The sequence below is a fragment of the Mobula birostris genome, chromosome 16 (assembly GCF_030028105.1).
Source record: "Mobula birostris isolate sMobBir1 chromosome 16, sMobBir1.hap1, whole genome shotgun sequence".
In the NCBI taxonomy this organism is placed as follows: Eukaryota; Metazoa; Chordata; class Chondrichthyes; order Myliobatiformes; family Myliobatidae; genus Mobula; species Mobula birostris.
In genome coordinates this window covers 17,185,586-17,329,764 of record NC_092385.1, presented here as the reverse complement: position 1 = coordinate 17,329,764, position 144,179 = coordinate 17,185,586, and the positions used below count along the sequence as shown (strand labels likewise).

General features: G+C 41.7%; 3 protein-coding genes and 2 long non-coding RNA genes across 8 annotated transcripts; 2 read left to right on the top strand and 3 right to left on the bottom strand.

Annotated features, from left to right (window-relative positions):
- The first annotated feature begins 500 nt into the window (after positions 1-500).
- LOC140211010 (uncharacterized) lies at positions 501-34,236 on the top strand. Of its 3 annotated transcripts, XR_011889364.1 has the most exons (5): positions 501-733; positions 17,218-17,285; positions 18,561-18,618; positions 27,591-27,648; positions 27,761-34,236. It is a non-coding gene; the product is annotated as an uncharacterized lncRNA (long non-coding RNA). The 3 variants fall into 3 exon arrangements; XR_011889363.1 differs by lacking the exon at positions 18,561-18,618 and having other exon boundaries at positions 505-733; XR_011889362.1 differs by lacking the exons at positions 17,218-17,285; positions 18,561-18,618 and having other exon boundaries at positions 515-733.
- On the bottom strand, positions 12,662-17,026 carry LOC140211011 (uncharacterized). The gene is made up of 3 exons (XR_011889365.1): positions 16,741-17,026; positions 16,278-16,633; positions 12,662-12,951 (listed from the first exon to the last, which is right to left on the bottom strand). It is a non-coding gene; the product is annotated as an uncharacterized lncRNA (long non-coding RNA).
- A 6,644-nt stretch (positions 34,237-40,880) lies between the features above and the next one.
- On the top strand, positions 40,881-59,776 carry rab43 (RAB43, member RAS oncogene family). The gene is made up of 3 exons (XM_072280347.1): positions 40,881-41,198; positions 42,916-43,099; positions 58,479-59,776. The coding sequence occupies exons 1-3, from the start codon at positions 41,007-41,009 to the stop codon at positions 58,727-58,729; spliced, it is 627 nt and encodes a 208-aa protein (XP_072136448.1). The 5' UTR covers positions 40,881-41,006; the 3' UTR covers positions 58,730-59,776.
- Positions 59,777-72,149: 12,373 nt separating this feature from the next.
- Positions 72,150-111,277, bottom strand: LOC140211005 (haloacid dehalogenase-like hydrolase domain-containing 5). Of its 2 annotated transcripts, XM_072280345.1 has the most exons (8): positions 111,123-111,277; positions 98,849-99,046; positions 92,915-93,027; positions 89,171-89,264; positions 79,180-79,213; positions 77,900-78,074; positions 74,192-74,380; positions 72,150-73,718 (listed from the first exon to the last, which is right to left on the bottom strand). In XM_072280345.1, the coding sequence occupies exons 1-8, from the start codon at positions 111,270-111,272 to the stop codon at positions 73,328-73,330; spliced, it is 1,344 nt and encodes a 447-aa protein (XP_072136446.1). In that variant the 5' UTR covers positions 111,273-111,277; the 3' UTR covers positions 72,150-73,327. The 2 variants fall into 2 exon arrangements, with proteins under 2 accessions (XP_072136446.1, XP_072136447.1); XM_072280346.1 differs by lacking the exon at positions 98,849-99,046.
- Positions 111,278-120,422: 9,145 nt separating this feature from the next.
- isy1 (ISY1 splicing factor homolog) lies at positions 120,423-142,798 on the bottom strand. Its single transcript, XM_072280348.1, has 11 exons — positions 142,531-142,798; positions 141,072-141,094; positions 136,517-136,568; positions 136,066-136,131; positions 133,997-134,039; positions 133,797-133,909; positions 131,236-131,353; positions 129,452-129,574; positions 123,438-123,553; positions 121,670-121,756; positions 120,423-121,370 (listed from the first exon to the last, which is right to left on the bottom strand). The coding sequence occupies exons 1-11, from the start codon at positions 142,531-142,533 to the stop codon at positions 121,263-121,265; spliced, it is 852 nt and encodes a 283-aa protein (XP_072136449.1). The 5' UTR covers positions 142,534-142,798; the 3' UTR covers positions 120,423-121,262.
- Between the last annotated feature and the right edge of the window lie 1,381 nt (positions 142,799-144,179).

The window sequence follows — 144,179 nt, the reverse complement described above, 5'->3', positions numbered from 1 at the left end:
CTTTGTTTTTGCAGCATTCTCTGTCAGCTCGAGAGACCGCCGGGCATGACAATCTCAAGTGATCAGCAATTTCTGAGATTCTCAAACCACCCCGTCAGACACCAATTTCACGATCAAAGTCACTTAGACCACCTTTCTGATGTTTGGTCTGAACCTCATGACCATGTCTGCATGCTTTTAAGCATTGAGTTGCTGTCACATGATGGATGATTCGCTATTTGCATTAATGAGGAGGTGTACAGGTGTACCTAATAAAGTGGCCACTGAGGGTAGTTTGTAAGGAATATACTTAGACACATCATACTTCGTAATATAGCATGAGTATATATTTTCTCCTTTTTGTGAAATAAAGATAGCAATTCAAAATGGTTTACTGGTTTAACCTTAACAATATACTGCATTCCAATTGCCTCATTTTTTAAAAGCTGGGGGTGGTTTAAGTAATTCACCAGGGAATTCTTATCTTCCAAAAACATTGAGCTCACCATGATCACATGTTTTGCTTTTGCTTATTAGATTATTGCAGCTGGCTAGTCACTTTGGTGATTACAATATTTATTGCACGTTTGCAAATTGTAAAAGCGCTTGGCTAAATTGGTCTCTGAGATATGCTAACTAAAGTGCATCGCTGATCTGAATGAGAGACCAACTACTGGGGAGATATAAGTTGTTCATCGGTGAAGAATGCAGAAGAATCACTTGGCAACTGCGCAAGCTTTTGTGAGATATAAAGGTATGTGCATTAACTATCTGACCTTACAATATGGAGAACCTTTTATCTACAATTGTACTTGGCATTGTTCTAAAATATGTTTATTTGACATTCTTTATTTTGCTGTTGCATTGACAATAGATCACTATTATAGTTCACCCAGTTGACGAAATTCAAGATATATGCTTGCTGGAGAAAAAGCGAAATGTTTAAAAAGAACCTGAGTGGGAGATTCTTCACTCAGAGGGTGGTGTGAGTGTAGAATGAGTGCGATGCGGGTCCAATTCCAACATCTAGGAGAAGTTAGGATAGGTACATGGATGGGAGGAGTATGGAGGGCTACGGTCCAAAGGCGGGCTGATGGGCCTAGGCAGAATAACTGTTCAGCACAGACTAGATGGGCTGAAGAGCCTGCTTCCATGCTGTAAGGTTGATAGGTTCATGATTGGTCAGGGTGTGAGAGGTTATGGGGAGAAGGCAGGAGAATGGACTTGAGAGGGAATTGGATCAGCCATGATCAAATGGCAGAGCAGATTCGATGGGCTGAATGGCCTAACTCTGTTCCTGTGTCTTATAGTCCTATGGAATAATTTTTAAAATGCGCTTTTTCATGGAAGTGAAATAGAAAGGAGAGAACACTAAATTGCCGAGGAATAAACCTGAGGTGCACGAAATAGCCTATTTTAGCAGGAATAAAACTTCCACAAGAGGAGCGTCCTTTCAGTGCCTTTGGAGTGCAGGATCAGCTAATCAATAGTAACCCTCATGAAGAATTGGTGTGAGAGGAAGAAGAGGGTGCTGAACCACCTGGAAAAACTGTGTGTGAAAAAGTTAGACAATCACTTCGGTATCAGTTGTACATTTGCAGATACATTCTGTTATTTGTACACATCTGTTAGTCAAAAATTTATGGAAAGAAATTTGCATTTTTATACTGATGGAAAGATGAATATTTTATATGATAATGGCTTTGTGCCTTGGGCATTTCAATCCTCCTGTGAAGAAATGAGGTTTAACTATTCTAGCAGTTTCACAGTCCCATGTGAAGTCGAAAGCCATCAGGTTGGAAAGCTATTTTTTGTCTTTCTCCTCTCCTTCCAAGTGTATACAACGTTTAGATTCAAAACAAAAGAAATCTATAAAATGACCTGTTTTTCTAGACAGCAATAATTACAATACAAAAGAGTAGATCTTCTGAACACTGAGATTTGATCACAAAGAGTCTGAACCATTACAGGCCTGGGCCCAACCTCACTAGAACCAAGTAGCCACCAAGAAGGTGCCTCACTTTGAATTGTTGAATGCAGAACTCCCAATATTGGGATGACTCAGTAATTGCAAAAAGAGTCCTGATGGATGCAGGAATAATCCAAATTAGTTTGCAAGGTTAACTGAGTCTGATAAAAAAAACACATTCAATGGTCACTTTGTTAGGTGTACATTAGCTTGCTAATGCAAATATATAACCAGCCAATCACGTGGCTGCAACTCAGTTCATAAAAGCACGCAGACATGGTCAAGAGGCTCAGTTGTTGTTTGGAGCAGACATCAGAATGGGGAAAAATGAGATCTAAGTGATGTTGACAGTTCAATGATTGTTGGTACCAGATGGTTTGAGTATCTCAGAAACTGCTGATATCTTGCGGTTTTCACACACAACGGTCTCTAGAGTTTACAGGGAATGGTGCAAAAAACAATAAAGATCTAGCAAGCAGCAGTTCTGTGGGCCTTGCTAATGAGAGAGGTCAGAGGAGGACGGCCAGACTGCTTCAAGCTGACAGGAAGACGACAGGTGGAATGAGAGGAAGCTGTGAGGAGGAACATCTCTGAATGTTGACCCTGGAAGTGGATGGGCTACAGCAGCAATAGACCCCATTGCACTCCTCTCCTGTACCTAATAAAGTGGCCACTGAGTCTATTTTTGTACCTGTCTTATTTCACCTGCATGACCCACTAAACTGGTCAGAGCTAGCTTGATACACTAAGTTAAGTAATCTCAATATAGGCAACTGGAATATTAAGAAGCTCCTCTCTTAGGTGTTTCGGATACAGAGATGTAAGTAATTTTAAAAATGGCAAAGCTGTGGTTTTGACATCAAATTGTTGCCTTAACAGCATTAAATGTTTCTCAATGTCTATCTCATTTCACCTTATCGTTCCCATTGTAACTTATCACCAGTGTACTTTGATTGTCACTTCCAGAAATAAGGCATTCATTACAATTAGCAACTTGGAATGTAATGTTAGCATTCATTTCAAGAGGGCTAGAATATAAAAACAAAGAAGCAACGCCAAGGCTTTATAAGGCACTGGCGAGGCCTCACTTGGAATATTGTGAACAGTTTTCGGCCCCTTATCCAAGAAAGGATGTGTTGACATTGGAAAGAGTTCAAAGGAGGTTCATGAAAATGATCTGAGGAATGAAAGGCTTATCATATGAGGAGCGATTGGTGGTTCTGCTCCTGTACTCTCTGGAATTTAGAAGAATGAGGGGGGAATCTCATCAAAATTTATAGAATGTTGAAAGGCCTAGATAGAGTGGGTGTGGGGAGTCTAGGACCAGAGGGCACAATCTCAGAATAGAGGGACATCCATTTAGAATGGAGATGAGGAGAAATTTCTTTAGCCAAAGGGTGGTGAATCTGTGAAACTGGTTGCCACTTTTGGCTGTGGAAGTGGAAGTTGATAGGGTCTCAATTAGTCAGGTCGTGAAAGGTTATGGGGAAAATGCAGGAGAGTGGGCTTGAGATGGAAATGGATCAGCTTTGCTTAAATGGCAGAAGAGGCTCGATGGGCCAAACGGCCTAATTCTGCTCCTATGTGTTATGGTTTGATGGATTAGTTTTAAAATGTATTTTTCATAGAATAATAGTAGTTCTCGCCTTAGTTACTCATACAGAAAAATAAATTTCTCTGACATAAATTCCATAGCTACCAAATGTGGAACTTAAACTTTGAGGGCATTGAGTAATATTTGAGCCAGCTAATTTTGAACTGGATCTTGGCTTTTCTTTTATTCCAAGCTCACTTTTATGTGCTCAAAACATTCAGTAAAAGGTATTGGCATTATCAGCAAGGAAATAATGGCTAAAGCAAATGATCAAATTACTGCCCTGATGACGTGTTTCAACATGAAACGTCCACAATTTCTTTCCTGTTTGACCAGCTGCATTCTTCCAACAGATTGTTTGCTGCTCCAGATTCCAGCACCGCTGGTGTCTTGAGTCTCTGTTAAATTACTTAAAGCAGGAACTTGTAGAGAAATAAAATCTCGAGATGAAAGCTCACAGTCCGAAAGCATGGAGCATGGTTTTTATAGAAACATAGGAATATAGAAAATAGGTGCAGGAGTAGGCCCTTTGGCCCTTCGAGCCTGCACCACCATTCAGTACAATCATGGCTGATCATCCAACTCAGAACCCTGTACCTGCCTTCTCTCTATACCCCCTGATCCCTTTAGCCACAAGGGCCTTATCTAACTCCCTCTTAAATATAGCCAATGAACTGGCCTCAACTGTTTCCTGTGGCAGAGAATTCCACAGATTCACCACTCTCTCTGTGTGAAGAAGTTTTTCCTCATCTCAGTCCTAAAAGGCTTCCTCTTTATCCTCAAACTGTCCCCTTATACTCACTTCATTCGCAAGGCTAGACATTGCATTTCCACCCATGAGACATTGTTCCCATAAGGATAATGCACGTTGGGGAATAACCGGGTTATTTATTTCACAGGAAAAGTAGAATGTTCGGTCTACACTGCTGAGCCAAGCTCTTCTAATTCCCTTTCCATTCCCAACTCATTATAGATTTGAACATCCTCTGTCTTTTCTTCCCCCCAGCAATGCACTTGTGTCAGTGCAGCCTTCAGCCAGCACACTATCATTCCCCAGCTCGCAATCGTCATGGCCACTATGAATTAAATCGAAAACATCCTCTGAATTGGCAGACTTTGCTGATTAACTCCAAAGAGGTGGGATCAGGGATGAGAAAGGATCTGCATCAAGTATTAGTTTTTATGTTGGGAATTACAAACTTCAGTTATGGTATGAGTGCCTCAGAAATGGAGGGTTCGACTTCACCCATTCAGGAAGCACTGTTTCCTCAATGACTCAGCAAATATGTCAAAAACAGGCTGGTGTGCAGAACTGGGAAGTCCCACACTTCATCTATTTTGAACTAACTAAAGTGTCCTTCGTGAGAGGCACAAGAGGGGAAAGTAATTCGACCTTCCTCTGTCATGAAGGAAAACACAAAACAAGATGCCAAGGGACAATACACGAGTGAAGAATGAACTGCAATATACTTTGAGATGAGCAATTATAATCTATGAATTTTTAGAATTTTCCACAACCATTAGTCAAAGGAAAGAAAGGAATTGTTCTTTATTTTTCCCTGTTAAAGATTTTTCCCTCGACTCTTTCTTTCCACTCCCCGTTTTGCACCTGTTTGTTTACCTGACTTCGTCCCCGACACTTCATGTTATGACTCTCTCTTCAACTCCCACAACAATTTACGGCCAATAAAATTACTTAAAGTGATCAGCAAGTGTGTTTTTTGGACTGGAGACTGCAACTATAATGTGCCATGGGGGACTGATGCTGGACCCATTGTCAGTTAAATAAGTAAATTGGATGTGAATGTATAATCCAAAACTAGCAAGCTTGTTGATGATGCTCAACTGCATCAGTAAAAAAGTTTACCAAAATTTATGTGGAATCTTGATCAGCTCGGTAAATTGACCAAAGGATGGCAAATGGCAATTCACTTCAGATAAGTGTGAGGTACTATATTCTGGTAAGTCATACCAGGGTACGGTTTCCACAGTGAACGGTAATGTTAGGGCATATTCTGGAGTTAGGCTATATTGCAAATAATAATTTCACCAGCAACCAATCTTCAAACATGAGCATGGATTGTATGTTAAATTTAAAATGTAGCACTGTGTTGTAATGCTCACATTACTAAAAATAAGTTAATACTAATTAGGAAAATGGGGGGGTTCTACTTCCTTTCTTTTTACTTCTGAGGTGCTTTGTATATAGTGTTCCTGCCTTGCCATATGGGTTGTGAAAGCCTCTGTATATATATATATATATAAAACGGTTTTGAAGTTCGAGATAAAGTTGTTTCTTGGGCATGAAGTTGTCGAGTGTGCCTTTTTCAAGGTAGAAGTTACCACATATTTTTGACGACAAGGTGAACTGGTTTTGTGAATGTATCGGCATGTTTTTCAAATGGGAGCTTCATGATGGCTACGTTTGGAACTATCGGCGAATTTCTGGAAGGAAATGAGGACTGGCCGGAGTATGAGGAAAGGTTGGGACACTTTTTCTGTGCTAATGGAATTACTGAGGAGGCTAAGAAGCGCTCTATTCTCCTGAGTGTGTGTGGGGCAAAGACTTACAAGCTAATAAGGAATTTAGCCACACTGCTGAAACCAGGGGACATTCCATATGACGAACTGGTCAAGCTCGTGGGGAACCACTACAATCCGAAACCTTCTGTGATAGCCCAACGGTGTATGTTTCACAGCCGTTTCAGGAAGCCAGGTCAGTCTGTGGCCAATTTCGTGGCCGAGATTCAGCAGCTGTCAGAACATTGTGATTTTGGAGCAGTGTTGGAAGACATACTCTGTGATAGATTGGTATGCGGCATTAATAATGACGGCATACAATGCCGCCTGTTAGGGGAAACCCCACCGTTGACCTTCAAGAAAGCCTTAGAGATTGCCCAAGGCATGGAGATGGCTGCTGATAATGTCAAGGATATCCAGAAAGGACATGGGGGGTCACAGTCGGTGGCAGTGCACCAAGTCAGGAGGGAGACTGGTAAACAGGCAAAGCGGGTGGAATGTTTCTGGTGTGGAGGGACGCACTATGCAAATGATTGCAAATTCAAAGACACTGTCTGCCATGCTTGTAGCAAAAAGGGGCATCTAGCTAAAAAGTGCAGAAGTTCAAAGGGTAAGGTTAAGCCTAGGCACGGGAAAGCTCAACAGGCTCAGACAGCCACACACCATCTAGAAGAAGCAGATGAAGAGACAGCGTGTGCCTACAACATGTTTGGAGTGAAAACAGATGAGGAACCACCTGAACCATATTATGCCATAGTCACTGTCAGGGGAAAGGACATTAAGTTTGAGATTGATTCAGGGGCTGCTGCATCAGTCATTAGTGAGGAGACCTACAGGAGGACATGGGGGTCCAACCTGCCTCCCATTAGACCGTCAAAGCTCAAACTCAGGACCTATACAGGGCAGCCCATACCTCATTTAGGGGTGTTATATGTGGATATTTCAGCCGGGGGTCAGAAGGCTGAAGCCAGGCTAATGATAGCTAAGGGCAGGGGGCCCAGTCTTTTGGGTCGCGATTGGCTTCGCAAAATCCGGCTAAGCTGGCATGAAATTAAGTATGCACACATGACGGAGGACATTCTGCAGCGGTACGGTGATGTTTTCAGGGACGAGCTGGGCACACTGAAGGGTGTGACAGTGAAACTCCATGTCCACCCTGAGGCTACACCACGTTTTTTTAAGCCCAGGTCGGTGCCCTATGCCACGAAAGGCAAAGTCGGGGAGGAGCTGGAACGGTTACAGAGGCTGGGCATTATTGAGCCCGTCCAGTTTCCAAGGTGGGCGGCTCCCATTGTTCCAGTTTTGAAAGCAGACAAAACGGTGAGGATATGTGGGGATTATAAGCTTACTGTGAATCAGGTCTCTAAACTGGAGAAATACCCGTTGCCATGGGTGAATGACCTGTTTGCAACCCTGTCAGGGGGTAAGCTGTTCACAAAGCTGGACGTGAGCCACGCCTACCAACAACTGCTGCTCAACGAGGATTCAAAGGAGTACGTCACAACTAATACACACAAGGGATTATTCAAGTACAATCGCCTGGTGTTTGGAGTGGCGTCCAGCCCTGCCATTTTCCAAAGGACAATGGACACTTTGCTGCAGGGGATTTCGCACGTAGCAGTGTACCTTGATGATATTTTGATCACAGGGGCTACGGAGGTAGAGCATCTGGCTAATTTAGAACGGGTGCTGAAGAGGCTCTCAGACGCAGGGCTGCGATTGAAACGCGGAAAATGTGTGTTCCTGGCATCGAGTGTGACTTACCTGGGACACAAGATCACAGCTGAGGGGCTTTGCCCTGTGGAGGACAAAGTGAGAGCTATTAAGGAGGCCCCAAGCCCAAAGACTGTCACGGAACTCAGATCAATTTTGGGCATAGTGAATTATTATGGCAAGTTTCTTCCTGACCTCTCAAGGGTTTTGACCCCACTCTATAAGCTGCTTCACAATGACACTAAGTGGCAATGGGGTGAAGAGCAGGAGAAAGCTTTCAAGGAAGTGAAAGAACTCCTCCACTCAGCGAAGCTGCTTGTTCACTGTGACCCAGACAAGGAGATCACCCTGGCATGTGGTGCCTCGCCCTATGGAGTCGGGGCAGTCCTCTCACATGTAATGGAGGACCGTTCAGAGAAGCCCATTGGTTTTGCTTCACGTACCCTGACAGCTGCAGAGAGGGAATATTCACAGCTAGGCAAACAAGGTCTGGCCATTGTTTTTGAGGTCAAATGCTTTCATCAGTACCTTTATGGACGCGTATTTACAATTTATATGGACCATAAACCACTGATGAGCCTGTTCAGCGAGACTAGCTGCATCCCACCACTAGCCTCAGCCAGGATACAGCATTGGGCTCTTACATTGTCAGCCTACCAGTATACTGTAGTATACAGAGCAGGTTGACTACCTTTACCTGAGACACCTGTTGCTACATATGTGCCTCCAGAGACTGTGTTTTCATTGGAGAGGTTGTCAGAGACACCCGTAAAGGTGACCCAGATCAGGCAGTGGACAGAGAAGGACCCTGTCCTGTCCCAAATCAAGTCTTTTCTTTTACAAGGTTAGCGCAGAGTTATGGGAGGAAAGGAACTGAGGCCTTATGCCAAACGCAAGACAGAACTCAGTCTGCAGGATGGCTGCATTTTCTGGGGGGGCGAGGGTCATCATGCCTCCCCCTGGCCGTTCACAGATTGTGGAGGAAATTCATGAGACTCATCCAGGGGTGTCTCAGATGAAAAGCCTTGCAAGATCCTATGTTTGGTGGTCAAGAATGGATCAGGATCTGGAGAACAAGGTAAAATCATGCACACAATGTCAGACTAATCAGAATATGCCACCGCCAGCTCCTTTGCACACATGGGAATGGCCAGATCACCCCTGGTCTAGGCTACATTTGGACTTTGCTGGCCCTTTTATGGGGCAGATGTTTCTTGTAATGGTAGATGCGCATTCTAAATGGATCGAAGCTCACATCATGAGCAACATCACAGCCCCCTCAACCATAGACAAACTCAGGCAAGTGATTGCAGTCCACGGGCTGCCTGACACTCGGGTCACTGATAATGGCCCGAGGTTCACCAGTGAGCTGTTCAGTGACTTCATGCAGCAGAATGGCATTCATCACATTCGGATGGCCCCTTTCCACCCAGCCTCCAATGGTTTGGCTGAGCGGGCTGTTCAGACAGTGAAGGAAGGCCTGAAGCGGATGACAGGGGACTCCCTTAGCATTCGGCTTTCAAGTTTCCTGTTTAAGTACCGCCTCACGCCACAGACTACAACCACTCGCAATCCCGCAGAGATGCTGATGGGGGCAAAGGCCCAAGTCAAGATTGGACCTGCTGCGCCCGGACATGAAGGCAAAAGTGGAAAGAAAGCAGGAAAAACAGAAGGAGGGACATGATCAACATGTGTGAGAGAGGCAGTTAAAACCGGATGACAATGTTTATGTGAGAAACAATCAGCAATGACTGCCTGGGGTTGTTCTTAAGCAGAGTGGTCCTGTCTCCAATGTTGTGAAGCTGAGTGATGGGCGTGTTTTCCGCAGACATCAGGACCATGTGCGTCTGCGTCATGATACCGGCTCAGAGGCAGACAGTTCCATGGAGTTGCCATTTGTGAGACAGACTATGGTGGAAGCATGTCCACCAGTGACTTTGCCAGAGGGAGAGACGCTGGCAGAGGGGTCGGGGTCCCCGGAGGAGGATGGACATTCTCACGCAGACACACAGACCCCTCTCATGCCCCCAAAACCAGATCCACCCAAAACACCCTCACCAACGGTGCCTGCTGGGTCACCGGGGATAGTGTGTAGATCACAGCGCACTTGCAAACCTCCTGACAGACTGAATCTTTGACGGAACAGTTCTTTTTTTTATTGTTGTTAGATTGAATGTTGAATCCATCACATTTTCCAGATGTTTTGTATTGATAAACTGTTGCTGAGATACTAGTATAAGTTTTCAGGGGTACACGAGTTAATAACACCACTGTTGTTATTTCCTAGTTTTTACATTTGGGGAATGTTGGATTTTAAAGGGGGAGAAGTTTTGTAATCTGAGCATTATTAAAAGTAAGTTAATACTAATTAGGATAATGGGGGGTTCTACTTCTGTTCTTTTTACTTCCAGTGTGCTTTGTATATAGTGTTCCTGCCATGCCGTACGGGTTGTGGAAAGCCGCTGTGTATACATAAGGTTTTGAAGTCCGAGATAAAGTTGTTTCTTGGGCGTGAAGTTGTCGAGTGTGCCTTTTTCAAGGTAGAAGTTACCACACACTGAACAATAGTTTTCAGGGATCTGTACATTGGAGGTGATTGCAAACCAGACAATGCTGATTAACATTCATTTTGGGTGCCTGGAGTGTGGGTGCAAAGAAGTTGTGTGAAAACTATATGTAATTCAAAGTAAGCATTGTAGATATATTGTAACTATAGAATTGTCCTGCTGTTAACTTTGATCTTTAGCATATAAAAATATCATGTAATATTGGGTTGGGAGGCCTCTTCCTCCAAGAGTGTCTCAATATGATCCCTGTGTTTGTTTTTATTGAATAACGCAATTCTATATCTGCTGGCTTCTGTGTCTCTCTGGTGATTTTGTTCATGTCACAACAGTAAAGCCTTAGAGAGTGTTGTAGAGTGGAGGTACCTGGGGGTACAAGTGCATAGTTCTCTGAAAGCGATATCACAAGTGGATAGAGTGGTGAAGAAAACTTTTGCCATGCTGGGCTTTATCAGTCAGGCTATGGAGTATAGGAGCTGGGACGTTATGTTGTAATTGTACAAGACATTGGTGAAGTGACACCTGGTGTATTGTACATGATTTTGGTTATCTTCTTATTGGAAATCTGACTTTAATCTGGAAAAAGTGCAAAGAAGATTGATGAGAACGTTGCCAGAACTTAAGGACCTGAGTTATATGGTGAGGATGGGCCAGTTAGCTCTTTATTCCTTGGAGCATAGGAGAATGAGAGGTCACCTTATTCAGGTGCATAAAATCATGAGGGGCATTAATAGGGTGAATGCACACAATCTTTCTCAGAGAAAGGGAATCAAAAGCTGTAGGGGAGAGCTTTAAGGTGAGAGAAGAAAGATCTAAAAGCTACTTTTTAAAATTTTATTTATTGAGATACAACATGTAATAGGCCTTTCAGACCCTTCGAGCTATGGTGCCCAGCAAACTCTGATTTAATTCTATCCCAATCATGGGACAATTTACAATGACCAATTAACCTTCCAATCAGTACGTCTTTGGACTGTGGGAAGAAACCCACGTTCTCACGGGGAGAATGTCCAAACTCCTTACAGGTAAGAATCAAATCCAGGTAGCCTGTATTGTAAAGCGTTGTGCTAACCACTACATTACCGTGCCTGAAGGGCAACTTCACACAGAGGATGGTGTGTAAATGGAACAAACTGTCAAAGGAAAAGGTGGAGGTAGGTACGGCACAGCATTTAGAAGATATTTAGACAGGTATGTGGTAAAGGAAAGTTTAGAAATTGAGCCAAGCACAAGCAAATGGGACAGCTTTGATGGCCAACCTTTTTGGCATGGATATACTGGGCCAAAGGACCTGTTTTCTGTGCTGTTTACTGTATGACTCTTTAACTCTACTACACAATAAACTTCCACAAAAGGCACCGTGTTGATGAGCAGATTAAATACTCATTTATGTTGCTTGGAAGATTTGCATTGTTCAAGGTGCTAGTGATAACTACCATGTTTTCTTTCACAATATTGCTAAGCAATTATGCAACTCCACCTGAAGGAACAAGAGTTTGAGGCTACGCCTACACTACGCCGGATAATTTTGAAAATGCCGGTTTCGAGTAAAAATGACAAGCGTCCACACTAAGCGTTTTTCAAAATACCTCCGTCCACATTAGACGGATATTTGGGCGAATCTCCTCCTACTGAGCATGTATTTCATGTATTTCATCTGAAAGATACTACACTCTCTCAATTCACTGGAATGCTCACCTCAAAGTTACTGTCAGGTCTCTATAACGTGGGGTTTGAGTCTGCAACGTGAGCAGAATTGGGTTTAATGTCACTGGCAACTGACATGTAATTTGTTGCTTGAGAATGCTACCTTCTGAACCTTGCGTGTGTTGCAAAATTTAAAGTAGTCCTTTGTTGATTGGAATGGACAATGGTGAACAGGCGTCAACAGCGGGAATGGTTTGCTGAAAATACCGACTGGAGCATGCTAAAAACTGGCCTGGTGTCCTATGGGGAAAGGAGACATGAGAGAATGCAGATGCTGGAAGCTGGGGTGACAAACTAAATGCTGGAGAATCTCAGTGTGTCATTTCCATCCACGGATGCTGCCTGACCTGCTGTGTTTCTCCAACATTTTGTCTTTTGTCCATTTGACTGGTTGCAGAATACAGTCCAGACTTCCCTGTTTGTGCGCTGAAGCATGGAAGAGTCCAGGATTGATTCCTAACCTTTTAATCTCGGGGCTTTGGATAAAATTTGAATTAGCTTAATTTCTGGCATACAAAAATCAAACCCACCCATTCGTTTGAACTAAAAAGAAAGAATTAATCAATATTAATATTTTCATTCATTTACATAAACTATATTTTAAAATAAATGCATTATCATCAGCAATGTTTACAGAGAGTAGAAAAGGCCTTGTGGATTGGAGGGAGGAGAAAGGCGAGCAGGAAATCGGGGTGGGAAAGTTCTGAGCACTTTTACAGAGAGAAGGATGGGAAGGAATGACTGAGACAAAAAATAATAATAACCACAAGGGATTCTGCAGATGCTGGAAATCTTGAGGTGGAGATCTTCAACGGCGACTGTTTATCCCTCTCCATAGATGCTGCCTGGCCTGCTGAGTTCCTCCAGCACTTCGTCTGTGTTGCAAAAATTATTAAGACATCAACCTGAAAGTGGGTAGACATCAGACAGTTAGGGTGGAATGATGCTGACTGTTTAAAGCCTGTGATAGTCAAGGTCCTGGTGAGCACAATAGAAAATTAGATGAGATTAGATTTATTAAATGGAATTGTATTGACTTTATTAGTTACATCCTTCACATGCATGAGGAGTAAAAATCTTTACATTACGCCTCCATCTAAATGTGCATTGTGCAATTTATAGTAATTTATAATAAACAGTATGTACAGCAGGATAGTCAATATAACATAGAAATACAGTCGTGTCAGCATGAATTAATCAGACTGATGGCCTGGTGGAAGAAGCTGTCCCGGAGCCTGCTGGTCCTGGCTTTTATGCTGCAGTACCGTTTCCCAGATGGTAGCAGCTGGAACAGTTTGTGATTGGGGTGACTGGGGTCCCCAATGATCCTTCAGGCCCTTTTTACACACCTGTCTTTGTAAGTGTCCTGAATAGCGGGGGCTGTCCGCACCACTCTGTCACATACACCAGGATATAATTGTGATGGTATTGGTTTTGCTGCCCATGAAGTTTTGAACTCGAAGATCTTAAGCCCTATCCACTGTAGATACAATAGCTACGGGTACCCTCACTAAAGGGAAGTTATACTATAGCCACCTACTCTTCAAAGACTTGATCACTTCCCTGTTTGTAACAAAGTAGCCTTAAACACAGTTCATTTATTTTAGTGATACATTTTAAATTTAGATAAAATTCAAGATTCACAGTGCTTTTATTATCAAAGTATGTATTTATTACACAACCCTGACATTCATCTTCCTGCAGACAGCACATACCAAAAAAAGACACCGTGGAAGCCCAGTCAAATAAAACATCACACACCCAACGCGCAAGACAAAGAACAAATCCTGAAAACAGCAAACACACAGAGTATCAAACATCAAACTGCAGAGTCTTTGGAACAGTTCAGAGACATTCAGTTTAGTTCAGTCCAGCTCAATTGCGTGCTGTATCGTCCGTTGACAGCAGGCCGCAAAGCCTTGGTCGGCGAGTTGATTGAGAATTAAGGCCAATCATGGGTTCGCGGTCTGCCATTAGGCACACTCCTTTCTTAACCTCACTCTCAACCATGCCAAATTTGCTGGGAGACTGGAGAAGTGCCAGATCACTCAACATGTAAATCACTGGCTCCAACTGCACGCAGATTAGTAGTAGAAGTGTATTTAAAAGAGGAAGAAGAAGTAGTTTCGTGAATTGTCTGCAGGACATCACATACATGCAAAAAGGTTCTGGAAAAGGGCCAATAACATCATGATGGATCCCACCCATCCTGCTCATGGACTGTTTGTTCCACTCCCATCAGGGAGGAGGCTACGTAGCATCCACACAGGACCAACGGACTCAAAAATAGTTACTTATCCCAAGTAGTAAAGCTGATCCATATCTCCACCCACTAGCTCCACCACTACTTTATTTCCCATCAGTCACCGTATGTACAGCCTCGTGTCATTTTATGGATATACAATCGATGTATATAAGCTATTTTATATATTTATATTTATTGTGTTTTATTAGTATTATTATTGTGTTCTCTATCTTTTTTTGTGCTGCATCAGATCTGGAGTAATAATTATTTCATTCTCCTTACCCTTGTGTATAGGAAATGACATTAAACGATCTTGAATTTTCATGTGCTAAGTGATAGTATCAGTCTAGCCTGCAAGCTTCTTTGAACTAAATAACTTAGCCAGTGTTGCCTGGTTTGATGCAGGCTAATTAACATGACCCTATTGTCTTGCACTACATCTCTTGATCAGCCAGCCCCATGCTGTGGGCCAGCAGCCTGTGTTCTGCAGACAGCGGTCTGTTTGCAAAGCTTCAGACTGATTATTGCTTGCAATTTACATTTAGAGCTGAAGACTGGTTCTTGTTTATGACAAGTAGCTCAACAAGGAGTATTGGTTGGGAGCTTAACTTGCTCAAAAACAACTCTTCGGCCCCTGGAAGAGTCAGCTGCTGTGTTACAAAGCTGAGCTTGGCAAAAAGACCCCTGGGCCCTGGACAATGACTGTCCATCACACAATAAAATTCCTTGCTTGCATGAAGGCCACAGAGTAAATAGTATAGATGGTAATAAACACAGCAGTAAGTACAGTAATGCATGCTTAAAAATGGAATGCTGCAAAGGATACTCGTGCAGACTGCACCAGTGCAAAAAGAAATTCTAAAGTGACAAAAACCTTTGAGGTAGAATTAAAGATTCAAAAGCATGGCACTAATTGTGTAAAATTCAATTTTACCCAGACCATAACAAGCTTGTCTCCAAGAGGACTACAACCTTGTCGTGGGGTTTAGAGGCTTGCATGCCTCGATGACCTGGAGAGCTATGTTGGCTGGAGTCAGGGCCTTGTGCAATTTCAACCAGAAACAAATACTAGCATGTTATGGTCTTCTCCAAGAGGTTTGGAGGTTTGGAGGTTTGGAGGTTTTGCCTGCCTCAATGACCCGGGGAGCTATGTAGGGTCATCCAAACCAAACAGGTCAAAAGGTAGAGGCCAGATTAAGAGTGGCCCACCAGTCCTCCAGAGTTGGGGGTTCAGCTCAGGGCTAACAACCCTGACTGGTCAAAAAGCAATTGTTATGGAGACAGCAATGAAGAACCCTTCTGTAGAGATAGACACGGAAGACCTTCATTGCTCTCCTAAGTATCATCTGCGTAGTGGGCAGTAATTAAGCTTAGTGCCCATTACACTGCTGCTGTTTAGGACAGCAATGAAGTCTCTCCATTTCTGTCTGTTGGCACCTCAGATGCAGAAGGATTCCTCACTGCTGACTCCATAACAGTTTTGTTTTACCAGTTAGAGTCGTTAGCGCTGAGCTGAACCCCCCCAACCTGGAGGACCAGTGGACTGCTCTTAATCTGGCCTCTACCCTATGACCTGTTTGGCATGGGTAACCCTTCCAAGAGCCAATGAATAAAACCCTAACTACAGCCAACGTAGCTCTCCGGGTCATTGAGGCACGCAAACCTCCAAATCACGACAAGGCCTCGGGGAGGAGACCATAATAAGCAAGCATTTATTTCCGGCTGAAGTTGCATTAAAAGTGAAATTGGACCATGGGGTTTTTGATCATGATCTATGTCAGTAACTGGCCTCAGGCTCAAACTTACTCCCAATTTCATAAAGTGTACTCAAGGTTACGGAAGAGCTTTGATGCCCGCCACCTAACCGGGGTGCGAGGCTGGATCGCTCCAAGCACCAAGCCAATTTGGTGAGATCAAGAACGGCTTTGGGCTGTGCGGCCCAGGTGTGTCACTGCACCGGGACCTGGGTCTAGAGTGAGGCACTACCTGGTGCTTAGACAATTGAAACGCCGGCCCAGATAGACTGGAAAGCTCGAGTACGGAGGCGAGTGTGGGCTGATTTTGCTCACTCTCCTGTGATGTTCATTCCTTTCTCCGGTGGATGTCGGCTCTGCGAGCTTAGCAGCATTTTTGCCCCATTAATATGATGAAATGAGATCAAGGCTTGGGCCTACTACTCCAACTGTTCTGGGAAGCGGATCCAAGGACTCTGACCAGTTCAAAATGCTGTCGTTTATGTCTATTGTTTGCACGATGTGTGATTTTTTTTCACTCTTTTTCAGCACAGTAGTTACAGTCTTTTTTTTTAATTGGGTTCTTCGGGTTTCTTGCTTTGCAGCTGCCTGTAAGCAAACAAACCTCAAGGTGTTTAATTTATACATTCTTTGATAATAAATTTATTTTGATTAATTGATTGAATTATTCATACAATGCTTATATTTACACTCACATCAACTGGAGTTCAAATCTCCCGACTCTAATTACAACTTCAGTCTAACAAGAACATCCCACTTCACTCACAATTTGAAAGGACTTTCTGGTGGCTTTGGGTGACCAGAGTGGAGAGCTTCAGATCTTAGTTAGGCTGCTCAAAAACCTTCCAAGCTCCACAGCGAGTATTTAAACTAACAGTGAGGTGTTTTCTCACTATTAATCTAGTATTTAGTTTCTGTAATACTCTTCATGTTTTTATTTAGTAGCAGTGGACCATTGCAGGAGGTGTTGTTATGGCTACAACTGGTTTAAGTGGAACAAGTTGTTCCCCTGCCCTCTATGTTTACAACGGACCTCGACAGGCATTCCAAGCTAAAGACTTTTTTTGTTAACGGCATCAAACTGGAATCTCCCTATTTTGCAGCGAAACGCAATTGCTTGATGTAGACAGATAAAGTAATCTTGCTCTTACAGTTGTACCCTTCCCTTTCAGTTTTCACGTCCTTGCCAACGAGCTAAATGCTGTGCGTCCGCTAGTGATCCAATGAGATACGACTCCCAGTAAGTAATCAGTTCACTTCCTTGTCTCCGTGCATCAGCTGCTGACACCTACTGTTGAACGACCAGGACTGCAGTAATTGTCCGGTTCCTGAAACGCAGCTGTTCTACAACCAACGGAAACAACACAATTTCTATTGATTAACATTGTCGTGACCTGAGCACGCAGGCTCTTTCCTGTTAGGTACTTGTCCGCTGATTGATACGATTTCAATATTTCCTGTGGGAGCACATTTCAACCCGGTCAATCCAGTTTTCCCAATAGCTGAAATTCTCCCAAAAGCTCAAAACCTCATCCCAGAATTTCTTCTGCTAAAGTATAAAGCATGGCAACCAGAAGTACACATAGTACTCCAGCTGTGATCTAACTCCTGTTTTATATTAATGTCAGGGTCATACCACTAAATCCAAACCAACTCAAGTACCATCTGTACTAATCCCATTTACCAGCTTTTATATGGTATGACCCTACTAAGAAAGACAAGTATCTCTCATTCGTTCTTCATCCCATTTACCTATCTGTATAGGACCCCAGTCATCCGGGTCATGATCTCTTCTTGCTACTATCAGCGGGCAGGATGCCTTAGCTCCCACGCCACCAGCTTCAGGAACAGTTATTACCCCGCAACCATCAGGCCCCTGAACCAATGTGGAAACCTTCCCTCACCTCCACTCTGAACTGACTCCACAGCCCATAGACTCTCTTTCCAGGATTCTACAACTCAACTCCTCAGTGTTATTTATTCACTTTTTTTGTTTATTATTTGCACAATTTGGTCACTTTTGCACATTGGATGTTTGTCCGTATTTGTTTATGTATAGGTTTTCATAAATTCTATTGTATTTCCTTATTTTCCTGTGAATACCTGCAAGAACATGAATCGCAAGATAGTACATGGTGATATATACGTACTTGGACAAAACTTTGAAATTGGAACGTCGTGCTGCTACCCTCAGGGATGCTTGGACATGTACACCAAGGTCCCTCTGTCCTTTAGTGAGTTGTAAGGTCCATATACATCCTGTTGTCAGCATCAGGAGTGTCCTGTAATACATACCACCCTTCATTATGGAGCATTCACCTTTACACACTCTATGCTGCACAGCCCAGTCAAGCAAAGGCTACAGAAAGCGCAGAAAGACGACTGGCGTCATGGCTCTGGACTCCTTTTCATGAACTTCAGTTCTGAATCTTATTTGCTTACTTTTATTGGTTACGCGATTTGTGGGGTTTTTTTTTGGGTGTTTGATGGTCTTTTTTTTAATGGATTTTATTAGGATTCTTTGTCTTGGGGCGATCGAGGCGAAAAACCAGAAATTAAGAAAAACATTGAAGGTACAAATACTTTAAAATCTGGAGTTTGTAATGCAATAAATAAGATGAAGAAAGGAAAGGCAGCAGGTCCTGATGAATTAGTAGTAGAACAAATTATTGCCCTTGGAGATTATGGAATTGAAAAACTTACTGATTTAATCAATGACATTTATGAGACTAGAATAATACCAGAAGAGATGAAAAAATCAGTATTTATCACTCTTCCTAAGAAAGCTGGAGCAATAGAATGTGAATTACATAGGACCATAAGTTTAATGAGTCATATCACCAAGATACTTCTAAGAATTTTGATGACAAAAGCTAAAAGTAAGATACAAGCTGAAATAGGTAAAGAACAATGTGGTTTTGTGAAAGACAAAGGTATAAGAAATGCAATATTGATGTTAAGGATACTATCAGAATGAGCTATTCAAGTGCAAACAGATTTGTTTGTTTGTTTGTTTTATTGACTACACAAAAACATTTGATAAAGTGAAGCACAATAAGTTATTTGAAATATTACAGAAAACTCTAGATCTAGATTCGAAAGACCTCTGCCTAATCAGAAATCTGTACTGGGAACAAACTGCCAGTGTAAGAAAAGATGGAGAGGTGTGTCAGTTTACGAAAATCAAGAGAGGTGTTAGACAAGGGTATGTTTTCTCCCCTAATTTATTGTACGGGGTCTTTCTTTTTTTATGTTAAATTTAAAATGGCTTCTTTGTTATGTTATACTGGGGAATGCTTCTTTGTTATGCTAAATGCTGAAGAAGTCTCTAGCTAGACATTTGCTTGGGTTAGTACAGACAGCAGGGTGCTATTAGCCAATGGGTGTTCATGTATCGTTTTGTTTTTGGATGATAATGCTGTCTCATATGACTGGGGACGGGGTTTTTGGCAGGTAGTCGGGGGAGAGACGGGGATACGGAGGACGGGGTTTTTGGGGGGGAGTCGGAGGAGAGACGGGGAGGACAGCGGAGAGACGGGGAGGATGGCGGAGAGAAGGGGAGTCAGAGGAGAGACGAGGAGGACGGTGGAGCGATGGGGAGTCGGAGGAGAGACGAGGAGGACGGTGGGGAGACGGGGAGTCGGGGGAGAGACGGGGAGTCGGAGGAGAGACGGGGAGGACGGCGGACGTGCGGAAACGCTCCGGTCGATCACTCCGGGTGGTCCCGAGCCGTGAGTCAACAGGATTCGGGTGGTCGTCAGGAATCGATTGAGCTCCAACGGCGGCGCACGAAGAACTTGGACTTTGATAAGTCTTGGCTCCTTTTTTTTCATTACCTCCTTTTCTGTATCAAATTTATATTAATGTCATAGAATTAGTAATATCTATAAAGTGTACTTGGTAAAACGTACTGGGTGTGCTGGCTGATGATTGATGTTTGGGATTGATTCGGGTGGCAACCGACTCCGTGGGAAGCATTGAGGCAGGTGCTGAGTGGGATTTCCCCTAGACATATACGAGCCAATATAACTGAGCGTTACATATTTAATATGTACAGTGAAACAATATTACAAAAAATAAGAGACATCTTGGGAATCAAAGTTAGCAGTGAAAATGTCAATAATTTCAGATATACAGATGACACTGTCAATTGCAAGTACGGAGGAAGAACTACAAAATTTAATTGATATAATTGTTGAAGAAAGTGCAAAAATGTGTCTATCTATCAATTGCAAAAAGACAGAATGTATGGTGATATCCAAAAAGAAGGAGAATCCTATCTGCAGGCTGAGAATAAATGAGGAAGACATAAAACAAGTACAGAACTTTTGCTGTTTAGGAAGCTGGGTGACATCAGATGGCAGGTGTGACTTGGACATCAAAAGAAGAATAGAGATAGCAAAAGACACCTTTACAAGAATGAAGAGTATACTGACCAATACTAAACTAGGCATGACAACCCACCTCAGAGTACTGAAATATTACGTTTATCCAGTTATGTTATATGGCTCAGAATGTTGGACAATATCTAGTAACATGAGGAAACGAATTGTAGCAGCAGAGATGTGGTTTTTGAGGAGGATGCAAAGAATATCATGGATGAAACGAATATCTAATGAGGATGTCATGAACAGAGCAAACACAAAAAGAGAAATAATGTATGAGATCATGAAAAGGCAACGTAACTTCATTGGACATGTGATTAGGAAAGAGGAGTTAGAATGCACGGTAATTATGGGAAAGATTGAAGGGAAGAAAGCAAGAGGAAGACAAAGACAAATGATGATAGAGACAGCAGCCAGAGAATTGGAAATGAATACCAATGAATTGATCCACTTGACCCAAAACAGGAGTGTGTGGGCCATGGCAGTCAAAGCTCAAACTGGGCATGGCACCTGATGAGGATGATGTCTTGGGGCTGCCTGTAAGGAGACGAATCACAAGGTTGTATATAGTATACATATTAGGATAATAAATGTACTTTGAACTTTGAACACAGAGGGACAGGAGACAGTAGTGTACCGTGGTGTGGGGAATAGATTACTGGCAGATCAGTCAGAGTCCTGGACCACTGATTGAGAGATACGAGTTCAGTCCTATCGTGGCAGTAGCAGGAATGTAAATTCCAGTCATTAGGTAGCACCAGAACTTTTCAACAAAAAGCTGGTCTCATTAATGGAATTGATGAAAGGACCAGGTTGTTGTTAAAAACCTGTCTTGTTAATTAATGTTCTCTCGGGGATGGGAAATCAGTCGTCCTTACCTGCCTTGGGATACAGATGTGACTCAGACTCACCAATGTGGCTGACTCACAACTGCTTCACAGTAGGAGCAACTCGGAATGGTCCAAGGCCTCCTCTTTTGTGCCAAGAGGAGTTCACCCTCAGGGTGGAGGAGCAACACCTTATATTCCAACTGCGTAGCCTCCAACCTGATGGCATAAATGCTGATTCCTCCCCTCCTCTTTACCTATCACCACTCTGACCTTTTACCTCTTCTCACCTGCCTATTGCTTCCCCCTGGTGTCCCCCCCCCCACCGTTTCCCTTTCTTCCATGGTCCACTCTCCTCTCCTATCAGATTCTTTCCTCTCTAGCCCTTGGCCTTCCCCGCCCACCTGGGCTCACCTATCACCCTCCAGCTGGCCTCTCTCCCCTTCCCGCTCTTTACTCTGGCATCTTCCCCCTTCCTTCTCAGTCCTGAGGAAGGGTCTTGGCCCGAAGCGTCGACTATCTACTCACTTTCATAGATACTGCCGGACCTGTTGAGTTCTTCCAGCATTTTGTGTGTATTAAATTTGGGATGGACTTTGATTGACTGAATTAATTTTTTAAAAAAAGAGCAGGAGGATGAAGAAGGATACTTGAGAAAGTCCTCAGCGAACATCAAGAACCTCATCCCCCAGCTGAGTGAGGGAAGAGGCCTCTCCTGCACAGGTTCTGCCTCAAAATTAGTTCCTTTGGAAAGAATATGGATTCCCAAAATCTTTAACCCCCTCCTTACTGTGTGATCTGAAACAATGCTGGTAGTTGCCATAATGGTATAATTTTCTCCATGTTTTGAACCATGCTCTTTGCCCTAAATGAAGAACATGCTTGAACATTGCTAGTGTCTTGAGAACTATTTACAATAAAGTACAGAAAGTAATATGTTAATTAAATTTCTTGACATTTGCCTGTTTAGTTTCAGACCTTAAGTGTGTTTTAATATTCTAGCACTGCACTGCATACTGATCTAGGAGGAAGCTGCCCTCTTAGCCTGAGACCACACAATGGCTTTGATATAGTATTTGGGACCTCATCCCACTTCGCAGGTATTGAGGAAGACTCTGATGTTCTCATAGGAACCCTTACCCTGAATAGCCAGGACCAATTTCAGGGACAATCTATACTGGGTAGCTGTATAGCAAGGCTGTGTGAACCAACTGAACTGCCGTGCTGGAAGATGGACTGGTGACTTCAAGAGAGGGGATATCAGGTGACCCAGGTGATACGGCATGACCAGAGGTTGATGACCCTTCTGGACTCAGGATTCTACCCATTATTTCAACCTTCAATTCCAAGGCCAACTCAGTTGACAACTGTTGAATCTATGGGTGTCTATCTGGCCTCTGCTGCATTCACTCTTTACCTTGGAGCTGGTTCTCTGTCTAATCTGAGTCGGGCTCTGTTCACTCTGAAGAATTGAGTAAGTGCAGGGGCCATACAGAGCAGAGGCATGTTTTCCTATGAACATTTTAGTGTTTGTAGGAGAATAATCTGCCCACAGGTAGAATCACTCTGCTGACGTGTAGATCTGCCCACAGGCAGAATCAATCCATCGACATGCAGATCTACCCATGGGTAGATCACCCCACCAGCGAGCAAATCTACCCATGGGTAGATCATCCCACCAGCGAACAGATCTGCCCGTGGGTAGATCACTCCACTGGTGTGCAGATTTACCTATGGCTAGAATTGCTCCACCAACGTGCAGATCTACCCACGGGTAGACTGTTAGAGTGATTTTTGGGTTTGGGACGTATACATTGAGCAACTGACTTTGGCGACCAGTCTTGGCATCTGAAAATGTATTGTGGACTTAATTTGGAGTGCTGCTCTGAACAATGGGTTCCTAAAAGCTGTGAATCCCAGACCAGACAATGCTGATTAAAATTCACTTGGATGTCTGTGGTGTGGATGTGAACCAGGAGATGTGAAGGTTGTATGTGATTTCAAAGAAAGCATTGTCCATACATTGTAAATATAGAGTTGTCCTTTGATGTTTGGCACATAAAATATCGAGCCCCACGTTGAGCCAGGAGACCTCTCAACCAAAAGCATCTCCATATCATGCCTGCTGTACCTTGTTTTGTCATATAAAGAAGTTGCTTTGTATCTAATAGTAACTTTCTCTAGTGACTCCATTCATACAACAGCATAGATCAATCCACCAATGAGAAAAATCTCTCCACCAGCACGATCTCTTGATATTCCTGAGTTGGAGCCCTGCCACCACCTAGCAATCTACTCACAAATGACACCTCGCTGATTAGTGAGGTCAGCAATTTTCTCATGAGTGGTAGGTTGCTGTTCAATGAAGACAGTGAGCTATATTGCTGCTCCTTTCAGATCTTCATGTTGTTCCCTAGTGGCAGAGAACAGACATCTAGCTGGATCAGGGAGATACTGCACCAAAGCAGTGGCCCTCACCTCTGCCTCCGTTATGGCTGTCACCTGGATGAGCAGGAACTGTGTCATGATCAGGCAGCATGGTATCATAGCAATTGGCATAACAGTTTACAGTGCCAGCCATCAGCCATCGGGTTCAGTGCCCGAGCACAAGCAGATGCTTGTGAATAAATGTAAGGACTGTTTTTGGTGGTTGCGCCAAAGGAAGGAACCTTTCACCTTGTGGCTGGTGACACAAGCCTAGCATTGGATAAGTGCAAGCATTGTGCCCAGAAAACATCCAATACCCATTACTCACCTGAAAGTGGGTTCTACAATCATTACAGAACTGTTCAGAATCAGTCAGGTTTATCATTGACGTGTCACAAAATCTGTTGTTTAGTGATAGCAGTACAAAGTTTCAAAGTGCATTTATTATCAAAGAATGTATAAATTATACCACCTTGAGATTTGTTTGCTTACTGGTAGCCACAAAGCAAGAACCCGGAAAGAAACCAATAAAAAAACCAAATAAATACCAACACCCAACGCGCAAGAGAGAACGACAAATCATGCAAACAATAGAAGCCAGCAATAACATCCCAAGCCAAAGTGAGTCCTTAAATCCAAATCCTGGAGCAGTCCGGAGTAGGCCCAAAGCCTTGGTATAAGCTGATCATATTAGCAGGCACAGAGCATAGTTACCAAGGCAGACTTCATAGCCTCAGTGCTATGGAGAGATCAGTGAACATCACAGAGAGCGAGCGAAATCCTGACAACCTGTTTTTCCAGTCTATCTGGGCCAGCATTTAAATTATCCAAATTGCGTATCGTACCTCACAGTGAAAGGCTCTAGGCCTAGATCATGCCGCCCAGCGACTCCCTCGGGCCCAGATTTTGCTGCCCAGACCGAAGCTGCTCTCAAACTCTACAAATCAGCTCAGCGCCCAGAGTGATCCAGCTCTGCACCCGGGCCAGTTGTACAGGCATTGGAACTCCTCTGCTTCAACTTCCCCTCTCTGAATGGCTCACTCATCTGCACCGATTCCACAATGTACCAGCACAGCTCATCCCTCAAACTCACTTTGCTTCCACTCACCTCTTCATTGTTTCTGGTGATAATTTACCACAACTTACTTCAAATAAGGTGTTGTTAGTAATGACTTTAGTCAAATTTCTTGCCTTTTGAACTACCAGTGGACTGCCACACATGTTCGGTAGCACCATCTTAAACCAGCAGTACAATGCAAGGCCTAAAATTTCACTATAAGTGACAGTAAAAGACAGAGAACTCAATAGTGCAAAAGAGGATAGAGAGGTAGTGTTGATGGGTTCCTGGACTGTTCCGAAATCTGATGGCAGAGGGGAAAAGGCTGATCCTAAAATGTTGAGTGTAGGTCTTCAAGACTTCATTACACTTGTCACCTAAGCTAACAGCTCCTGTGTCACAGTCCTGTACCTCCTCCTCCACACAGCCTGCTGGAAGAATTTAATAGGTCTAGCAGCATCAGAGAGGAAAGAAATCATTGACATTTTGAGCCAAAACCTTGCATCAGGATCTGTACTAGAGAATCAGAAGAAATCAACTCTCTTCTCCCCTAATGGCTTCCATTCGTAACTCCCTTACTTATCAGAAACCAGCGTTGGTGTTCTTACTTATCTCCCCACAGCAGCTGGTCCCCATCCACATTCCCCTTCCCCACCTTGCTCCATCTGTTGTCTTTTCCCTCTTCCTCTTTGTCTGCCTCCACCTATCATTTACCTGCCACAGTCTTCCATCTCCACCCCAGTATAGAAGTCCTAATGTGGAGTTTCAGCCTGAAATATCAAAAATTTCTTACCTCCCGTTGACCCGCCTGAGTTCTTCTGCAGTCTCTTTTGTCTTTAGAAATGTTGATTTTCTCAAATGTAATTTTCAGAATAGAATCAATCAGGTTTAATTATCACCAGTATATGTCATGAAATTTGTTGTTATTGCACCTGCAGTACATCGCAATATTGAATTGAATTGAATTCTATTGAATTGCACCAACTTTATTTCTTACGCTCTTTACATAAGGGAGGAGTAAAATTCTTTATGTTACATCTCCATCTGAATGTGCAATGTGCAAATTATAGTAACTTGTAATAAATAGTATGTACAGTAAGATATACAACAGAACAGACAGCAGAGCTTAGAAATACAGTCGTGTCAGCATGAATTAATCAGTCTGATGGCCTGGTGGAAGAAGCTGTCCTGAAGCCTGTTGATCCAGGCTTTAATGCTGTGGTACCGTTTCCCGGATGGTAGCAGCTGGTCAGTTTGTGGTTGGGGTGACTCATGTCCCCAATGATCCTTCAGGCCCTTTTTACACACCTGTCTCTCTAAATGTCCTGAATAGTGGGAAGTTCACATCCACAGATGCACTGGGCTGTCCGCACTACTTTCTGCAGAGTCCTGCAATGGAGGGATACATAATAATAAAGACTGAATTACTGTCAACATATAAAATAGTTAAATGAAATAAGTAGTGTGAAAAAGTAGTGAGGTAGTATTCATGGGCTCAATGTCCATTCAGAAATCCGATGGCAGAGGGGAAGAAGCTGTTCCTGTGACGAGAGACCTTGACAAAGATGGTTAGGGCCCAAGTGCTGGAGTATCTGAGACTAGAATCGAGACACGATACAAGACACAGCGGGGATAGGGTTCTAAACTAGACGCTAGACTACAATCCAAAGTAGACCAAACGGTTGGGCACTGAACCTCAGTTCAGGTGCTCTTTATATATTAAGCTCCAAGACATCGCAGCATCCAACGCATTTTCAAGGAGCAGTGCCTCAGAATGGGGGGGGGGGGCATGCATTATCAAGGACTCCCATCACCCTGGGCATGCCTTCTTCTCGTTATTACCATCAGGAAGGAGGTACACACTCTCAGCGATTCAGGAATAGCTTCTTCCCCTCTGCCATATGATTCCTAAAAGGACATTGAACCTAGGAACACTACCTCACTATTTTTGTATTTCTGTTTTGCACTATTTTTAATTTATTATTTATGTGTGTGTGTGTGTGTGTGTATTTATATATATATATATATACATACACACATACACTTACTATAATTGATTTACTTATTTATTTTTCACTTTCTATATTATCATGTATTGCAATGAACTGCTGCTGCTAAGTTAACAAATTTCACGACACGTCGGTGATAATAAACCTGATTCTGATTCTGAAAACCCTGGCATCAAGACATGGCCGCCAGTTAGAGGGGCTGGTCCTGAATCTTTAAAGGGGCCTCACCAGCTATCCATATTCCAGAGAGTTAGAGTATCTAAACTTCAGAAGCTGGAGCAGTCAGGTACGTAATATAACAGTTTCTGAATCGTTGAGTGTGTGCCTTCAGGCTCCTGTACCTTCTTCCTGATGGTAGCAATGAGAAGAGGGCATGTCCTGGGTGCTGGGGATCCCTAATGATGGATGTCGCCTTTCTAAGGCATAATATTCACATAATGAATAAACATTATGAAAATATATTGATAATATATGTGGGCGCGTGGCCAAACGGTTAAGGCATTGGACTAGCGACCTGAAGGTCGTGAGTTCGAGCCCCAGCCGAGGCAACGTGTTGTGTCCTTGAGCAAGGCACTTAATCACACAGTGCTCTGCGACGACACTGGTGCCAAGCTGTATGGGCCCTAATGCCCTTCCCTTGGATAACATTGGTGTCGTGGAGAAGGGAGACTTGCAGCATGGGCAACTGCTGGTCTTCCATACAACCTTGCCCAGGCCTGTGCCCTGGAGAGTGAAGACTTTCCAGGCGCAGATCCATGGTCTCGCAAGACTAACGGATGATAATATATATTTATCATGTACCAAGTGATTAATGTTCTTTTCTATTAAATTTATTTTCAGATTAACAGTAGGTTGCTAAAGACAGAGACAGATCTATTCTGCAGGACACTAGAACAAGGCAAGTCCAAAGAATTTAATCAGAATGTTCTGCATTCTCACAAGCACTCTACGATTTATGTATACATTTTGGCTATTTGCTGATTCTCACTGTCTTATTAACTCATTTTCAGGATGCTGCTATCTCCAGGTTTGGCCATGCTCTTCCTGTTGAGGAGCTCCACTGCCGAAGCCTGCCCAGAAAACTGTAAATGTATATCTTCTCGTCAGGGTGTGACAATTAATTGCAGCTTCAGAGAGCTACGGGAAATACCACTTGTTCCTGAAGGCACGACAGAGCTTTATCTGCACAACAACTTATTAACTACAGTGGCTCCAGGTACTTTTGACAAAATGCCTAACTTGCAGATGATTAGCCTGCACAGTAATCCCTGGAACTGTGATTGTCATATCGCATATCTGAAGCAGTGGGTACAGACCCCACCAGTGAAGGTTCATTCCAATCTCACCTGTTTCACTCCTCTTTCAGTCAGAATGAAGCCCATGGCAGAACTCAGAGGAACTGAATATTCGAGGTGTCGGTCTCATAATCTATACCGATGCTATGACTTGTGGATTACAATGATTATACTTTGTCTACTGTGTCTAATTCTTCTCATTCTGATGACGTATTCTCTCATCAGCATCAAATCAAAAACTTATATCTTTACACCATCCAATAATGTTAAATGTATTGAACACATACCTTTAAAGAAACAAAGACAAGACAAGAAAAGATTATTGCCGGTGGAATTTGAGTCGAGTAACCAATGGCTAGGAGATGACCTGGGGAACAGCTTTCTCCATGAAAGTATGGAGATTTTGCCACAAATATTACATACATTAAATACAAAATTTAACATTAAAATCAAGGAAATCTGAACTTGTTCTATATGTCCACATAGCACATCAATTAACAGTTTAAGGGCAATTAAAAGTCTGAACCAAGGCATGAAGTCTCTAGAATGAGAAAAGCTGACTCAACTGTGTCAAAAATAAGAGCTCACTGTTATTACCAACAATCTTGAATGTGGAGATAATGATATATTTAGATACTGGGGAAAAAAGGACAAGATAACAAAAACAAATCTAGCATTATGGATTGATATGACCTATATATGCACCTACAGAGTAGAACTGGCCGACAGAATCAAACAACACGTCATCATTCCTATTTCACAGATGGGAGATTGAGAGTTTAAAGATAAAAGGAAGAAAGCAGGAGAACACAAGGAAAAAAGCCAGTAATTATATGAAGAAAGCTAAGCAATTTCCATGTGTTTTTCTAATTAAAACTGATCCAGATTGAAAGAACTAAACTATTCATTGGTTACAAGGCTGACTTTGTCTTTTTTGGACAACTGGTTGCATTTTTCTATCATTGCAATCGTGCATAGAAACATAGAAACATAGAAAATAGGTGCAGGGGTAGGCCATTCGGCCCTTCAAGCCTGCACCACCATTCAGTACGATCATGGCTGATCATCCAACTCAGAAACCCCTGCCTTCTCTCTATACCCCCGATCCCTTTAGCCACAAGGGCCATATCTAACTCCCTCTTAATTATAGCCAATGTTTCCTATGGCAGAGAATTCCACAGATTCACCACTCTCTGTGTGAAGAAGTTTTTCCTCAGCTCGGTCCTAAAAGGCTTCCCCTTTATCCTCAAACTGTGACCCCTCGTTCCTCCCCTTATGCAGGAGCTAAATTTGATTTGGTTTGCAATCTTTGTACAAAGTGACATTCCATATATCTTAAGGATGGCAGTGCCACAGTTTTGGGAGGCTAAGCACTCGTGACTAGCTTCATTCCTGGCCTCTGGTGCTGTCTGTGTGGATTCTCCCTGAGGCTGCATGGATTTCCTCTTGTATCACCAAGATGCTTGGGTTGCTAGGTTAACAGACCACTCTAATTAGTTCCTAATACAGAGGTAAGTGGTAGAATCTGGGGAGAGTTGATGGGAATGTGGGCAGAAACATGAGGAATTAAAAAATAGTGGGGAAATGGGATTACTCGGTGAGGTGGCAGGATCATTTCCTGATCGGTCAAAGGATATGGCGAGAAAGCAGGTGAACGGGGTTGAGTGGGATCCGAGATCAGCCATGATGGAATGGCCTAATTCTGCTCCTATGTCTTATGGTCTTATGAATGGCCCTTTTTTATGTCATAAAGAAATGTGGAAACAAAACTTAGATAATGAAAGTGTACATACAGCCAAAATGTTACAAACATCCAAAAGAGAGGTTAATAAATATGGAACTTATTATATAAATGATCTGGTAAACCAGCATGCTGTCATACAGATCCATATCATAGAAATGAATGAAGTTAATGTTGGATAATTTTTAATAATTTTTATTTTATTGAGATACAAGGCAGAATAGGGCCGTTCAGCCCTTCGAGCCGTGGCACCCAGCAGCCTTCGTTTTAACCCTAGCCCAATCACAGGACAGTTTACGATGATCAGTTAACCTACCAACCGGTACGTCTTTGAACCGTGGGAGCACCCGGAGGAAACCCACGCGGTCACAGGGAGAACAGACAGCAGCGGGAATTGAACCTGGGTCGCTGGTACTGTAAAGTGTTGTGCTAACCACTACGCTACCGTGCTGTCCTATCCTTGTTCGCACCCACACTCGAGACACCCAAACGAATGTTAATCAGCATTGTCTGGTTTGCAATCAACTCCATTCTACAACAAAAGACAAAAATGTGTAGGGCACGATTCAACGACGTATATTATTCTCAAGAAAGGTGAGACCAGTTCCATCCTGCCACCGCCATTAGGATGGACTGATAGGTTGGTAACAAAATGGATTTCCTTTACCATTTGAGGAAGATGAAGCTCTATTTAAGGTTTAATTTGGTACAATTCATGGAAGTGAGGAGTCCAGGAGGTAGCCTTTGAAGATTGTGAAGGACAGATGAGAAGTTATTTCCACATAAGTGAGGCAAAAAATAGGGGCTAAGTATATAAGACAAAATATTTAGTAATTTAGGAGGCACTTACACCAATGATTATAGTGTACAAATGGTTACTACAATGAGTGCATGTGCTGATGAGTGAATCTAAATGTACACATAAGGATGTGTTGATAAGACTTATTGTTACAAGGAGGAAACACCCAAGAAGTGTCAGAACTGGAACAGGTCTGAAAGCCTGAAAGTCCTTTCTCTGTGCTATATGTGCTATACAAAAACAACACATTGTGTAACAATATTACAGTACCTTCAATAAAATTAACCTGAATACTTATATTTTCATTGGATAGCTAATTTAATACAGAAAGAACATTTTTAACAATCCAATGCATAAACAAAAGAGGATAATTTTAAGTTCTTTGATTCTGTACATAGAGCCATAGGAAAGTACAGCATGGAAACAGGCCCTTCGGCCCATTTAGTCCATGCCAGACCATTCTAAATGCCTACTCCCATCGATCAGCATCCGGACTACAGCCCTCCATACCCCTACCAGACAGGTACTAATTAAAACCTTCATTAAACATTGAAATCAAGCTTGCTGGCACCACTTGCAATGGCAGCCCATTCCACAGTCTCACCGCCCCCCGAGTGAAGAAGTTTCCCCTCATGTTCCCCTTAAACTTTTCACCTTTCAACCTTAACCCATGACCTCTAGTTGTAGTCCCACCCAACCTCAGTGGAAAAAGTCTGCTTGCATTTACCCTATCTATACCCATCATAATGTTCTATACTTCTATCAAATCTCTCAATCTTCTACATTCCAAGGAATAAAGTCCTAACCTATTCAATCTTTCCTGATACCTCAGGTCCTCCAGACCTAGTGACATCCTTGTAAATTTTATCTCTCATCTTTCAACCGTATTTACATCTTTCCTGTAGGTAGGTAACCAAAACTGCACACAGTACTCCAAATTAGGTCTCACCAGTGTTTTATACAACTTTATACAACTTCAATAACATCCCATCTCCTGTATTCAGTACTTTGGTTCATGAAGGCCAATGTGCCAAAAGCTTTCTATACGACCTTATCTACTTGTGACACCATGTTCAACGAATTATGGACATGCAGATATTCTGATCTTATTAATGTTATCTAATATTATTACTTGTAGGCTGTGAACATGATGATTATGAGGGACAACTGAAGCACAAACTTCACACAGACATGAGAAATTATATAGGGCCTATTGATTAACATTTGCTTTTCTAATTGGAGACTTTAAAAATTACTTTCTAGTTCTATCCTACAAAACTATCTCATGTCTGAATACTATATGTATATTGCTTCAAGTTCAGTGACTGTCCTTCCCTATACATTCTTAATCTGTGAGTTATGTAATACTTTATTCTACGTTGGTGTTTCTCTTCATGACATTCTGCACTAGGTGATGCATAGCATGAGGAAGCTGTCATTCTAGCAGTAATGACATAATCTTGACAAGTAGCCAATATACAGCCTAGTGTCAAGGAGACAACAAGGCAACCAAAGACTCCTGTCTTGCTGCACCTCTATCCCTCTAGGTTAGATTTTTTTTTCCGTGTGATCTGCTACTGGGAGCTTTTGGTGCTGGGCCAAGTTGGTGGGATTCCACATAAGGTGTGCTCACTGTGAATGATCCTCCAGGAGTTTCCGACTGATGGCCATTAACACAAGCAACAATGGGGAAGATGTAAATGATGGAGGAGTAGAAAAGTATATATCCAAAGATTCAAAAGACATTAAATTGTGAAACACACTCAGTAAAATTCTGATAAACCATAATCCGTAATTCCAACATTTCAACAATTGGTAATGTTTCCTGTGCTCCCTTCAAACCCACCAGAGCCCTACTTCCAGCACCTCTTTAAGTACACTGACATCTTGCTTCTATGCTCCCCTCTATCGCAAACTAATCCTCTCCCAGTGCTCCCTCCAAGCAGACTGGGAGTCCATTTCCTGCGGTCCTGTGTAATCACCTGGTTCTCCTTCCTGCACATGCTTTAGACTCTGCCGGCCTTGGCGTTGCCCGGAAGGCAGTCAAGAAAGACCGTGATGGCCCACGTCCTACAAGATAGCACACAATGGTGATGATCCTGGCTGTCTTTAAAGTAGCAAGTCTTGCACCGCTTTGAAACAGAACACTCCAACTACTGCACAGTATTTTAGTCAACCTGTTGCATGGTCTTCCTCAACATTAGAACATGTTTGAATAAATAGAATGAAGCCATGATGTTCTAATTGTATGTACGGTTTTTTTTGTATGTTAAATTTAAAATGGCTTCTTTGTTATGTTATATTTGTGAATGCTTCTTTGTTATGTTAAACGCTGAGAAAGTCCTTCCCGCTAGCAGTTTGTTGAATCACGTTACTGATAAGAAGATGTTATGAACCAATTGGGATAGTTGTTATGTTTTTGGTGTATTTGAAGATACTGTATGCGCGGGGTTTTGGGGCAGAAGGCGGGAGAGAAAGACAGAGGATGGACCAGGTGCTGTGAGTCCGCTAACGGGGTCGGACCCCGAGGAGGGCGTTCGGCGAGGAGAGGAGACAGAGACGGACTCGTGTGGAGCGTTTGGTCAACCACCGTTGTTGGTCCCAGGCGGCCGGTCGAGGTGGTCCGAGGAGTCGCAGGGTGGAGAAGAAGGGTCTTGAGCTCCAACTGTTTTGTGCACAAAGAAATTGAACTTTGATAAGTGAGGCGCCTTTTATTTTCCTTTTATATTTTATTCCCTATTAATTATATAGTTCCAGTAATATCTATAAACTGTAAATCATTTAATTGTATCTGGTGTATTGTCTGTTATTTGGGCGGGGTGGGGTACATCACACAGCATCCACACAAACTAATTACCCAGTCTGGCGAGGCCGAGGGCTGTTTCCCTAGACGACAGCGAGCCGAGCGACCCTGAGGCTGGCCGGGGGGCGACATGTATAATAGACTGATAAACAAAAGTAGTGGCACATGGTAGACTTTTGGTGGCTTATTCCACCTCAAAGATAAAGAAGTGAGCTTTCTACGTTCTACTGCAATGTCAGATAAATATCCAACCTCACATATCAGGTCTTTGCTGATAAGCCACAAAGTACTCATAATGGAAACAAAATCAGTATGAAAGTGGAACTTAAACGTACAGGGAGAATTAACGGGGATTGATTGCTTTAGAGTTGTGATGGACATTCACTATGCCTTTTTTAGCAGAGCAAAAGAAAAACTGTTCAAAGTTCAAAATGATTAATGTTAATTTTTAAACGGCATTATTTAGTCATCCTGTTGAAAAACCAATACTGTCCAGGCTCAAGAAGCCTGTTGTTGATGTAACTCAGACTACAACCTAATCAGAAGAAACAACATGGTCTGATACCCTGGGGTTCCTGTTGTCTGACCTGATCAATGCGATTGTGAAAACATCACATGCAGATGAGGTTTTCACTAAATGACTGGCGAGAAAAAAAATATCAGTGTTAGAAGTTGGAGGGGCACTACAAAGATGAAGGCAGAATTCACACCTCAGCCTCAACTCAAGAAGGATCTCTTCCCAGAGTCTTCTTTTCAAGTTCTTCCACAACACATTCAAGCTTGTAAGAATTGTACTTGTAGTTGGAAATCCTTTGTAGAATTATAACCTCTGATGGAACTACTCCTCAAAATAAACGTGTTCTGTTTAAAATAACTGTGTTTAATCTGCTTTGTTAGCTGGAAGTATCTGCTCCTTGGTTGGGCAGGGAAATCATGCGTGCAATAGTTTATTGACAGCTAAACCCCTGGAAAAGAGACTAAAGTCATTAAGTAAATTTGTCTTTGAACTGTAAATTAATATAATTTAATCTCCTGATTTACAGGCACCTATAAAACTTGACACCTTGGCTTTAAGTTTAAGACTCTGGAACAGACACGTTCAATATCAGCACTTGAAAAGTGATGAAGGGGATAAACTGCAGACGTTGAATCCATTTCTCCCTCCACGGTTGCTGAGTATTTCCACCATCTTCAGATTGCAGACATTGCTGCCTCATGTCACATGATTACGTCTTCAGGGAAATGACGATGTTTAATATTGGTTGGGGTGGTTGAGATGTCTTGATTAGTGTTGCCAATGATATAAGCACAAGGCCTAAAAATAGCCCGGTGTGCACAGCTATCTGCTTTATCATCAAGTATATGTGCTCAATGCAGCACGTTGGCAAGCTTGCCTCAGGATTTTCAGCTCACGTCCGCCTACTGACCCATGCAGACAGCTGGGAAGATTCAAAACAAGAGATTCCTACAACTACATTTGGACAATTCCTTTTTTTTAGGGTACATTGACAAATCATTTAGTACTTTGGCCCTGCAGTGTCAATGAAAACATATCACAGAATAGGCATGGCAATTCTGAAAAAGAGCCCAGCAATGCAGTCCGTCTAACAGTTCAAATTTAACGGCACCAATAACCTTGTGTTTCACCATCATTTTAGGGAATATAAATTTCTTCTTTTCACACATGAAAGTGAGATATGGATGGAATGCCTGGCAGCTGGCAGTGGGTGGCCTGCAAAACCTGATCAACTTCTTCCCCCTTCCTCCACTTCCTTTTTGCGATTATATTAGATAGGACTGTCCCAGTTTGCTGCCTGTTCGTGGCAGGTGCAAAATAACACATACGGAGACAAAAAAAAAATCAAGGCAGTCACTTGTACAGGATATGGAGATTACTAAGCTCAGCATTCATTGCCCATCCCTTGCAGAGTAATAATGAACATTCAATGGACATTGAACCCACAAACATTAACTCAATACTTTTTTTGCACTACTTACTTAACATTTTTTCTCACCCCTTGTGGGGTGGTGTGCATGTGTATTCCTCCCTCAATCTCAGATCCTCTACCAGAGGCCTGGGAGCTTAAGGGTTCAGCCCAGTATCCTTGCTGTCCCTAGTAGTGTGCTCCTCTGGACCGAGATCTCTGATGCTGTTCCTGGGATCTGTTGGAGCCACTCTCCCAGTCCAGGAGCCACAGCTCCAAGGGCTCCTATCACCACTAGGATTACTCTGACTTTAACCTTCCACCTCCTTTCTATCTGCTCTTTTGAGCCCTGGTATTTCTCCAGCTTCTCATAGTCTTTCTTCCTGATGTTACTGTCATTCAGGATTGCCACATCTATTACTATAGCTTTCTTCTGTTCCTTGTCCAGTATTACTATGTCTGGTTGGTTGGCCAGCACCTGTTCACCAGTCTGTATTTGGAAGTCCCGCAGGATCTTAGCTCTGTCAATCTCCACTATCTTCTCAGGTGTTTCCCACTTGGACTTGGGAGTGTCCAGTCCATACACAGCGCAGATGTTCCTGTGCACAGTTCCTGCAACTTGGTTGTGCTGTTCCGTGCTGCTGTCCCTGCCTGTATCCTGCACCCTGCTGGATGGTTTCAGCAGATTCCTTGCACAGTCTGCATCTTGGGTCCTGTCTGGTGTGACGGGTGTGCGTTGCTCCTGTGCTCAGCGTCTGCTCTTGTGCAGCCATGAGCAGCACCTCTGTGCTGTCCCTCTGCCCTGCCGGGTCCAGCTAGTAGGACTTTCTTAAGTCACCCACCCCTGATATCTGGCGATGGTACGTCCTCTGCGGTGGCTTGTCCTGCCGTGGCCTCTGGGCCTCTGGCTGTGCCTCACCCACTTCCATTTCCATGTACCCTCCCTGCTGTACGAGGTATTCTCCCACTTTTCTGGTCCAAATGGCGTCCCGATGTCTCTGCTGTACACCCTTGTCAGCTGGATGAGTGAGTCAGCGTCTCTTTCATTTCTGACATACACCCTGATGCTATCTGTGTGCAGGAGGGGGCTGATGGTCACTCCACACTTGAACTCGTACCCATATCCACTCTCTGAGATGATCTGGCAGAGGAGGTTCAAGCCTATGCAGAATAGCAGTGGGGATAGTGCATCACCCTGGTATGTTCCACATCTGGTGGACACTTGTGCGATTGGTTTTGAGTTCACTTCGAGCATTGTCCTCCAACAGCCCATTGAGTTCTTGCTGAAGGGTCCTTAGTGTCTTGCTGACCTGTGCAGAGACACATATTCCAGGATCCATGTGAGGGACATTGAGTCGAATGCTTTCTGGTTTTCAATCCAAGCTGTGCTTTGGTTGCTTTTGCTGGTCTTGGAGTCTCACATGGCTGCCTTGAGCACCGGTAGTTGGTGCTTGGAGCTTCAGGTTGCGTTATCCATCCCCCTCCGAGCAGGCCTCAGGAAGTTACACACATTCTTTCAGCTGGCTAGCTACGGTGACTAATAGAGCTTCCGTGTTGCTGACAGGCCGGTCGTTTGATGGTGTTGCTCCTTTGTGACGATCCTTCGCTATGAGGACTGTCCTTCCCTGAGTTATCCAGTCAGGGTGGGAGCCTGCTTCAGGCAGCTGGTTCATTTGAGCTGCCAGTGTGTATGTAACGCTGTTAGTTCCTTCAGCCAGTAGGCATGGATCATGTCAGGCCCTGGCGATGTCCAGGTCTTCATATTTGCTACCCCTTGCTGTGCTGGTGACTGGTGCTTCCTCCGGGAGGTCACAGAGGCTTGCTTGTAGGTCTTTCAGCCACTGGGCCCTGCTGTTATGTGATACTTCTCTCTCCTATACACTCTTCCAGCACTCCTCCATTGCTGTTTTGATTGGTTCAGGTACTGGCACGTTGTTACTCTGGAACTGGGCAAATACTTTCCCTGGTTCTTTGGAAAAGAGTGCATTTATCTGCTTGGCTTCTGCACCCTTAGTGTACCTCTGTAGTCTGGTAGCCAGAGCTGTGAACTGTTGCTTGGCAGTTTCCAGGGCTTCGGCTATGGACATACCCCTGGACTTCCTTGGTAGCCGAGTTGAGTCTTTGGTCTTCCCACCTTTCTGCATCTCAGTGAGTCTGCTGAGCTCCACCCTTGTGGTTTTCATCTTGGCTTCCAGTCGTCGTCTCTGGGGGATGGGTTATGACAGTACCCGCCACTGTATTTCATTTGGTAGCCCAGCATTTCTAGGATTGCTGCTGCTGATGCATATATCAGGTATTGGTCTCAGTTCTGCTGGAGGTTGCATTTGTGAATACTGCTTCATTGGCTGCTTCTAGCATGCTGGCTGATGGAATTTTATCACTAAATCTGGGGAGCCTAGTTCATTGATTGGCAGTTGCCAGTTTAGCCATGATCTTCTCTCTGATTGCAACAGCCAGCGTCGATATGCTCCGAGGTGAGGTTCGAACTTGCATTTCCCGTGTACAAGGTGAAGTTAATACCCTTTGCAGCATCTGTGAGCTGTGGGGGTGGGGTTTGAACTCATATTTCCCGATCAGCTCAGTTCTGCGGCGATGTTGCTGTGGTGCGTTGTGATTGTATGTCTTCCAATTCAAGGTGTGAGAGCAATCCTCTGTTGACAATGTTTGATCACTGGGTAACCAGTTGATTTTCCATGAACGAGGACAACAGTCTTCATTGTTGCCAGAGTCCCCACATGTGCTTGGTGTATTCTCTTGCACGTTAAAGTGGCATTCCGTTAATTCCATGTTCTCCAGTCTCATCCATTTGTGGTTTGTTCCGGTAGCCAATTTCTCACCAGATGGTTTCAGTTCTCCAACCATTGGCGTGGACCTTGTTAATCCGAGTGATGTCTAAGACGGCATGACCTGTCTTGTTCTTGTCACTTTCATCTGGAGGTGTATTACTGTAGTTCACAATTTTTCTATTATTATGTACTGCAATGTACTGCTGCCTCAAAGTTAACAAATTTCACAACATATACCAGCGATATTACACCTGATTCTCATTCCGATTCTGATTCAGAGATGAAAATGAACAACCCTCTGCGAGAGCACTCCAGTAAGTCTTATTCATCCTCTCTTTCCCTGTTGCCTTGAAATTTCTACCGCAGCCTCGTTCCAATTGCTTGGAGGTACCATTTGAATCCGTTGCCACCTTGCACACGATGAACGGGTCCACTTCTGTCACCATTTCCAGAAAATGCAACTAGGTCTTTAAGTGAGGGCCACAAAATCTGTGTCATAGCCTAGTGGTTAGCACAACACTTTACAGTAACAGCAACCCAGTTCCTTCCACTGTCTGTCAGGAGTTTGCCCTCCCCATGACTGCATGGGTCTCCTCCCACAGTTGAAAGGTGTACTGGTTGGTAGGTCATTGCAAATTGTCCTGTGATTAGGCTAGGGTTAAATCAGGGGTAGCCGGTCAGCTTGGCCAGAAGGGCCTACTCCCCACTGTATCTTGATAAATAAATTATGAATACACTAGACTCAGATTTCTTTGGGCAGAGGACTGGTGTTCCAAGTAAACATGAGGAGAAGAAAATGGTTCACATTCTAGTAATCACACATCCCTTTCATTGTGCTGATATTTTCCTGTGTGAGCATAGACAAAATTCTCATTTATTCTTATTACGTTTTGAGACTCCAGAAGTTAATTGATAGAAAAACACAGGAGCCTGGGATATTTGTCTCCTTAGTTTTTCTGTTGGTAAGGTGCTCACATATGACGTGGTAGCATAATGACGTATGCCATTCCTGTACTTCTTGCATATGACCCATAATAAATTATGTAAACAAACAATATTACTGAAATATTAGAGTAATACTGTAACTATATGAGGATGCTGTCCAAGTTGCATGCCATCTTGGACAATGTCTCCCATCCACTACATAATGGACTGGTTGGGCACAGGAGTACATTCAGCCAGAGACTCATCCCACCGAGATGCAGCACAGAGCGTCATAGGAAGTCATTCCTGCCTGTGGCCATCAAACTTTACAACTCCTCCCTTGGAGGATCAGACACCCTGAGCCAATAGGCTGGTCCTGGACTTATTTCCTGGCATAATTTAAATATTACTATTTAATTATTTATGGTGCAACTGTAATGAAAACCAATTTCGCTCGGGATCATTAAAGTATGACTATGACTATGACTATGACTAAATATTAAATACACTACAACTGAAGTATCCCAGAAATAATAAAAGGAGGTAGTGGTAGTGGAATGCCATAATTCATTACATCTTCTCCTGTACCCGCTGCTGCCTGTAAGGACGCTGCTCCCCGTGGCTGCGTGGGTTTCCTCCGGGTGCTCCGGTTTCCTCCCACAGTCCAAAGACGTATCGGTTGGTAGGTTAATTGGTCATTGTAAATTGTCCTGTGATTAATCTAGGGCTAAATCGGGGGTTGCTGGGCAGCGTGGCTCAAAGGGCCAGAATGACCTATTCCACACTGTGTCTCAATCAATCAATAAATAACAAACATACTTCCTTGGTGTTTGATGCCAGAGAAAAAAAGTCAACCAGCATACAGAAAAAGATGATCCTGCTAAACTTTTAAATCTGTTAACAGGCAGTTCCAAGGTTTGAATTATCTGATAATTCTGATTCCAACAACCTGGCATCAGTACAGAAGGTCAGAGTTTAAATCCAAGCCGTGTCCCAGTTGTTTGATGCCAGCAATCAGACCTGACTCTCCTTTGTGGGCCTTGAAAATCTATGGGAGGAACATAGAGAAAGGGGATTTATCAGACGTATCGAATAGATGAAGATAAATGTCAATCATTGTGAAGTGTTACCAACGCGTCGGATAATTAATCTTGTATAATTTACAATTTGGTCAGAGCAAATCATTCCCTGTGTTTTTCAGATTTCTACTTCCAATCATTTTAATCCAACTATTCATCAGAGCTTGAGAAGCTTAGATGAGGATACTGGCGACCTATTGAGAGTGTATAGTTTGATGCAAGTAATTTGGAAAGTCAAAATTGATAAATCACGAACTTGAACTTTGAACTCCCTCTGTGCAAATTAAACACATTTCCGTCAAAGAGATTCTATTTTATAACTGGGAAAAAAAGAGGAGATCTTGACATTCTACGTTAATGTGCTAGAAACTGTATCAACGATAGTTTAATAGAATAAACGAACACAGAGTCCTGGAAATCTGAACTCTATTAAACATGGCGGAAACAGATCACATCAGGCAGCATCAGCGAGAAACGACGTCGTTTGTCTGTTAAATTATTAAAAATCAATTCCATTTACTCTTTCTAGGTATCTTTGTTCACAAAACATGCATCGTTAAAATGTGTTTTATTTTGCATTGTTTCTATTAGGGAAAGGGGGCAGAACTGCGGTTTTGCTGGTCTTCATGTGTCCCTAGGGGGCGCGGTAATGGGTCTTGAAGGCACTCAGGGGCCAGCAGGTGAAAGCGCCCTATCCCTCGCATGTTACTGCGTTCAGGCGCTGAAGTGGGCGTTTGGTGGAGGTCCTTGTGGCCTTCCTTCCGTATTATCAGTTCCGGGGTTTTGCATCCACGTCATGGGCGCAGCTTGGCGCGGCTTTTTATTATCATCGCCCTTTTAGTCGGCGTTACCTGCGCGGGGGGCCGTCAGCCCTTGGGCGGGGGTGGTTGGTAGCCCGTCAGCGATGGCGGGGCCGGTGGATCCGGACGAGTCGTTCGACTTTCTGTTCAAGGTGGTGCTGATCGGAGACGCCGGCGTTGGCAAGACCTGCGTCGTACAGCGCTTCAAGTCGGGCATCTTCGTGGAAAGGCAGGGCAACACGATCGGGGTGGACTTCACAATGAAAACCTTGGAGATCCAGGGCAAGCGGGTGAAGGTGAGGGAGGTGTCGGGGTGGGGTCGGAAACGAAAACAAGTCAAAAAGCTGCAGAGACTCGGCTGGTCGGGCAGCATGTGCGGGGAGAGGAGCGGAGTTTCTGTACCTGTCTGCACGGGTGCGGCCTGACTCGCTGACCTTTCGCAGAGACGTTTGTGTTGGAATGGGAGTGAAGTGAAGTGTGGATTCCGTGCCCCTTCATTCAGCCCTGGGCACCGGCAATAGCTCGGCGTCTCTCCCTTATTTCTAAACAATGATCCACACTTAAGTCGATAAAACTGCAACCCCGGGCAATTATATTTTTGAATTACACGTGACGTTCACGTATAAGTTTGTTTCTTGTTGAATGGACCGTTTTGCAAAGTATTATCGCAATGTGATGGTTAGAGAAATGTGTAATTTCGGGTTATAACCGAAGACCCGATTCTCTATACCATTTCCTGAAGAGAGAAGTCTGGATTATGGGAATAATTCATCAATCAGAGTTTGAGGGTTGATGGGCCGAATGGCCGGATTCCGCGCCTAAACAGAGAGGAAATTGTTTGGTTTTTTTTTTAAACGTTATACCGTGAATTGACAAGATGAAAGTTTTTGTGGTTATAGAGTCAAAAAGAGGAAGTTAGAAATCGTTTTGCTTATTTTTATCCGTGCCTGCAGCTACTTGGCAGCATGAAACTGGCCAAGAAAAAAAGGCGAACTGAGTTCTGTGCTCAGTACACAGAACAGGTTACTAAGTAATCAGATTAATCAATATAAAGTCCCATGGCGCTTTCAAAACTTTGTTTTTGCATCGCGTTTTCTGTTTTTGTATCGTACGGGTTTTATAACACTCCCTGAGGCAGCACAATCTGTTTCCAGAAGTTTTCTTAAATATCTATTTAAAATTTTCAAATATACTTTAAAGCAAACACCCAATTTTAAAATCAATCCAGTTCTGCTTTAATAGTTTGAATCAGAATACACATCAGTGGTTTTGTTTTGAAGCTTATAATGTCTTTATGGTTAATCATATGGCTTAGGTTATTTCAGTTAGATTACAATGACAGACAAGTCAAGGTCCGTGCTTTAGTATTTGAGCCACCTCTGAGCTGGTGGTTCCATTTCATCTTTTAAGTTCCCATCGATTGTCTTTTCTGTTATACAATATTTTACGTTTGAACAGTAAGCTGCTTTGGGCTTTTTTTTTAAATTTGAGGGTCAGATATTCCCGGATGCTGGAAATCTGAAAAGAAACACAAAATGCTAGAAATATTGAGCAGGTTAGACAATACTGGCAGTGAGAGAGAGAATAACAAAAAGTTAAATTCTGGTCTGGTGACCTCTTCTGAAATGTGCACAACACAGAAACAGCGCGAGTTCTACTAATACCTCCTATCCGGCGGGATTTTCATAAATAGCTTTTTGTTGTTTTGCCTTTACTTTCAAATCTGCTGAATTTACCCCGGTCCTTTATATCTCCCACAATTGGTTTACCGTGTCAGCTTCAGATGTGAAGTGCCCCTACCTGCTTGGGAGTTATTCGGTTAAAAGGGAAATACCAAAATCCGGCAGCAACCCAATTAGTTCAGAGTCTCGGATTCTAAAATTGCATCTGTCTTTCATCATCTGTTGTCAAAAAGGGAAATATGGTAAAGGGAACTCAATACTACCCCCTGCTGAGTGCTGCCCTTGCTTTATTGATCATTTAACATTCACGTGCTTTCCGTTTGTCTTCCAGTTGCAGATATGGGACACAGCTGGACAAGAACGATTTAGAACAATTACACAGAGTTATTATCGAAGTGCTAATGGTGCAATTATCGCTTATGACATTAGCAAAAGAGGAACGTTTGCATCTGTGCCTCAGTGGATAGAGGACGTGAAGAAATATTCAGGCTCAAACATTGTACAGTTATTAATAGGTAGGTTTATTTGCAGGTTTGAATATTACACGATGATTAATTGGTCATTTTCTCATCTATGGAGTATGTAGATTGGAATCGTGCTTGTGAATACCCATTCCTTGGCCAGGAAAGTGAGCACCAGTATTAATAGCTGCAGCTTTATCCTTGCATAAGTTGCATTTCTCCGCAACAGTTTTGCTACACTTCATCTTAAATGAAGTGTCAGTGCATTGGCAGCGTGGATTACAGTGTGTGCTTTGGTTGTGCCTAGGTATTTCCCCTTGTGCATGTCAGGGACCTCTGTCCTCCTGGCACCAGGTGAGGGGTGTACAGGAGAGGGATACTGATTGGATATTGGGAATGAGGGAGTACATGAGAAGGACACTGATTGGATATCAGGAATGAGGGAGCACATGAGAAGGACACCGATTGGATATTGGGAATGAGGGAGAACATGAGAAGGACACCGATTGGATATTGGGAATGAGGGAGCACATGAGAAGGACACTGATTGGATATCAGGAATGAGGGAGCACATGAGAAGGACACTGATTGGATATTGGGAATGATGGGAGCATATGAGAAGGATTTTGATTGGTTATCGGGAATGGAGATAGAAGACTGGCGGCTTGCACTGGGACTTTTATAAATCTTTGCAAGTTCACTGCAGTGTAGATTCTGCTCACTTTGCTGACTGGATGTGGTTGCTGTTTTTGTTAACATGGGTTGGATGAGACAGCACACTTTCAAATTTGGAGCAGAAACAAATGAGGTAATTGAGAAAGGCAAATGCTTTAAGGTCCACTATACTGTTGACCTTCTCTCCCTTCCCACAATTCTGTTTATTTACATGCAGAAATCTCCATCATATGCCTCTAAATCAAAGAGCAGAACTCCAATGACTTTGTGTCTTACAGAAGAAAAAAAAGAGAGGCAGTGCAAAAGGCGGCCAGTATTTTCATGAAACTTGCAGCATGTTACAATTTTATCAATCCTTTAGCATTTTAGATGATGCAAACTCCTTACTACCCCAGCACAGTAAATGCCTTAAATGTATAGGGTTCCCCGGTGCAGTCCATCAGCAGTTGGCCAGCTACCGTTGAGACACCCTAACAATTTACAGTGGTGTGTTTTAATATACAGTGATAAGGATATAGCCTCGGGTGGTAATGGGGACAAGCTCCCACTACCTATTAAAAGCTCCCGATGGCGTGTGCCTCATATAGCCTCTGACAACCAGGTCCAGCTCCTGGCCTTCACGTATGGCTTGGTTACTAAGCCTGGCGGAACCGTTTCTACTGACAGGAGAAAGGGCGAAGGAGTGTTTCTGGTACCTTAAAACCAGTCGCTTGGGGCAGACGGGGCTCGTCAGCCGTGGTTGGGATCTCATCTAGGAGAAGGAAGACTGATCTCAAACCTCAGCTGACTTGCGTCTATACCCAGTCATGGGGAAAGCTTCGGGAGTAAACCCCGAGGGCAAGATCCAGAGCTGGAGTCTCTAAAGGCAGTCCTACATTGAGTTCAATGCTGACTGGCAACTCCTGTGACACTGTGTCGGTCTCTGCCGTTCCTTTGGGTTCCTCAGCATGGAGAGGGGGAACTTGCTACATGGGCAGCAGCCTCTCCATATCCTACTGCCCAGGCTTGCGTATCTAGACAGCTAGGACACAACGTCCATGGTCAACTCTGATCGACGGAGACTTCAGATAAGGAAATTGTCAGGAACACTTAGCAACCTCCCTGCAACTAGAACATCCTGTCTTATTCTGTGTGAAGTTCCATTCACATTCAGTCTTTCAATTGCTTCAATTCATACACCCTTCATGCTGAACGCCTCTGGTGCCCTCAGGAAGCCATCGTGACAGGACTTCATAAGGCAGCTACTTCATTGAATGGCCTGTAGTTTGGAACCCCTTGACTTGCTGAGATGGTGTTCGTGTAATCCTTTTATTTCCATTCCTGTTCAGGTGATCAAATCCGGAAAATTCTCATATGTTGAATGAACAGCTAAAGAAGTGAATCTTTACCAATTTTACCGTTTGGGAAAGTACATGGACAGGAGGGGTATGGAGGGCCGTGGGTTCAGGTGGCCGGGGGTGGGGGGGCAGGGGAGGGTCAATGGGATGAGGCAGAATAATGGTTCAGCCTGGACTAGATGGGCTGAATGGTTTGCGGCAGGCTATCAAGAAGGCAAATGGAATGTTGGCCTTTATTGCAATAGGAATTGAAGCTAAGAGCAAGGAGGTTATGCCACAACTGTACAGGGTACTGGTGAGGCCACACTTGGAGAACTGCGTGCAGTTCTGGTCTCCTAACTTGAGGAAGGGTGTGCTGTCTTTGAAGACAGTGCAGAGGAGGTTCATCAGGTTGATTCCAGAGATGAGGGGGTTGGATTATGAGGAGAGTTTGAGTCGCCTGGGACTGTACTTGCTGGAATTCAGAAGAATGAGAGGAGAGCTTATAGAAACATACAAAATTATGAAAGAGATAGATAAGATAGAAGCAAGAAGGTTGTTTCCACTGGTAGGTGAGACTAGAACTAGGGGACATAGCCTCAAGATTCAGAGGAGTAGACTTAGGATGGAGATGAGGAGGAACTGCTATTCCCAGAGACTGGTGAATCTGTGGAACTCTCTGCCCAATGAAGCATTGGACGCTACCTCAGTAAATATATTTAGGACAAGGTTGGATAGATTTTTGCATAGTAGGGGAATTAAGGGTTATGGAGAAAAGGCAGGTAAGTGGAGATGAGTCCATGGCCAGATCAGCCATGATCTTTTTGATTGGCAGAGCAAGCTCGATGGGCCAGATGACCTACTCCTGCTCCTATTTCTTATGTTAAGGGCCTATTTCTGTGCTGTGGTGCTCTATGTCACAGTACATTTGTAAGTATTCTATATGTGCACAATTAGTACTGAAATACATGTATATTGGAGAGGTATGAGAACGATGGCTGGGTGTAGGTGCATCACTACCAAGGCGCTCCTTCCCTCTGCTAGCAGGTGGTGGATGGTCGTTCGAGCAGCTGGTGCTTATCGCTAGTCCTGGTTATGCGACCACTGATGCCAGGCAGACAATCTCTGAAGAGGATTAATGATGGCTGGAGTCACCCATCCTGTAAAGACAGTGCCTAGAAGAACACGATGGCAAACCACTTCTGTAGAAGAATTTGCCGAAAACAATCATGGCCATGGAGACCATGGTTGTCATACGACATGGCACATAATGATGATGTCATATGGCACGGCACATAATGATGATGATGTGAAAGAGCAAGTGACGTATACTGTCTGGTAGGAGCACGATTATGGATAGGAATCCAGTTGTCTATCAGTCCCAGTGGAGGATTTTGATTTGAAACATCGACTGTCCATTTCCCTCCACAGATGCTGCCTGACCTGCTGAGTTCCTCCAGCATTTTGTGTGTGTGTGTGTTGCTTTCGATTTCCAGCATCTGCAGATTTTCTTGTGGTTGCCATTCTTATTCATAATTAGAACAGAGAATTTGAGAACAGAAACGCCAAACGGGAAAAAAAAAGTCATGCTGATGTGAAAGCAGCGTGGGGAGTCTGGGGACTTTGACTGATGCTGTTTTTTGGAGTTAGGTCTTGCATGACAGGAATCAGTGATCTAATTCTCCTAACATTGAATGATGCTGATCTGCTATTACCTCAGGTTGCTTCCTCAGCAGCATGTCCTCCCCTCTGAGAAGATGGGCAAAGGCTCATCTGTGTGAAACACTTGCTTAACTAAAATGTTCATTTTTTGTTTCTGAAATGATATCAGATGGATTTTCTTCCTCATTTAAATATTGGGGCAGGTGGTTTCTGGGTATTACAACGATACCATGGAACTAGCTCAGATAGACATTTTGGTTGGTAAGGACAGGTTGAGCTTAAAAGCCTGCTTCTGTGTTGTAAAACTGTTTTGCTACATTGAGAGAGAGCCTCTCTTGTATAACAATCTCAAGAGTTTTGGACCTTCAGTTGATTAAAATAACGAAGTGTAAACTTCAAGTGATGTATACTGGAGCGGGGGGCATTTCCAGCCCAGCCTTTTCACTTGTATCTTGCTGTAATCATTGTGCAGCAAACAAAGGGCCAGTCTGAGAGAGGGGTTGCCAGTGATGGTTTAAATAATGGGAATGAGGTTTACTTTCTGCTTTCCTTTTAGATCGTCAGAGCATGAATCTGATTCAGTAACACATTTTCATAAACTCCTGATTCTAATACTTGTATTTTTACTTGGACACCAACATACCAACGCACCCTCCCCCCCCCCCCCCGAGGAACTCAATTAATCAGGCAGCATCTATGAAAATGAATAAATGGACTGAGATCCTTCTTCAACACTGGAAAGAAAGGGGGAAGACGTCAGAGTAAAAAGGTGGGGGGAGGAAAAATAGCTCGAAGGTGATGGGTAACGCCAGGTGGAAAGGAAAAGTAAAGGACTGGAGAGGAAGGAATCAGGCAAGAAGAATGGGTTTTTACAAGGACCTGATTATTTTTGCATATAATTGTGAACTAAACCCTGCATTTAGTTGTGCAGGCAAGTGCAGTGAAATAGTTAATGAATTTGGTTCATAAGATGGTGATGGCTATATATGTGTGCATATATAAATGTAATGTGCGTATGTATATGTGCGTGTATATATATATATAGAATGGACAAATATTGTACGCAAGTTTTACAAGAACGTAACAATTGTCATCCTCGGTAGCTTCTCGCTTTGCTGTACATTGCAACTGCTGTATTGGACTGTGATCATCCCCACCTGCCTGAAATGGGGTGTCAGTGGATGAATGTTACCATTTGTTGCTTGACCTTAAAGAAGTAGTGTTGTAGTTCTGAAAGGAGTGGTGAGGATGTTCAGATGAGATTTGATGCCGGGTACAAGATTATGATGATCTGGAGTCAGTCAAATGTGAGGAACTCCCAATTGGAGAAGTGTTGAGCACTGGTGGGCACTGATCTCATCCGATTGGCTGACAATCCATGGAAGTTGTGAAGAGTTTGTTTTTTTTTAAACGTGGCAAGTTATGATAAGAAATGCATTGTATGGCAGAGGGGTTCATGCAGATTAACTTGCAGTTTTTAAGAGGGTATTGGGGAAATGTTTGAAAATTTAAGGGGAAAGTAAAGGTTCTGCAGGGTAATAGGTCCAACGCAGATGTGATGGGCCGATCAGCCGTGTCCTGTGTTGTAATGCTTTGATAATTCTGCCACTCTAAATGAACTGAGATTAAAACTAAAGTGTTTTTTTTTCCCAGCAGGCCACCAGCTAGGCTGCATTTGTGCCCAGAAGATAATATTGACTTATCAGTGTTTCACAATTTGCCCTCAAAACCTTCTAAACCATCAGTAGTTGTAGGGAAATTATTAACATTGTTAATTATAAAAGACCTCAGAGATAAGGTTTTATTTCCACATCTTTCCTGTAATGTGGTGATCACAACTGCACACAACAACCCAAATGTGGCCTAAACAAAGTTTTATAGAGCCACAACATGGCATCCTGACCAATGCCATTCACCTTCTTTACCACCCAGTCTACTTTTTCCACCCTATCTGCTTCTCCAGGGCAGCTCAGAACTTTGACCCAATGATCCCTCTGTGTATCAGTGCTCCTTAACTGCTAGCCATTTATACCTTCCTCTTAAATTTGAGCTCCCAAGATGCAACACTTCACACTTGTGTGGATTAAACTCCATCTGCCATTTCTCTGCCCATACTTCCAGCTGGTCTATATCCTGTTGAATCCATTGACAGCCTTCCTCACTATTCACAGCTGACAATTTTTTGTGTCATCACCAATCAGATAGACATCTTGATGGTATGGACGCATTGACCTTAAGGGCCTCTGTTTTACAACTGTCTCAGGTGTTTTGGACCTTCAGTTGGTTAAAATAACTCGTTGTAAACCAAGCCCAATGTATACTGGAGTGGGGTCATTTCCAGCCCAGCCATTTCACTTGTATCTTTCTGTGATCATTGTGCACCAAATAAAGGGCCAACCAGAGAGCCTTATTGTCAGTGAAGGTTTAAGTCATGGGTTTCCTACTTTTTATATGCCATGGACCAAAGGGTCTGTGGAACCAGGTTGGGAACTCTTTGTTTAAATGATGGGAAAGAGGTTTACTCTCTGCTCTCCTGTTAGATCATCAGAGCACAAGTCTGATTTAGTAGCACATATTCATAAACTCCTGAATATAGAATTTGTATTTTTACTTAAGTGTTTTAAAAAGGACCTGATTAATTTTGCATATAATTTTGAACTAAACCCTGCATTAGCTCTGTAAAAAGGATTATTAAGTGGAACTAAAATGGGGGTTTCAGTATAGTGCAATGTGCTGATAAATCATTCCATTCACAATGGCCATAGAATTGATTTAGGTACAAAACTACTGTGCCGTGCCAATGGCTTTTGGGACTGCCTGGTGAAGGGGTCATTGAAATAAAACTAGAGGAAAGGAATTCTAACAAAGGTACAAAGGTGAAGGTCTCGTTCTAAGTAAGATTGTAGGCAAGGTGGGAGAGCGGAAAACTGATTGGATGAGGACTAACCAATCAGGAGGGACGGACGACGGGTGTATAAATACTACCAGACTTGACGTGTCCAGGCTTCATCCATAATGAAGATGGCAGAGTTTGTCATCGAAACGTTGGTTAAAAGCGATACCCGGCTGGAAGCCTGAGAAGAGTTTAGTCGTGTTTCCACAACCAAAAGTACAAAAAATACGTACTGAAGAGAGTAATTCCTTTGGCCTTTCGAATTAAAAACAAACCTAGCTTTATGTGTGTATATTGTTGATTTTTAAAAATACATTTTATGCTCTGAAGGATGATAAAAACAGTATGTTAATATAAACAGAGCTCTGAAGGGCCATGCAGTGGGTGGCCATTATACGGCCTGCAGGATGTATCTTTTTGATCCACCACAGGAGCAACAAACCAGAGTCATCTCCATTTCCTCACGGACATGGTCAATGTTGTCAGAGCCAGCTCCTGATCAATAAGGACCTGTACGGAGGGATAATTGGGTCAAAGTTCTGAGCTCCCCAAAAGAGGCAGATTGGATGGAGAAAGTAGATAACGTGGTAACGAAGGTGAATGACATTGGTCAGGGTGCTAAGTATAACGGCCAGGAGGCCATGTTGTGGCTCTACAAAACTTGGCTATTGAATCCAGTGGTGTGGTGTGGTGTTCCTCCTGTGGGCCAGTAATGAACTGCTTTAATGTTTGTCCAGGCCACAGCTCTGGCTAACTGACAATCAAAGCTGTCCGGTTCTGGTAATATCTGTTGGAAAAATACTCAGTCTAGGAAAAATCATAATCTTAACTTATTAGAACATGCACGTTTTGGAATTTTTCTTGAAAATTTTCAGCCAAACATAGCGTCTATGAGATGCATTTTGTCCATTTGTTCACGTGGACCATTATTACTAAGGGTTAAGTTGCTGTAAGAATTAAAACTCAGCAGTGGAAAACCTTACCTTTTTATTCCTGCATCTTCCTCCTTCCTTCTCGGTCCTGAAGAAGGGTCTCGGCCCAAAACATCGACTGTTTATTCATTTCCACAGATGCTGCCTGACCTGCTGAGTTCCTCCAGAATTTTGTGTGTGTTTTACTCTGGATTTTCAGCATCTGCAAACTTTCCCTAATAGTGTTTTGTTTTTTTTAATTGTGTTAATATCAAAAAGTAAGTTCCATTAATCTTGTTACCGATGGGTTCTTCCTCTCAATTGAGAGTTGTTGCATCTTTGGGACTTCTGACTTGGTGAAGATTCACCAGGTGAATTTTCCTGCGTGACAGGAAGTTGATGCTCCTTGTGTGCAGGATGTTGGCTCTTTGCTGTCAGAACGACAGTGGCAAGGACCTTGACAAGTTTGCCTGAAGGATTCTTCAGACATGATTTAGATTGTCTGTTACTGGCAGTAATGGACTGCTACTGCCAGGAGTAAAGTTGCATCTCTACACAATCATAGAAAGCTTACAACTAAGGAGAGTTAGCATAGGCAAAATTTAATGAAATCCTCCACCAGCCCTTTTTCCAAACCTTACAAACCTTTCTCCCCATTATACCTAATTTCTGCATGAAGTCCACAATAGTACCTGCTTCCACTATATTTGCAGGCAGCACGTTCCAGGTTCCAATGATCCACTGCTTTCTTTATCTTTTAAAAACTCCCATGTCACTCTTAATTATCTTCCCCTTTATGCCTCTGACCTTTAACCTTTAAATTCATTTACAAAGGGGGACAACCTGCCGCTCTCTGAATTCCTCATCATTTTATATTAGCGGCGGACCGATCGATTCGAAGAGAGAGAGCTTCGTGCAGGTTGGGGAGAAGAGTTTAAAAAAAGGAGTGTTTCGCAAGGATTGGCACATTAGCAGTGGACCAGTCGATTCGCAATTCATTAGCAGAAGCAATTAAAAGCAAAGCAGGGTCAAAGCGGAGCAGCCATTGTGTGAGAGGACCAGTGTAGGAGTGGGAACTTGAGGCTTTGGGGAGGAGGCACGGGTAAGTAGCAAGTAAGGCTTTTGTAGTGGTTGATTTAAAAAGTCACTAAATTACAACTAATTAAAGGGGTGATGCAGGATCGGGTGATGCGCTGTAGCTGCATGATGTGGGAGCGGGTGGACCCTGTTGTGGTTCCTGGTGACCACATCTGCTGCAAATGTTGGTTGCTCGAGGAACTCGGGCTCAAGGTTGATGACCTGGAATCTGAGGTTCAAACACTACGGCACATCAGGGTGGGGGAGAGTTACCTGGATTCTGTTTCAGGAGGTAGTCACACCCATTAGATTAGCTGCCTCAAATTCGGTCTGTGGTCAGGGACAAGAGGGTGTGACTGCGACTGAGGTGGGTAGTGGGATCCAAGAGACAGTGCTGGAGGAGCCTCAGCCCTTGAGCTTGTCCATCATGTCTGAGATTTTTGCACCCTGTGTGGATGAGAGTGGGGGGCTGTAGGAAGGAGGTGGCACCATAGTGGAGGCATTCAAGAGAGGGATTGAGAGACATGTGGTAATTGGGGATAGTAAAGTCAGGGGAATAGAGTTCTCTGTTGTGAGGATAGAGCATCCCGAAGGCTGTGTTGCCAGCCTGGTGCCCGGGTTCAGGATATCTGACTTGCAAGGAATTTGCAATGGGAGGGGAAAGATCCAGTTGTCATGGTGCATGTGGGTACCAACGACATAAGTAAAATGAGGAAAAACGTTCTGCTGAGGGAATTTGAGCAGCTAGGGACTAAGTTTTAAAAAGCAGAACCAAAAAGGTAGTTATCTCTGGATTACTACCTGAGCCACGTGCAGATTGGCACAGGGTCAAGAAGATTAGAGAGTTAAGTGCGTAGCCCAAGGATTGGTGTGGGAGAAGTGGGTTTGAATTCATGGGGAATTGGCACCAGTATTGGGGAAGGAGGGAGCTGTACCAATGGGACGGGCTCCACCTGAACCATGATGGGACCTGGATCCTAGCGAATCGCATAGCTAGGGCCGTGGATAGGGCTTTAAACTAAATAGTAGGGGGGTGAGTTCAACAGATTGGAGAAGTATGAATAAAGAAAATAAGAAAAGTGTGGATAAAGAAAAAACAAAAGATTAAAAAGAGAAAACTAAGAGTGGAGTGAAGAAAAGTGCAAAAGAGTAAAGGATTACAATGTTTTAAAAGCATGATGAGTGTAAGGGCACTTTATTTGAAAGTGCATAGTATTTGAAACAGGGTCAGTGAACTTCTGCAACACACATAAAAGTTGCTGGTGAACGCAGCAGGCCAGGCAGCATCTCTAGGAAGAGGTAGGTGACGTTTCGGGCCGAGACCCTTCGTCAGGACTAACTAAAGGAAGAGCTAGTAAGAGATTTGAGAGAGGGAAGGGGAGATCCAAAATGATAGGAGAAGACAGGAGTGGGAGGGATGGAGCCAAGAGCTGGACAGGTGACTGGCAAAAGGGATATGAGAAGATCATGGGACAGGAGGCCCAGGGAGAAGGAAAAGGGGGAGGGGGACAAAGCCCAGAGGATGGGCAAGGGGTATAGTGAGAGGGACAGAGGGAGGAAAAGGAGAGAGAGAGAAAAAGAATGTGTGTGTATATAAATAAGTAATGGATGGAGTACAAGAGGGAGGTAGGGCATTGAACTTGTAGCTCAAATCAGTATAAAGAGGTATGATTTAGTGGCCATTACAGAAACGTGGTTGCAGGGCGGAGAGAATTGGGAATTAAATATCCAAGGATATCAGGTAATAACGGAAGGATAGGCAGGAAGATAAGGTTGGTGGGGTAGCGCTTTTAATTAAAGATGAGATCAGGACGATAGTGAGAGACGATATAAGATCTCACAAGACGATATAAGGAGCAGAACGTTGAATCCATCTGGGTAGAGATTAGGAGTCATAAAGGGAAAAAATCACTGGTGGGAGTTGTCTATTGGCCACCGAATAATAACATTATAGTGGCATGTGCAATAAACAAAGAAATACCTGAGGTATGTAAGAATGGAACAGCAGTTATCGTGGTGGACTTTAACTTGCACACAGATTGGGTGAGTTGAGTTGGTCAAGGCAGTCTTAAGGAGGGCTTCATAGAATGCATCTGTGACTGCTTTCTTGAACAGCATGTTACTGAACCTACGAGGGTACGTGCTATCTTAGATCTGGTCCTGTGCAATGAAACGGGTAAAATTAGTGATCTTCTAGTTGGGAATACTCCTGGAAAGGGTAATCATAGTGTGATTGAATTTCTCATACAAATGGAGGATGCAATAGATCAATCTAAAACCAGTATATTATGCCTAAACAATGGAGACTGTAATGGGATGAGGGAAGATTTGACTAGTATAGACTGGGAACACAGGCCATATGGTGCAACAGTTGAGGAACAGTGGAAGACCTCCAAAGATTTTTCACGGTGCTCAACAAAGGTATGTTGCAGTTAAAATCAAGGACAGTAAGGGTGAGGAGAGCCAATCTTGGATAACTGAGGAAATAAAAGAAGACATCAAACTAAAAGCTCATGCATACAAAATCGCCAAGAGTAGTAGGAAACTGGAGGATTGGGAGAACTTTAAAATTCACAAAGTACCACGAAGCGAACAATAAAAAAAAGGAAGCTAGATTATGAAAATAAGCTAGCACAAAATATAAAAAAGGATAGTAGAAGTTTTTATAATTATATAAAGCGGAAAAGGGTGGCTAAAGTGAATTAGGTCCCTTGGAGGACGAGAAGGGGGAATTGATACTGAAAAACGAGGAAATGCCCAAGGTTTTGAATGACTATTTTGTGTCGGTCTTCATGGTAGGGGATACGTCTAACATGCCAAAGTGAGATGTTATGGATGCGATGGGAGGTGAGGACCTCAATACAATAACCATCCCTAAAGAGGTAGTGCTGAGCAAACTTGTGGGCATGAAGATAGATAAGTCCCCTGGTCCTGATGGAATGCATCCCAGGGTACTGAAAGAAAGTGGCAGAAGCTATGGTAGAGCCTTTGGTGATGATTTACCAAAATTTTTTGAACAGTGGAAGACGGTGAATGTCACGCCACTGTTCAAAATAGGATGTAGGCAAAAGGCAGGTAACTATAGGCCAGTTAGTATAACATCTGTAGTTGGGGAAATGCTTAAAGCTATCACTAAAGAAGAAATAGCGAGACATCTAGAAAGAAATGGATCCATCAGGCAGATGCAGCATGGATTCAGCAAAGGCAAGTCCTCTTTGACAAACTTACTGGAGTTCTTCGAGGATGTAACAAGCGCAGTGGATAGAGGGGAACAGATAGATGTTATTTACTTGGATTTTCAGAAGGCGTTCGATAAGTTGCCACATAAAAGACATCCATAAAGTAAGGATGCGCAGAGTTGGGGGTGGATAGAGGATTGGTTAACTAATAGAAAGCAGAGAGTTAGATACATGGGTGTTACTGTGGTTGGCAATCAGTGGTGAGCGATGTGCCGCAGGGGTCGGTGCTGGGCCACAACTGTTCACGATATACATTAACAATCTGGAAGAGGAGACTGAGTGCAGTATATCTAAGTTTGCTGATGATACTAAATTGAGTGGGAAAGCAAATTGTGCAGAAGATTTGGAAAGTCTACAGAGAGATATAGATAGTGAGTGGGCAAGGGTCTGGTAGATGGAGTACAATGTTGGTAAATGCAAGGTGATCCACTTAGGGAGGCAAAATGAAAGAACAGATTGTTATTTAAATGGTAAAAAAATTGCAGCATGCTGCTGTGCTGAGGGACTTGGGAGTACTTGTGCATGAATCACAAAAGGTTGGTTTGCAGGTGCAGCAGGCTGTCAAGAAGGCAAATGGAATGTTGGCCTTCATTGCTAAAAGGATTGAATTTAAGAGCAGGGAGGTTATGCTGCAACTGTACAGGGAACTGGTGAGGCCGCACCTGGAGTACTGTGTGCAGTTCTGGTCTCCTTACTTGAGGAAGGATATACTGGCTTTGGAGGTGGTGCAGAGGAGGGTCACCAGGTTGATTCCAGAGATGAGGGGGTTAGACTATGAGGAGAGATTGAGTTGCCTGGGACTGTACTCACTGGAATTCAGAAGAATGAGAGGTGATCTTATAGAAACATATAAAATTATGAAAGGGATAGATAAGATAGAGGTAGGAAAATTGTTTCCACTGGTAGGTGAGACTAGAACTAGGGGACAGAACCTCAAGATTCGGGGGAGTCGATTTAGGATTGAGATGAGGAAGAACAGCTTTCCTCTGAGAGTGGTGAATCTGTGGAATTCTACCCAATGAAGCAGTGGAGGCTTCGTCAGTAAATATATTTAAGACAAGGTTTGATAGATTTTTGCATAGTAGAGGAATTAAGGGTTATGGGGAAGAGGCAGCTGGGTGGAGATGAGTCCATGACCAGATCAGCCATGATCTTAATTGAATGGCAGGGCAGGCTTGATGGGCTGGATGGCCTACTCCTGCTCTTATTTCTTATGTTTTTATTTACTTTCATCAAATTTCCTTTCAGACTGCTTTCAAAGAAAAGCATCTATCTCTTTGGTCTTGAAACTGAAGTTCCTCATCCGAAGCATCATTTTTTGTAATTTTTTTTCCTGGACCTTGTTTTTTAAGACCCGGCTGGTGGCGTAACGGCATCAGTGCCAGACTTTGGGATGAAAGGTCCCGAGTTCGAATCCAGCCGGCTCCCCTGCACGCTTTCCATCCGTGCTGGGTTACAAGCTGGTGATCTCTTTGGAAACTCACCTGGCAGAAGGCAATGGCAACCCACTGCTGTAACTTGCCTCGTACGCAGTTCCCCACTACGTCAGAGAGGCGTGGAGTGAAATGGTCCGCTAACTGGAGAAACTCCGGGTGCAACGTACCTTTCCTTTTTCCTTGTTTTTTAACTTCCTTACATTCTTCCCATGATGTGGCAGCAAATACAATTCTTCAGTGGAAACCAGATCAGGTTCAGCACAAGTTTTGTGCTCTGCCTGTTGATGGAGCCCAGAACTGTGTGCGCCTTACTTTCTGCTTTCTCAAATTGTGTTATCATTTTCAATTAATTGTGCACTCACACATCTGGGTTCTTCTGCTCTCTCAGCCCTTTATTATCAATTTTATTCAATCTTGATGCTGTTAATTCTTCCTATCTTGCCAGTTTTCCACAGAATGCTTCTTCTACCAAACATCCTGCTTGTTCCACAGGCCCTGGAGTAGTCTTGGAGTACGGTGAGCAGTTTTGGGCCCCTTATCTAAGAAGGGATGTGCTGTCATTGGAGAGGGTCCAGAGGACGTTCATGAGAATAACTCCAGGAATGAAAGGCTTATCATTGAGGACCGATTGATGGCTTTGGGCCTGTGCTCACTGGAATTCAGAAGGATAAGCTAGGATCTTATTGAAATCTATCAGATGTTGAAAGTCCTTGGTAGAGTGGATGTGGAGAGGACATTTCCTATGGTGAAGCGAGTCTAGAACCAGAAGGCACAGCCTTAGAATAGAGGGATGTCCTTTTAGAATGGAAATGAGGAGGAATTTCTTTAGCCAGAGAGTGGTGAATCTGTGGAATTCGGCCTCTATAGCTGCCTGTGGCAGCAAATCTTTATGTATATATAAGGCTGAGGTTGATAAAATTCTTGATTAATCAGGGCATGAAGGGTTACAGGGAGAAGGCAGGATATTGGGACTGAGGGGGAAATGGATCAGCCATGATGAGATAGCGGAGCAGACTCGATGGGCTACATGGCCTAATTCTGCTTCTATATCTTAAGGTCTGGGAAATTGTGGATTTGTACTCCCAATTCAGGTCATGAAAATAGATCAGTAAAAGCAGTGGCTGCATCACTGGCCCCTGTAAACCTTCCTCCAGTCAGACAAGCAATTTCACCACAATGCTCTGTTATCTGTTACTCCGCCAGCCTAATCTGAATGTTATCAGTGTTACTTCTGAGACGTGCAGTTCCACCATTTCTCCCTTAAAGGTTACCCCTCGTTCTGTTTGTCAGACTTTCATGAGCTGGATCACTCAACACACTGAACTTGGGCTTCCACCGGTCAATTACTCCGGCGGATATGTTTGTTTTAAAGAGGGGTTGCTGCATTGTCTAAGCTGCCATTTTCCCAATGTATCAAATAGAGGCCTAGTTTTTTCTGCAGTTTCTTGTGCCCTGTTTTTATTTTCTTCTGTCAGACGACTATGTTGAAGATGAGGAGGGGAGTTGCCCCTATTGTTCAGGGCTCCGTTTAACCCTGAATCGTTTGTCAGTGTGAACTTGCTGTGTATAGTTTGGATGCAGAAATGATTGCATCCCAAAGACACTGTTGGCTGTGAAGCAAGTCGGGCATCCAGAGGTTGTGATAGATGCACAAATGAAATTCATTTCTTTAGAACAAGGAGCCATAATGCAAGAAACTTGGAACAGACAGTAGGAGAAGTTCCTTAGAACTTTTGGAGCCAAAAATCGCACATTAAGTTCAGAGTATATTTATTATCAAAGTACATAAGCAGTACAAACCCTGAGATTTGTCTTCTCCAGACAGCTATGAAACAAAGAAAGTGAACTATGGAACCCGTTCAAAGAAAAACATCAAACTCCAAACACACACAAGAAAAGAACAAATCGTGTGGGAAAACACGGAACATGAAACACCAAACCAACAAAACAATCCAGGCATATTCATTTCAATTCAACCCAGCGCTGTGTCATTTGTTAATTTCTGCCTGCAGAGACAGTCCAACCGGGTCAAAATATCAACAGAAATGAGTGATCACTGTCTAAGAAAAAAAGGAATATGGAGCCGTGCAAATAGATGTAATGATGACTTTTTGCCGTGCAGGTCTCTGAGCTGCATCAGTTTTGATAAACTGGTCGACATCCATACATAAGAATAAACTAACCTTACATTCATTTAGTAAAATACTTCTGTTTCTCGTTGCAGGGAACAAGTCTGATATGGAAGATATACGAGAGGTTGAATACCAAGAAGCCCAAACTCTTGCAGATCACTATGATATCGTGTCTGTATTAGAAACTTCCGCCAAAGATTCTAGCAATGTGGAAGAGGCTTTTATCAAAATGGCTACGGAGTTGATGCTGAGGCACGGTGGGCCAGTGTTCACTGAGAAAGCAACGGAAACCCTCAAATTAAATAGCAAGGACGTGAATGAAGGATGGGGCTGTAGCTGCTGATGTTGCGGGCTAACTTCATCGGGTTTTGCATCTCATTCTCAGATCGAGAGATAAATCACGAATGCGGTGTAACTCACTCAGAGCCAGTAACAGTTTAGTTATGCGTTCTTGAAAACTCTTGTGACATCTGCTCATTCCTACAATTTGAAGCTGATAGTCCGGTTTTCACTGATTATATGACATATAACTTGAAATTCCAATAGGACCAGTGGTCCTATTGCCTTAACTACTGATACTGAAATACTTACTTAGTCTACCAGCCCTTTTTCTAATGAATTTTATAATTCTGAACAGGTTATTTTGTGGAGAAGACCTGAACATTTAAATATGAACTAATACTTAGAGCTAATACCTAGGAAAGCTCCTGATTAAGTTGCTTGTAAGCAGTGGGTGGAAAAAGGCGGAGTGTACATCGTGCTATTATTCTTTAGCATATCTGTCGTTGCCTTACAATTAAAACTGCATTCCAGCTATTTTATGTGCCAATTTCAGTATTGGGAAACCCAAGCAGTCCTATGAATATTGTTCTTTTAAAATCAATTAATGCTTTACTGTGAGGTTTTGTCTGCTTGTCTGACCTACTTTTATAGGTGGTGATTTAATCTGAAACTTGAAACAAATGCGTGTCTATTGTAATTACGTTTTGAGAATGATTCTGCACCCTTCAGTTGCTGTGTTGTAGCCCACAACAGGCGGCCATTTTGTGCTCCCAAGCAACAATGTAATTTTCACCGTTGATTGGAAATGATCAAAGAGCAGATTACCGAAGGCAGTGGCTAACCTAGCGACAGAAAATTGCAGCTAACTCCTTGCCTGGATGTTGTGCTTTCTGATGTGTGTGGTTCTGCATGCAGCTTGGATCAATGCCAGCCTTATTATTGATTCAGAGTGCGTGGTTTGGATGGATGAGGACAAAGTATTCGGCAGCAAATGGTACTGATGTGCTCTTCGCCTTGCATTTGCAAACTGCCAGCAGGGAAGATCTCTCCTGGAAAATGCATTGTGCACTTTATCTGTTTTTTTTTTAAAAAAACAGATTCCAGAATAACGGGGGGGGGGGGGGGGGCGGGAATGATATGTTTTTTTTTAAACATGCTTTTTATGTTAGCAATGATGGGGGTGGGAGCTGAGTTTTACTGAACTGGCTGAATCACCCAACAATCTCTTTAAAAACTAACCTTGATTTTATTGAAACTGACAGCACTATTTTCTGATGGTGTGTAGTTCAGATCAACAGTAATTCCACTATCCAAACCAAAGAATGCCATTAGCCAGAGAAACTATTGGATGTGGTTAGGGACAACGTTCTTTTTGAGAAAGCAATTAAATAAATCTTTTTTTTATATATGCTTGAAATAAAATAATGAAATTTTGGCAATATCTATTTTAATAACTGGGTGAAGTGTAGTGCCTACAATATTTAACTATTCATGGAAAACTTTTGCACAGATGTACTAAAATCTAGTTTATTAATTGTACCCTTTTTGGATATTATATGCTAATGTAAAATTTAATAGCATTGCTACTATTTTACATAAATACAGGTATTATATGGTAATATAATTGTTCAATAGTGCAATCCTTTAATCTGAGCTCTGTCCCAAACTGTTGTGATGGGCACCAAATGCATATGGAACTGCCCCGAGGCTTTCCCTTCCATTCACATCTACATGTTTCCCCCCCCACCCCATCTCCACATTCTTATGCAGCTATTTTTCTATTATTTCCAGTATCTAACCTATCTACAAGCAAATTTTCTAAAAAAAAAATAGTGCTTGCCATTTACAGTGCAAATCCTTACAAGAGATGGAACTTGCAATAAAATGGCTGTCGTGGGAAATGGTCACATTAACGCAAAGCTTATTGCATTTCTAAGGGTGTGGGCAGATGGATTGGAATATTATTAAAGATTAGCTTTATTTGTCACGTACGCCGAAGCTTCGATGTGCGTGAGCGACCGTCACAGTCTGAATACGTGCTGAGGTCAGCCCTTGGGGGGGCGCTATACTCTGGTGCCGAAATAGCATGCCCACCACTTTCTGACCCTAACCCTGTTATGTCTTTGGAATGTGGAAGCATGGAGATGGTGTGCACGCTCCTTGCCAACAGCAGCAGAATTGTACTGGCTCTGTGGTAGCGTTATGCTAGCTGCTATGCTGCTGTGCACTGTATTTAAATACTGTGGTATGGCTTCATGCATCTACCAGTGAAGGACTTACTTTAGCTCCCAGTGGGAGAAGGCAACCTTCCTGCCAAGCAGCTGAATTTGGAGCAGCAGCAGAATTTAGCCACCAAGCCTTGTGTGAACACTGCCTTGTTGTTTTCCTGTTTCAGGGTGAGAGGCAGCTGCACCACAGCAAAGTCACAAAATCAAATAGCCCGCAGATTGTGGGTAACCTTTGTGAAGTGGCAGCTGGGAATGTTACATGTCTGGAAAGCAACCTGGCTTGGCTGTTCTGAAGGTCTGGCTCCCAGAAGAGGAAGCTCTAGCACGAATTTCTTGTAGTAACCCTTTTGGTCCTAGATTCACCAAGGAAATACTGTAATTTACACCCTTCAACCAGCTTCCTGATAAGTTTTGCCTGACTGAGAGCTGACATAAGATGCTTTAGTCAGGAGAAGGTTTCAACTTTCAGACTCCCATATTCACTGGGAAGCTAGTGGGTGCTAGACTTGCTGTCAAAATCTGCAGTGTTATGGGTCGGAATGGAATTGCGCCATCTTTTTTAACTGTTTTCCTGCAGATTAGAGTTTTACAACAGAGCTTTTCAGGATGGGATTAGTTAAAGATCACTTACTTCCTCAACACCAGTGTGGGCATTACAGTTGGTGTCTTAGAGCTCCTGTGACCCAGTTCTACCCTAACTCTGCATGCTGTCTGTGTAGAATCTGCATGTTCTTCCTGTGGCTGCATAGGTTTCCTCTCAGCACTCTAGTTTCCTCCCACAGTCCACACATGTGCGGCCATTGTAATTGCCCATAGTGTGCAACCAAATGGTGCAATCTGAGGGTAGTTGAAGATAATATGGGGAAAATGAAATGGGATTGGCAGATTAGACTTACTGGGCCGAATGGCCTAATTCTCTTGTGTCTTACGGACTAGTATAAATGCACGGGTTCCCAACCTTTTTTTATGCCACAGACCAACACCATTAAGTAAGAGGTCCATGGACTCAGTTTGCTGATCGGTTTGGGGCAAAGGACCTGCTTCCATGCTCTATAATTCAATCATTAATTTTGCTCACCTCAGCTCCCACATGAAAGATAAATCCTCATTAAGGTCATTAGATTTTTATAGCAAACAGATTTAAGTCTATTAATATCATTTGGAAACTAATGGGAATCACTAATACGGAAACAATTTGGGAATCAAGAAGAGTTCTGTTTGAATTTGAATATTTTATTTTTATTTATTTTACTGAGATACCTAGTCTAATTATGGGACAATCTACAATGACTAATTAACCTACTAACTTGTATGTCTTTGGACTGTGGGAGGAAACCCACACGGTCACGAGGAGAACGTACAAACTCTTTACAGGCAGAGGTGGGAATCGAACCTGGGTCTCTGGTACTGTAGAGTGTTATGCTAACCACTATGCTACCACCCCATTAAGTCATTTGTTCAGGCATGACTTCTGTAGATGGATAATAACTGCTTTTAGTTGGATGCATTTTTTTTTACTTAAATGAAGAAAATCTCAAAATTACAGTAGCGTTTTCCATTGTTACGCTCACTTTTAAACAGTCATATATACATCAACTTGATGAATCCATTACATCATGACAAAAATGTACTTTGCCTAATTGAGCTAATTGTCAGTCTCAACAAGCGTTCTAGATTTCTGGTTATTTATACACTCAGTTCCATCATTCATGTGGCTGTCCTCTGGTTATGATAGCAACAAATGTTCAGTGTGGTTTTCTCAATAAACGCTGTAGTTAGAATACGGACTGTTGAATACTTTAAGATTTTTGTTAACAAACTCAAAATGTTTTATTTTGTATTGATGTGACAATCTTCAGCAAAAAATATAGGCAGACAGCATCTATAGATGGCAATAAACAGTCAACATTTCAGGCCCCGACCCTTCGTCAGGACACTTCATGAGTTCTATTGAAGGGTCTCAGCCCACTGTTTATTCCCATCTGTAGATGCTGCCTGACCTGCTGAGCTCCTCCAGCACAATGTGTGTACTGCTCTAGCTTTCCAGCATCGACAGTACCTCTTGTGTCACTGAATTTAGTCTATCTAGTTCATCCACGAATCTAAAGAAATCTCTCAAGTTTAGATTGTTTAAAGCTGTGTTTACAGATTATTTGGGGATATCAGGTTCATGCATTCTTGAGTATGCATGTTCATTGTTCTTAAATGACAGGTAAAGTTAGCATTCAAGTTTAAATTTAGTAAAGTTTTCCAGAATGTATCCTATTATGTTTCTGTATGAGTCAATCTTTTGTAAAACAAGGTCACAAACTAAATACTGAACTCTTTTTTTGACATTAAGCAAACGTCTTGGCTGTCTTCTGGAATAGAATTTAGTAAAGTTGACTGCAAAATCTGGTTCCATTGTGACTCTCGCTACATTCAAAATTCTCAGACCAAATATTCCAGAACTAATACTGCACTTTATTACCAATGTTAACGAAAAAAAAGTAGATAAGGGCTCCATAACGGGTGTCAAAGTAGTCTTTTGTATTAACTCTTACAATCTTTCCAGCTAATTTTAGTAGCATAAATATGTCAAAATGTCACAAGAAGAAGAAAGTGGGCAGAGTTTTAATATAAGGGAGCTAACTATCTTTATTATGAATTTAGAAAGTTTAACATTTTCTCATCCATGTAAAATGCAATTAATACAGACCAATTTAAAAACTGAATTTTCTATTTAAGTTGTCAGGAAGAAACTGCCACTCGGGGTAATTTGAAAAGGTCAAGGCTGTTAGCCTGAACTCTCAGTGGCAAAATCAGCTTATTGTTTAATGTAAATCTCATCAGTGGCCCCTCTAACAAAGTGGGTAACTGACATCGGGAATGTTCGTGATGCTTGAAAAGCAAAAATGTCTCAACAGTTGACTGGTTCTGTGTTGTCTGATATAACAGGGCTTGTAAAAACAATGTGAACTGAATCTTTTAACAGTGAACTCATCGCATACAGTATGGACTGCTTCATAGCTATGCTCTTGTGGTTCAACCCATTTGATAGAATATTGTGTTAATCTGGTGGGAGAGCAAACAATGCAATTATGATACATTCTCATCGTTTGAAATATTTTACATATTTTCTCCCTCTACTTAGGATTTGGTATATCTGTTACTTTTCTGAAGTGTCTATATTGGAAAACATGCAGAATAAGTAATATGATGTAACTTGATCATTTTAGATTCTTAAGCAAAAGAAGTGAAATTACATATTGAAGGATATTATTGTAAAATTTCTTGATTTAAAATAAATCTTGGGCATTTCATGTTTTTTTTTTCTCCCCTGTACTTTCTCAATTATGTATGAAAAGGAATTAACTATACTACCTCAATGTCTCTGACTGTTTGAGCTTCCCAAGCTACTCAATCATAAAGAGAAGTTCTGGATCTTAGGTTGACATCTCTTCTGCAGTTTGGGTGAGAGTAACACCTTTGAGCTTGAATGGCCCCTTTTTTAGGAACACAGAGTTACAAAGGGTTGAGTGGCCTAATTCTGTCCTTGTCTTAGGATCTATCTTGCCCACTCATCCTAGGCCTCTGCTGTCAGAGGTGTGCAACTGAGCCTTTTGCTGTTGGCTTGAGTCTTCTCCCTCCCTTCCCTCAGCCAAATTTACGTATTGCCAAGCTCAGACTAACCCTAGCCCACACAATTGTGTACCAGAGGATATGTGGAGTGCTTTCATACCCAGAAATGTCAGTGGAAGGGAGGTCAAATGGTGAATGCAAGCAAGAAAATTAATACTTTCAAACTAACTTTCATCAGACACACAAATGTACTGTAGCTCACAATGTAAGGGTAAATTATCTTTGTCCATTGTATTATTAGTACAAGTTATTATACTGGGAGGAAAATCAGCTCGTCTAACTTGAACTGATCCAACAATCACACAGATATTTATCACAGTCCAATCATTCCCGATTTTCAGTTTGAAGAGATCCCTCATTCCTATATTACTGACAGCTGTCTAGTAAGAGCTTGAGGAAGTTCATTGTGTGAAATCACCTTTTTTTTGGATGGCCAGGTGTATGACAATATCATGGTCAGTCTTGGGAAGGGGTGTCATAATGTGCTCCTTTATGGAGGACACTTTAAACAAAAAAAAAAATGCACATTTCAAAGATCCAGATCGTTTACCAGGCCTAGACTGTTGGAAGAGTGCAACATATGGATTTAGAATGGACAGCTACAGGTCTTTTGGGTCTACCTGACCATTCAACACAGTCCTGGCTGATTATCGGCATCATTACCCATTTCCAGCTTTATCCCTAAATCCTCTGACCACTTTGTATCGTCCTCCTTGAATATATTTAATCATTTGTCTTCCACTATATGTGGCATGAAATCTCACTGGCTCAGCGTAGAGTCGTGAAGAAATACCGCACCAAAACAGACCCTTTGGCCCATGACAAATCATTTAAACTGCCTGGTTCCATTGGCCTGCACCGGACCACAGCCCTCCATACACCTCCCATTCACGTACCCAGCCAAACTTCTCTTAAGTGTTCAAACTGAGCTCGCAAGCACCACTTTCAATGGCAGCTTGTTCCGCACTGTGAACATTCTCTGAGTGAAGAATTTTCCCCTCGTGTTCTCCTTAAACTTTTCACCTTTTACCCTTAACCAATGACCTCTGGTTGTAGTCCCACCCAACCTCAGTGGCATGTTGTATAAGAAGAAATTTCTCCTTGTGACCTCTGGTTCTTAACTATCCAACCAGAAAGAATATTCTACCAGTGTCTACTGAGAATTTTGCAAGTTACTATGAAATCTCCTCTCATTCATATGCCTCCAGTGAATAAGGACTTCAATAACCTTATCTCTTCCTTTATGCCCTAGAATCAGAGCAGTAAATCTAATTACATCCTCCTAGGCATGAACATTCCTTTCTTGGATAAGGACTAATCCTGATGGGATTTTTGTCAAGCCTCTGTGCGGCAGCAGCAAGGCGGCCTTGTTCCAGCATTGAAAACCTCCACAATGAAGGCCAATCTACCCCCTGCCTTTCTACTTGCTTGACTTGAACGCTTGTTTCCTGCAAGTGGTCACATGACTCTTGTTGCACCTCCCCCTTTTCCCAATCACCATTCTCATAACCTGCCATTTTGTTTTTGGAACCAAAACAGATAACTCCTCATTCGTCCACATTATCGCAGTTGCTATGCATATGCTCACTCAACTAACTTCACTAAATCATCCTGAAACCTCTTTGCATCTCCCACCGCTCAGCTGAAAACAGGTAGATGGTACGTTTAGTTCTGTCATCCAGATCAGTGGTAATGAAGGATTAGATGGGGCAGGGTAACGGTGCTTGTGTCAATCTCACCCCTCCTTACCTGTTGCCCAGGAGAATATCCAATGATTCCTCAGCTCTGTTTTCTGGTTCAATTCCACATGCTTTATCACTAACTTATTACATTGAAGTACATTTTCACATCTGTCACTACCACCACCCCGGCAAAATATTCCACACACCCAGCACTCTCTAAAGAACTTGCCTCTGGAATTCCCAACTCCCCCCCCCCCCCCCCGCCCCATACCTTACTCCATTCATCTTAAAATTATTTCCCTTTGTATTAGCCATTTCCACACTGATCCATTTTTCCTCTCAGCCCCAATCTCCTATCTTTCCATGCCCTGATGAATCAAGAATCGATCAAACTCTACTTTAAATATAGCCAATGACTTGGCTGCCTCTGGCAACGAATTCCACAGATTCACCACCCTCTGGCTAAAGAAATTCCTCCTCATCTCAATTCTAAAAGGACGCCTCTCCTCTGAGACTGTGTCTTCTGGTCTTAGACTCCCCCACCATAGGAAACATCCTCTCCACATCCACTCTATCAAGGCCTTTCAATATTCAATAGATTGCAATGAGGTCACCCCTCATTCTTCTGAATTCCACTGAGTATAATCCCAGAGCCATCAAATGCTCTTCATATGACAAGCCATTCGATCCTGGAATCATTTTTGCGAACCTCCTTTGAACCCTTTCCAATGTCAGCACATCCTTTCTCGGATAAGGGCCCAAAACTGCTCACAATGCTCCAAGTGAGGCTTCACCAGTGCTTTATAAAGCCTCAGCATTACATCCTTGCTTCTATAGTCTAGTTCTCTTGAAATGAATGCTAACATCACATTTCCTTCCTCACCATAGACTCAACTTGCAAATTAATCCTTACGGAATCCTGCACAAGAACTCCCAAGTCCCCTTGCACCTCAGAATTTTGAATTTTCTCTCCATTTAGGAAATTGATATTGTTCCTTTTCATGCCTTGTGGCAACACAGGCTATATTTTTGTCGTTTCCACAGCATTTTGACTGTTTTTACGAGGCCGAGTTGCTATCTTGACGCTCAACCTAGCACAGATGTAAAGCATGCAAGGAGCCGGCTGGATTCACACATGGGATCATTCCCCTTGAAGTCCTGTGCTGATGCCACTACACCACTAACCGGCTTATTTTGAAACTAGTCTACCCTTTTATTTCTTCTACCAAAGTGCATGACCATACACTTCCCAACATTGCATTCCATCTGACACTTCTTTGCCCAACCTCAAGACTTGGAATCTGTCCAAGTCCTTCTGCAGCCTCTCTACTTCCTCAAAACTACCTACTCCTCCACGTATCTTTGTATTGTCCACAAACTTTGCCATAAAGCCATCAATTCCATCATCCAAGTCACTGACATAGAACATCAGATGGCTAACTTTTTATTACATGTTAAAGTACTGTGATTTGTAATGTCTTCAACGCAGATGAAGATGAATCTCTAGGTTACATATACGTTGATAATAAATTTAAACTTTGGTCTTTGGTCATATCTTGCATGTTTGAATTCCTGTTCATTTTACAACTCCTACAATTTGATCAGCCTCATAACTGGGGTGCTGGTTTACCAAGAATTTACTGCATGTACACCAACAGATAAATACTGTGTGGTGTTGCAATCATAATTTCTTGCTGTGACAATGCCACAAGTCTGGATACATTAACAAATGAAATCCCCATTTAATAGCTTAATCCAGTATCATAATCTTTGAAGGTAGCAGGGATGGCCTCTGTTCCTGAAGGGTCAACCAATGACAAAAATTCTAATTTTATTATGAAAGTTGAGATAATCTTTATACATTTTTCATGAACCTGAAACCATAACCACAACACACTGGTTTTCCCCCATCACTTATAATGGAAAGGTGTTACCTTGTGATTACAGATCTCAACAATAAAAATCAATTTGTAAGCCTCAAAATCTTAAAGCAGTATATTTTAAAATTGTTTTCAAGCACCTCTTGAAAGCTTTAAATAGATTAACTTATTCAGCCTTGAAAAAAAATCCTTTTACAGGAAATGTTTTAAAGATAAATCAGGATGTTTAAAACATAACAGGAAAGGGGTTTGTTATATAAAAGGTTTGCTGAGTACATACACACATCTTTCTCATGTCTTGGAGTTAAAGTGAGCAAATAATTTGTTAATCTTCAAATATTGCACCAGAATTATTGTTGCTATTTAAAATCGTGCATTTAAGATGAACAATGAAATCTTTTTTCTTGAATTTGCAAACAGTAAATCACTACTTTCTTAATGTAGACAACTTAAATCAGTGTAAAATAATTTACCCCTGGGAAATGCTAATTCAATAAATTCTTGTAGATCATTATGCTTTGCTCAGGGATACTTATGTTCAAACTTAGCTGAAGGGGTAAAAATTAAATAGTTGAGGGCAAATATCCCCAGATAAAATGCAAAGCTATTATTTGCAATGCCGTACATGACAAGGACAAAAAGAGTAAAGGGGAAGGAATGACAACTATACTAAGTTTTAAACAGCCAATGGAAAACTAACAATGCCAAATTGAAAAGGTCAGGTACGGGCTAAATTGAGTGACAGGGCCTGAGTCTGACAGCGAGGAACGACCCAAGGTTTGGACGATTTAAGCACCAGGCGATATGCAAAGGTCAGGGTGTTGGGGCCTGAGGCGAGGGACGGGCTGGTTCTGCTCACTGCTCAGTGAGGTTTGCTTGTCTCTGCACTGAACTGAAGCTGCAGGACTCCAGCTAATGGGCTACTGGATCGGCTGTCAAGATGATGGGCTGTGGACTCACTTTCGTGAACTTCAGTTACTTGCATGGTTTGTTTTTTCCTTTCCTGCACAATGGGTGTTTCTTTAAAAAGTGGGCTCTACTGAGTTTCTTTGGTTTGTGGCTGCCTGTAAGGAGACAAATCTCAAGGTTGTACACAATATACAGACTTCGATAATAAATCTGCCTTAAACTTTAGAATTAAGCAGATATAGAGACAGACATATCACAGCAGCCGACTGCCCTAAAGTTTACCATTTGACATCATATTTTCAGATTTCTAATTGGCGCCTCGCCATATCAATTACAGTGGAAGTACAACCTTCAGCTGATTTCAGATTGTGTTTGCTTTCCTTGAATTCAGGCATGGACCACAATCTGGACACTATCACTTAATTGTTTGACCTGTAGCTCAAGCCCGTCTTTCTGTGGAAGGGTTATTATTCAAAGAAAGCAAATTGATCAACTTTCTCTGCCCGTAAAAAGTAACTTATTCAGTGACATTTTTGTGCTTGAAGCGTCAGCATTAAAAGATGCAATCATACATCCAGTCAGGATTCCTACAGCAGCCTATTCTCTTCCGGTTTCTTCACAGGGACTTCTAGTGTTTAGTTGATTTTTTAAAAATTATTCAAGTATGTTTAGAATGTATCAAATTACCAAGGATTAATTTTACATCAGTGGTTTCAAATTTTGCAAGTAAGGACTTTCTGGGGAATGAAATGACACCGTAAGATATAGGAGCAGAATTAAGTCATTTGACCCCTTGAATCTGCTTCACCATTTCATCATGGCTGATCCACTTTTTCTCTCAGCGTCAATCTCCTGCCTTTTCTCCGTAGCCCTTCATGCCCTGCCCAATCAAGGGTCTACCAACAAACATCTGCAGGTGCTGGAAATCTGAGCAACACACGCAAAATGCTGGCGGGCAGGCAGCATCTATGGAAAAGAGTACAGTCAACGTTTCGGGCCGAAACCCCTCAGCAGGAGTAATCTGTCAATGTCTGCCTTAAATATACATAAAGACTTGGCCTCCACAGCTGCCTGTGGCAAAGAATTCCACGGATTCACCACTCTCTGGTTAAAGAAATTCCTCCTCATCTCCGTTCTAAGAAGATGCCCCTCTATTCTGAGGCTGTGTCCTCTGATCCTGGACTCCCAATAGAAATGGTTTCTATTGCAGGAACCCCAGTGACAGACAAAGAACTGCACTCTCCCTTAACAATTGCCTAACCTTTGGCAGCAGTGCATTGGTGACATTTTGCATTTGCTGCACCAACTATGTTCCAACATTCCGAGCTGATCTGACTGATGCCAACTTAAAATTGGGTTACCTGATACAAGATCATCTCTAAGAGGTTAATTCGAATCCACTTAAACTCAATTTAAGTAGCAGCCTTCTGAAGGGAGAGTGTCATCCCGCCAATCACAGGTGAATTTAAACGCAAATCCCTGAGCTTGTTTAAAAAGAAAGCATCTTACTCACTGCAGCACGTGTACAGTTGTAACACGACATACTATTTTGACTCTAATGATGTTAACCCTATCGGAAGGTGAGATATTTGCCAACAGAAGCAAACATACATTGGGAAAGTATTTGATCGTTCAACTGAATGAACGGGGCAGCATGACAACGTAGTGGTTAGCACAAAAGTACCAGCGACCTGGGTTTGATTCCTGCCCCTGTCAGTAAGTTTGTACGCACTTCCCGTGACCATGTGGGTTTCCTCTGGGTGCTTTGGTTTCCTCCCACAATCCAAAGACGTACCGGCTGGTAGGTTAATGGGTCATTGTAAATTGTCCTGTGATTAGTCTAGGATTAAATCGGTGGTTGCTGGGCGACACAGCTCGAAGGGCTGGAAGGGCCTATTCCATGCCGTATCTCAATAAATAAATCAATAAATGAAGAAAGAGAAAGAATGCTTTTAAAAAAAAATTAACTTACTTATGTTCAAGTTATACATTACCATTAGTCAAGCAGCCTTGGAAATGTTGAGAATGTAAAGTGATCATTAGTCACCATGGTGATTCTCCAAAACATTTCTCCAAACTAGGAGGCTGATGAAGTATTTTCCACCTTCCATGATAACTGCAACTGTCAACACACACCAAAGCTCGACATCATCCAGGACAGAGTATCCCACTTAATTAGTTCTCCATTCAATAATTCTACCGATCATCATTCCCTCCCCAATTAATGCACTTTGGCTATAGGGTAATACCACCTACCAAGCCAAAATAACACCACCGAGGCCAACAACCAGTTGAAATGGCTAAACCTTTATTGGGAGACTGAGGAGGCATTCAAGTGTAAGAAAGCCAAATACCAGGAGCTGGTAGAGCAGAGTCAGGAACAGAGGAGGAGGGCACGATGCAAGCCTTTAGGAGGTGGACTGTGGAGGTTTGCTGGCTGCTTGCTGTGCTGGACCTACTCTCTCCTTGGCATGAAGGATCTGCAAAGAAACGAGACACAGAGGCTGCTGAGCGAGCCTCCAGATGGCTCTGGATCAAGAGGTGTGGCCCGTGGACCAATCCTGCTGGGACACAAGCCAGGGCCTGATCAACCCTGGCTGGGTCACCTGGGTGAGGGTGTCTGATGCTGAAGCATCTGATGACCCCAGGGTATGTCTCTGATGACGTGGCCCAGCACATCCAAAGATATATCTCAGCATCGGAAGGACTTAGCCTGAGCATCAAACATCATTGTGGGAGCATCCTCTGCAGAAGAACTGTTGAGGTTCCAGAACACAGTTCTTCTCCATCTTTTTAAGGGAGATTATGCTTAGATATTAAAACGATGACCTTGTTAGTGACCCATGTGCTGTCAAATGATTAAAAATAAAACTGTGTGCACGAACAGAAGACAGGTTTGCATAGTTGCTTGCTCTAAAAGAACTAATTAGTATGTGAAAATCAATCTCTTCAATATTTATACAATTGACAGAGTTGGGCAATAGGTGGGTCTGAGCACTCAATACCAGTCTTTCACTTACAAACTAAGTTTGTAGAGACATGTGTTCACCATTGCAAATAATGTGACAAAAGTGTTTAAACTTTAATACTGCAATAAAAATATTCAAAGAGAAAATAGCAACTATTATCAAATGATGAAATAAAGGGACCATAATCGTAAATAGAGTTTATAGTTTAATACTTAAGTGTGGGATTTCCACATTAGAGTTGTTTGAGGAATTGAAAACTTAAAAAATATTTAGTAGTTAAAATCTTACATACTGAACCCCCATTTTCTAACAGGGTTATTAATTAATCCACGTCTTTGATGGCAGTTTTTGTTCAATATGGCAAGTCGTCATAGTTAAAGATAATCTTACTAAAGTGACAGTGCATGCCACAATATTGAAGTACTGTTTAAAATGTATAGTCATATCATAGTAAATAACATACATTCGCAGACCATTTAACTTAATATTGGAAGAGGACTATCTTCTCATCTACTTTCTGGGTAACAAAATACATTACAAAATACTGACATTATAGAAAAGTTATTAACATGAAATTAATCAGTCTTATCAAAAGAATAATTAAGAGTGGTTTTGCACCATTGCTATTGCACTAACTAATTATACAAACAGGAAATAGAAAACTGTACAGGTACCAAACCAGTAACCACGTATATACCGACTTCTATTTGTACACATATGCCTTGATGTGGGCTATGATTATGAAGTGGGGAGAGGGGGAAATATGACAAATAATTTTAGTGCTTTTATCTTAAACTTAACAGTTCTCCATCAAAAGAGTAAGATCAATAACATTTTAAAACAGAGTATTTTTTTAATCTCCAGAGTGTTGGCTTAATCAACAGCAGCAGCATTCTCTCAATGCACAATTTATGCTTTTGTCAGGAATTTAAAATAAATTAAAAGCACCAACATATTTCACTAAATTATCATGGAACTTGTGTCCATACAACTATTAACAATATGGTTAAAAAAAAGCCACGTTGATTCTGACTGTGGAAAGAGTATTTTTTGTAGATGTGATCCATAGAGAGAGGACAAGTTAGTCCTTTGCTATGTTAGCAAAACATATGGGAACTACTGGACCATGGGGTGACACAAATTAAGAAGCTAGTTGGGCTTACATGATCAAATTAACATTTTGGCTACAAACACTTACACTTGTATCTTGGGGTAACCCTGCCAAAGCAGAGGGAAACCATATGGAAGACAATTTGATATTTGAACCAAACAAGGCAACTTGCTTTTATACAATTGGTTGTAAAAATCTACTTTTTCTATCTCCAGATGCAAGTTGAACTGATAGGTCAAAGCTTTATATAAAAAAAGCATTAGTTTGGCACATAGTTTTCCAACTTATAGACCAGTTCCACAGCAGCATCAATATTAGGTACAATATAGTCTGGATCACATAAATTGGCGTCAAAGCTAAAGTCCCTGTGGCCATGGAATACAGATCCCGTAATCAATTCCTCATGGCCTTTTAGATCATCCTTACAGGGATTGTAGACACCCGTGCAAACCAGCACAGACTTACAGGAAGTAGCAGAGCTCTCTGCCAGTCCACCTGCCATTATATTAAGATCTTCGTCCTGACAAACAGTTGCTGTTGGTTTTCCTGCAGCAACTTTGGCGTGCACCAAGGAGCCTTTAGTCGAGGATTCCTCTTCAAGGTAGCGATTGTACAGATTAGCACCATAGATGTCAGTCATTAGATTATCCCTAAAATAAAATAAAAATTTAAGCAGTGAGTCCTCAAACATTGAGACATTGGACTGGAGGTTCCCAGACTTCTTGAATGAAGTTCCTACTTGTTCCCACTTAGCAAAGTCCACACCCCACACAAACTGCTGCCCACTCTACAAGCACGTTATGGGGATGTCTCTAAAATTCCTGAGGACTGTGAAGAATCCTACAGCTGGAACAGCTGGCGACTACTATACTTTTAATTTATTTTTGCTTTCCTCGAGAACTTCCCAACTAATTTGCCTCCATTCTTTTAGGAACTCATGACCCCTCCCCCCCCGTAACTTTTACCCCAAACCCCAATGGGCTTGCATACTGCAAGGTGGAAACTGCTGCAATACACTGCTACTCTACTTCCACAAATACTAGAGTGTACTTTAAAATAGCTCATCAAATAGTGCTTTTGGTCTCTTGATATCACACCTTTTTCTATAATTGCAGTCACTTACCCAACGGCGTAAAGTGTATGAATGGGCTTCTGCCACCCTCTTCCAGCAGCTTGAGCCCTTATTAGACACTCTGCATAATGGTAGGTTATTTCACTTGGTTTTCCTAATAAGAACTCATACTTAAGATCATTGCCTGTGATTTTCTTGTAAATCTCTTCAAGACACAGCATAAATACTCCATGGCCAAACCTGTGAAGTTAAAGGGAAGTGTTAGAAGAAAAATCACTCCACGGAATTTTTTTCTTCAATTTTTTGATAGGATTAGCAACTTTACTTTCAATCTCAAGAGGCATTTGCCATATTTGATTGCCCTGTTTAATAACTCTGGACAATTCTACCCTACTTTTAATGCCTTACCCAATGAACTTCATAGAAGTATTATCAAGCAACATTAGTAATTAAGCCTTAGATATATCTCCGTATTGTGATAAATATAATAATGGAGAAGCTTCACTCATTCATATGTTTTGGACATGCCTGAGTCTTGGAAAATATTGGAAAGAAGTATTTAAAACTTTCTCGATACTTTTCAAAGTAAACTTTAAGCCTAATCCTTTGACTGCTTTATTTGGTATTGTTGGAGGAAAGGATATTATTTTGGAACAAAACACATCAAAGTTGTTGGTGAACGCAGCAGGCCAGGCAGCATCTCTAGGAAGAGGTACAGTCGACGTTTCAGGCCGAGACCCTTCGTCAGGACACGGCCTGAAACGTCGATTGTACCTCTTCCTAGAGATGCTGCCTGGCCTGCTGTGTTCACCAGCAAATTTGATGTGTGTTGCTTGAATTTCCAGCATCTGTAGAATTCCTCTTGTTTGCATATTATTTTGGAGTCATCTGACTTGCACATTTTGACTTTTATTTCTCTTATGGCCAGAAGGACGCTCTTGCTTAAATGGAAAGATGCTATTCATACTCCTATTCACGTTCAATGTTTACGTGATGTGACGTCATGCTTAAATTCAAAGAAGATTCGATGTTCAATCACTGAATCTAGCCAAGACTTTCAAACATTGTGGGGACCTTGTTTGAATTACTTTCAAAACCTTTGATTTGCTGTTAAAGCACAGGTGATGACTAATAATTTTTTTTTTCCTTTACTAATCAGCTTCAATCTTGGTAGTGGGTTAGATTTTTTTAATATAATAAAATTACTGTATCTCAATGTTACGAATTAATTAATCTGTATGAATATAGGGTAAGGAGTCTTTATATGTGATTTAGTATAATGTATTTTTTTCTTGTACTTTGTAATAAAACATTATTGATATGTAAAATTAATAATAATTAAAATATTGGAAAAGTAATTAAGCCTCAGAAGGTATATTTAGGCAAATGGTCTGGTCAAAAAAGTAGATTTTAAGGAAGACTGAATAGAAGTAATCGAGCTAGTGTGAAGGAAACTCCCCTCTTCAAAAATAAAATTGCCCACATTCTCTTTGTACAACCAGTTACCCCAACTCCCCTCCTGCTCCAAAAAGGCTAGCGTAATTGAATTAGCTTTTGTTGTATGAAATAGTGGTCCAATTTGATTAGTTCATTGGGGACAAAATATAGATATTGCATTTTTAGCCCACCATCTACCACTCCCCTGGTTCTACACATTAATATACTCAAATAGCTATTTCACTTGGGATTTTGACACACCTGGGAAGTAGCTCTGTGGCCACAAAGGAAATACTTCTGCAATCTTCTTCCCCTGTGGAGATCAGTGTGGAGTAATGCACAGATGGGAGCGTGGAGTACTGTTGAAGAGAGGAAGTGGATGATCGCCAGAGTGAGAGGCTGGTCAAGGAGATCAGGGAGGGTGTCAGGGCAGAAATCAGAGGGATCAGGGGTAGACCATAAGACTTAGGACCAGAATTGGGCCATTCAGCCCATCGAGTCTGCTCCGCCATTCTATCATGGCTGATCCCAGATCCCACTCAACCCCATACACCTACGAGGACAACAAGTACCTATAGGGTACTTATCACTAATGGTAAATGATAAAATAACCTTAGGGAAAAGTGATACCTCAGACCTGTGACAGCAGTCCATGTAGGGACAGGTCCTTTAACATGGGAGCAGGCCCCAGTCCTCTTGTTATATACTTAATGCCTGCATATTCATGAAACTGGAAGACACCAATTCGTATTAATCAGTCGGGCGCTGAACGCTGATAAACAGCTGCAGAGTCCCAGTACAGAAATTAGATGAAACTTTAGGAACTTTGCATTGTACGCACCAAGTACTCAGTTGGGTTTAGGTAAAATTCACTTGCTTAGTTTAGAAGAACAATGTGCCTAGAATTTCTAAGAAATGCTACTCTTCCTTAGCATGTTTTATCCCTCCTATTTCTAAGCATTGATAGATCTCCTGTGTATTATCTTGCTACTTATGTCTTAAGAGTCTTTTTCCACTTAAAATTCTTAAAGTATATTGATGGTCTTTCCTTCCACAAATAGTGGTCAATTACAGTGTCATTATCATCACGTGCCATGTTATATGACGTGGGCAATCATGCTCTTCAACCATGATTGTTCATGGCATATTTTTCTACAGAAGTTGTTTACCATTGCCTTCTGAGCAGTGTCTGTACAAGACGGGTGACTCCAACCATTTTCAATACTCTTCAGAGATTGTCTGCCTGGCGTCAGTGGTCACATAACCAGGACTTGTGATGTGCACCAGCCGCTCATACGACCATCTGCTCCCATGACTTCAAGTGACCCTGGTCAGTGGGTGGGGCTAAGCAGGTGCTACACCTCGCCCAAGGGTGACCTGCAGGCCAGTGGAGGGAAGTATTGCCTTTGGTAGAGATGTATCTCCACCCTGCTACCCAAATTACAATACAGTATACAAGAACCAAACCTAATGGCAAATAATGTTATCAATAAAGTTTGTGTAGTAAGTACACATACCAATTACACCAATTTACTTGTCAGATTTAAGCCACCGAGTTAAATTCACCTCAGGAGATGTTCTGCAGAGTTATAGTCCAAACAAAGAGTCTCAGCAAAGAAGCCTCACCTTTCACCTTTCAGAGAAAGGGCAATAAAATTCTTTAAAAATGGACCAGTTTGACAAACTGCAGACATTCGTGGCCACCTTTTGGATAAAGCTTCACCTAATGAAGTTCACAGACAAAATGCTGGGGGAGCTCAGCAGGCCAAGCAGCATCTATGGAAGAGAAGTTTTGGGCCAAGACCCTTCATCAGGACTGGAAAGGAAGAGGAGAAAACAGAGCAGGAAGGTGGGGGGCGGGGGGAGGAAGTGCGAGGTGGCAAGTGATATGTGAAAGCGGGAAGGAGAGAGTGGGTAAAGTAAAGAGCTTGGAAGTTGATTAGTGAAAGAGATAAAGGGCTAGAGAAAGGGGAATCTGTTAGGAGAGGACAATGGAAGAAAGGGAGCCCTTTATCTCTTTCACTAATCAACTTCCTAGCTCGCTACTTCTTCTATGTCTTCCTCCCCTGCCCCCCAACACCTTCCTTTCCAGTCCTGAAAAGGGTCTCCCTGAAACGTCGACTGTGTACTCTTTTCCATAGATGTTGCCTGTCCTGCTGAGCTCCTCCAGCATTTTGTGCGTGCTGCTTTGGATTTCTAGCATCTGCAGATTTTCTCAAGTTTGTAATAAAGTTCACACTCATTCTGATGATCTGAATTTAAGTCCAGGGTAGGTTAGATCTCACTGTAGTTGTTCATTCTCATGCAAATACCTTACCATACCTTGGCGATTTGCCCTCTGCGACCCACATCAAGTCTGTATTACAAGCCACCACAGGAATATGAGGGCTGGGCAACTGTCGAGGAGTTATTTCTGGGTTTCCACCAGTCAGGAGGACATCAATAATCAGCTGAAGGTGTGCTTCCCATTGGACAGGCTCACAAAGCAGGATAATAGCTAAAATTAAAGTTGCAGAAGGGAAGAAAAGATGCATTTCATTAAAAAGTTTGATGCTCTTATCCAAATTTAGGAAAAAAAGCTCTAGAAGCAGTACCATTAAATTCCTTGCTAGACACCAAGATCTTTGCTATGCAACAGTGTATGCTTAGATTCATAATATCCTTCACAGACTAAAGAAACACCTATGAAATATGTGAAAGACTACAACATAAGCAAAAAAAACCATATTGCTACTGACAATATAGAAGTATATTAATTTGTGATGTTGTCCATGTTCTTGTATCAGCAAGCCACAAGAGGGTGAACAAGAGTTGTTTTGATCAGCTCCACATATCCCTTCACTGTGCAACAGAAACGAAATGTCAATTGAAACACCATTGTCTGGGAAACGACCAGAAAGGAGAAGGTGGGTATAGAATTATTAATAGCAAAGTCAAGATTATGGATCCTGTAATACTCCCTTAAAATTTAAATCTGCAGTTTCCCATTGAAATTATCAAGGCTTCAAGTGATTGCTCAGCACCTTTATCAGAGGCACTCTTTCATGGCGGCAATTCTTATACAGTACCCTCATATGTCTTGTGGGATTCATTATAAATACTGACATGTAACTAGGGTGCACGTACAAGAAAAGGTGCAAAATCTGCGGTGTAATAGAGAAAGGAATTTCACATGTATAACGAGGAAGTACCGAAGAAACTAATTTGTTTAAAAGACTGAAAAATCTCTTCATAGCTGGTGTCCTGGGGATCGAAAGGTATGGTAATCTTACTCAATCTAGGCAATCCAGCAAGAGTCTCAGTAGATTGTAAGCTATAAAATATAATCCCACGATCCAAGACAGAAAGTGAGGAACATGTAAGTTGCGTGCCAAGTCCCTCAAGGGTGCTGCGAAAAAATTACTCCCCACCCACCCCCCAACCCCAGAGCTGACCACTACTTCATTCTGATGTCACAGAGTACTGTGATCCCTGGTTTAGGTCATGCCTCTTCAAGAACAAGGTAACATTAAATCTTGCACCAGTTTTACTGTCAGAACTTCCAAACAACTAAAACATCAGCACAAACTATTTACATGTACAAAAATATGGATTTTCAATACCTTCAATGTTCGGAAGCTCTATGGGCATAGATGGCTGGAAAAGAGAATTCTCACGTCAATAGATTACTGAAATACAAAGTACTGCATTTTCAAACAAGATACTTTTGCTTCTATAACAAAACCAGGGAATATTGGATTGACTTAGAGTACAGTAGACGCATACTATGTTGAGGCTGTACAAGATGTTGGTGAGACCCAATTTGGAGTATTGTGTGTGGTTTTGGTCACCTACCTACAGGAAAGATCTAAGTCAAGTTGAAAGAGTACAGAGAAAATTTACAAGGATGTTGCTGGGACTGGAGGACCCGAGTTTTAAGGAAAGATTGAGTAGGTTAGGGCTTTATTCCTTGTAATGTAGAAGATTGAGGGGAGATTTGATAGAGGTATACAAAATAATGAGAGTTATAGATAGGGTAAATGCAAGCAGACCTTTTTCCACTGGTGGGGTGGGATGACAACTAGAGGTCATAAATTAAGGGTGAAAGGTGAAAAGTTTAAGGGGACCATGAGGGGAAACTTCTTCGCTCAGAGGGTCATGAGAGTGTGGAACGAGCTACCAGTACAAGTGGTGCATATGAACTCAACTTCAACGTCTTAGAGAAGTTTGGATAAATACATGCATGGTGGGGGTGTGGAGGGCTATGGTCCCACTGCAGGTCGATGGGAGTGGGCAGTTTAAATGGTTCGACACGGACTACATAGGCCAAAGGGCCCATTTCAGTGCTATACTTTTCTATGACTCTATCAGGCAGCATCCGTAGAAAGAGAAATAGCGTTAGTATTTTAGGGGATGCCTTTTGAAAAAAGGTCTTCTCTTTCCACAGCTTCCAGCACACTGTTTTTATTTCACATTTCCAGTGTGTATAGTTTTTCGATTTTTATAGATTTTGTTTCTAGGTTCCTTGATTTCGATTTCTATGAATTCAAACTGAAACAATATCATTTTACAAACACCCTTTTACTAAAGTCATTTAATTCTTAGTATTGTTATGTTAGTTGTGGGGTGAGCAGTGTAGAATTGTCAAAACGTAAGGTGGAAGAAAAATGGAGAGCTATGTGGGAGGGAAGGGTTAGACTGATTTTGGAGTACTTTAAAAGGTCAGCACAACATCGTGGGCTGAAGGGCCTGTACTATGTTCTTTACAGGGCTTCCCAGAAAGATTGGAGAATCAGAGGTTCATTGCAAATGAGGAAATAATGCAAATGATGACTAAGAAAGTACCACTGGAGAAGTTACCGACCCTGAAAAGTGACCTGCTGATCTGCGTCCTGTAAGGTTGATGAGGCAAATGTTTGAACAGCATTTTAATGAACGGGGATGATCTAATTGCAGTTACATCAACATGGCTTCAGGGTGATAAAAGTAGTACACTTAGGAAGAACAGGAGAAATGGAAAAGGAGGGGGAGTGGTGCCATTAATAGGGTAATGATATCAGTCCGGCAGTTAGTATAATCTAAGTGCAGCAGCCAGCACAATCAAGGCCTCCACCCACCCTGGATATTCTGCTCCTCCCTCTCCCATTGCACAGAAGATACAAGCGCCTGAAGGCCCTTACCACCAGGTTTAAGGACAGCTTCTACCCTGCCGTTACAAGATTATTGAATGGTTCCCTAGTATGATAAAATGGAGCCTTGACCTCATAGTCTTCCCCCATTGTAATCTTGCACCTTATTGGTTACCTGCACTGCACTTTATTCTGCATTCTGCTCTATCTCAGTGCAATGCGTCATGATTTGATCTGTATGTTCAATACACCAGACAAGCTTTTTCCACTTGTTACGATTATGAACTAATTCCAACTTTAGAATATGAGAGTAGACTATCATGTCATATTAGAGATCCCGAGTAGCTGGGACTTTTCCTCTCTTGATTTTAGAAGAATGAAAGGTGACCTCATTGAAACGTATTTCTTAAATGACTTGACACAGTGGAGGAGGGCAGAACGCTTCCCTAGAGTTAGGGATGACTTTATCAAAATAAGGACTGAAATATGGTGAACTTTCTTTGCTCAGTGGCTGGGTGCATTGTAAAAGGCTCAAGACTCGGCTGAAAGTTTCAGAAGACATTTGAATCAATATTCTACTGCTTATTCTTAAATTGTGCCTGCAGGCCTAGAATCAGTCGAGGAAAATATCCTCCTTACATCTGGCCTGTATGAATAAACACTTGATACTACATGTAGCAGGACATGGATAGACAATCAATGTTAGCAATATCAGTCATGATATGCAAGCAGGGTATGATGTTGATAGAAGAGGCTGGATTCCTGCTGATAAATCATTCTTTTAAAAAATGAAAAATCAGTAGGTTGGTGCTGTGGACTATACTAGGTTTCAGCAAGAGCATATATTACAATTTCTTTACACAAAAACTTGTATTATCATTTATGTTTTTAGTCTTATTCAAGTCAGGGATCATGTATTCAGAGGGGTTGCAAACTACAGCAACGAATGTTGGTGTAGGATGAATGGAAATGGGTGCTCATTGATTAGGCAGACTTGGTGGGCCAAAGGTTTTGCTTCTGCATTACGTGACTCTGCAGAAGGTACCAGACAGCATCTAGTAACAGGATGGTAGGAGATTGTCGACCTTCACTCAAGGTCTGTGATACTCAAATAACACTGCATAGTGTTTGTTTTTACTTATGATTTTTAAATTTGTCTTGTGTTTTTATGACTATATTGATTTATCTTTACAATCTATGTAAAGTACTTTGCGTCTGCATCTTAATGTATAAAAGGTGTTATGTAAATAAAGTTATTATTATTAATTCTATGGGTCCAATGTGAATTTTCCCTTAAACTCTTTTGAGTTTGGAACGAATAAGCTCTGCAAGTCCTGTAGACAATACTTCCTTAGATTTCAAACTTCCTGCCTTGATCTTTTTTTTAGTAGAAATTCCAAATTATTACATTGCAATATGTCAGTAGTACCTGTTCTTCAAATATCAGGTGCATAACTTTAACCTTAGTACCAACGCTATGATTGATTGCATCTGTCGTAGCCAATGACGGTTAGGTTTGTGCAGTTCTGTGGTGGGTTCATAGGTGGCTGCTGAGTTCAAGTTGTGAGTGACACAGACATCCACAGTAAGGACCTGAAAACTGTGCTGGATCTGGAAGTGGAGAGGTTGAGATTGCCTTCCTTTTTCATCTGGCAGCAATTAGTACTGCTCGGCGTCTCTCTTCCAGGTGGTTGTGGGTGGTTCTAACTCGCCAGCCACTCCACTCTTGCGCACTCTGTTCCAGCCGTTTTGATACGAGCCCGGCATGTGCAATATTAGCTTTCATTGCAGCCCCTGAACCTCTTACAGGGCCTGCCTCAATTCCTCTTGCCCAGCGAAAGCTCACCATACTTGCTGCTTGGGGATTTCAATGATGGGGCAAGTGAAGTTGAGTGAAGTTATCCCCTTTGGTTCAAGAGCCCGATGGTTGAGGAGTATTGACTGTTCCCAGACCTGGTGGTTTTATTACTGAGGCTCCTGTACCTCCTTCCTGATCGCAGCAGCAAGAAGAGTACATGGCCTGCATTGCTAAATCTTCGCAAACTTCTAAGAAAGTAAAGGTGCTGCTGTACTTTCTTCACAAGTGGTACTTATGTGCTGGACTCAGGACAGATCCTCTGAAATGATAACACCAAGGAATTTAAAGTTGCTGTCCCTCTCTGTCTCTGAACCCTGGATGACGACTGGCTCGTGGACCTCTAGCTTCCTCCTCCTGAAGTCGATAATCATCTCCTTGGTCTTGCTGACATTGAGTGGCATTAATTTTGATTGTGGTGCTGTTAGTTGGGTTTCGAACGGTGCTTAAAATATCAGGAGGATCTCCCCTCTTTTTTCACTGAGTGACATCAGACTCTGTGTTCCCACAACCCCCTCCCAAAACACTGGTTCAATGTATCACATCATTGTGTAATGGTAGGAGCAAACTCCTGCAAGTGAACAGCTCCACAAGCAACAGCTATCACTATTTAATCCAGTTGACTATTATTTTTAGCAGGAATGTCTGGCATGTAATGAAAAGCATTTTTGTTTGATTACAAAACAACATAGCTATCAAGCAAAGTTATTTATCAACTAGGATTATACGTTAGTGTTAGATTTGGGGATGCCAGGTCTCCAATTTAGTTTATCAGCCAAGGGACACATAAAATTATCGGATGTGCATATAAAAAAAATACAAATTCGAGAAGAAAATATCAGTTTATCCAATGGAAAATTCAAAATATCTGTTCCAAGATTTATGTGCAATAAAAAATCACTTCCATTTCTTAACTTAAACCAATAATCTGGTAATTGGATTGATTAGGACCCATTTTTATACACAAATTGCATGAAAAATCAATTAAGGGGAAAACATACTTGGCATCATTTCCCAGTAAAAGCATGTTACACCAATGCGTCCATGTGCTATTCCTGTTAGTGAATGTGACATTTTCTAGTTTTGGAGACGCACCTATAGGCATCACTACTCACTATTCCTCCTTCAGCTTAAATTGGAGCTCAAAGGTCTGAATAGATGGAGGGGCACATTGTGCCAGCTTGTCGCTTTTCTTGCGATAAGGAGACATCTGAAGAAGACAACACACTGCAGGAATACTCAGTTTCCAAAGAGATTGTTGGATGGATGGGAGGGATCAATGGTTAAGGGCCCTGCATATGCGGTATGCCTGACAAATATCTCTGATGGGTGGAAGAGAGATCTTGACGATCCTCTCAGCAGTCCTCGGAATCCTTTGTGGGACCAGCAGTCAGACGCCTTCCCTTGCAATTCCAGTACCAGACAGTGATGCAATTGGTCGGGACACTCTTGATGGTGCTTCTTTAAAAATTGATCATAATGGGCGGTGTGCTCACCTCAGGAAGTGGAGATGCTGCTGTGCTTTCTTGACCAACGAGGTGGTGTTGAGGGACCAGGTGAAATTGTCCATTATGTACACTTCCAGAAACTGGGTGTTTCTAACTCTCTCCACGGAGGAGCCAAGCATGTGCAATGTGGAGGTCAACCTGCACCTTTCTAAGATCCACATTCATCTTTCTGGTCTCGTCTCTGTTGAGACTCAAGTTGTTGTGCTCGCATCATTCTACCAGTCACCCTACCTCCTCTCCCTACACCGCCTCGTCATCATTGATGAGACCACCCACTCCTGTGTCATCGGCGAGCTGGATGACTCAGTTTGAGCTGGACCTAGCAGTGCAGTCAGGCGTCAGCAGTTCGGGTGAGCGCAGAGCCCCGTGCAGCGCCGCTCCACAGTGTGGTAGAGCTTGAGATGTTGCTGCCAACTTGGACTGTGGCCTTTCTGTCAAGGAGTCCAGGGTCCAGTTACAGGAAGAGGCATTGAGACCCAACGAGGACAGCTTACCCACCAGCTTCTGAGGGATGATTGAATTAAATACCAATCAAAGTCAACAGAAAGTATCCTGGAGAGGATATTGATGGGCTCACAGAGTGCATCACTGATGACATCAACTTCTGTGTGGTCTGCAATGTTCCCACAAGAACTGTCCTTTGTTATTCAAATAACAAGCCATGGGTAACAAAGGACATTAAGGACATCCTGAACGCTAAAAAGAGGGCGTTTAGAGATGGAAATAGGGAGGAGCTGAGGGCAATACAGAGGGACCTGAAAGCCAGGATCAGGGAGGCTAAAGACAGGTACAGGAGGAAGCTTGAGCGGAAACTCCAGCAGAACAACATGAGAGAGGTCTGGAGGGGGATGACTAACAACAGCAGACTAGCAACAGAGGAGCGGAAGGCAGTGTAGACAGGGCCAATGAACTTAACCTGTTCTTTAACATATTTGACAGTGCGACCCCTGCCCATCCCACACATGAGCTATCTGTTGTTGGCCCCCAACCAACACATATTCCACTCTCCCCTCCTACCCCTCCTCACAGTACCCCACCCTGCTCTCATGACTATACCCCTTCCCCACATGAAACCACCACGGTGGGCTTCACAGCTCTACAGGTGAGAAGACAGCTGAAACGTCTCAACCCAAGCAAGGCTGCAGGATTGGATGGTGTCAGTACCAGGGTGCTCAAAGCCTGTGCCCCTCAGCTATGTGGAGTACCTCACCATGTATTCAACCTGAGCCTGAGGCTCCGGAGGGTTCCTGTATTGTGGAAGACGTCCTGCCTCGTCCCTGTGCCGAAGACGCCACGCCCCAGCAGCCTCAATGACTACAGACCGGTGGCATTGACCTCCCACATCATGAAGACCCTGGAGAGACTTGTTCTGGAGCTGCTCCGGCCTATGGTCAGGCCACACTTAGATCCCCTCCAATTTGCCTACCAGCCCCGACTAGGAGTTGAGGATGCCATCGTCTTCCTGCTGAACCGTGTCTATGCCCACCTGGACAAGCCAGCGAGCACTGTGAGGGTCATGTTTTTTGACTTCTCCAGTGCTTTCAACACCATCCGCCCTGCTCTGCTGGGGGAGAAGCTGACAACGATGCAGGTGGATGCTTTCCTGGTGTCATGGATTCTTGATTACCTGACTGGCAGACCACAGTACGTGTGCTTGCAACACTGTGTGTCCAACAGAGTGATCAGCAGCACTGGGGCTCCACAGGGGACTGTCTTGTCTCCCTTTCTCTTCACCATTTACACCTCAGACTTCAACTACTGCACAGAGTCTTGTCATCTTCAGAAGTTTTCAGATGACTCTGCCATAGTTGGATGCATCAGCAAGGGAAATGAGGCTGAGTACAGGGCTACGGTAGGAAACTTTGTCACATGGTGTAAGCAGAATTATCTGCAGCTTAATGTGAAAAAGACTAAGGAGCTGGTGGTAGACCTGAGGAGAGCTAAGGTACCGGTGACCCCTGTTTCCATCCAGGGGGTCAGTGTGGACATGGTGAAGGATTACAAATACCTGGGGATACGAATTGACAATAAACTGGACTGGTCAAAGAACACCGAGACTGTCTACAAGAAGGGTCAGAGCCGTCTCTATCTCCTGAGGAGACTAAGGTCCTTTAACATCTGCCGGACGATGCTGAGGATGTTCTACGAGTCTGTGGTGGCCAGTGCTATCATGTTTGCTGTTGTGTGCTGGGGCAGCAGGCTGAGGGTAGCAGACACCAACAGGATCAACAAACTCATTCATAAGGCCAGTGATGTTGTGGGGATGGAACTGGACTCTCTCATGGTGGTGTCTGAAAAGAAGATGCTGTCTAAGTTGCATGCCATCTTGGTCAATGTCTCCCATACACTACATAATGTACGGGGTGAGCACAGGAGTACATTCAGCCAGAGACTCATTCCACCGAGATGCAGCACAGAGCGTCATAGGAAGTCATTCCTGCCTGTGGCCATCAAACTTTACAACTCCTCCCTTGGAGGGTCAGACATCCTGAGCCAATAGGCTGGTCCTGGACTTATTTCATAATTTACTGGCATAATTTACATATTACTATTTAACTATTTATGGTTCTATTACTATTTATTATTTATGGAGCAACTGTAACGAAAACCAATTTCCCCCGGGATTAATAAAGTATGACTATGACTAAAGTATCCTGGTATATGAGGCACCATTTTCTAAGTAGAACAGGACGGAGTAGAGTGCAGAGGTTATGGCATCACCAGAGGACCAATTTGAGCAACAAGTAAACTGGAAAGGGTCCAATTTAGCATGCAGATGTGACTTAATGTGACCCACAACCAGCCGCTCAAAGCACTTTGTTATTGTTGAGGCCAGTACCACTGGACAGTAACCATTGAGACAGGAACTGTCTCCCTCTTGAGCACTGGGATTATGGCGGCCATCTTGAACCCTGAGGGGACAGTGGACTGTTCCAGAGAGATGTCTGTTAGAATCTCTGTTATCTGGGCTGCACAATCTCTCAGCACCCAAACAGGTACATTATTAGGCCCCGCAGCTTTTTGTGGGTTGACTCTGGTTAGAGTCTTCTTCACATCAGCTGTGGCCAGACAAGAATGCCTGCTCCTCGGGAGAACGGGGAAGGGGGGATAGCGAGGGGGGGGGCCCTTCCTTGCCGGCACATCATTCCGTACATCTAACTGAGTGTAAAAGGCATTTAGCCCATCAGGGAGAGAAGCATCACTGTCATTGAGATTTACACTCTAGGGTGTACATTAATACTATGATGCCTTTCATGTATCACTACCTCATATGTGGGTTTCAAAGTCCTCAGATTGCATTGCAGTGTGACCTTGCGGCTGTTGTCTATCAGCTGAGGGATTCCCGATTCTTTTATGCCATGGATCCCTACTATTAGCTAAGCAGTCTGCAGACTCCGGTTGGGAACCCCTGGTCTAGTGGAAGGCTACTCCATTTTCCATTAAGTCAGCACAATACTGTTGATGACCCCTGGAAAGCCCTTGCCTTAAGATGTCCGGTCTCAGACTGCCGCTCAGGATGAACTGAAGGAGCTGGCTGCAGGGCACAGGCAGGTGTGCTGCTCGAGAGATCATGACGGGATTGTGAATGGTTGCCTCCGTGGTAGGTGAGGACACAAGGAGGCAGAAATGGAATACCATGGCACCCATTATGGGTATCGCTGCCAAGCAGTGCATCTCTAAGTGCTAATGCATGGAGATCGGTGTTTGCATTTGCCAAAGGATGGAATACATCTTTTTGTTCAATTTTACTGTTTTTTTAAAAAAAAGAGTTCAAAATCAGCATTAGCACATAAAAATACATTGTTGTAGCAAATTAAATCAATCTTATAGGAATATTAATTAGATTTTGTTTTTAGCAATACAATTAAGAACTTAATGGGGAGTTAACTTATGGCCCATTACATGATACAACGCTGGCTTTGCATCTATACTGGTTGCTCCAACCTAATGTTACACGGGTTTTACTTCAATGTGATCTGGGTGAACACTATTACTGAAGGGAATGCTACTTTAATGTGCTTGTGCTGAATTTTTAGGCCACTCCATTATTCCATCTTCCTTTGAAGGTGTTCCAGTAACATTGCAATTACACTCAGTGGCCACTTTATTAGGTATACAGGTACATCAGCTCGTTAATGCAAGTAGCTAACTAGCCAATCATGTGGCAGAAACTCAATGCATAAAAGCATGCAAACATGGTCAAGAGGTTCATTTGTTGTTCAAACTAAACATCAGAGTGGTAAGAAAAAAGTGTGATCCAAGTGATTTTGACCATAGGGTGTTTGTTGGTGCCAGATGCGGTGGTTTGAGTATCTCAGAAACTGCTGATCGCCTGGGACTTTCACGCACAGTAGTATCTAGAGTTTGGGGAGAATGGTGTGAGAAACAAAAAGCATCCTGTGAGCAGCAGTTCTGTGGGTGAAAATGCCTTGTTAATGAGAGGGGTCAGAGGAGAAATGGCCAGACTGGTTCAAGCTGACAGGAAGGCAATGGTAACTTAAATAACCATGGTTACAACAATAGTGTGCAGAAGGTCATCTCTAAATGCACTACATATCAAACCTTGAAATGGATGGGCTACAGGAGCAAAAGACGTCAAACACACACTCTGTGGCCAGTTTATGCCTCCTGTACCTAACAAAGTGACCATTGAGTGTATAAAATACAGACTCTGCTATGAAAGGCTCCAAGCTGTTTTGTGAAAAGAGAACTTTCACGCAATAAAGGTAGCTTAGCACACTGCAGTGTCAGAAAAGATTACAATGATCAATGCAATAGAGGCTGCTGAACTTTTTCATCGGTTCCACTGGTTAGCAAGTGGCTTAATAGCAGCAGAAACATTAAACACTTAAGTAATAACAAATATTAGAATTCTATAATTTTGTTTTGTAACTAGCAATAATTTAATAACTTTGCTAACAATGTGATCATTTGCTAACCTTGGCAAATTGGCGTAAATCTAATTAGTAAGAGGAATGTGCAGTAAATTTGCCACACGTTCACACAAAGAAACTCAGAGTAATTAAGAAAAAAAATTAATCTTCAAAGTTTAAAAAAAGTGTCCATTTGGAGCAATCATCAGTAACTGAAACTAACAAGCTTAAGTAAAACCAACACTTACCGACAATTTAGGCTTTCTATCATGATCCATCATATCCAGTAAGGGAAATGCCTCACGTAACATTTCTATGGTAATAACACGAGTAAAACCAATACTGGTCTGGGAGTTAAGAATCATAATTTTAGTTAGAATAAAATGCAAATAGCTAACAGTGAACTTTCCCCAGAGTGCCAGAATTAGGAAGGGGGAGGGAATGTCATTTAAATGACACTTTTAAAATAATTGTTGTGATCTGAGTGACTTGGATAGAAAAACTTTAATATTAAATCATGAATCTCCAAAATAAAACTTTTTAAAAGGAAGAACCGTGAAATGTCAGTGGATTGCTCAGGCGGTGGTGAGGAGTACCAGTTGTGGTGACTAGAGCTGGGTACAGCCTGGTGAGAAAGTGTACAACACCATAACTGTAATAAGGTTTTACAAGCAGATTTCCATTGACTCTCAGAAATTCCCCAGGATCTCTGTCCACCTCCAATTTTGGCCTCTTGCAGACTCCCATTGCTACAAACTTGTTGGCTGTGTCTTGAGCTTTGTAGTTGCTTCCTAAATTTCTCTAATTTTCGTTTGAACCTCTCACAACAACTTAAATAAAGTTGCATGCCTCAGTGTCACACCTAGCTTAATAAATTCCCATTAAGAACCTCGAAATGTTTTAACCCCAAGACCAAAGTCACTTTGTATGTCCAAAGTAAAAGGTGCCTATATACAGCAATGATTGAGAACTAAAGTTAAAAGCCTTAGTTATTCTCAAAATTCACAGATGCTATAAAAATCTTTTCTTCCCTCCACTTTTTCCTGTGGTGCAGCAGTGCTAGTCGAAAAAAAAAATAACAGTTTATGTTAGTTGGAGGGAGAAAGGAGTCAGATGAAAATCCGAGGTTGTTCTGGCAAAGACTGGTGGGCAAATGGTCAGAGGGTATCTATGGAGTCATAGCCACATCAGCGAAACAAGACCAATATGAGCATGATCACTCCAGATGAGAAGACAAAACGGAACATTAAGGATCAAGGCCTTGGGTTCCTGTGAAGTGCCTCAGGTGGGAATTGGTGCTGTGACGAGAGCAGGTAGTAAATCTCTGGTCAGGGCTATTTCCAGTGTTTGATGCCGAACCGGTTCATGGATTTTGCTGGCAGGAAGAAACATTATGCAGCTGGTATCAACCATGTGTTAAATGCAGATTGACACCATGTGTACTGCATGTCTAGCAGCTTTGTGCATGTACATCACACATATTGCGGACCTGGATTACATTAAGCAATCTCAGTACTCAACACTTGTCAGGCTCCGATGTTGCTGACAAGTTTCAAAATACTTTTAAAATGCACAGACTGCACACAAAGAGAATACCACATTTAAAAAAAAAACAAAAAATGTTATTCAGCTGGGAAATGTCCTTATTATTTTGGGATTTGCCTTTGAAAGAGAATGGAGATGATATCATTCTGTGAAGTTGTCACATTCACAATAGCTGTGCTCAGACTAAAGCTTCCATTTTCTTATTGAGATACCACACAGCATAGACCCTTCTGGCTCTTTGAGCTGCACCGCCCAGCGACCTCTTCCCCCCCAACCCACCCCCCCCCACCCCCGATTTAACCCTAGCCTAATCACGGGACAATTTACAATGGCCAATTAACCTACCAACCAGTACATCTTTGGACTGTGGGAGGTACTGGAGCACCCAGAGGAAACACACGCAGTCACAGGGAGAACGTACAAACTCCTTACGGGCAGCGTCAGGAATTGAACCCGGGTCGTTGGTACCGGAAAGCATTGTGTTTCTCAACCTACATCAGTAATTTTCATCTTATTCATTTATATGCTTGGCATTTGAATTACAACTTTCGCCTCAATGACCACCAAATAAAGCATTTTAAGTTCTAAAAAACTTTTATGTGCAAAAGAGAAATTTGTCAACATTCCCTTACCATTTTCTTAGTTAGCAATAGAATAATATATTCCCACACATTGTTTCAAAATCATATCAAATTCCTGCAACTTTTTAAAAAAAAACAGAAGTAGTCTGAGAGAAGGTTAGTCTGTAACCTTTGTTGGGATAACTGGGATAATGTTTCTCTGAGAAAAGCAATGTGTTTGCTAGTGTCAGTAAATCACCGAAGGAGCTCACCCACTGAGTGGAGAAGTTACTGATCCTAACACTCCATCAGCACTTTTGAGGTAAATTGCAGAAACTCACATAGAGAAGCTAATAAGAGGCAAGTTTCCAAATAGTTCTGCTCACAAGGAAGTTTTATTGCAACTCTTCCAGGTTTACCACCTCAAACGTTTTAGCGATGTTCTTGCATTTATATGCTAACTTTCACAGGGCTGAGGTGTTTTCCTGTAGTTTTGAAGGCCAGTATATCTTGGGCCGTGTCTCGAAACCTAAGCAGCCTTGCTAAAACTCTGGATGAGTGTGTTTGGAGGTGCCAGGGAGGATTCTTCTGCTGGGGCCAATGGGCAAGTGGTTGATTGGCAGTGTATTCCTACTACTGTTACGCCAAAGCTTCTGTGTACTTCAGCTATACTTTATTCAGAGTTTGAAGAGATTTGGTCTGTCAAAGAATCCTACAGAGCATTGTGACTGGATGCATCACAGTCCGACATGGAAGCGCCAATGCACAGGATCGTAAGAGGATTCAGAATGTTGTAGACGCAGCCAGCTACATCATGGGCACAAGCCTTCCCAAAAAAATATGGTGCCTCAAGGTGGCATCAGTAAGGACCCTCAGCATCAAGGACATACCCTCTTCTCATTACTACCATCAGGAAGACTGAAGACCAATGCTCAGTGTTTTACGAAGAGCATCATACCCTCTGCCATCAGATTTCTTTATGATCTATGCACCCACGAACACTACCTCACCAGATTCATTCCTCCCCAGCTCTTTCCCTTTCCTGCCCACCTGGCTTCACCTATCACCTTCCAGCTATCGTCCTCCCTCACCCCCAATGTTTTTATTCTGATGTTTTGCCCCTCCCTTTCCAGTCTTAAAGCAGGGTCTCAGTCCAAAACGCCAACCGTTTAATCATTACCATAGATGCTACCTGACCTGCTGTGTGTGTTGCTTTGGATTTCCAGCATCTGCGGAATCTCGTGTTTATGATTTATTCCCTCACTATTCATTCCTGTTTTGCACTATTTAATTGTCTTAATTGTAACTTATTTCTTACGCCTGTGTTGTACTGCTGCCACAAAACAATACATTTCATGATTAAGTCAGTGATAATGAACCAGATTCCGATTCTGGATTATTTTGTAGATCCTGTACCTGCCCTCATGCTCACCTTTCCTAACAGCTTTGTATCTACAAAAAGATAGGAAAGGACAGTGTAATGCATCATTGAACAAGAATGTAGACTAGCTAAGGGCCAGTTCTCATCCCATGTAACCACCTGCCAGGATAAAAATGATTCCTTTTCCGTTTCCTGTCTGCAAACCAATTCTTAGTTCTTGCAATACTCCAACCCCATTAGCCCTGGTTTTGTATAACAACCCTTTGTATAGCACCTTATTAAGTGCCCTTTGATAAAACACAGTAGTGATTCCTTTTTATACCCCCAAGTAGCTATATCTTCAAAAATGTTAAAATATCAGAACTGAATCGAATATGTAAAGCTCTGCTCCCCACACACTTTCAAGATGCTCTTTGTAGATGTTCAGAGTTCATAGACTAAAACACACACACACAAAATAAAAATACTTGCTGCAATGATCCTGGCAATTTTTTCAAAAAGGATACCTTTTAGCGATGTCCATGACTGGCCCCTGCCCTGACACCAGAACACTCTTGTCATGGTAGCGTTTAAACATCTGGAGTGGACTGTGAGACATCATAACCTGGTCCTGGGAAATCTGCAAGATATATACAAAATAAAATTAATGAGTATCTTACAGCAAAATCTTAAATTTTGCAAATTAGCTCATTCAAATTAACTTCCTTCTCTCACAACAATGAAAGAGTATCAAAATCTTTAAACAAGCTATGTTCCCTTTATTGGCCCCATGCCCTACAATATGTATGAATTTCTTTTGTGCAGTAGAATATTATTCACTCTCAAACTTTTTCATTCTACAAACTAATTTGCGAATTGGTACGAGTTCACTTTTGGTTAGGTCTCAATTAAGAGTTGGGCTCAGCCTAGTTAAAGTACCTATACTGAAGGTTCCCTTGAAGGAGATTGTCTTCACCTTATCCGTCCCAGTTAAACCAATGGAGTTCCTTAAACACTAGAAAGTGGGCAACACTGGAGATCCAAAGCATCACATACAAAACACTGGAGGAATTCAGCAGGCCAGGCAGCACCTATGGAAAAGAATAAACAGGCAACATTTTGGGCTAAGATCCTTCTTTAACTGCCCTTCATTGGATCAGAAATTCTGTACTGTCTGTTCCCTATACTGTATGCGGGATTGCTCTGATTAGACTAAAATAACAAAACTGTGACTATGTGATTAGTGCAGAGATTTTCGATAAAAATCAGGCAGCCAGTTTACTAACATGTTTTGAAACAAAAATAATTACATTCTAATTTAACGTTAATTCTAAGCAATGTATTTAAATTGTTTCATAAGCTAATAAATTAATATCTACATATTGCTATTTAACATGTGAATCAAAACAATCTTCCTCTTCCTTATACTTGGATGATAAATCCCGTATACAATGCTGACTGGCTGGATCGCTGTACAAAGTCAAAGGAAGTTTCAGAGAGTTGTAACATTAGTCAGCTCCATTATGAGCACTAGCCGCCATCGTATCTGGGTTAACTTCAAGGAGCGGCGTCTTAGGAAGGCGGCGTCTATCATCAAGGACCCCCACCACCCAGGACATGCCTTCATCACACCGATATCATCAGGGAGGAGGTACAGAAACCTCAAGGCACACACCCAGCGATTCAGGAACAGCTTTTTCCCCCTCTGCCATCCAAATGCTAAATTGAACCCATGAACCCTACCTCACTACAATTTTTATTTCTGTTTTTTGTTTTACACCACTTATTTTAACTTAACTATTTAATGGACATATATACTTAATGTAATTCAGTTCTTTTCTCTGTATTTATTTATCATGTACTTCATTGTACTGCTGCCGACATATGCCGGTGATATTAAACCTGATTCTGATTCTTTTTACATTATAACTGAGGTAACAATATCCAATGTGGGTCCTACTACTATCAGCTCTGTAACACCCGGCACAGATGTCTAGGGATTTGTTTGTTTCTTTCTGGAAACGACGTGGAACAGGCTCCTCTAGCCCACCCTGCAAGCCACCTATTTCACACTAGCCTAACAGATGAATGGCGGTGGTAATAGGATTGGCATAAAAATTTTGCCGATAGACGCTGCACTGAGGACAGTCACAGATTGCAAAGGCCTGGTGTCTTTCTGATCAGCGAGTTTGTTTTATTTTTGCAATTGACCGGTCACTCGGCAAGGAATGTTTGCAATATACGTGCACACACTGTCAGAAGACTCCCAACAGGTTTTCATCTCCACTGATAAATCTTCCTACGCTTCCCCTTTTTATACCTTTTATTTCCTACCAGCTTGGGTTGTTTATTCTGTCATAGGGACAAAATGTTAAGTTCTTAGATGCCTAGTAACTTCTGTCTCTCCAACACGATGAGTATCAAACATTGTAGGTCGCTGCAATGTCACCTCCTTTTAACACTTCTTACTTCAAATTTTCACATTTGGATTGTTAAGCTGAAATAAAATGAGGGCCAACTCTGTAAATGACTTGTCCCAGAGTAAAACATCATGTGAATGTAGTAAAGAGAAAGGATAATTTACTGTTCTCCCAACACTTTCTGAAAGAACACACACACACTCACTGGGTGGATATAATATTCGAGTAGTTTTGCTGCAAGGGTGACATGGAATCACAGAAATATCGTTACAGAATGAAGATGGCCATTCAGCTCATCAATTCAGTACTAGCTCAATACAGAATAATCCAGCTAGTCCTTCTCTCCCATAGCTGTGCAGATTCAGTCTTCACTAAAGATGGTTTACCGTCAGTTTGTGCCATCACAAATGGTGTTATTCCTTTAAAGCGATTACCATTGGAAGTTTAGCTTTGTGCATCCATTCTCAAAACAGAACTGGAGTGGTTTAGCAAGCAAAAAAAAACTTTTTTTTTCCCAGATTGCTGCTAAACACCAACAGGCTATTCCACCAATTCCTCTTCTCCCAGAGTTGCCCATCACTGTATTTCAAGCCTCTCTCTAGTCTTCAAAAAAAAAAGCTCACCCAATTTTCAGAACTCCAGTCCCACTGTAGCTCTGTGCTGTCTATCTATTTATTTATTGACATACAGTGTGGACTCGGCCCTTCCACTCCACCCAGCAATCTCCCAATTTAATCCCAGACTAATCGGTGACAATTTACAATGACCAATTTATCTCCTAACCGGTACTTCCTTGGACCGGACTGTGATAGGAAACCGGAGCACCCGGAGGAAACCCATGTGGTCACGGGGAGAGCGTCCAAACTCCTCACAGACAGCGGTGAGAATTGAACCCCAGTGGCTGGTACTGAAAAGTGTTGTGCTAACCACTCCGTAACCATGCCACCCCTGCAGAAGTACTGACTCTGTAAGAGGTCAAAACCCTCCAGTTAAACTGCTTCAGAGGAAATACTTTTTTTTTCCCATTCCGAGAACGTGCACGTGAATCCTGTGGCTTTCCTGAGAGCAAAAAAAAGTCATACTTGTGAAGATCCAAGTGTAACCTATAGGTTGCTAGCAGCAATCTGCTGAAATAAAGTGAACAAATTAAGTGCATGCAAAACAGCAATACTATTTTTAATTGTTTTAAACCCAGGCTGTAAAGATCAGCTACATTTTCTAGCACTTATCTTGGAAGTACAAATAAGACACTAAAAATGCACTACAAATTAGTCACATCTCTTTTATTAATATTACTCCACACAATATTCAACCTTCATTTACCCAATAAGTACACACAATACAACATGACATTGCATATTCTGTATGTATTATGCTGATTAAGCAATGACTTTATGCTCTATTTACCACATACCATAAATAGAAATTAGATTTTGGGCTAAATAACTAATAATTCTCTCTGGTGCTCTGCGGCTCACTAACACTTTAGCTACTGAACTCTAATCCAACTCGAACCAGCACACCAACCCCTATTCCTCACCATGGACACCGACGTTTGCAGTCTCAATGGTTGGACTAAATTTATTCAAGCTAAGTTTAAAAAAAAAATGAAGAGGGGTTGATAAGTAACGTTTTATTGTGTGCCATACTCTGCCAGAGCCTTGGCGACCACTTTTCAAGTGGCTGTCTTGGAGGAAAGATTCTGTGAGTGGTGCCCCACGTCCTTCTCACAGTGCAGTTTTTTTTACCAGGCCGAGTTGCGGGCCCGACACTCAGCCCGGCACAGATGGAAAGCGTGCCCGGGAGCAGCCCGACTGGGTTCAAACTCGGGAACCTTCGCTCCGGAGTCCGGCGCTGACATCACTGCGCCACCAGCCGGTAACTAGAAATTTTAAAAAAGAAAACAAAAAGCTGTCTAACAGGAGGACCGAGGTACCAGAATGTGTACATGAGAGTGTGTGAAGTGTTATACACAAAATCAGAAAATTAAAACCTACTCCAGCCGCCAAAGCTGGTGGACTAGAGTAGCAAGGCTGAGGTTGGAGTTGGTGAGGGAATTTCATTAAAGGACGGAAATATAGGTGCAGTCCCTTGTATGCTAAATGCAACTGCTATCATTGGCATATTTCAATCAAATTTAAGGATTCAGACCTTAACAGCAGGTTTGTTTTTCTGATGACTTTCACCCATAAAATACACCCCTTCCAAAATCAGTGTCAAGTGTCCTTCCTATAACTCTATGACTATGAAAATCAGGACTACATTTATTGCTATCTCAAATCAAAAACAATATTCCAATCTGCCTTGTTCAATCTCATTTGCTTGATATCTGAGTGTGTTTTTTTTAGACCAGCCTGCATCCATCACCTTCCCATCTGTACGATGCTTTTTGAAAAGGTCGATCATGTCACCCTATTTGTGCCTAAAGCTAAAACTTGCAAAATTGGCTTCCCAAATCTATTTCCATTATGCTACCAGCCACAACTTAAGAGCAGGTCCATACATTTTACAATACCTCAAGGAGTGTCCTCGAGGCATCACTTTCAACCAATCCCAAATCAAAACTTTGACCATTAACTGACAAGAAAGTTACAAATTCTATAAAATATTTGCCAAGTTAGTTGCCTCTGTCCCAGAATTTATCTTCAACTTTTCATCACCACACTTGGTTCATCAGATCAGAATACTGGGCTCCCAGTTTGTGCTTCCCCACAGCTCATTAACCTGCTGGATACTCAACAGCATATAATGTGACTTCATGTTCGATCAGCCTCTCTATGCCCTTGGATGGTCACCAATCCTCCACTTGTGTGTTAGTCACATGCGGTAGCAAAAACAGCTGAGTGGAGTTTGTGATTAATTCATTTAACGTGAACTTAATTGAATCTTAACTGAATTTTATAGGAGCACCATTGGGAGCACCCCGACAAGCTGCATCGCTGGTACGGGAACAGCCAAGCATTCGACTGGAAGTCCCTACAAAGGTCTGTGAGAACAGCTGAGAGGATCGCAGGGGTCTGCCTACCATCCAGCCGAGATATTTATCAGGAGTGCTGCATACACAGGGCCCTTAGCATTATTAGGGATCCCACCCATCCATCCAGCATCCTCTTTGACTTTTTACCATCAGACAGGAGACTCCGATGCATAAAAACAAGAATGGTCAGGATGAGAAACAGTTTCTTCCTCCTGGCCATTAGGCTTCTGAACTCCCTGCCGCATCACATTTGAAGTGTCACCAATTAATCAGTTCTTTTCCTTACAATATTTATGTACTTTGTTTATTTATGTGTAATTCATCGGTAGATTTTATCCTCACTTTCATAAGTTATTGTGTGTTACATGTACTACTGTGCTCCTGGTCGAGAGAAACATTGTCTTGTTTGACAGTATACATGTATATAGTTACATGACAATAAACTTGACTTGACATACCAGGCAGAAGGCCAGGCTGGCACAGACTAGATGGGCTGAAAGGCCTATTTCTGTGCTGTAGCACTGTACAACTATGATCTAGCAGCAAAGAGATTGCTCATATATGTAAGACCAAAGCCATTGACCAAATGAAGGAGTTATCCACTTTGTTCCCCAAGATCTTCCCCCCCAATTAACAAAAACAGGTAACTGTGTAAAAATACATCACATGTGCACTTAAATAGTGCTTATATAGTGCTTCCCTTACCAGCTTCCATGTACCACCAATGCTACGTATACTTGAAGACTAGATGTAAGAACTACTATGTTCACCAAAACATTTGAACTCTGGTCGTAATAAGTAGCAACAATAGGAACATGATCCCTGGAGCCAAAGGGTGGAATTATGGAGACTAACTAAATCAAATGACTTTAGAACAAACACAAGGCAAAAGCCAAGTTTAATAATGGAAAGAGGGGACTATTAGCGACCAGTGAACGGTAGCGTTTTTATTTACAGGAAACATGATCATCACTGTAAAGGCGACAAGTCCTAACCCGATTGGTTAAATCCACAAGACCCACACATTTCAACACCTTTAAAGTGCACCAATCCGAGGTACTTACTTTCACTCCCAATACTCTAGTTAGCTGGTCAGCTTTTGTTTGCCGGACACAATTTCCTGAATTTGTGACAAATACAACAGGTATTAAAAACTCCCCCTTGGGATTCACTATCTTCTTGAAAGCTTCCCTGGCGGCCGGTATGGGTGTTTTTCCTCTCACCAACACTCCATCAATGTCAACAAGGAGGCCAAAGGTGGGCTAGAAAATGGAGCACATGAAAAGTTACGAAAGTCTTCAACAATGTCTTGGGATGTCCAACAGGAAAACTAAAAACAAATTCTAATTACAAACAGATCATCCATGATCTATATAGTTTTTATAAATGAGATGAGGTATCTCAGTTACTACCAGACCATTAAAAGTGCAACTGGTTAGCCTTAAGCATTTGGAAATAATCATATGAAACTTTTTAAATGGATGTATACGCTTAAGGGTTTAATAATACATTTTGAAACAATATCTCAAATACTCCAGTAATGTATAACACCTTCACATGACTAGTTCATCCACAAAATTAAAATTCCTATACTTATTATGTAATATTGTATTATGCCTCTTTGGAGAATCACATATTCCTCCAGCAAAAATGAGTTATCAGCAGATATTAGATGTGGGGCAGCACGGTAGCCTAGTGGTTAGCACTTTGCTTTCCAGTACAGGCGACCCAATTCCCCCCACTGCTTGTAAGGAGTTTGTATGTTCTCCTTGTGACTACATAGCTTTCCTCCCACAGTCCAAAGATGTAGATTAATTCGTCATTGTAAATTGTCCCGTGATTGAGCTGGGGTTAAATCAGTGGGGTGCTGGGTGGCGTGGCTCAAAAGGCCACTCCATGCTGTATCTCAATAAATAAATGATCAAATATATGGTTGACCAAACAAATTGAAAGGGTTATCCTGGCTAAGGACAACGTAGATATGAAAGTAAGCTGGGATGGAATGGGAGGGAATGCTAACAAAGTGGCCAAAATAATCAACTCAATTAGGTTAAATTGGCAATATTGACGATATGATAGAACTGGTATCAAACTTAGTATTGAATTGACTTTATTTCTTACATCCTTCACATACTTGGAGTAAAAATCTTTACGTTACATCTCCATCTAAACGTGCAATGTGCATTCATAGTAATTTATAATAAATAGAACAGTCAATAAAATGTACAAATACACTCAAATTAGCGTGAGTTACTCAGTCTGATGGTCTGGTGGAAGAAGCTGTCCCGGAGCCTGCTGGTCCTGGCTTTTATGCTGCGGTACCGTTTCCCGGATGGTAGCAACTGGAGTAGATTGTGGTTGGGGTGACTCGGGTCCCCAGTGATCCATCGGGCCCTTTTTTCACACCTGTCTTTGTAAATGTCCTCAGTCATGGGAAGTTCACAACTACAGATGCGCTGGGCTGTCCGCACCACTCTCTGCAGAGTCCTGCGATTGAGGGAAGTACAGTTCCCCTACCAGGCAGTGATGCAGCCAGTCAGGATGCTCTCAGTTGTGCCCCTGTAGAAAGTTCTTAGGATCTGGGGTCCCATACCAAACTTCCTCAACTGTCTGAGGTGAAAGAGGAGCTGCTGTGCCTTTTTCAGCACACAGCCGGTATGTACAGACCACGTGAGGTCCTCGGTGATGTGGATGCTGAGGAACTTGAAGCTGTTTACTCTCTCAACCCCAGATCCATTGATGTCAATAAGGGTTAGCCCATCTCCATTCCTCCTGTAATCCACAACCAGCAGCTCTGTTTTTGGGACATCGAGGAGAGGTTGTTTATTGACACTACTGTGTTAGAGAGATGACTTCTTCCCTGTAGGCCACCTCATTATTGTTTGAGAATTAGGCCAATCAATGTAGTGTTGTTGGCAAATTTAATTAGCAGATTAGAGCTGTGGGTGGCAACACAATTATGGGTATACAGGCAGTAAAGGAGAGGATTTAGTACACAGCCCTGAGGGGCACCTGTACTGAGGGTTAGAGGGGCAAAGGTGAGACAGCCCACTCTTACCACCTGCCGACGATCTGACAGTCCAGGATCAAGTTGCACAAGGCAGAGGTCTCCGAGCTTCCTGTCAAGCCTGGATGGAATTATGGTGTTGCATGTTGAACAGCAGTCCAACAACAGCATTCTCACATAAGCATCCTTCTTCTCCAGATGTGTAAGGACAGTAAGTAGAACAGTGGCCATTGCGACGTTAGTTGTGTCGGTAGGTGAATCATAAGGGGTCTAATTTGGCTGGTAGCAAGCTGCAGATGTAATCCTTGACCAGCCTCTCAAAGCATTTGCTTATTATTGAGCACTTACACATGTTCACTCCTGGTACAAAGTATGCCACACAGAATGCTGGATTTTTCTAAACCACCTGTATGTGACACTTCCAACCCTGGAAAAACGTAAATACAATTCACAAGTGAGAAAATAAATTCAATTATCCAAACTAGCATAAAAGTTAAAAAATGATGAAATTTACTAATAGCACTTAAACTGCAACAAGCACACAGCAATTGTGGTTATAAGGATTACTGTCATATTCCTAATGTCATATAAATCTGCGCTTTTGTCAGGAGCCTGGATTTAGAATCAAGTTATGTTGCACATAAACAGGTCCTTCATCCTTCTTCCCCCCATGCCAACACCAGTTCATCCCATATGGAGCCCTTGGCCAGAACTCTACTTAATGGGCTACAAACTCTTGAAGAGCGGGTGCCTTTGTTCCAGCATCCCGAAACAGACGCTTTATTCTGAGCTCGGAGGAGGAGGGGTTGCCAGGCGAATGAAGGAAAAGATTCAAGAATGTGATGAAAGCCTCCCGAATGAAATGCAACACCCAAACTCGTTCCCGTTCATCTCCGGCCCATGGTTGGTCAAGGTGGAGAAGAAGCATTCCAGATGGTGCAAAGAACATCGAGTCCACACGTAAGGGGGAAATTATATGTCTTGCCCCGGCAGTGGAAGAATTTGCAGTTCCCACACTGTCCTCATTAGCCATCTTGTAACCCACAAAACTAGAGTAGTAGCAAGTTATTCTCGAACCTGAGGAACTGCCTAAGAAGACCGCAAATCTCTCATCAATTTCATTCTGGTTTTAGCACACACTAGTGCTCTCTTTCCAGAACCAGCTGTTCTATTTGTTTTCAAAGCCCAGTGATATCCCTTCAATTGCTTGCAAACCTTAATATTTAGCACCTCTGAAACAATAACTCACTAGTTCACACCCTTAATTTCTCCCCTCAGTAGGTCCCATGTATATGTGCTGCAGTGAGCATCACAGTCCATAGTATTCTAAACTCAAAATAAATGTTGTCATTGAAATACTGTACATACGTGTAACCGTATACAACCCTGAGATTCTTTTTTGTGAGCATGCTCAGAAAAACATTGAACAATCTACCAAGAGTGCAGAAGACAACAAACTGTGCAAATGCAAATATAAATAAATAGCAATAAATAGCGAGAATATGAAATAACAAGATAAAGAGCCCCTAAAGTGAGATCATTGGCTGTGGGAACTTCTCAATGGATGAGTGTAGTTATCCCCTTTTATTCAAGAGCCTGATGGGTTGAGGGGTAGTAGCTGTTCTTGAACCTGGTGGTACGAGACCTGAGGCTCTTGTACCTTCTGCCTGATGGCAGCAGTGAGAACAGTGCATGGCCTGGGTGGTGGGGATCTCTGATGATGGATGCTGCTTTCCTATGACAGCGTTTCACGTAGATGTGCTGAATGGCTGAAAGAGTTTTACCTGTGACGTACTGGGCCAAATCCACTACCTTTTGTAGGTATTTCTATTCGAGAGCATTGGTCTTGCAATATCAGGCTGTGATGCAGCCAGTCAATACACTCCCCACTATACATTTATGGAAGTATTCCATAAGAATTATAATACACAGCACAATATGTTCAATACAACCCATGGAAAACATTTTTGTGAAACAAAACAATATCTAGTTGTGTTTTTTTATTGAAAGCTATTTCACTCAAAATAGTTAAATAACTTCAGCTGAAAAATCAAATTATCTCTGCTATTGAATCAGTAGCAATGCTATTACGCACAATGGTCTGATTTACTTTAAGAAGACAAATGCCTCGCAGTGGGTGCAATCAGGCAGATGAATCAATCTGACTTGAGCCGCTCTATTATGCTTTTCTGTTAGTTTGCTGTCATTTAACAGGCACACCAGTCAGAACAGATTTATCTTCTCATTTTGTGTGCAGATGATCAGAGAGACCGATTTTCATGCACAGATGAAACTGTATTTAGTAATCAGATAAAGTCTAGCGGTTTAGACAATTGGATACTTCTCCTAAAACAGAAATCTCCAGATTTAAAATTTCTGATTGTCAATAGTCTCAACCAGCAATTTCTTGTTCATTTATATTACAACTTATTCACTTTGAAGGGTACAAAAGTGTGAATTATTCAGCACAGAAGCAGAAATTCACAGCTAACCCACTTCATTTATAAAAGTAACATTCTCATATAAAATGGACCCATTTTCAGCTTTCTCCACAATTACAGAGTTACAAGTTGGCAAACTCTCTGCTGGGAAAAATAAAACAAATACAAGAGTTAAAGTACATATATGTCACCATACACAACCCCGAGATTCATTTTCTTGTGGGCGTACTCAATAAATCTATAGAATAATAACCTAACAGAATCAATGAAAGACCGCACCACTTGGGCATTGAGCCAAGGTGCAGAAGATAACAAAATGTGGAAATACAAAAAGAGATAATAAAGTATAAATTATCTGATGACACTTTGAATGTGATGTGGCAGGGAGGTCAGAAGCCTAATGGCCTGAGGGAAGAAGCTGTATCCAATCCTGACCATTCTTGTCTTTATGCATCAGAGTCCCCTGCCTGATGGTAGAAAGTCAACGAGGATGCTGGATGGATGGGTGAGATCCTTGATAATATTAAGGGCCCTGTGTATGCAGCACTCCTGATAAATGTCCCCGATGAATGGTAGGGAGACCCCTATGATCCCCTCAGCTGTTCCCACAGTCCTTTGTAGGGACTTCTGGTCCGATGTTCTGCTGCTCCCATACCAGATGGGGAAGCAACTTGTCAGGATGCGCTCAATGGTCCTCTGTAAAATCCAGTTAAGATGTGGGATGGGGTGGCAGGGAAAGCCTCGCTTGCCTCAGTTCCCTTAGGAGGTGGAGGCACTTCTGTTCCTTCTTATTCAGGGAAGTGATATTGAGGGACCAGGTGATGTGAGCTCCCAGGAACATGGTGCACTTAACTCTCTCTATGGAGGAACCATGTATGCACAGACGGGACTGGTTCATCTGTACCTTCCTAAAGTCCACAATCATTTCCTATCAGCTTTAAAGGTGCCATCACCCTACTTACAAAAGCCAGGAAGCATATTCCACCAGGCTCAAGGATAGCTTCTACCCTGCCGTTAGAAGGCAACTAAACAATTCCTTAGTCACAAGCTACCTCATTATGTTCTTGCACCTTATTATTTATCTGCACTGCATTTACACTTTATTCTGCGTTGTGATTGTTTTACCTGGTTCTACCTCAACACACTGTGCAATGATTTAAGGTTAAAGATTCACGGGCCATATACTGGTTTCAGTTTCTGTGGCATGAAGCAACCCCCACCCCCGGATAAGACGCCAATCTATCGCGAGGTTAACCCCCAGCATTTTTGCCAGTACCCATTCTCAGCTGGGTAGACTGGAGCATTGTGTGGTTAAGTGCCTTGCTCAAGGACACACGCTCTGCCTTGGCAGGGACTCGAACCCACGACCTTCAAGTCACTGGTCCAATGCCCTAACCACTTGGCCACACGCCACTGTGTAATGATTTGATGTGTATGAACAGTATACAAGACAAGCTTTTCACTGTATTTCCATACATTTGAGAATAATGAACCAATTGCAATTCCATCACTATTAGTGCCCCACCTTGATGAAGATGATGAGTTTACATAAACTCTCTGAACAAGAGGAACAGAATTTCCTGTCATCCTTTGAGTCTCATCCTTTGTTTACCTTATAGTTACAAAATGGCCTCGGCCTCCTGCACCCGCTTCCTCTTCCTGTTATTTTTTTTACAACTGGGCATTTACAAACTAAATTCCTGAGAAAGTAGTCTCGAGGTTAGAACACAAATACATCTTTAACATCATGAATAATTGCTAATGTATTTATCAGCTTGTTGGATCCAGAAATGGAACAAATTATATTGTGTCCTCTCATTCCTTCAAGTGCCTAATTGTTTAAGAATATGTAAAATTAGTTTTACTTTATAACTTTTTTCACATTCTTGATTTCTCCACTCCTGCTTCATCTTGGCCTTAACTCTCATTCCAAATCTGATCTGACTCTAACTCACCCACCTCACCAATCCTACCTCCAATTCCTCCTCAGTTCTTAAAACTCACTGAGGATTCCACCATTTGCCAAGGCCCAGAAGACCTGCTGTACTCACCATACAGCCATTAGCTCCCAATCCCAGAAAATTTACAGCCCTATTATTCGAATTAGACAAGGATTCTAACCTGTGTCAAGTAGTTCATCTTTCACAATCCTTTCTCTACTTCCTCGTTATGGGTATCTCAATTTTTTTGTATGGACTGAAAGAGTTAGATAGAGCTCTTAAAGATAGCAGAGTGAAGGGATATGGGGAGAAGGCAGGAAAAGGGTACTGATTGTGGATGATCAGCCATGATCACAGTGAATGATGCTGCTGGCTCGAAGGGCTGAATGGCCTACTGTCTATTGACTGTAGGCTAAAAGAGTTCGAAGTCACAGAGAAATAGTTTTCACAGAATCATATAAGAGCTGCAGCAGAGAACCAGGCTATTCAGCCCATTGTGTCTGTGCTAGCTCTCTACCAGTCCCACTCACTAATTTCAATTCCTGGCATTTTCTTCACTGCTTCACCATCCAATTGCCTTCTGGTGGTCATAACAGATCTCTCCGTCTAAGCTGCAGGCAATGCATTCTAGATTCCCACCATGCACCACGTTAAAAAAAAGATTCTTCCTCATTGCATTCTTAATTTCCCTCTCCTTAATTGATTCGTGTCTGCTAGTCCAACACCAACCCCCCCCCCCACAGCACCATTGTGTTCAGCCTCAACTATCCACTCTATCCAGACCCCTTATCCTTCCACTCCCCAAAGAAAGCAGTCTCAGACTTTGATACTCTAATCTCCCATCTCATTCTTAGATTTTTTTTCCCCTCTGGACCCTTCACACCCTTCCTATAAGGACAGGTAACCAGAAATGATTCTGAACCATTTTTTTTAAAGCAACACACATAAAAATTGCTGGTGAACGCAGCAGGCCAGGCAACATCTATAGGAAGAGGTACAGTCGACGTTTCAGGCTGAGACCCTTCGTCAGGAAAGCCTGACTTTCCTATAGTTATATTCTGTGCCTTTATTCAGCCTAGAATTGAGCATGCCTTATTTATTTACTGAGCCAGTGTGGAATAAGCCCTTCCCGCCCTTCAAGTCGCACCACCCAGCAATCCCCTGATTCAACCCTAGCCTAATCACAAGATAATTTACAGTGACCGATTAGCCTACCAACCAGTACACCTGTGGGCTGCGAGAGGAAACCCGAACACCCGGAGGAAACCACGTGGTCACCGGGAGAACGTACAAAGTCCTTACCGGCAGCATTCCCTCTTTCTCGCTCTGTCCTGTCACTTTCAATGAGTTACGAACATATCCCCCGACATTCTGCTTCTGCAGCCCTTTCAGAACTTTATTCTATATTGAAGAGTTACCAAATAGGCAATAATGCTACTAGCTTCAGACCACCAGTTCCATAAAACAGGAATAAAACACCTTATTATCTCCTACACTGTACTTTCTCTCTAACTGTAGCACCTTCTGTAATTCCCTGGTACTATTATCACTTGTACTTTACTCTGTAATTCTCTGGCATATCCGGACAGCAAAGATGCATACATCAGGATGCTCTTTATCGATTGCAGCTCAGCATTTAATACCATCATGTCCTTGAAACTCAGCAGTAAACTCCAAGACTTGGACCTCAATACCCCCTTGTGCAATTGGATCCTGGATTCCCTCACTTGTAGACCCCAGTCAGTTTGGATTGGCAAAAACATCTCTTCCACAATCTCCATCAGCACAGGAGCACCTCAGGGATGTGAGCTTAGACCCCTGTTCTACTCGCTTTACACCTATGACTGTGCGGCTAAGTACAGCTACAACACCACATACAAGTTTGCTGATGACACCACTGTGGTGGGCTATATCAAAGAGGGTGATGAATCCGCATATAGGAGGGAGATTGAAAACTTGGCTGAGCGGTGTAATGACAGCAACCTCTCACTCAATGTCAGCAAGACCAAGGAGCTGATTGCAGACTTCTGGAGAGGGAAACCAGAGGTCCGTGAGCCAGACCTCAGGATCAGAGGTGGAGAGGGTCAGTAACTTTAAATTCCTGGGTGTCACTATCTCAAAGGACCAGTCCTGGAACCATCATACAAATGTAATTGCAACAAAAGCATGACAGCACCTCTGCTTCCATAATAGTCTGTGGAGGTTCAGCTTATCATCAAAAACCTTGGCAAACTTCTATAGATGTGTGGTGGAAAGTGTACTGACTGGCTGCATTACGGCCTGGTATGGGAACACCAATGCCCTTGAGTGGAAAATTCTACAGAAGGCAGTGGATTTGGCCCAGTACATCACGGATAAAGCCCTTCCAACCATTGAGCACATCTACATGAAACTTTAACCGGCCGCGGGTGTGTGGCATCAGCCCTGGACTTCGAGATGAATGGTCTCGGAGTTCACATCTGCATGAAACACTGTCGTAGGAAAGTAACATCCACCTTCAAAGATCCTCAGCACCCAGATCATGCTCTTTTCTCACTGCTGCCATCAAGCAACCTCAGGACTTGCACCATCAACTTCAAGAACAGTCACTACTCTGCAACCATCAGGCTCTTGAACAAAAGAGGATAATTATACTCATCTTTTGAGCTGTTCCCACAACCAATTATCTCACTTCAAGATCTCTTTATCTTGTTATTTCATGCTCTAGTTATTTATTGCTATTTACTTACAGTTGCATTTCAACAGCTTGTTGTACTCTATGCTCTTGCTCTTTCATTGATCCTGTTTGCAGTTACTGTTCTATAGATTTACTGAGTATGCCTGCAGGAAAGTGAGTCTCAGGGTTGTACGTGGTGACAGGTATGTACTTGTACTTTGATAATAAATTTTACTTTGAACTTTGTACTACTTCAATGCACTGTTGTAATGAAATGATCTGCATGGATGGCAAAGATTTTCACTGTATCTCAGTATGTACATGTGACAATAACAAACGAATTTACAGTTTGGTTGCCTGGGTTTTGACAGCTGGTTTCCATTACTTAGGGGCTCAGGGCTCAGGTGAAAACCCTCTTCAGAGGTTGTTTTACAAATAAGAGACTTGTTACCAATGAGAGGTTTATGGATAGAATAAAACTGATAAAATGACAAAAACTCAGTTTTTGATATAGCCAGTGAGAAAGGAATGGAGACACCACTGGAGGGAAAATGATATAGCAAGAAAAAAACTGAAGTTGTTAACAATTTGTGTGTGTATACGTGTATGTATATTATATACACACACACACAAAAAAGGGTGATTGATGAGTTTGTGGTCTAGCGTAGAAGGAGATGAGTTATACAGCTCTTGTTACATGCACATGCAGTTCAACTCTTTGAGTGATTATGCAGAAAGTTTGAAGTTAATAACTCATTAGGCATGATTGATAAGTTTATGGCCTAAGGTAAAAGGGGATTAGAGATTAGAGATTAGAGATTAGAGAAGACTGACTAACTAATCCGGCACCACTGGGACCTGAGGAGTGCCGGATTAATGAAAATGCCAAATTACAGAAGGATCACATTAAGCATAATCAGTGCCGGATTATCAAAGGAACCAGATTACAGGTAGTTGGATTGGTGAAGGTTGACCTATGTGTGTATGTATGTGTATGTATATATATGTGTGTGTATATATGTGTGTGTGTGTATATATATATATATACACACACACATATATACACACATACTGTACATATATACATTTCTTACTGTAATTTATAGTTTTTATTTAGTATTGCAATATACTGCTGCCACAAAACAGATTTCATGATATATGCCAGTGACATTAAACCTGATTCTAATTCTGAAAAAGATCATCCAAGCAAGGGTTCCCAACCTGGGCTCCACAGACCCCTTGGTTAATGGTAGGGGTCCATGGCATAAAAACAGCCTTGATCTAAGCCCCACACACAAAATGCTGGAGGAACTCAGCAGGCCAGGCAGCCTCATTGGGGAAAAAAAAAGAGTACAGTCGATGTTTCGGGCCGGAACCAGTGCTGCCTGGCCTGCTGAGTTCCTCCAGCGTTTTGTTTGTGTTGCTTGGATTTCCAGCATCCGCAGATTTTCTCTTGTTTGTGATTGATCTAAGCCCATCAGTTCCACACCATTGCAATTAGATCAGTGTTCCATTTAACTTGAAATTTAACTTTTCAAAGGAAAGTACAACAGGCTGTGATTTAAAACAGGAACCTCATCTAATTGTCATCCCAGGCAGATTAGATTAAAATTAAGCAATTTTGTTGCTTCTATATTGAAATACATGTTGTCATCGCATTGCAGATCCCAATGTTAATTATAAAGAGCAGCATCACTTTATTACGAAAAAGGTGCTCATTTTAAACACAGACCTGGTAACATTTTATTTGAAGTAAATATCTTAAAATTATAGGCCAGTTGCACTCTCTCTACTAAATTTTATGAATGTAATATTACATGGAAATCATTTTTGGGCATATCATGCACAACTCTGAAATGCTCCCATACCCTATGGACACATTTTAAAGGACTCATCTCATGCTTTTGATATTTATTTATTGCTTATTTATTATTATAATCATTTCTTTCTTTTTGTGTTTACACCGTCTGTTGTCTTTTGCACAATGGTTGAACACCCAAGTAATGTGCTCTTTCATTGATTCCATTATGGATTTGATAATAAATTTACTTTGAAAAGAAAATAACTTATTCCAAGCAGTTCTTTTGATAAGACACACTTTGGGCTGCATCTGGCTAATGAAAACAGTAGACATATACCAATTTCTTCCACACAGTTCCCTCTCCAGCTTAATTGCTCGCCGAGGGTACTGACTGTGTGGAGTTTACAAGTTCCTCTGGAATTTGCTTCCCCGATGCTAAAGCTGGGCTAGTAGTTCAACTGGCCACTGTGAATCGCCCACATACTAGGGCAAAAGATGTGAGGTGGGAGGTAAGTTTGTTGGCAACGTGAGTGTATAGGTTACAGGGAAATAAGTGGGAGAATTAAACTGATGGGAACACTCAGAGAGCTTACATGGACTCCATGATCGCCTTCAGACACATGAAACAAATAGGGAAATGACTCAGATTTGAAGCACAGTATTAAGGATTTCAGCAACCATTACATCATCAAGGAAGACTAGAAACAAGCTGTTTGCTTTCCTATCAGAATACCGGATCATAAGCTCTTCTGTCTGACAGTTTAGTCGAGCGATGCAACGTTAGCAAATGTAACATGAACGAAATGGTCTGAACATTAGAACTTGTATGTCCTATATATTGTGTCTTTAATGCGGTAATCACCCCGAGTCTTCGCAGCAATGTGAATAGTCAGAAGTTAACATTAAGTTATTAGACATGTGACCAGATGGTTAGCAAAAGAGGTGTCATGTTATTAGTGCACAAATATCCGTGAGCCTCACAGTAAATGCGGAAATGCTGCTGCCTCAAAGAACTCACAAGCTATCTAACAAAAAGAAGCCCACACATCTTTCAGTATTTTTCAGCGAACGAATTAATGGCGATGCTGACCATATTTAAATGATCACATGTTAGCATCTTGCACTGCAGCCTTAACTTTGGCATTGCCTCGATCATTCGTTAACTCCGTATATCTGGAATAATGGAACCTATCTACCGCCTGGAAATACCGCTTAAAACAAAACAGTTGGACGTGGTGTTTAAAAATAAAGCATCAAACTGTTGGAGCAACTCAACGGGTCTAGCAGCATCTGTGGAGGTATCCGGATAGTCGATTATCAATTAAACGTCTATAAATGCAAAACATATTCTTTATTAAACCCCTCTATTGTTTTCTGAGTGAATTGCAGCATTTCTTTCTTGCACCGAGGGACAATGAGTACCTAACAGTGGGTGAGTGACAGCCCAGTTTACAAGAACATTTGATATCATTCTCTCCCTCCTCCCGCGTTACCTGAGATCCTGCCGTGCTGCTCATTACTCTGGAGCACGCTGGTGGCACTTTCTTTAGCGTCTTCAGCGCCGCCCGAGCGACCCGGCTCAGCCACAGCAGAGCGCTCATTCTGGGGCGCTGCAGCCACTCGCCGGCGCTCGGGCTCATCATTGTGTCGGCGGCGCGCCTATCAATCCCTCCCGCGCCCCGCTCGTCACCGCCCCCCGGCTGATTGACAGCTCGGCACCCCTCCCCGGTGGCCTCGCCCACAGCGCCTCCTGTGGCGCCCGCCTGGCATAACATCCCCTCCCCCGCCACAAAAGCGAAGCCTTTTAACATCAGCAGTTACACACAGGGAAAGGAGGCACCCACCCACCCTCAACGCCAACCCAACCCAATGCAATGTGCGCGGGGAGGGGGAGGTGGCGCAGATCATATTAGCAGACTTTCGAAGTGAATAGAGATAGGACGATACTGCTTCAGTCTAAAGATAAAGCGTTGACGGATCGGCGGTAGAGATGGAATCAACCCAAAGGCGAAAACACAGACCCTATATAGGTGAGAATATACAGTATGACCCCAGGCAACAGGTCGGAACGGCCCTCGATGAGTTTTCAAATAATTGTGCCCGTGCGCCTGTGTATCACAAATGGATCGTACGAACATTCGGGGCTTTCAGAGGTGAGGTACAGTGACTGAAACGCAAGAAATCCCCTGGAAATCTGAAGTAAAGACAGAAGTTGCCAGGGTTGGGAGGGCGGATCAGGGAGCATCAGTGAAGATTCGACTTGTTGGCCGAGAGCATTAACTCTGTTTCTCTCTGGATGAGTACTGCCTGAACTGCTGAGTGGTTGACCTTTTCTGACTTTTAAATATGGTTTACAGCGCCATTCAACATTCGGTTTTCATATAGATCCCAGCCTCTCATTATGCAGTGGCGGGAGTCTTCAAGCTCCTGAGCCTTCTCCCAGAGGGAAGAGGGATGAAAAGTGTGTTGGCTGGGTGGGTTGTGTCCTTGATTATCCTGACAGCACTGCTCCGACAGCGTCCGGTGTAAAGTGAGTCCAAGGACGGAAGATTGGTGTGTGTGATGTGCTGGGCTGTGTTATATAAAACTTCTGTAAAACATTAAGGAAAAGTTTTTAAAAATGTAAGAATAGAAAGGAGGAATTAACGTGAAAATATTTCCACATTTAGGCAGGGGAGAGTAGAGGCATCGCCAAAAAATAATAGCCAAGCTTCTCAGAAATAGACAGAAAATAATTCTAAACACACAGGTTACAGAAAATTTCCCCTCTTCCTCCTTTCCATAAGACCTCTTTTTGTGTACCCTAGCCTGATGCGGGCCTAGCGAAACAGCTTGATAAGCCTACATGGCCACAACAAAGTGTGGCTAAATTTAGGCATAAATATAATCCTAACTTCAGCCACACCACCTAAAAAGCTGTGGAAGTTCTTACATTGTTCAAGTACCAAACAGATCCATTTTCCCACAACTCTCTGTCCTTCCAATTAATTACCAATAATTTGTGAATAATTGATCATCACTTTGTATAGCTTAATTTGGGGATAAGGTTTCTGCCAGCACTGTTCATTCCAGAAAACACAACATAAAGTGTATCATGTAAGTCAAACTTGGCACTGTTGGTACTAAGTCTAATTCCAAGTATATCTGGTGCTATAAACACTTCCAATCATGGCAGACAGCACAGACCACACTAAAGATGTGTGGAATCTTTGTGCTTACAGTTCCAGCAAAATTGGCATCTACAGCACCTATACACTGACCTTTACTGCTGACCCAACTAAAGAAAATGAGCAGTTAAGGTCAGTGATGCTGAATATGTATCTGTCAGTACCTCCAGTTGAACCGCTATTTCTGTGTTTCCCCCTTGCCATCAATCTGTGGTTTTGTATTACCATGTGCTCTTGTTTGTTTTCACGCCCCATGTGCTCCTGACCCTGCTCCTGCTCTACTCGGGCCCCTGTATTTCTGAGTACTCCATCTCTCACCTCTTTCTCATTATTACCTTGTGTCTCATTAGAGGGGGATTATTACCTTGTGCCAAGGGGGATCACAAAGTGGAGGAAAGAGGACCGGGTCGAGACAACAGAGACTTATGGAGAAGAGAAGCTTGGTGGGTAATACTGTTCGGGCTGACCGGAAGTGCACTGAGAGCGGTAAGCGTAAAGGAGTTAGGTGCGTACTGATCTGGTTAACGACAGATGGTGCAATCCGGGTCATAATACGATCGAGGAACGTGTTTGTAGACCGAATATTGAACTTTTTACTGTTGGACTTCGGCCATATTCCACCGTGATACAACACTTGGTGGCACGAGAGGTTGTTCCTGCCTGTGGCCATCGAACGTGCAGCTCCTCCCATGGAGGGTCAGACACCCTGAGCCAATAGACTGGTCCTGGACCTATTTTCCATCTGGCATAGCTTGCATTTTGTTGTTTGATTGTTTGTGGTTTTTGTATTGCTATATTTCCACTCTATTCTTGGTTGGTGCGGCTGTAACAAAACCAAATTTCCCTCGGGATTAATAAAGTATATCTATCTATTATGCTCCACCAATCATCTGACTCTCTGTTTATTGCTCAGTGTATTTCAGTCCTGTGTTTTCACCTGTTTGTTGCCAGATTGTGCCAGTGAATTTCTCTGGATGTTTTGATCTCTGCGTAAACTTTGATGCTGACTTTGTTTGCACCTTGGGATTTGTTACTCAATTAATATCACTGTGTGCACGGTACTGGGTCTATGATTGCATCCCTGCTCCAGTGTCCTGACAGTATCTTATAACTAAACATACAACTTTTAAGAAAGTAAAAGAATTAAAAGATAAATTTCTTGAATGTTTGATTATAGGGCCAATTAATATATATTAATTTTAGTACCAGCATTTTTGGTTATTAAATCATGTGTTTTATTGACAAATTTATTGGATGAATCTTTCCTTAACTGTGTGTATTGTAAACTTTGCATGAACTACAGCAAACTCACAAATGAATACTATGCCTCCTTTACAATCAAGAATATTTTCAGATAATTTTGGAGCTAAAAATGTACTGAATGATAAATGAAACTTTTAGAATTTATTGAATGACACAAATACTTAATTAGCTTTTTTATAATTATATAAAACAGAGCACATGAAATCCAACAGAAGATGTATTGTCCATTAAATGCATGCTCTTGTCACATGCACGAATTATAAGACTAACGATAGATTTAGTTTCAACAATGAGGTTTTAGATGTAGACTGCAACTTTAATATACTAAAATGATTCAATGCACTTCACAGGAACTTGAAACAGATTCTGGCACTGAGCCACATTAGAGTAAATGTCAAAAACCTGATCAAAGGGGTAGACTTTGATTGCTTAATTCAGGAAAGATTTGGGGAAGGTTCTCCAAAGTGTAGAGGCTTGGCAGTTCAATACACTATTGATAATGCTAGTGCAATCATCAAAAGGAGTGTTCAGTATGCCAAAATTTGCAGCAGCAAAGGAAAGTTGTAGGCAAGAATTTACTGAGTCAGAGAGGGACAAGATCACAGATATATTTGAAAACATACTTGTGAGTTTAAAAATTGGTATGTTATTTAATCAGAAGCTAATGTCAGAGTACAGTCAAGTGAATGGACACAAGCAATAATTTTGGAAAACTTTAAACATGAAAGGTAGGAAAAGGGAGGCTGGACAGGAGTAATTGACCTGTAATGTTGACTCTATTTCTGACACCTCAGATATCGCATAAGCTGCTGAGTATCACTAACATTTTTTTTTAAATTTCTTGTCTTCAATGTTTTGGATTAGAATAGTTAAGCAATTACGGTGCGGATGAGACTTTAGGAAGCAGATAAAGTGAAGTACAGGCAAAATCGGGTAATGTCACAGAAATGCAGCTAGGTAGTCTTACTGAGTTTCTTCGAGTCTAGTGCAGTTGCGTAGCCAAATCCCAAATCAAAGTCTATATAACCAGTCTGGTTCACCTGCAAATAGTTACCAGTAAAAGAATAATGTCAATGATCTGTTAGCGAATAGCATCGAAGACAAATTCAAACAATTGAAAGTCAAACTGACATAGCTGTTGAATCAGGGTATTCCACAAAGCATATTTTCAGCCTGGGCACTTCCAACCATGTCTCCAGAACTTTTTTGCAGTGATATTAAAAGTAACTCAAGTATTGATATTTTTTGTGTGTTGAGTACTTATTGATCATGTATTTTACTAACTCGTTTGGTTCAGCTTGGAGATGTGAATCTCCCTCAGCTCTCCTGTGTTTAATACTGATTATACGTTATTGATCAGAATGCTCAGAATTTTTAGCTGAAAGATCATAATTTGCTCTGGACAAATTTGGTGGGATCGCACAGATGGCGACTGGGTGGGATTATAAAGGGATGACTGGTAGGTGGGAAGCTTATAAAAGTGTGACTTCAAGAATCCAGGGGCATCGTGTTCCTGCTAGAATGAAGCTCAAGGCTGGGAAGTTCAGGAAAGCCCTGTTAATGAGAGATACTGAAATTTAGGTCAGAAAAAAGGGAGCATACATAGATATTGAAATATTGAAAGAATACACTTAAAATGCACTCAGAGGTGCAGATGCACATCAGCCTGAAGCACTTCACCTTTTCCAATGCTGACTCCTTGATGGGGATTAGTGTAGATGTAGAATCTCCTGCCTTTCCCTTCCTATGACTAGTGGTGTGCCACAGAGATTAGTACTGGAGCCTTTGTTATTTATATAAGTGATTTGGCTGTACACATACAAGGCATGATTAGCAAGTTTGATGATACTAAAATAGGTGGTACTGCAGAAAGTGAAGAATGTTGAAATTAAAAGAGGGATCTTGGTTAACTGGGTGAGTGGGACAAGGATTGATAAATTGCTTTCAGTTAGGTTAAGTAAAAAGTGTTGCTTTTCAGGATGTCAAGCCAGTGTGGGATTTGTGTATTGAATGGCCAGGCCCTCAGAGTATTGTGGAACAGAGGGAGCTAGGACTATGAGTATGTAGTTTACTGTAGGCAGTTTGACAGGTATACGGGGTTGTGAAGAAGGCACTTAGCACACTTCAGCAGCCAGGCATTGAGTTTAGGAGTTGGGACGTAATTTTGCGGTTATACAAGATGTTAGAACGTTGTGCACAGTTTTGGTCACCCTCTTACATAAAAGTCATCATTAAACTGGAAAAGAGTGCAGAGGAGATTTACAAGGATACTGCCAGGATTTGAGGGCTTAAATTACAGGGAGCAATTGGGCAGCTAGGACTTCTTTGCTTGGAATGGAGGAGAATCGAGAGGTGATATCGGAGAGGTATGTAAAATCATGAAGGGCATAGACAGGGTCTTATCTCCAGAGGAGGGCAATTAAAAACTAGAGGGCATAGGTTTAAGCTGCTTCCATTTGGCTGATATGTGAGTATATGGAATGAACTGATTGAAGCAGATACAATAACTACATTCAAAATACATCTGAATTTGAGGATAGGAGAGGTATAGAGGGACATCAGCCAAATACAGGCAAATGGTACTACGTGGTGGGTACCAGGGTTATCATAGATGTTTGGCGGAAAGGCTGTATTACTCTAACTCAGTGATACCCTATGTGGGTGGTACGTGTCCTTAGGGGGCGTTAGGAGAAATAGAAGCCGTCGGGGGTAGTGGGGAGCAGTAAATGCACCCTAACTTGAGGCATAAGACGTGACTGGCCGTTGTCAACGTCCGATAGGCATTCCCAGATTGTGTTAATTTTTAAAAAATTTTAATTTAGCCACGTTAATGATGGATAAATATGTACGGCATGATCTCTGAAGGCGGTGAAGCCTTGAATTCCACTCCTACGAAGAAACAGAAGTGTGTTAACACAATGTTACATACCTGGAGTACGGTTTTATTCCGTTCTCGTCAGATCGGCGCAGGATTTACATTTCCGTAAAAGACACCCTGAGAAGGCTACTTATGATATTAATCAGTTCCACAAGATGAAAGAAGCAATTGCATACTCGAATCATTTGCCAAGAAAGCTAAAAATGACCTTGATAGTGGATTCATGGTTTCTTATAACATTTTCAAAATGATAAAGTGTGGGAAATCTCATACAATTGATGAAAGATTAATAATGCCTGCTGTATCAGAAATGCTCACCACTGTCCTCAGGATGGATACTAGTATTTTAAAATCAATTCCTCTCAGTAACAAGTCTGTAGCCTGTCGTATTGACGGAATGAGTGAAGACATTGAGTATCAAATATGCAGAGCTACAGATAAAGTATTTGCATGTGTACAGTTTATCAAAATGGTAAAGTTTATGAAGGTTCTCTTTTGTAAAAAGTTAAAAAACGGAGAATCAATCTACGACCTTATCAAAACGTACATCGAGGATAAAAGTATTCCGATTAGGAATGTGATTTCCGTTGCAATAGATGGAGCACCATACATGACAGATCATCATACTGTTTTAGTGGCATTAATGAGAAAAGAAATGACAAGTGTTTGCAATCCATCGTCAACATCTTACAGCCAAAAGTCAGCCAGTGACTTTTTTTCAAGCATGATTCTTGTAATATCTGTTATCAACAAAATTAAAGCTCATCTGTTAAATAGCAGAATATTTTGCCAGTTATGCCAATATAACAATGAAGAATTTGAACACTTGCTTCTTCACACTGAAGTGCACTGGATGCCAAAAGGCTGCTGCTTAAAACGTTTCTTTGATCTTTTTGACACTGTTGTTGAATTTTTGCTCAAAGTTGACAAGCTTGGGAAACAAGATTCAACAACTTCTTGGAGACGTGGCATACTTTGCTAATCTGTATGACAAAATGTGCGTTCTAAATATAAAACTGCAGCGTGAGAATTTCAATTTAATCCAGGCAAAAAGTGCAGGCAGAAAATCGTAAATATATAAGCAAAACATTGGGAGATGAATATTCTCAGTTTCCCTGTATGGAAAATATGACTCTCTTTCAAAGATGGTGATTTGCAAGAGTACTGCTTACACCTGCACTCATTGAAGGATTTTCCAAATCAATTCAAGGATTTAGATTGGGTAATTAACCCATTTCTTTGCAATGTGAAAGAACAGGAAGAGAATTTGCAAAAAGAAATATCAAAATTCAGAATGATAAGCAAAAATGCTTTTCAAAATATTGGCTTTTGTGGTACATGGTACACTGTCACATGAAGTTTCCAGGTCTTTAAAAACAGCCAAACTACTCATTGCATTTCTATCCTCTTACCTTGTTGAAAAGGTCTTCAGTACGGTGAACCACATACTCACAAAAAACAGAAACTGCTTGGACATTGTTACACGTGAGAACTTAAGGCTTTTGCTGTCACAACTTGAACCAAATATTTCAACTCTTGCTAAAAAGATATCTAAACTGTGTACAGTGCATAGGTACTGTGGAAGCTAGGTTTAAAGACAAATTAATTTTTCTCATGTTAGCATATGGTAGACATGTTTTTACACTATGGGGGTGCCAGAAAGTATATTGCGCCCAAGGGACATTGGCAAGTATGAAGGTGCTTTAGGGGGGCATTGGCAAGTAAGAAAGTGCTTTTGGGGGGGTATGTTGGGCTAAAAAAAAAATTGGGAAACACTGCTCTAATTTTAACTGTGATTGACTAATGTTATTTTTTAAAATTAGTCTTCAATTTGACTGTAGTTCTGGTGGATTTGATCTGTACATTATACCACATAGTACTGAACTTCAAGGTACAAGTCATTGATATGAACTAAAGACAGGTACCAATGCAGTGACCTCAGGAATCAGTTCGCACAAACATAATTTTAAGAAAAGCACCCTTGGCCTCGTATCATGACCATTTATCCCCCTCTTCTATCACTGATCCATGTGCAAAAAAGATGGAAGGAAAACCCAAGCCCAATAAGAGGGAAATATTCTGTAGACAAACTCCTGAGTATCTCAAGTAATAACAAACAGTAACAGATGTTGTCATCGTCACTCCTTTCCATGCCTTGTGGCCCATCAGGCACCAACCTTGCCATTTCTTCAGCATTTTTGCCTATTTTTTTAAAAATAAGGCTGAGTTGCTAACTTGATACTCAACCTATCTCAGGTGAAAAGCATGCAAGGACCTGGCCAGATTGGAACCCAGGACCACTCGCCTTGAAGTCCAGTGCAGATGCCCCGGCTGGCTTACTAATAGATGAGTCAAGTTTTATTCATAAAGATATTGCCCTTTTCCTCAAAATGCAATTTTCAGTTTGGGCAACTCCCTACTCAAAGTGCACCATAATAACACCAGTAGTATATTCCAGAAACGCTATTACTTCTTGGAAAAAGAGCAGCCCAATATTTAGTCAATTCATAGCCTCAAATCAATCAGTCTCATTTCCCTCCGATCCTCCAAATCACTAAAATGGAATTCAACATCAAGAGGTGAACTATTCGATTTTAAAAAGGCCCAAGTTAGACTGCACCTAAATTTACACTATTATAAATAGACCATGATCATAGCTCATCTAAATAACTGGGAAAGCAGCCAGGAATCATTCTGGACTATTTCCAAGGGCATACCATGCAGGGACCAGACTTGAGAGCACCCCTGCAGAGACAATCGCAGCACTGACTTGTGTAATTTTACTACAGGGTTCCACATTATAATCTAACATCTAGCAAATTTGTTGCTGGTGCTTAACACGTGCAAGAGTATCAGCTGCTAGTAGTTATCACTTCTACAAATTTACTTCTATTGATAGCAGTACTAGACGTACAAACTAATTACAATACAAAACCATTTTCCTCTCCCTCAAAATGGCTTACTGTGGACAATTAAAGCTTCCAGAATTGGGATCACCAAACTCAGTTCAGGACAATTTCTAAACTTGAGCCCTCCCTGCTCTGAATGGTTCACAAACATTTAGGCTTAGTAAGTCTAGTGATACTCAATGTAACAGGCATTTAGCAGAGCAATAATAACTCCTAGTGATATGTCAAAAGGCTTCAACAAATCTAACAAATAGCTTTCTATCTTCCTCAGTCTGGAGTTAGTTCATCAGAAGGTTTAGATGGCAACAATTATACAAGGGAGCTAAGTTCTCATCAAAATAATCCAAAATATTATGAACAATTGAATTTTGATAATATAGAATCCAAAAGCAAATGGACCACATAGCTAGTTACTGAAGTTTTTGCAAGAATATTCTCAAACACTATACATTTCCAACTTTAGGTAATTCAATGTAAATAATAGTAAAAAGTATGCCAAAATATAGAATAAATGAATAAATATAACAAATGGCCTAGCAACTTGAAGTTTTTAAAAGCTGTAAAAGTTTGAGATTTAATATTTAATAAAACAATGTACTAAAAATGTTCCTATGTTAATAAATGTGTTCCTGTGGCACAAACACAGCAATACTGGTGACCTTTATTTACAACTGCTTATGTTAATCTGATACGAACAGATACCCGAGAAATCATTTAAAGTCATTAAAACTATTCAGCCTATCATTGATTAATTGCTTTAAAAAGACTTCAAAATTGACAGACTATTTCTTATGTTATTCTACATTTAGCCACGTTTCTATTGTTTATCATCTATACCTTATGAATAAGATTAAATTTGAGAACATGAACAGAAATTCAAAAATATTTCAGTGAGAGAAATTTCAATTCATTACAAACAGTCAAAATGATTTTTATCCAGATTGTGGAGCTAAACATGTTTTAACTCCAAATTTCTCCTTGAACATTTAAAAACAATACTGTATTAACTTTGAGGTAACCACCTCAACGGAAAAAAAACATTCTGCTCAATACCTTAAATAAAAGATGTATAGATTCTACATAAAACAAAACTGAATGAACACTACCATCAGAGCATAAAGAAAACAAAATTCAGACCTATGACATTGTAAAAAGATACATTTTTAATAAAACAATCTATAAAAATTAGAAATGAAAATTTTCCAATTCACATTGAGAAATGAAGGCTGATATATACAGGAAGTGTTGTTTAGAATTTCTTGGAACCAACAAACCGACATCAAAAAATAAAATTACTTTGATCACTGTGCAAAAGTTTAGCATTGTAACAAGAGTGAAAAGTAGTCTGCAGTCTTTCTTCTGTAAAATTTTCATCGTGGCTTTTTATAAAACAAGTCCTTGTGAATAAACAATTTGTTACAATCCCAGAAGTCTTTTAGCATCTTCACTTTGAGCCATTAAAGCCTCACTTGCATATTTCTGTAACAGCTCCATTTTCTTCCGTCGTACAAGTGCCTCCTCAATCTGCAATGATAAAAATGGAATAAGTTATCAAATTATCCAATGACAAAATATGATCCAAATTGAAAAATAGGTTAAGTACTTAAAATTACATGCTGTAAAGCAGAACCATTTGCCACTATTGAAAGAGCTCAAATCAGATATCAAGCACTTGTGACTTATATTTTCTTATAAATGTCCTTTAGATGACAACTTAAGATCTGAAGCTTTTTTAAAAAAAGCAACAAAGCTTTAAAATAATGAATCTTCACATGATAACAGACAACTTTAACGTAACCGTACTTTCTTCAAAATACTCTTACCTCTTTTTGTGATGGCACAGGAACATGAGCTATGAATTTTTGCTGGTCTTCCTCTCCTTCCATCTGTTCCCCAGTGTCTTCATCGGACTAAAGAACAAAATATAAATAACATTTGAGATATTAAGGAAAGAAATAATCAGTACTTATCTTAAAAGTAATATACGTTTAATTTTTTAAAAATACATAGATTTCAAGGTATTGAGATGACGTAAAAGCACTAACATTTTGTTTTTGAACAATACAAATCTATCTCCAGCAGAAATTGCTCCACAATTCAACAAAAAGGCACAAGCACATAATTGCAAAACACTCTGATGAAGGGTTTTTGACCCGAAACATTAACTCCGTTTTTCTATGCAAGATTGCGGTCTGACATTCCGAGTATTTCCAGCATTTACTGTTTTTGTTCTGAAGAAGGGTCTCAGCCTGAGATGTCATTTCCATAGATGCTGCCTGACCTGCTGAGTTCCTCCAGCATTCTGTGTGTGTTACTTTGGATTGTCAGCATCTGTAGACTTTCTCGTGTTTATGATTTACTGTTTTTGTTTCAAACTTCTAGCATCTGTAGTGGTTTTGAGTTTCAAAACAAGGCTATAAATGGCAATTTGATTTGTCCTACTTTAATGTTTTTACACTTTAATACTTACTCTTCCAAATATGTATCCGCACTATTTTATTTCAAACATACAAAATAATGGAAGGCCATGATTTTATTTGCATGCACATGAGGGGCTTTTCAGTACTTCTGCTTCTATTAAAAACAAACGGGTGAATTGGCTACCTGTGCACTTCAGCTTATCCATTAATCAACAAGAATAATGGAATAAGTTATTAGGCTGATCTTCCTAACACTGTATTCCTGCCTATCCCCTATAGTCCTAGATATCATAAAACAATCCATTGATTTAAATAAACAATTGAACCTCCATTTATGTTCTCATTGATTAATGGAGTACTCAATACTAAATTACATAAACTTACAGCATAAGAGGCTGCTACTTCAGTTCATTGTGAAATACCAATTAGGAGAAACTACCCAACTTGATTCTACTTTTTAACCTTTGGCATGTAGCCTTGTATATTACAACATATCAAGCACTGTTTATTACTTTAAAGCCATCAACTAAAAAAAACTCTTCAACTTCTTTCTAATATGCTGAATTAATTAATTTTAAATTTACAACCACCGATTACTGCAACAGATAATAAAGACAATGGGCTTTTTTGTACGTAGAGGGTTGTAAAAAGATTATACAGAACATGCTATCAGGGCCTTTGTGGGTCAAACCAATGATCTAGATTTAATGAAAGGGAGTGTGATTAAGAAATTAACGGACGAGGGGGAAAAAAAACAAACTTTCCTACCTGCTGTATAGGCCCTACAAATTAAATTGTCCCAGTCCAACTTCCCTTGCTTTAAAGAAAACAATTTCAATCCCTTTTTATGTTTAAAATTGGCAGTCAGAGCACCATCTTCATATATTCATTTTCAACCTCCCAACTTCATAGGAGAACTCGAGTGATTGCACTTCAGTTGTATCCTGTTGCTATCACATCTTGTTATGTGATGATCATCGTAGTGATCTGAATAACCTGTTTAAATCTGTAAACTACTGCATATTGGTGTAGAGGGGAGAACACCAGTCATGGAAGAGCACGATCCTAATGGAGGCAATAAGTGTGCTGTATCCATCTTCACTTCCGCCCTGTAACAGCAAATGTGAACATATATATAATATCTTGATATAAATGTTGAAAATGCATTTACCTCATCATCTTTCACTGCATAGATATTTACTTCTTCCTCTTCCTCCTCCTTAAACTCTTCACTTGCAAATCGTGACTCTTTATCTATCTTCCATTTTTGAACGGCTTCTGTTATGACTAAAATGAGCAAAGGAATTTGAAATACAGTGGATTCCAGTTAATTGGGTCACATCGGATTCGGTACACTTTGGTTCAATTATGCAATTGTTCCAATTAGCCGAAGTTTCATGCAAATGGTTAAAAAGGCATAAAATAACGAAGTAACAAATCATGTAATTAAATGAAATACAGAACAAATTAGAACACTACTAATAGAGTACTATAAAACTATGTAATAGTTATCGATGGAGGAATTCATCCAGTATACACTGCCGTGTTCTTTTGATCGACTGTAAATGAACAAAATCAGCACAGACACCTAGTGTAGATAATGGAATGCCTACATACAATGCTTTCAACAATTTTATCACCCAAAGCTTCATTTCATAAGTAGCATGCAATTTGATTGTCGACATTTTCAAATTCTTTGTAGTTCCTAACTTGTTGAAGTAGTGGAAGTTTCATTTACACTCCTGGCCTTTTCTAGCAACTTCAAGCCTGAATGCTTGAAACCGCAGTGAGCAAACAAGTTCTGAATTGTCTGACCGCTTATCACTCGCCAACTATCTGTGACAAAATCACTACTTTTTGAACTCAAACACACGCAACTGAAGCTATTTTGTTAACCATTCACTCAAAGCAAGGTGTAGCATCTAATGGTCACACAAGTGCACGCAACTGATGCTAGTTAGAAACTGTTCAGCAAGTCCCCTGTTCCAGTTAAGCAGCATAGTGTCCCAAATAAACAAAGGGAACCCCAACTATTTTCTCTATTAGTTTTTTTTTCTTTAAGAATTGTTCTTAAAGAAAAAAGCTGCCCCAATTAACTGACGTTCCAATTAAACAGAATCCACTGTATTCCTAATAATGATCAGAAATTCATACATGTCCATGTTGTATGCCTCCTTGCTCAAGATATACTGTAGATGCTCACCTTGAATTGTAAATATATCACAAACTCGTGCACTGGGGAGATGACTGCAAGTAGCTGAGAAAGAAAGCTCCACTGGAGACTTGCTACTTCCATAGGAGGCTAAGAGACCCTCCAAACACACTAACAGATTGCGGGGTGGGGGTGAGGTGGCAGATGGAAATGTCAATGACAGGAGCCAAACAGTACTACAACACAGGCATATCTGTGTTTAAATGGTTGATAAGGTCCATCATTAAGGACCCTCAGCACCCAGGACACACCCTCATCTCATTACTATCATCAGGGAGGAGGTACAGGATTCTGAAGACTCACACTCAACTGTTTAGGAATAGCTTCTTCCCCTGTCATCAGATTTCTGAACAGCCCATGAACCATTTTGTTCTCTTTTTGCACTATTCATTCTTTATCTATATTCCTTGAAGTAAATTGAAGTAATGCTTTGCACTGTACTGCAGACATAAAGCAACAAATGTCAGTCTCCAGTCTGCATATACTTTTTGCTCACTTTAGTGAAAGGTGGATGTGTCCTTGCTGCTACTAAACAGACAATACTCAATATATGTTCAACTCATGATATTACTTAGTGCCCAGTTCCATTTGAGATTCAGGATTATCGCTGTCTTATTTGTGAGACTTACTGTTTTGCAGCAAAGACATAAAAATACTATAAATTATAAAATAAATAAATAATGCAAAAACTAATGAGGTAGTATTCATAGACCATTCAGAGGTCTGATGGTGCAGGAGTCACTGAATCACTGAGTGTGGGCCTTCAGGCTCCTGTACATCTTCTCTGATGGTCATGAGAAAAGGGCACATCCTGGAGGGCAAGTGGACAAGTGAGTGTACAGGAGCGAGTTATACCAGTTAGCTGAGCAGTGTCGCAGCAACAACCTGGCACTCAATGTCGGTAGGACAAAAGAGCTAATTATGCACTTCAGGAAGGGTAAGACGAAGGAACACGAACCAATCCTTAGAGGGATCAGAAGTGGAGAGAGTGAGCAATTTCAAGTTCCTGGGTGTCAAGATCTCTGAGGACCTAACCTGGTCCCAACATATCGATGCAGCAATAAAGAAGGCAAGACAGCAGTTATACCTCATTAAGAGTTTGAAGAGTTCTATAGATGTACCGTGGAGAGCATTCTGATAGGCTGCATCATTGTCTGGCACGGTGGTGGTGGTGGTGGTGGTGGTGGGGGGGGGGGGGGCGGCTACTGCACAGGACTGAAAGAAGCTATAGAAAGTTATAAAATTACTTAGCTCCATCTTGGGTACTAGCCTCTGCAGTACCTGAGATATCTTCAAGGAGCGGTGCCTCAGAAAGGAGATGTCCATTATTAAGGACCCCCATCACCCAAAGCATGCCCTCTTCTCATTGTCACCGTCAGGAAGGAGGTACTCAGCGATCCAGGAACAGTTTCTTTTCCCTCTACCACATGATTCCTAAATGGACATTGAACCATGAACACTACCTCACTTTTAAAAAATATATATATTTCTGCTTTTGCACTATTTTTATCTGTTATATATATCTCATTGTAATTGATCTACTTGTTCATTTTTTTCCCTTCTATATTATGTATTGCATTGTACTGCTGCTGCTAAGTTAACAAATTTCAGGACACATGTGGGTGCTAATCAACCTGATTCTGATCTGATCTGATTCTAACATTTCCTGAGGCACAGCCCCTTGAAGATGTCCTCGAAAGTGGGGGGAAGGGGGATTGTGCCCATGATGGAGCTGGGCGAGTCTACAATCCTCCGCAGCCTCTTGAGATCCTGTGCACTGGCACTGGAGCCTCCATAAAAGGCTGTGATGCAACCAGTCAGAATACGTTGCACTGTACGAGGGATGATTAATAAGTTCGTGGCCCAAGGTAGAAGGAGTCAATTTTAGAAAACCTAGCACATTTATTTTTCCTGCATGTACACACTTAGTCCAGTGGTTGTGAAGCATACGGATCCCTTCTTTGTAGAAGTTGGCGTTTTGGGCCTCCCGAAGGTGGTGCACAGCAGGGGTGATTGATAAGTTCGTGGCCTAAGATAGAAGGAGATGAGTTATTAACTTCAAACTTTCTGCATTTGCACTCAAAGTGTTGAACTGCGCATGCATTTACCAAGAGCTGTATAACTCATCTCCTTGAGTGATAATGCAGAAAGTTTGAAGTTAACAACTCATCTCCTTCTACCTTAGGCCACAAACTTATCAATCACCCCTGCTGTGGACCACTTCTATAAAGAAGGGATCCGTATGCTCCACGACTGCTGGACTAAGTGTGTGCATGTAGGAGGGGACTATGTTGAAAAATAAATGTGCTAGGTTTTCTAAAATTGACTCGTTCTACCTTAGGCCACAAACTTATCAATCACCCCTCCTGCATCAATAGAAATTTGCAGACGTCTCTGCTGACATACCAAACCTCCTCAAAGTACTAACAGAGTTACTGGCATTCCTTCTTCATAACTTGCATCAAAATGTTGGCCCCAGGACAGATCCTCTGAGATGTTAAACTTAAAAGCTGCTCACCATTTCCACCACTGACCACTCAAGGAGGACTGATGCGTGATCTCGAAACTTCCTCCTTCTGAAGTGTACTATCATTTCCTGGGTCTTGCTAATATTGAATGTAAGGTTGGTGAGCACTGTGTCAAATCAGTGAAGCATGCTGTATTCACTGCCAACACTACATACTTTCAACAAATGTATGTCAGATTCCCAGGACGACACGTACAACAAACACACACACACATATTGAAACCAACTCAGTACCCACATTTGTCAAACAAACAGTCAAAGGAAAAAGATCAGTCACGCTATAAAGTTGTCACAAGTCAGGGCATTGTGCTGGTGATCACATGTACACTAATAGGATTTTTAAAAAATTACATTTAACTAATCTGATGAAAGCAAGCCAGTTATTAAAAATCTTAAAATATGACGTTTTATATTTATGTCATTTTGCATAGCAAAAATGCAAAGGGAGTAGACAGCAGGATCAATGTTTGACATAAGGAAGATAACTTTCATTCTAAACTAATTTGTGACTTCATAAACATGGAGAGCATTATAAAATATTTCCCCACTTTTTTTAATAAAAAGAATCACAAACACATGACAATATACCACCAATTTAATCACACATGCATGATCTTAGCCATTTCGCAAAGAATTTCTCAGAATATGCATAATCCTTGTGCAGAATAGTGCCTCTTCACTATATTTGTACATTAGAATTAGTAGGTTAAAATTAACTGTCACCCACAGTGAATTCTTTGTAGATGCTATCATCATGCCTCATTCATTCTAATGTAGTGCAATCAAATGGAAGCATTTGGACAATACTATAAAAATGTGCTATTGTTGCTAAAGTGTATGTGTAAAGTAATGAGCTGGCTTAACTATGATTTCACAGTCAGACAATATACCCAGCAGGAAATTAGTATATTTAGTCAGGTTCCATCAGGATCAGGTTGTGTAGCCACACTTCACTGGTTGGAAAATTACAAGAGCAGGATACTGTCAATAGTAGTAATTCAGGCCATTCAAAAATGTAACAGCAAAACCATTGCTATCATTTTTCTCCTCGAGTTTGTCAGAGTAAATGAAAATTCATGCTGATATTCTAGAACATGGTTGGGTTGAGTTCTCCGTATTGGCAATCCATTTGCAAACGTTTTGTCACCATATGAGACATCATCAGTGAACTGTTCATTAGTGGTCTGTCCTCCGAAAGCTTGGCCTTTACATGCTTACTCAGCTCTGACTGGCTGCCGTTATGGAAACTCAATTATGATGTAGGGAGGGGTTCATGGTTGCACGCCGAACTCTGTGACCAACTTTCCCTTGTCTCTACCATGAAGATCAAAAGGGGCAAAAATTTGACTGGACATCCATAAAAGTCATAGCACACGCAAACACACATGCAAGAGGATTCCTGGAAGCATGGCTTTCTACAAACATCTCTAGAAACAGACATGATCCTATTTATTGTGTTTACCCCAGGAAAGACTACGATGACCATGAAGCCTTGCGCGGACACTTGTGTGCGCATGTCTGTATGTGCCGATTTTTTTTCCCACAGATTGGTTTTGGCTTAATCTTCCCGACTATACTGTACATACATTATTTCTACTTTATATAGGCTGTGTATTTATCATATCATTCCTACTTTTACTATATGTTAGTGTTATTTTTGGTTTTATGTGTTATTTGGTATGATTTGGTAGGTTGTTTTTTGGGTCTGGGAACACTCAAAAATTTTTCCCATATAAATCAATGGTAATTGCTTCTGCGCTTTACACCATTTTGGCGCGAAAGGTTTCATAGGAACGCTCTACCTTAGCGGGGGAAATACGGGACAAGGGCGGTTCCGTTTGTGACAGTTGGCAACCCTATGTTCAAGTTCAACAGTGCGTGACAGGGAATGAGGAAAGGTGCAGCTGATTCATATCATTTCCTTGTGCCTCGGTAGCACATGCTTTGCGGCCCGGTACCGGTCTGCGGCCCAGTGGTTGGGGACCGCTGATCCAGACCACACGCACAGAGTTTGCCACACAATCAATCAGCAACAAGACCCCTTTCCCTACATTACAATTGGCTAAGTATATAAAGGCCAAGAATTCAGAGGACACACCACAAACAAACAGCACACATGTGATGTCTCCTCCTACAGTGACATAACATTTGCAAATGGTTTGCCAAGGTCGAAGAATAGCTTTCATGTCTAAAAGTAGTGTCAAAAGGTTAAGTGTGTAAGGACTCGTGTATAATTTAAAGATAATTATAATAGGAACACTCTATGAAACTATGGCATTAAATATAGCTGATGTGAAAACATTTCATTCCATACATCATATTTAGATGCTTGCCAATGCTTATTAGCTTTATTTCTAAATGCAGAAATTAATGGGTGTGCCAGGACCACCTAATTTTATCAATACTCATATACAGCTTTAATAACTGGTTCTTTAGTTTTATTTACCTCTTTTCTCAAGCTCTTGTTCCAAAGGTAAAAGGACACCATCATCTTCATCTCTGTAGCCATAATAGTCTGCATCAATGTCTTTCATGAGCTCTGCACGGGTTTTCCGTGGTGGGGCAGGAGCTTCAAGCAAATATAAAAAAAAGACGTTGCCTCAAAACAGCAAATTAGAGTTTCTGTCTTTAATCTACCAAGTATAATTGCACATTCAAATTATTATTAATTTCCAATAAAAAGTAGGTAAGGGACAGCACAGTAATGTAGAGGTTAGCACAAGGATTTGCAGCACAGGTGACCCGGGTACAATTCCCACCACTGCCGGTAAGGAGTTTATACGTTCTCCCTGTGACCACATGGGTTTCCTCTGTGTGCTCTGGTTTCCTCCCACTCTCCAAGGATACACTGGTTGATAGGTTAATCAGTCATTGTAAATTAGTCTAGGATTAAATCAAGATTGCTGGATGGCACATGGCTCAAATGGCCTATTCAGTGCTATAGCTCAATAAAATAAAATACACAGGCACATCTAGATAACATGCCTTAAAATCTAAACGAAGAATTGCCTGAAATTTGGGACAAGAGTAATAATGTGGGTATTATATTGAAGGATTGAATTATAATGGAACAATTATGGATGTTCAGACCCAGGAGCAGACGTGCAAAAGTCACCATTACTAATTTTACGCCATATAGTGAGTCCGTGGATACCTCCTCCTCCATTAGAACCAGGAAGCTGCTAACGTCAAATTTAATTATTATTTTTGAAGGATTTTGTATATTAGTAATGTTTTGGGAAAAAGATTTTGCTGAATAAACAACTTCATTTCTGATATCTTAACATTCATAAATCAATGTATATCAGCCTCCAAGTCTTCAAAACAAAATTGCTAATCATTTCAAGAATCTTTAAAATAATTTTCAGTTCTCATCTCAATAACTTAAGTACATCTGAATCTTTATATTGTTCTCTGCCATTTTTAATAAGTTAGATTAAAAATCAACATTTGTATTTTTTAGCCTTAACTATGATAAAGGCTGCTTAGCCTCCTTGGTGACATACTGTAAGATTTGACAGATGCAGCTACAGAAATACAAAACAGACAATCTGTGAGTAGCTTCCTTTGATTTCACATCACTGTTGTGTTGTAATTGAGTCCGAAATCAATGTGCATCAACAAAATGGTATACTGCAGTGGAATATTAACATAATGCTTATTGTAATAGATTCCCAAAACAAAACATCCCATAGTTACCATCAAATGAAATTTCAGAGGACAACAGGGTTTCTATATCCCTAATCACATTCAGTATATACATCAAGGACAGTAACAAATTAGAAATGAGTATATCGATAAAAGGTATCTTTTCAGACATATTCATGTTCTGAATCATTATGAAAAGTTTATTCAAAACAAATCACTTTCCAATATTTACTTGTGTTAAACCCAATACTGAAATGGATAGGTAACGTGAACAGATTACGGCAAGAATCTATGTAATGAATTAATACATCTTACCCCAGGCATACAGCCTGCCTCGTTCAAGCAAAGTGAACATCAGGTGCAAAATGGCAGAAAGATATCAAATGAGAAAAGAAAAAAACCTGAGTTTAATTAATGTGGTTCCAAAGAATGATTAAACTGTGTGACAATAACATTTAGAATAAATAATGAAAACTGAAGTCGCTACATGGCATTGTGAGTGACAACACCCAAAGAAATTTCCAACAGGTGAATATTCTCAATACAGGTAATAAGGAAAATTAAATTTTAAAAAAAACTTACGCTCTTTTTCAAATAGTTCTCTGACTCCTGGCAAATCTTTAGCTGCTCCAAAATATTTGTATCCTCTGTTGCCTGGAACTTCTTTCCCCTCATGATCCAACATTTTCGGTCCAATTTTCTAAATTAAAAAAAAGACTGTTGTAGTAATGACATTATTCTGAAAGAAAAAGAAAATTGTAAACCACTGTTTTCCTCAAATTTTTTCATCAGGAAAGCAACCTTCATCTTACGTTGATTAAACATATTCACTAGGGCCAACATGAGTAGATTAACATCACTGCCTAGTGATAAACTAAAAGGCAGCATCACTTTAGGACAAAATTCAAATATGCTGCATTTAGACACAGTCACATGCTTATGAACAAGTTATATTCTTGAAACCTGTTCACAATTCCAAACACATTCTTAAAATCAAAGCTACACCATTATGAAGTGGTAGCACAGAAACATATTATAACTTTTTACCTTCTCTGTGATTCAAACACAAGCTGGTTACTGGATTAATTGATTACTCAAATTGCCCCTTGTGCAAAACAAGTGCTAGGAGATGGGGAATGGGGTTGTTGGGCATATGAAAGAGATCAGGTTGAGGGACAAAGTATCTGATGCAATATTAGTGATTTATGCTCTTAAAATCAACTTAATTATATGGCAGTTATAGAAAGCAGGACGGAGCAAAAAGATATATTGCTTTTTGCAGGGTTCAACAGCAGAAAGATTCGCAAGGGAAGAAAAATACCCATTTTAGCCCTCATGTTCAAAAATATGCAAACTTCTTGCAAACCAGTGAGTCTGAATTCAGTGGTGGGCAAGTTGTTGGAGAAGATCCTGAGAGGGAGGATTTATGAGCATTTGGAGAGACATAATCTGATTAGGGATAGTCAGCATGGTTTTATCAAGGGTAGGCCATGCCTTACGAGCCTGATTGAATTCTTTGAGGATGTAACAATAGACACTGATGAAGGTACAGCAGTGGATGTAGTGTATATGGATTTCAGTAAGGCATTTGATAAGGTTCCCCGTGCAAGGCTCTTTCAGAAAGTAAGGAGGCATGGGATCCAAGGAGACCTTCCTTTGTGGATCTAGAATTGGCTTGCCCACAGAAGGCAAAGAGTGGTTGTAGATGGTTCATATTCTGCATGGAGGTTGGTGACCAGTGGTGTTCTGCAAGGATCTGTTCTGGGACCCCTCCTCTTTATGATTTTTATAAATGACCTGGATGAAGAAGTAGAAGGGTGGGTTAGTAAGTTTGCTGATGACACAAAGGTTGGGAGTGTTGTGGATAGTCTGGAGGGTTGTCAAAGGTTACAACGGGACATCAATAGGATGCAGAACTGGGCTGAGAAATGGCAGATGGATTTCAACCCAGATAAGTGTGAAGTTTTGGTAGGTCAAATTTGAATACAGAATATAATTTTAATGGTAAGACTCTTGGCAGTGTGGAGGAGCTGAGAGATCTTGTGGTCTGTGTCCATAGGACACTCAAAGCTGCTGCACAGGTTGACAGTGTTGTTAAGAAGGCGTATGGTGTGCTGGCATTCATCAACCATGGGATTGAGCTCAAGAGATGTGAGGTAATTTTGAAGCTATACAAGACCTTGATCAGACCCCACTTAGAGTATTGTGTTCAGTTCTGGACACCTCACTACAGGAATGATGTGGATACTATAACGAGTGTGCACAGGAGATTTACAAGGACATTGCCGGATTGGCAACGGTTGAGTGAACTAGGCCTTTGAGAATAGGTTGAGTGAACTAGGCCTTTTCTCCTTGGAGCGACAGAGGATGAGGGGTGACCCGACAGAGGTGTACAAGATGATGAGGGGCACTGATTGTGTGGATAGCCAGAGGCTTTTTCCCAGGGCTGAAATGGCTAACATGAGGGGGCATAGTTTTAAGGTGCTTGGAAATAGGTACCGAGGGTATGTTAGGGGTAAGTTTATCAGAGAGTGGTGGGTGCACGGAATGCACTGCTGCCGCTGATGGTGGAAGCAGGTACAATAGGGTCTTTTAAGAGCCACCTAGATAGGTACATGGAGCTTAGAAAAACAGAGGGCTATGCACCAGGGAAATTCTAGGCAGTTTCTAAAGTAAGTTAAATGATTGGTACAACATTGTGGGTCGAAGGGCCTGTAATGTACTGTAGATTTCTATGTTCTTTAGCAATAATCTGGAAACTATCACCATTTGGAATAAACAACAGGAGTCCCTAACGAGCACAGTTAAATCAATTTAGAACGTCCTGCACAGATTTAAAAAAATGTCATATTGTGGAACCAGATTTAATTTTTAATAATTAAGCCATCCTATTTCTCTTAATAGCCTTTACCTAACTTGGACACAAATGCTACAAAGAACTCTAAGACAGTGATGTGTAGGAACAACAAGATGATTACTCGAGCTTCAATAACAAATTGCAGAGCTGAAATAAAAGCTCCCATAAGCAGGTCCAATATGTTTTAAACCCCAAACCAATGTTTCAAAATGTATTATTTCTAATATCTACAACTGTCAAAGTTTAGAAAATTTGCATGAATATTTAGCAAAACCTTGTTACTTACTCCATAATCAGGACCTCCTAATTCTTTTATTCTGACTTCCCAGTGGCCTTTCTCTCGTAGCAACTTATTGATTTCGTCATTCAGATCTCGTATCCGAAATTCTCCCAATCCAGCTTTAAGAGAAAATGAATTTCCATCCCGTGAATTTCTATTGAAAACGTGAATACATTTGTGAAGTTGAAAGCAGTTTAGAAACTTACCATTTTGTATCTGTGCCACTTTTTTTGAAATTTCACTTATAATCTAAAAAAACAAAGATTAAATAGTTGATAGCTGTGAATACTACTCACATACATATTAAATATATCCTTAGCGATTACAAGATTCTGATTATTTCCATACTGTAGTAAACTTAACAAGATCACTTGAGCAGGATACCTTTAAAGCAAATTTGAAGCATTCATCTACCATGATCCTGTCCTTAAGCTGTGCACCTTAACATTAAATATTTCACTGCCCACAGAAGTCTGATTGGTAGTATTACATCTAGGTATTCATGTTTAAAACTACTTTTCCAATATAATGAATGAATACAATAAAACTTCCTACCAAAGTGAAAACTGCCTTTAGATCTCTGGAGGGTCACTGCTAATGGAGAGGGGACAGAGACTGCCTTTTGATCACTGCTGGAGAGGAAAAGACTTGCCGCTGTGCCCGGAGAATGTTACCCAGGTCTTCTGTGGTTTGAATATGGACTTGGACTATAGGCTTTATTTTCAGTCTTATCGTTTTCTATGTTCCGTGTTTTTCACCCGACCTTTCTCTTTTTTTTTGTGTGCGGGCGTGGGGGATTTGGGTTTTGATTATCTTTCGTGGTTTCGTGGCTATATGGAGAAGAATTATTTCAGAGTTGTATACTTCGTTAACAAACGAATCTTTGAAATGATTTAAAACACTGTTTTATTATTGAAGGAAACTCTCTACTTGAACTATTTATGGCAATACTTTTAAAATAAAACATGACAACATAATGGGGTCAATTTGTCAATCACAGCCCTTGTACACATCCACTTAATGGGCTAAACGTGCAGGACCCATCCCATTGCCTTCCACACCCTGGATCCAGCAGGAAGGTTTGGACAGTTCCAACGCTGGAGTCCAACTGATGGAATTGCCACCAAAACTCAGCAACATTCAGTACTTCTGATTAAAATATAGAACTCTTTCTACTGTTTAGAATATTGAAACTGTATTTGTTTTACACCAGGCTGCATTAAAGGTTATTATGCTATTCCTTTCCCTTCACCGTTATATTCCATGGATAAGCAGAGACCTTGGTTACAATCACTGCCTGCTATAAAAAAATGATTGTTTAAAATCATATCACTTCTTTTTATTGAATACCAATTAAAACCAATGCTGAAATCTCAATTCTTAATGTATCTTTGATTACAGTAATATTGATCGATATGGAAAGGTATGGAGGAAACCAATTATTTGCAGAATCACATTATGTTCAATCATGCCATAAAACAGAGAGAACTAGGGGAAAATATGAAATAATGTTAAATACACAAGTAATTATGGCGTAATATTTTAGTAGGAACTAGTGTCCTATCAACTATTATAAAATGGATTGTGTATTGGCTATTATGTTAAAACACAGTTATTAGTCCAAAAGAAAGTTTTGGACTAATTTTTGTGACCACACATCTTGGGCGCTTTGACTTCACAATTGTCATGCCTTGATCTCAATTGAGAAGTGCCACTATATTAAAGTGAACCATGATACAATTTTTAGAGCAGTATAAACGTGGGCACGTGGCCAAGTGGTTAAGGCACTGGACTAGCTACCTGAAGGTCGTGAGTTCGAGCCCCAGCCGAGGGAACGTGTTGTGTCCTTGAGCAAGGCACTTAATCACACAGTGCTCTGCAACGACACCGGTGCCAAGCTGTATGGGTCCTAATGCCCTTCCCTTGGACAACATTGGTGTCGTGGAGAGGGGAGACTTGCAGCATGGGCAACTGCTGGTCTTCCATACAACCTTGCCCAGGTCTGCGCCCTGGAGAGTGAAGACTTTCCAGGCGCAGATCCATGGTCTCGCAAGACTAACGGATGCCTTAAATAAACAGCACCATCTCTTCTTGCTCAGCCCCCATCCCACTTGTATCTCTGCAAATACAAAATTTAGTTTCAAAACAAATTTTTAAACACAGTGAAGTAAACTCTGAAAACACTAACAATTGCAGTAATGTAATCAATACATGCTGTTAATAAAACCACTCATGGAAGTTTACTGAGGCCGAAGAGCCAGGAGACTTCGCTTACCTGTCTCCTCCATTTCTCTGCCTTATGTAAATCACTGCATTCTGATGCAAGGAATGGTCTCCTTTCCTACTGAAGAGACAGAGACTGTAATCAATGTTTAGCTTAAACCAAAAGGTGTCACAGAGCCAACTGGCAAGTGACCCAAATAATGAACACATCAAAACTACATTATTTTACTACAACCAGGCAGAAAAGTATCAAAATGTACATGTTGAATTAAAACTATTGCTTTGCTGGGGGAAAAAAGATTGTTAGCTCAGTATGACTCCCATGATCACCAGACCAGGTCATGCACTGGTTCGATGAACAAGCTACATGGTGTTGTGTGCTCAATGTCTTTAAATATATTGCTTTAGTTTGGGTATCCTGGAAAATCTTATACACTGAATTTTATACAAAATGAGTATCTTTACAGCATCACTTTCATAATTGAAAATAACAATTCACTAACCTTAACCTTTCCATCTTCCAGCTGGGCCTGGCGAAATCTTGCCAAGGCTGTCCTAAATGAAAATAATTAACATGGATAATTAATTCATTTTTCATAAACTAACAGATCTGCCATTTCAACAGAGCTTGAAAATTTATTGCCAAGTCAAAATGAATATATAGGGAAAAAACATTATTTTAAATATTTAAGAAGCTAACTACAAGACTTCATAATCATGGCTAAATTTTGTGAACTATTTGTAAGGCTTCAAAATTTATGCCAACTGAAAAATTGGTAAATCTTCCCTATGGAAATAACTGTTTTCAGTGAACATTTGCAAGCCCAAGATTTCTTTATTTTAACTATAATTCCATACTGACTTTTACATAGCTAGAAATGGAAGTCTAAAGTATCAAGAATGCAAGTGTCTTTGTAACTTCCAACATAGATCAACAAAGTGAGAAACAAGCCTAAAGAAGTTATGTAACACAACAGATAAACAGATAGAACAAGTACAAGGGATTATAAATTTAATTTTGAAATATAAAGTAGGCAACTGGTATTTTCAGTTAAGCTATAAAACATTGATGTCTATACATTTAAAAATTTTAAATGTTCCTCCTTGCTTGATCAATGAGCAAAACATAAAATAGATTTAAATGTCGACCCAAAATGTCAAATGTGCTCTTTTCCATAGATGCTGCCTGGCCTGCTGAATTTTTTGTGTGCGTTACAATAGATGCATAGATACAAAGTTCAGTTCTAACTACAATGATTGAATAATGCTCTGTACCCCAAATAATACACTAGAAAATCCATTCCAATAATCTAACATTACATTTTCCTGCACGTCCTCAGGAAAAAAATGACAAAAAGAATCTGCAACTGCTGGAAATCTGCAATAAGAACAAATAACACTAGTAACACTCAACAGGTCAGGGAGTCTCTGTGGAAAGCAAACCACTTCAAGTTGTAGACCTTTCATCAGTACTGGGAAGGGGGAGAACAAAAGAAAGAATGGTTTTGACAAAGGGCTCCTGACCTGAAATGTTAACTCTGTTCTTTACTTTTCATTGATGTTGCCTTTCCTGCTGAGTATTTCTAATACCTATTGTTCATACTTCAACCCCCAAATAAAGATTCATTTCTACAGCACACTTTTGGGCAATGGACTGAAACTCACTCAAATTTATATTAAGACCCTTCAAGCCATTTAGCTCATGGTCTGCTTTCATTCCATTGTTTTGGAAAGGATTCGAAACTAACTTCAAAGGTAAAAGTACAACAAGACCTCTAATCACGACCTGACAACACCAATCTTCCGTATCAAATTTGAACTGGATGATCAATTGGATGTGCTACCCCTCCCTGGACACCCCATACACAGCAACGGACACTGGATAAATTCCATCAGCACTAACCCTAGGAACCATTAGTTTTATATTAGTAGCACTGGTATTGTTTTAATTTGTTCTGCATTTCATTTACAGAACTGTGCATATATAAAACTATGCTGCCTAATAATTTACACAGCACTGTAGGAATTTTATGTACTGCGGTCACAAAAAAAAAAACAAGTTTCATGACATATGTGAGCGATGATAAACCTGATTCTGATCTGGGTCTCTGCTGTGGACTGACAGTGGGAAGGGCACAGGGAGAGGAAAATCACAGTTGGGAAAAGGGGAAGGGAGAGGGGAGGGAGTAAGAAGCACCAGAGAGACACTCTGTAACGATCAGTAAACCAACTGCTTGGAATCAAATCACTTTATTTGGTGTCTCAGGGCAGGGTGTGTCTGCATCCACGCCTGGCACTCCTTCTCTGATACCTATCCCACACCCCTCAGTTTGCAATTACCTGGTTTTCTGCAATAGTTACAGCTAAAATATGATCTGATCTTCATCTAAGTCATAATAATAAACAAACGTAACCTGCCTAAACTAATAACATACAATTGTACTTTTCATGTCTTTATTGAACACATTGTTTAATCATTCATAGTCCAGGCTGGAAAAAAATATGAACCCTTGTATTCAATAACTGGTAGAACCTCCTTTAGCAGCAATAAACCTCCATCAAATGTTTCCTGTAGCTGATCAGACTTGCAAAACAGCGAAGACAAATTTTAGACCATTCCTCCATACAAAACTGTTACAGTTCATCAATATTTCTGGGATATCTTGCGTGAACAACCCTCTTCAGGTCATACGACAGCATCTCAATTGGGTTAAGATCTGGACTCTGACTTGGCTATTCCAAAATTTGAGCTTCTCTTGCATTCTGTTGTTGATTTACTCTTGTGTTTTGGATCATTGCCTCGTTGCGTCATCCAATGTCTATTAAGCTGCAGGGGATGGACTGCTACCCTGACTTTCTCCTGTAAAATGTCTTGATACAATTTTGAATTCATTGTCCCCTCAACGATTGCAAGCTGTCCAGGCCCTGAGGCAGCAAAGCAGCCCCAAACCACGATGCTCCTTGCACTTTTCTTCACAGTTGGGATGAAGTTTTGGTGTTGGTGTGAAGTGCCCTTTTTCCTCCCATCATAGCGGTGTGCATTTCTGCCAATAACTTCAACTTTTGTCTCATCTGTCCACAGAGCGTTGTCCCAAAGGTGTTGTGGAACATCCAGGTGGTCTTCTACAAACTTGAGACGAGCCGCAATTTTTTTGTTTTGATGAGCAGTTGTTTCCTCTGTGGTGTCCTTCCATGAACACCATTCTTGTTCAGTGCTTTTTTTTTTTTAAAAGCAAGTTTTAGCAAGTCCTCGAGATTTCTGCAAGTATTTTGCTGTTACCCTTGGGTTCTGTTTCACCTCCTTCAGCACTGCACATTGTGCTCCTGATGTTCTCCTTTGCAGAACACCCACTCCTAGGAGAGTAGCGACAGTACTGAATTTCCTCTACTTGTCGACAATTTCTCATACTGTGGACTGATGAACACTCTGGTCTTTAGAAATGCTTTTGTAGCCTTTTCCAGCTTCATGCACCTCTACAATTCTTCTAAGATCCTCTGAAAGTTGTTTTGATTGAGGCATGGTGCACATAAACAGATCTTTCTTGAGAAGAGCAGGCTCTGTCGGTACCCTGACTTTATGTGTCTTTTTTTATAGAGCAGGGCACTTCTGCAACCCACACCTCCATTCTCATCTCATTGATTGGAACACCTGACTCCAAATAGCTTTTGTAGACCCCAGAGGTTCACACACTTTTTAGAACCTAGCCTGTGATTGTTTAAATGGTGTACTCAGTATTGTGAAGAAGTACAATTGTTTGTGTGTACTGTGCCAAACCCTCAAACTCCTAGGCCTCTGGTGGAGGACCCGAGATTGTGGTAAAATACACTCACACATCACCCATTAGGGTGAGAAAGATATTTTAAATATATGTGCACGTAAGACTTTTGCACAGAACTGCAATTGTATCATTTGTTACTCAGTTTAAACAGTAGTTTGTCTTTTTATACCTTCTTAACTATTTCCATGGAACTTCAGCTAATTGGGACGGCCACATATTTGAGCCACAATGTACCGGTCCCAATGTGTTCCGATTAACTGGAATCCACTGCAGTTAAAGCAGAGGCGAGTAGATTCTTGATTAGTAAAAACACCAAAGGTCAGGGGTCCCCAACCTTTTTCGCACCACGGACTGGTTTAATATTGACAATATTCTTGCAATCGCCTCTGATCTGGGCCGACATTTATGTGCCGGGCGGCACCTAATTAATTAGCTTGCTTATTTCGGCTTTTTTCGTAAAGATGTGCTGGCCACCACTGCACGCTTCGCAGCAAAGTTTTGGTTTGTAGCCACTGAATTATAAGTCACTTATAAGTCAACAGCATCATAACACTTTAAGAAACGTTTGGATATTAAACACACAGCGCATATTTTCCTCGTATGAACATTATAAAATCTTTGCAACACACCAATATCGCTGAATCAGTGGGAGCCGTGGGCTTGTTTTCCAGCAAGACGGTCCCATCGAGGGGTGATGGGAGACAACGATACTCTAAGGGGGTTCCTTATGTCCAGTCTATTCTGCAATTTAGTTTTCGTTGCATTCATTGCAGAAAACCCCGCTTTGTAGAGATATGATGTTGGAAATGGAAGCAACATTTTCAGAGCTTTTGTGGCTATCTCAGGATATTCAGCCTTGACTTTGATCCAGAATGCCAGCAGAGATGTTACGTCAAACATACTTTTCAGCCCACCGTCATTGCAAGCTCGAAGAGTTGATCTTCTTCCTGTGCTGACATGGATGATTCACCGGGGACATTCACAAATGGGTCACGGACCCATTCCTTTGCACGTCTTGGGTCACTGATGACCTCGCGTGCGTTCAAGTTCAACAGCGGGCGTGACAGGGAACGAGGAAAGCTGCAACTGACTGGTATCGTTTCATATCACCAAATCATATCGTTTCCTCATGGCCCGGTAGCACATGCTTTGCGGCCCAGTGGTTGGGGACCACTGCCAAAGGTTACAGGGATCCATAGTACTTATATCATTAACAAAGCTTTGTAATGAGCTATATTAAATTTTAATTTGCTAATTCCTATTGAGTTAATTTACTTACATTGCCTTCTCTGCATTTCGAGCCTGCAAAAGCATGGAAACAAAACAAATGTATGAAAATTATAATTCTCATTATTTAAAAGACACTTCCCACAAAAATATATGAGCCCTACTTAGAAAGCCACTCAACCAACTATTTCACTAGAAGGTGTACCAGCAGAACTTTGTGCTTCACAACCTCTATCAACCCATATGACTATACCGGATTACAATGAGAGAGTGTTTTCATAAAGCCAGGAAGCAGTAGTCAATTTAACCGCTACTCAAATATAAAAAAAACTCTACAATTTTTAAAATAAAACAAATATTATAAACAAGACACAGGAAAAGCTGCAGATGCCAGTAATCTGGAGCAATGTACAAATGCTGGATGTACTCCTGAGAGAGACTCTTGACCAGAAATGTCAACTATTTCACTCCATAGATGCTGCCTGACCTATTGAGTTCCTTCAGCTTTTTTGTATTGCTCTAAACAGCAGCAAAATACATCAGAAAGCCTAAAAGACATGTGTCTCCTATACCATTAATACACTAAAGTATTCCTTCCAGAATGCAACTCTTCCAAGATATCAACTTTTCTCTGTCAAGATTTAAGTTACTGTTTCAATTGCGTACAACAGGAAGGGCACAGATTACTCCATAAAATGAATTGGGCTATAGCAATTAACCATTGCAAGATAGGTTCAGCACTGGAAGATGCTGGGGTGGTGGTGGTGAAAGGATGCAGCAGTGATGACTGGATCTCTTTTCTAAAAGGCAACAAATGAGAATGCCTGGGAAATGGGGTTGGAATTAAATAATCCAAATACAAACATGGGTTACTTCCAAAGGCGAACTTCATCTGATTCAGTAATCAGTTGTGTTTGCAAACGTAATCTTGTTTTGTAAAACGATGTACCAAGTTAATCAAGTAATTAAAATGAATGATGATGCTGGAAATAGAGAATGAAACATCAATGGGCTTTCTCTGCATAGATACTGCCCGACCTGCTGTATCCAGAGTTGTTTTTTTTTGTCTTTCCTTACGATTTCCAGTACCTGTAATAATCATTTCTATTTCCTTGTATTAACTTGAACGAAAGGTTTCGGCCTGAAACGTCGAATGTACTTTTTTTCCCCATAGATGCTGCCTGGCCTGCTGAGTTCTTCCAGCAATTTGTGTGTTGCTCGGATTTCCAGCATCCGCAGATTTTCTCTTGTTTGTGGTTTGATGAATTTAATCAACTCTGGCTATTTTAATACTAAAGATTGGGAGTAAATTATCCCCGGGACCCGGAGTTGACAGTAGAGACATTAATGATTGCAATAAACAAAAATAAAGTGATGCTTTAGGGGGTCACCAATAACCAAACACATAGAGGCTTACTCGTGCGTTAGTACCCGAAGCCACATGTTAAAAATTCTCATACCGAAGGTCTAGTAGACAGATCCCATCCCCCAGCAGCAAACCTGATACGTACCATTGTGAAATTTAGCAGCAGACAGATCCCACAAAACACTTGACGCCACCTTGCCGCCGCAACCCGATCCGAAGCAAAACAGGAAACCAGCTTTCTCGGGTAAGGGGTCGGGGGTCGGAGGTCGGCGACAAAGAAGACGCTGATTGGACGGATGCACGGGAAACGGGTGGCGGGAAGGGCCAGGATCACGTGGCTTTCTGTCAGCGTGTGCGACCAACGGTCTCTGTGACGGGTGGGTGGGGAAGACGGTCGGCACCGGCGCAGTTGATTGGCTGCGCCGGGGATTTACCTCAGCTGTCAATCTCCCAGAGCCGGCGGTGAGGACGGAAGTTGTAGTTTAAACGCGCTTTTTGTTTGCGATCCTGATCACTTTCGACCCTTTGAGCTTCAGTCTGATCTCGGCGTTGCTTAGGGTACGTCAGAGACCCCTAAATCCTGTTTTTAAAAAATTCTGACGGGTATTTCTGTCATTCTGCCCCTTCAGAAAGCCCAGACTCTGTGTGTCTCTGTCTCTGAGCGATCGCCTGCTTTTCTGTTCCCTGTCCATGCAGGGTTTAGCCCTATTTATCCGCACTATAAATTCTGGTGCCATGTTCTTTGTTATACGAGTTAACAATGCAGGTGCCAATGTCGTAGACATGATGATAAGGTCGCAGGCGACACTAAAGGTGGTCGTGTAGTTGATAGTGAGGGAGATGGTCTTTGTTAAGTTGTTATTCCTGAAGAAGCTGATGTTTGCAGAAGATATCAACGGGAATGGAGGAACAGCTGCTACCGTGGAGGCAGGGAGTGTACAGAAGGAATTGCCCAGGTTGGGAGACCGTCAAGAAGTGGCAGGTGGGATGCGCGAGGTTTTATTTGCATTTTAAGAGAATTCAGAAATTGAGGTGTGGAGGGATTTGGGAGCACAGATAGACAGTCCTGAAGAAGGGTCCCGGCCCGAAACGTTGACTGTTTATTCATATCCATGGATGCTGCCTGACCTGCTGAGCTCCCCCAGTATTTTGTGTGTGTTGTTTTTGGGAGTCCTGGTTTAGGATTTCCTTAAGGCTAACTTGCAAGTTCAGCGCGTAGCAAAGAAGGCAAATGCAATGTTAGCTTTCATTTGGAGAGAATTAGAACAGCTCGGAGTTCCGGGTTCAATTCCGACGTCATCTGTAAGGAGTTGGTTCGCCCTCCCCCTGGAATGCGTGGGATCTCCACTTTCCTCTCATTGTCATATGGTCATTGTAAATTGTCTAGGTTTACATCGGGGGTTGCTGGGCGGTGCGGCACCGGAAGGCCTATTCTGCACCGTACCTCTGAATAAAAGGGAGGAGGCACTTTGTAAGGTGTTGGTCGGAACGCCTCTGGAGTATTATCTGCAGTTTTAAGCTCAGCATCCAAGCAAAGGTCTGTTGGCCGTGGAGAGGGTCCAGAGGAATTTCACAAGGGTGGTCTCCCAGCAATGAAAGGCACAGATAGATAGTTCTTGATTGACACGTGGTTAAGGGCTTCAGGGAGAAGATAGGGGAATGGAGTTAGAGAAGAAAGGTGAGCTGGACTCGGTGGATTGATAGCCTCATCCTGCTCGAATAGTTTATGACAAGATGCACAGAGTAATGATGGTCAGAGAACTATTAGGTGGAATTTAATCCTGAAAAAAGGAT

Coding starts and splice junctions, on each gene's coding strand:
- rab43 (XM_072280347.1), top strand. CDS start 41,007: ATGGCGGGGCCGGTGGATCCGGACGAGTCGTTCGACTTTCTGTTCAAG. Junction 41,199..42,915: donor TCCAGGGCAAGCGGGTGAAG/GTGAGGGAGGTG, acceptor TTTGTCTTCCAG/TTGCAGATATGGGACACAGC. Junction 43,100..58,478: donor CATTGTACAGTTATTAATAG/GTAGGTTTATTT, acceptor TTCTCGTTGCAG/GGAACAAGTCTGATATGGAA.
- LOC140211005 (XM_072280345.1), bottom strand. CDS start 111,272: ATGATGAGCCCGAGCGCCGGCGAGTGGCTGCAGCGCCCCAGAATGAGC. Junction 89,265..92,914: donor GTCATGGACATCGCTAAAAG/GTATCCTTTTTG, acceptor CTCCCAGACCAG/TATTGGTTTTACTCGTGTTA. Junction 78,075..79,179: donor AGAGCTTCCGAACATTGAAG/GTATTGAAAATC, acceptor CTTTAATTTTAG/CTATTATCCTGCTTTGTGAG.
- isy1 (XM_072280348.1), bottom strand. Junction 121,757..123,437: donor ATGCAGTGAAAGATGATGAG/GTAAATGCATTT, acceptor TTTGTTCTTTAG/TCCGATGAAGACACTGGGGA. Junction 121,371..121,669: donor CTGTGCCATCACAAAAAGAG/GTAAGAGTATTT, acceptor TTATCATTGCAG/ATTGAGGAGGCACTTGTACG.